The 144,179-nt window shown below is 43.9% G+C and overlaps 4 protein-coding genes and 2 pseudogenes across 4 annotated transcripts; 4 read left to right on the plus strand and 2 right to left on the minus strand.

Annotated features, from left to right (window-relative positions):
• The first annotated feature begins 23,389 nt into the window (after nt 1-23,389).
• LOC110533774 (leukotriene B4 receptor 1-like) lies at nt 23,390-24,529 on the plus strand. The gene has a single exon (XM_021618290.2). The coding sequence runs from the start codon at nt 23,431-23,433 to the stop codon at nt 24,334-24,336; it is 906 nt and encodes a 301-aa protein (XP_021473965.2). The 5' UTR covers nt 23,390-23,430; the 3' UTR covers nt 24,337-24,529.
• Nucleotides 24,530-25,378: 849 nt separating this feature from the next.
• Nucleotides 25,379-57,909, plus strand: LOC110501569 (annotated as a pseudogene).
• An 11,924-nt stretch (nt 57,910-69,833) lies between these two features.
• Nucleotides 69,834-109,439, minus strand: LOC110501576 (annotated as a pseudogene).
• An 8,741-nt stretch (nt 109,440-118,180) lies between these two features.
• Nucleotides 118,181-122,320, plus strand: LOC110490056 (calcium homeostasis modulator protein 6). Its single transcript, XM_021563186.2, has 2 exons — nt 118,181-118,863; nt 119,879-122,320. Exons 1-2 carry the CDS (start codon nt 118,318-118,320, stop codon nt 120,314-120,316), a joined length of 984 nt encoding a protein of 327 aa, XP_021418861.2. The 5' UTR covers nt 118,181-118,317; the 3' UTR covers nt 120,317-122,320.
• A 245-nt stretch (nt 122,321-122,565) lies between these two features.
• Nucleotides 122,566-125,170, plus strand: LOC110490064 (calcium homeostasis modulator protein 5). Its single transcript, XM_021563200.2, has 2 exons — nt 122,566-123,423; nt 123,690-125,170. The coding sequence occupies exons 1-2, from the start codon at nt 122,881-122,883 to the stop codon at nt 124,077-124,079; spliced, it is 933 nt and encodes a 310-aa protein (XP_021418875.2). The 5' UTR covers nt 122,566-122,880; the 3' UTR covers nt 124,080-125,170.
• Nucleotides 125,171-131,574: 6,404 nt separating this feature from the next.
• On the minus strand, nt 131,575-133,717 carry clec3ba (C-type lectin domain family 3, member Ba). Its single transcript, XM_021563214.2, has 3 exons — nt 133,416-133,717; nt 133,112-133,210; nt 131,575-132,168 (listed from the first exon to the last, which is right to left on the minus strand). Exons 1-3 carry the CDS (start codon nt 133,510-133,512, stop codon nt 131,768-131,770), a joined length of 597 nt encoding a protein of 198 aa, XP_021418889.1. The 5' UTR covers nt 133,513-133,717; the 3' UTR covers nt 131,575-131,767.
• Nucleotides 133,718-144,179: the final 10,462 nt, after the last annotated feature.

Consider the following 144,179-nt stretch of genomic DNA (forward strand, 5'->3'; position numbering starts at 1 on the left):
TAATGAGGGTTATAGCAAGGACACTGCCATGGTGGTACAATGTAAATACGCAATATTTGTGTAATATTTCATGATTACAAAACATTATTTGCGCCATCCATTACGTTTGAGACTCATTATCAAATATGCAATATTGTCAGAGTGTGAATTCATTTTCACCTAAAGTTAAGATGCTAGAAAAGTAATTAAACTTACAATTTAATGAAATCATGAAGCATACATGGAGTCACTAGAGATTGTGCATAAATTACTTCAATTAATCACACGGAGTCTGATTCAGATGGTAAAAGTTAGAGGATCTTCTCTCTGCTGTAGGGGGTATTGTGTGTGTGTGTGTGTGTGTGTGTGTGTGTGTGTGTGTGTGTGTGTGTGTTGTGCGTCTAGGTGTATGTCTGTTTGTGCGAGCGTGTGTGTGTGTGCTTGCACGCGTCCGTGTGCATGTGTGTGAGGGGTCAGGACAGTGAATGAAGGGTGTGATCGGGGCGCAGGGTTTGGTAAAGGGCCAGGTCTACAGGGGAGAAAGAGAGAGGGGACCTTAGAGAGAGGACACAGGATGTGCCACAGCCCCTCTCTCCCCTCCAGTCGCCCCATGCTGTCATGGGATGTCGCCGTGGGTGACAGTTGCCCTAGCAACGCCTCGGTGCGAGGAGGCTGCATGCTCGGAGGGTTATGCAGAGCGGGGATGGGGTGATAGAGGTGGTACAAAAGGGTTGGGATGGGGGGGGAGAGGGGTCCGTACCAAGGAGGTAAACATCAACACACACTCTCTCTCTTTTCTCATCAACACTAGGCTTGATTAAAGCGGCAACGCAAAACCAAATGAGTCCACATTTGCATATACATGCTGAGTAAAATTAAAACTCATACGTTGGTGTGAATTTGCCTCGAACAGGGCCGTGGTAAATATATACAATAGCCACATCGGAATAAAATGGAATAGTTTCTCTTTCACATCAGTTTCCTACCATGTTCTACAGACAGCTTACACTCAAGCAACATGTCACCACATAACATATAAGCCCACCATAATGTATGCATATCATATCAAATCAAATCAAATGTATTTATATAGCCCTTCGTACATCAGCTGATATATCTCAAAGTGCTGTACAGAAACCCAGCCTTATACCCCAAACAGCAAGCAGTGCAGGTGTAGAAGCACGGTGGCTAGGAAAAACTCCCTAGAAAGGCTTAGAAATACATGTACAGTACGGATACAACACAGGTGGTGTTATGTGTCTCTCTGTGCTCATAGCAGATGGAATAGGTAATAGCTTCTCCTAACCACTGATATGGGGTCAGCTATTTTATCATCCCCCTGATGGTTAGGATTAGGGATATGGTTATCTGACCCTAGATCAGTGGTTAAATATTCTACCTGAAGTGCAGTAGACACTCACCCCTGCTCTCTCTGCCAGGGCTCCCCCTGCTGTCTCTCAGGGTGAAGTGGCCCTCCAGGTTGCCTATCTGTTTGGGTGGAGCACAGACATGTTACTGACACACACACACACACACACAAACAAAAACAAACACACACCACACGCTACGCTACGCTAGCACACGGCTATAGTATCGCTCCGTTCATGTCCAGTGCAGCCATACACAGTATGACGTTTAGGACCTCTTTCCCCAAGTTGGGGTTACGTACGTAGAGGGTTAGAGAGGTTTATGATTTGATTCCACCTGAGCTAAGTGTAGAAACGAGAGCATATCATGAAGATACCCTTTTACTACCCATGTGACCCCTTCCACAACACGATTTCAACAGTTACCCTGACCATCTGTCTCTGTAAGAGGTGGTGGTGCTAAAATCCAATAGCCCACATTTCATCTGGCCAAATCCCAGGCTTTTCATTTCCAAGCCTTATAAACTTAAACCTTTTGACTCGCCTGGGAGACCTAACTAAGTGAAATCTACTTTGTGGCAATTGTGTGCCTTGTACGAGAGGGGTTTGTGTATGTGGACTGTGTGTGTGTGTGTGTCTCTTGCTGATTCTATCTTCCTTCAGTTTCATTCTCTCCTATTCTCTGTCCCCAAGGTACATCAGGCCCGAGACTGCCGAGTAAATTGTCCCAAATTGAGTTCCTTTTCCTTGGCAGATACAGGCTACATCCCCACCGTTTAGAGAGAGAGGGAGAGGAAGATGGAGAGAGAGAGAAACAATATCACAGCACACGCTTGCACGCTTAACAATTTCCTCTAATTTCCCCTTCTCTCCCCATCCCTTTTTCTTCAACATTTGTCTCCCTCCCTGATTTCCCTATTGCCTCTCTTTTTCTTCCCCCACACTATTCTTATCCTCCTCTCTCTATATATCACTCCCCTACGTGCTCTCTTTATCTCCCACACCATGTATCATCTCAGCCTTCCCTCCCTCTGCTTTCTTTTCCCTCTTCAGTCAGAGTTCTCCACTCCCTGTTCTCTTTCCTCCTCCTCCTTCCCGCCCTCCCAGGCTGGCTGTACTCAGTGACACACTACCCATCAGTGCAGACCCCCCGGGCAGCAAAGTCCCGCTCTGACAATAATCACACGGTAAGTTTATAATGCTGGCCGTCCTGAGCCCAGCTGAGCTGTGCTGAGCGCATGCGACTCCCCTGGCTCCTGCACACTACATTAGACTCAGTGGGAGGCAGGCTGGAAACAGGGACTGCGGATGGAGCTGACTGGGGCTGGCGAGTGAACTGAGACTATAGGATGGGGATGGGGATGACTAGGGCTGGGGATAAGACACAGGGATAGGGATCAATGGGGATGGAGATAGGGACAGATATAGATGGGGCTGGGTATGACTGGGGCTGGTGATAGGGTATAGAGCTGGGGTTCTGACTGGTGGTGGTGCTGTACTCGAACACACAACATGGCCAACCTACATTACACAAAATGACTGCATCCATCTACCAATGACACCCACCAAAACATCCCTACCCAATCCCGCCAAAGCAAACACAGCCACCCTGCCGGGGCAGGTTCAGCGGAGAACAATATGAGGACAATCAGAGTTAGAGTTGGTATGGATCTTCCCCCTGCTAATGAAGGCACTTTGAAAAGGTAATCTAATTCACCACCAGCAATTAAAGCGGGGAGAGACTTGTCACTATCAATTATCTGCTCCTTCACTCATTTCCTCCAGTGTGGAAGTATAAGGCCTGTCTGCCTTAGACACACACACACACACACACACACACACACACACACACACACACACACACACACACACACACACACACACACACACACACACTCACACACACACACACACGCGCCAATGAGAGAGAACACTAATCATATCGCAGACGGGAGCAGACAGAACCTCTGTCCCTACAACCCTCGCTATGTGTTAACACGTCAACTTATCTCATAACCCATCAGCCAATGTATCAGTCCAGCTTCAGGTTGTGTTTAGTATGGAGTCATCAAAATAATGTGTTGTCTCGAAAGCTCGATATTGATAGCTCTAGATCTGGAGTGGAATAAAGCAGTACAGAATAGAAGTGGTCTTGGCCTTGAGTGCATGGGTCCTTGATGTTGGTGTACTGTATATTTATAAAACATGAGCTGAATCCTAACATTCTCACAGCCAAGGACTGACCTCAGCCATCCAACCAACCTCTCAGCCTTCACCCTCTGATCCTCGTTTACAGAGGATGCAGTTAATGCTGTGTGTCGAGCACTTCCCCTCTCTCCCCTAGACCTGACCTATGAAAGAAGCACCTATTTCTGCCAGTCCCTCTTTAAGAGAGAAAGGAAAGAAATATGACGGAAAACATGTTGCTTTTTTTAAAACTGAAAAAAATATAATTGGCTTTTAATTTATGGAGGTGACCTTTTGCAATAAGGACCACCAAGGGGGGGAAAAAATACTCACATTGCATAATGGGCAGAAAAGGGTATCCTTAATTGAGTGTGTGTGCGTCCGTGTGTGTGCGCGTGTGCACAACGGCGTGTCTGCTTGTGTTTATCTATGTAGAGTTTAGGTGTTGAAACCGTCCTTAAGATATGCTTCTTTATGTGTGTGCATGACTCAAAGCTTGAAGTCACTGTTCATCATATGCATCACAACCTACAGGTGTAGGACCATGATTTGTTCACCCTATTGTCGCATCAAAGGCAGTTAACCCACTGTTCCTGTCATTGACAATAAGAATTTGTTCTTAACTGACTTGCCTAGTTAAATAAAAGTAATTTAAAAAATGGGTTTAAATAAAAGAAGACACCATGTTAGATGAGTTGAAATGTATTTGAGTTTGCATCCAATATTATGCTTTATATACTTCCTATATATGCTTCCTATCACAGAAGACTGACATATAACAAAATCGTTTGACATAGAAACACCGGATTTTCAGCGGGTTTTTATTCATTATGAAATTATGAAAAATATGAATAACATTCCACCCATGAGGTCACTAGAGGGTGATTTGATTATTTGAGTGCAGGAAAGGGCTACAAGTCAATGTCTTTGAGTTAACAGGTCACAATACACTGATGCGTAGCAGCCTATCTGTGACTTTATAGCTATGCCCGCCTCCATTCTCAGTCTGCGTCCCAAATGGGACCCTATTCCCTATATATTTTGCATTCATTTTGACCAGAGCCATATGGACCCTGATCAAAAGTAGTGCAGTATAAAGGGAAGAGGGTTCCATTTAGGACGCATCCTAGGTCTGCCATAGTATGGGTTTGAACAGCTCTCTGACACATCTATCAAAGAAGCCGCATGAGCCGCTCCCACTGACAGCCTCCGACAGACAAAGGAAGGGAGGGGACAGCGTGGAAGAAAAACAAAAACAAACAGAGACATCAAGAGTCACTGAGGCGATGTGCAAGAGCCACGTGTGGCGGGCCCACCCTATGGAGAGAGAGACAGCTGGTGTGTATGCTTACTGCTCTACAGGGGTTTAGGCCTGTGGAAGCCAATAGAAGCCATAACTAAGAGATACGACCAGGCGTGTGTGTGCATCTGTGTGTATGTGTCTGTGTGTGTGTGATAGAGAGAGGGAGAACGAGTGGTGGGGGGGGGGGGGGGGGGGGGGTGTAATGGTGCCATGTTGGACGGGGTAAGTGGGGTGAGCAGTGATGTCTTGCTGGCTTCAGGGTTGGTAGAGAAATCCGGGCTATGTTGTTGGACAAAGGTGTTTTAGATGAAAGTCTGCTCTGCTGCTAACACAGAGGGAAGGGTAGTAATGTGGTAGTGGTTCTGAAACCTCTTTACATGCCCGCTAATCTAGAGTCCTCCTCACACTGCTTATCCACAGATGTGAAATATTCATTCATTTCTGCCTGTGGTTGGATGAACAATTGTGATGAGCAGATGAAGACAGCATGCTACCTTAAACTGACCAATCTGAACAGAGTACCATTAACAGCACTAATACACTGACCAATCAAAAACACAGAATGACCTACATGATTACAGTCAATTGCTAAAACACTAAAACCAATTGGCTGAACAAAGTTCTCAGTTGCCTGGACTCATTTAGCTAATTATGCAGTCTGTTGTCAATACCTTAAACCATTTCACATGGTAAAACACAATTTGCAGATCTCACTTAGACTTTTCAGCAAAACTCTAAACACATTCTCATTCTCAAAACACATTCTGCACTCTAATGCACATGTCATCCATACTGGTAAACACAAGTGGCAACAATCAAATACAAATAGAGAACATGATTTAACCTGTTTCAAATGATGTGACACAACCAATATAAGCCAGTTCAGAGTGCAAACAGGTTGTTGAAGGTGGGAAGGAGAAAGTCTGAGAATGGATACTGTAGTACAGTGCATTGTAGGCTGTATACTGTACAATGGATGAATTGTATGGCCCTGAACATTGTGCTTTCCATTTAAGGATATGGCAGACATACGCCCCCTTTGGAGAGATTGGGTACCCCTAGTAAACTGGAAAAATCTGTCAAAAATTGCTAATATATGCAAATAAAAATTATTATTGGATAGAAAACACTCTAAAGATTCTAAAACCGTTGGAATTATGTCTGTAAGTATAGCAGAACTCACAGGGCAGGCATTCTTCCAAACTAGTTTTTGTGGCCATGAAAGTTGGAGCAACTTTGACGTCATGGCCCCCACCCTTCCCAACCAGTTATGATTCTGGGGACACTTTCTATCTCTTCCGCTAGATGTCCTCTTTCAGTAGAGCTTTGAATCGTTCAAATCGCGCGAGAATTGACCCTATGGGAGTGAAATTAGTGCGTGCCACGAGAGAATAGGCTGTGCGTATGGGCGCGAATTGGTCCCAGCCATTCCTTTGTTCCAGCACTCAGGAGAAGGGCAGACGATGGCCGATTGAATTTAAGTTTGTTTTGCGTGTCTAAAACATCATAAAGCTTGCTTCTGCACTTAGTTTGACCTGTTTAGTCGACATATAATATGTAATTTTGAAGTTTTGATGCGCAACTTTTCCGGACCAGAGGACGTTTTGGGTGCATTTCAGCTGATGTTATTAGCAGTAGCTAATACAAAGACGCAAGACTTGAAACCAAACGATGTATTGGGTAAGTATGAAGCCTTCCAGAACATTCTGAACGAAGACCATCGAAGGTAAGGGAATATTTATGCTTAAATCTGTGTTTCTGTTGACTCCAACATTACGTAGAAATGTAGCTTGGAACTGAGCGCTGTCTCAGCATATGGAATAGTGTGCGATTTCTGTAACGTTAAAAATAAATCTAACACAGCGGTTGCATAAAGAAGCAGTGTATCTTTCTAACTATATGTAGAACATGTATATTTAGTCAAAGTTTATGATGTCTATTTACGTTATCTTGCCGCGCTACATAGATTTCCTGCGGGCATTTTTGAGTAATTTCTGAACGTGAACTCACTGTAAATGGACATTTATGGATATAAATGGCATATTATTGAAAAAAAAAAATATGTACTGTGTAACATGTCATATTACTGTCATCTGATGAAGATTTTCAAAAGGTTAGTGAGCGATTTATTTTTTAATCCTGCGTTTGTTGATTGCATGTTTTGGCTATTCAAATGAGCTGTGTCTGGTGGTGGTTTTACATATATATGTGCTATGTTTTCGCCGTAAAACATTTTAGAAATCTGACTTGCTGGCTAGATGAACAAGGTGTTTATCTTTCATTTGAGCTATTGGACTTGTTAATGTGTGGAGGTTAAATATTTTTAAGAATATTTTTGCGTTCCATGCGCCACCGTTTCAGCTGAACGTGGGAGGGTTGATTCCCAATTGGGAACCAGTATCGTAGACAGGTTAACAGTACTGACTGCTCAATAGATTTTGACTGGTTGCAGGTTCATATCAACAAAGAACAAGAATTACAGTATCACAGAGACAAAAGACACGTTTGCAGAGTAGTAATTTCTGATCAATTTTGAGCTACTATGATAGAACATGTTTTTGTTCATCAAAAGACAATGACGGAAAAATATAAATATTTTTTTAGATAAAAAATGTACTTATCCCTGAGAATTGTATGTTTTGAACAATGTGTTTTCTATTTTTCGGTGTGTTGTTTAATGACTGCTTGAGAGTGTATATCATTTTGATCACTTTGTTTATGATTTGAGAGCAGTGTTTGATTTTGAACACAGGTAAAACTGTTTTGAGGCAAATGTTTCATTTTGCAAGAGGAGTCAGAGGTTATGTAAATAGTGCTTGAAGATGAGGTTTTGTGTTTAATGTTTTCAGGAAATGGAACAAGGTTTCAGAAATTGTGTTTTAGCAATTGAGAAAAACTGTAAACAACCTATGAATCCAAATGAGCGTGACATGATTTTTGCACTGCACATTAAAAAAAATAAGGATTTTTATCTAACAAAAATAAAGGATAGTGTAGGTCTTAGTTTTCAGCGCATGTATTTAAGTCTAATTTCTTCCAAATATCACCATTATCTACAGAAGCTATAACAATGCTAAACCCCATACGCTAAAAGGTCTATACAGCAATATCTCTCATTGCAAGTCTATTTCCACATAGCTTAAGTGCATTGTGTGAGTAAATGTGTTTGTGTTTCTCTCTCATCTCCTCCCTCTCTCCCCTTTTACCTTTCCTCCTCTGTACTCTCCTTTCTCCATTTCAATATTGAAGAGAGTTTTATTTAAGGCTGGACTCGGGGGTGCTGAGGCGCTCTCGGTAATTTTCCTACAAAGTGCTTTAATCCATCACACGGCCAACATGTGGCCTTTGCAGCCATACATCATCTCAGCCTAGAGAGAGAGGGGAAGAGAGAGGGAGAGAGAGAGAGAGAGAGAGAGAGAGAGAGAGAGAGAGAGAGAGAGAGAGAAAGAGCACCCAACATAATTTCTGCTCTCTTCCTCCTCGTCCTCCATTTCTTCCTGGCATTCCCACCTGGAAGGGGGAAACATCTACATCTTCCAGAGTCAGAGACTACTCTTTGCCTCTTCTCTTTGCCCTCGCTACATATTTGTCGCCAAACCCACTGGCTCCAGGTCATCTATAAGTCTTTGCAAGGTAAAGCTACGCCTTATCTCAGCTCACTCGTCACCATAGCAACACCCACCCGTGGCACGCATTCCAGCAGGTATATCTCACTGGTCATCCCCAAAGCCAACACCTACTTTGGCCGCCTTTCCTTCCAGTTCTCTGCTGCCAATGACTGGAACGAATTGCAAAAATCACTGAAGTTGGAGACTTATATCTCCCTCACTAACTTTAAGCATCAGCTATCTGAGCAGCTTACCAATCGCTGCAGCTGTACACAGCCCATCTGTAAATAGCCCATCCAACTACCTAACTCATCCCCATATTGTTTTTATTTACTTTTTTTTCTCTTTTGCACACCCGTACTTCTACTTGCATATCATCGTCTGCACATCATCATCTGCACATCTATCACTCCAGTGTTAATTTGCTAAATTGTAATTACTTAACTACTATGGCCTACTCATTGCCTTACCTCCTTACTCCATTTGAACACACTGTATATACATTTTTCTATTGTGTTATTGACTGTAAGTTTGTTTATCCCATGTGTAACTCTGTGTTGTTGTTTTTTTGTCGCACTGCTTTGCTTTATCTTGGCCAGGTCGCAGTTGCAAATGAGAACTTGTTCTCAACTGGCCTTTCTGGTTAAATAAAGGTGAATTAAAACAAAATAAAACAAATAAAATAAATAAATAAATGCGGTGCCTTTTACAGTGTGCAGCTGGTGCAGCGGTGCCCAACCTCCTGCCATGGCCATCACCTGCCTCCATTACACACACACACACACACACACACACACACACACACACACACACACACACACACACACACACACACACACACACACACACACACACACACACAGAGAGAGAGAGAGAGTTGAGTGAACCCTCAGCCCTCTAACTAATGGAATGGGGCCTCACAACTAGCCATTAGAGTATTGGTATTCCTCCACGTGCCCCTAAGTGCCCTGCACAAAGAGCAAAGAGAGGGAGAGGACACAGGAGAGAGGGATGGAGGAGGGATGGAGGAAAGAGAGGTGTGCTTTGGGGTCTGGTCATTGCATTTCAGCCAACATCCATCCACCATGCATATGAACACATCGGGAATGGAGGTTGTTCGGAAGACTTAAATGTCCATTACCTTGAAACCTTTATAGAATATATTTATTTGTGTATTTATCAGCACTTTCTAATAATTTAGCCAGATGCTGTCAATATTGAATCTGTTTTAGCTCATGTAAGCAGCATTTCTGTTTGTCGGCAGTCCGCATTTTACATGTCCTGGTTTGATATTGCACGTTCGCTCAGTTGACTGGTCAGTCTGTAACTCGCAGGTTTGTACAGTTTGTTGAAAGGATATTGAGATTCTAAATGAGGTACAGCATACAGACTAAGCCCTGTTCAAAGGTAGTTTTAAGCGTGATTGACAGCCGAGTTGACTGATCTCTGAGCGCTCTGATTTCATTTAGCCCAGTAAATCCAGCTCTCTACATCAATTACATGTGCTTTACTCAGATAGAAAACACACCTCCAGAGCACATGCATGATTGGTAGAGAGAGACAGGTGGAAGGTAGGGTATGTGTAAAATAGGCATGGGGGGGTTGAATCTCTTGATGAGCTGATACAATGTCCACAGACACTAACACAAGCTGTGCTTTGGTAATGTATGGTAATGGTATGGTAATGATATGATAATCTGGCGGCAGTGTTCCACATCACTAGAGAGAGGGGAATTCTGGGAGGCCTTTCACCACTGGGTGAAGAGGAGGGACTTCCTGGTCTCAGAGTACACAACAACAACAACACACACCCACACACACACCACACACGCACCTACCCATGCGCACCTACCCACACACAGACACACACACACACACGGTCATATATACTACTATCACATATACACACTATCTACAGTCATTAAAACAAATACGCAATAACATGATACGACATATTTGCAAATATACATGCAGAATGCATTTGCGCATGTGAGTGCGAGTGCTCTTAAGCCTGTACAGTACTTTGAGTCAGTCTGATGTTCTGTGTAATAGAATGAGTATGAGGAGATTAAGGGGAGGGTGTGTATGCATGCCAATCCTTCACACATGCCAGGGGCCATGACAAGTGTGTGTGTGTGTGTGTGTGTGTGTGTGTGTGTGTGTGTGTGTGTGTGTGTGTGTGTGTGTGTGTGTGTGTGTGTGTGTGTGTGTGTGTGTGTGTGTGTGTGTGTGTGTGTGTGTGTTTGTGTGAGAAGTGGTTGAGAACGATCCTGTTGTTTTCCATGCCTGAAACCTCACACCAGTAATGTCTGCTATTACCTACCCTGTCTGAGCGTGCTCTTGTCACACACACACACACACACACACACACACACACACACACACACACACACACACACACACACACACACACGGCTACACATCACAACTATAAACAATGGACTGCAACCATATACTACATGGGTTTGGAAGAGTACCTGTACCACACATTCTGACAATAATCCATCCTGAGTACACACAAACACATGCATGGGGGAGTTTATGATACTACAACTCACATCCTTATCCTCTCTTGAGAGAACTGAAACTAACTTAAAACGTGTGTTTTGTTCTGTTGTATATTTTCACTGCGCCTCGTCTGAAGATTTTCTGACGTTCAGACATCTAAAGTACAGGCTTGCTGAAGGTTGTAATATCACCCTTCAAATGAGAGGTATCTTTAGGGCCCTTTTGATATGACTGCTCGGGTAAAAAATCTGGGAGCTGTACGCTATGGTAAGAGAAAAACAACATGAATGATGTTTAATCATGGCCATCATCATCAGAAACCAAAGAAGAAGAGCACGGAGATATCTGGACAGCGAACTGGAAGTGTCCTCTTGGATCTCCCTAGTGACAGTCAATTCATCAAATAAAATCCAAAACAGGAAGGTGAATATTCTGCCACTGAAAAAGCAATGAGGAAAAATAGAATTTGGAAACGTCATTTTACTTCCTGAATGAATTTATATTGAATTGACTACAATAATGTCTGCTGTGCTGTATTATACAGTATTGAAGGGTGCGCCCCGAAAGTAAAGAGACCTATAGTGCATTGTTGTAAAATATATCACGTCAAAAATGCTGTCTCTGTTTTTACCTTTTTGCTTTCTTTCTTTTTTATCCCAGTCGAAATGAATATGTCAAGCCAGCACAATACAATACACAGAAACCTGATGACATTCTCCTAGGTGCGCTACTAAATCAAAGAGACCACCAATATGTTGAGTGCTAGCATCAGTAGACATTTGATTCCCATTCCGTTCATACGATATTACCACTGGAATGCCAGAAGCAGATCTCATAATCCTCCAAAGCCCGCTGTGCTGTCAAACTTTTCATTTCACTTCAACGTTTTCAAAAATATCACAGTCAACTGTGAAGTGCCCGTCTTGATACACAATGTCGTATGCATGCAATGAGCAAATCACCGGTGACACAATTCAATTGGATTTGACTTAACAAAGGGATTTAATGTCATTGACATTTAGCATCAGCCTGTGGCGACAGGTAAAACAGGCCAGTCAGCAGATTGGAGGAGCTACAGGAACCTGACATGGTTGGCTTGGCGTTCCTCTTCTGTTGAGACCAAAGTTGCTGAGGCTATACTATACACAAAAAAAGAGAGAGAGAAAAAAAGAGGTGATTCGAGACCGATCCCACTCTCATTAATACCTGAGAAGAGATGCTGCATTTACACGTGTGTCTGTGTGTGTGCATGTATGCTTGTGTGTGTGTGTGTATGCGCCCGTGTGTGTGTATGAGTTCAAGATGGAGGGGCACTGTCCAATAACTCCTGATGAAAGTCAACTCAGTGTATTATTCATGGCCCAGGCTACGGTTGCAAAAGGTTGGAAACTTTCCGGTAAATTTCCAGAATTTTTCCTTGGGAAGTCAAGCCTGGGAATTTGGGGAATTTAGCATAAATTCATCAAAAAAGTTAGCTTAAAACAGTGACCCTTTTTTTGTGGGACACACATAAGACAATTATATTTTGGTTAAACTATCCCCAATTCAATGGAATTGCAACCCTCTACATGCACAGTGGATTCTTCCTTCACATGTGCAGTGCACTCTTCCATCACATGTACAGCTGATTCTCAAGATCTTGCACAATAATGAGATGCTATTGAGCCCACACTTCTACACTGCCTGAGCCAAGGACTACATGCTTTCTGGTAAGTTTTGATTACAATACTGGTGGGGGAATATATTTTATATGACATACATTACTTTTTGATAACTAGTAAATAGTAGCCTACAGCAAAGTGTGTTAAATAATTTCTAACTTGTTAACACTTTCTGCTAGTTAGTTACCGTGTGGCTTTTAGCTTGCTTGAGCCTGCTAACTGAGGAGTGTTAATTCACCTGTTTCCATACATGCTTCATTTAAAAATATATAACTTACAAAGGAGTTGTTTAATCTAACTGCTTAACTATTTATCTGTACATGGAATTGTATTTGTTTTTTTTTAACTATTTTTTTTCTAATCTTTGTAGGAAAATGCCACGGGCACTATGATGTGTGGAGACATTTCACTGCAGCTAATGTAGATGGAAAAGCTGTGTACATTTGCAAATATTATGCCAAATCGTATGTGATGAATGCAACAAAGATGCAGAATCATCTGGCCAAGTGCATAACGTTCCCTCAGCCCTCACAACAAGCAACCTCTGAAAAAAGTACCTCTACTTCTAATCAATGTGAAAATGATGAATCAGATACCTTATCGATAGCAACAGCTCATGGTCCTCCTGGAATCAGAAGTTTTTGTTGACTCAATAGAGGAACGTAGTCAGAAAAATGCTGATGAATGTTTTGCTCGAGCTGTGTATGCAACTGGTTCACCTCTTCGCCCAGCATACACCCCTCCAACCAGACATACTTTATCTACTAATTTGCTGAATGCAGAGTTCAACAGAGTTCAAGTGAAGGTCAAGAAAATCATAGAGAGAGCAGACTGTATTGCAATCAGCTCTGATGGGTGGTCGAATGGTGGTTTGTGGGCAAGGAATAATTAACTACATCATCTTCACCCCTCAACCAGTATTCTACAAGAGTACAGACACAAGGGACAACAGACACACCGGTCTCTGCACTGCAGATGACTTGAAGGCAGTCATCAATGACCTTGGACCACAGACGGTATTTGCACTGGTGACAGACAATGCTGCGAACATGAAGGCTGCTTGGTCTAAAGTGGAGGAGTTCTACCCTCACATCAAACCCATTGGCTGTGCTACTCATGCACTGAATCTGCTCCTCAAGGACATCATGGCACTGAAAACAATGGATACACTCTAGAAGAGAGCCAAGGAAATGGTTAGGTATGTGAAGGGTAATCAAGTTATAGCAGTAATCTACCTCACCAAGCAAAGTGAGAAGAATAAGAGCACCACATTGAAGCTGCACAGCAACACCCATTGGGGTGGTGTTGTCATCATGTTTGACAGTCTCCTTGAGCGGATCTAGTATCTCCAATAAATGGCCATATCACAATCTGTCGATATGTACAGCCCCATCAAGAAGATCCTCCTGGATGATGTATTTTGGGAGAGACCGGTAAGCAGCCTGAAACTCCTGAAACCTATAACAGTAGCCATTGCACAGATTGAGGGAGACAATGCCATCCTGTCTGATGTTCAGACTCTGCTGCAGATGTAAGAGAAAAAAATCCGTACTGTCCTGCCCACTTCACTGCTGCTCCAAGCAGAGAAAACTGCAGTTCTGAAATACATCAAAAAGCATAAAGACTTCTGCCTGAAGTCCATACACACCGCAGCGTACACGTTGGACCCCAAGTATGCTGGCAAGAGCATCCTGTCTGGTGCAGAGATCAACAAGGCCTATGGTGTCATCACTACGGTGTCTCACCACCTTGCCCTGGATAAGGTACACTTCCAAGCAAGGGCTTTGGGATGGAGATGTAATACGGCAGTCGAGCCAACATATCTCATCAGCCACCTGGTGGAAGGGACTTTGTGGATCTGAGGCTCTTTCCCCTGTTGCCTCCATCATCCTCCGAATCCCAGCAACATCAGCCGCCTCAGAGCGCAACTGGTCCTTGTTTGGGAACACACACGCCAAAGCACGCAACAGGCAGATCAATACAAGGGTTGAAACACCGGTGGACATCAGTGCAAATTTGATGCGTTTTGAATCTGACAAGCAGCCATCCTCAACAAGGTTGGAAAGTGAAAGTGAAGATGAGGCCTCAGAGTCTGATGTTCAAGAGGTGGACATTGAGAAGACATGGAAGCTTGAGAGGAAGTTTATAGACTATCATTTTACAGATATTTGTTGAAAATGTTGGGGATCATTCAATATTCCCCTTCTTTTGTTGTTCAGTGAAATCATCCCATGTGAAGAGTCAACTCATTTAATTCAAGTTAAATTCGTAACTAAATTGTTATTTTTTATTTATATTGGAAGGATTGAATCATTTGCAATTGTCTGCTTATGATAAGGTTAAAGGTTTCTGTTTCTGTCTCCATATGATATTGTAAATATATCCAATGCAAAAAAACTATACATTTAAATGGTATTAATATTCATTTGCATATATTTCTGTTAATTCCCATATATTCCTGTTAATTCCCACGGAAAGTTTCCACCTCTGAATATTCCCCAAAATGTGCAACCCTAGTCCAGGCAGCAGCGGGCAGAGCCAAGGCTGAAATGTGCTTACGTCCTCAGGGTGAACATTAGGGAGTCGACCACCAGGGCAAAGGACACATCCCTGATCACTTATCAATAACCTCACACTCGCTCACCCTCTCCTTCAATAGTTTGACCAGGCAAAACAGGAACTGGGAAACACAATATACCGCATGACACTAACACTGTTCCTCGAACTACAAAAAACGGAATATCTTGGCGCATTGACATACAGAACCTACTATGCCACACAATTATAAACCTTGACTCAAACTCACGTCCCCTAAACATCGATTACATCCGCTACACAAACACCCTGAATAGGCCTAGTCGCTTTACAAAAGACTGTACTGATATGGTACGAATCAGTCATACAGACAGATGGACAGACGAGAAGACAATAGATAAAATGGAAGCCAATAGGCCTAATCATTTCTAAAGACAACTGGATTTCTTATATCAAATTTTAGTATAGGATTCCAAGGTTGGCCAGTGACGATAGGTAAGAGTGAAAGTGAGTGTGTGTGCGTGTGTGTGTGTGTGTGTGTGTGTGTGTGTGTGTGTGTGTGTGTGGGTGAGAGGGGGACTTTGATCAGATATGAAATATTCAGAAAGCCCGCTGTAATTTGATGAAAGCCAGATATCCTCAAATGGAAATGGAAGTCAGCACTTTCACACATCTCCCGACAAAAAGCCCCTCAGTAAAACTGATTTAAAGAATGAAAATTGCGGGTCCATAAGATGAAGTAATAAAGGCAGGTTTTAAATATGCACTGACCTGTGATATGAACTGTAGTCCGTGCTGCTCGGCCAGGGCTCGTGCATCTGTGGCGCCTCTGTCCATCTCCACAGCATAGAAGAAGTGGGGCTTGGTGCCGGGCTGCCCCCCTGTGGTCAATAGAGGCCACTGCAGCAGGCAGCATACAGTCAGCAGCACAACCACCGCCCTTCCAAGGCCCTGATACACAGAAATATGGTTTAACTCATGCCAAGTTAAAGCCTGAGGCTAGTTACTGTGAGGGAGCAACAACAGAATTCTAACTTAAATTTCTAAATCCTCAATTACAAATCAATTGTGTTTACAAGTTACACTTCATTATGGTTTGTTAACCAACACCGGGCATTACCATTTTAACTCGCTATGATACTGCATAGCCAAAGAATAACAAAATGTTGTTACAAAATCAAAAGGTACAACAGTAGGTCAAGTTTGACAGGAAAATGTCCAGGTCAATAACAAATTACATGATCATTTATGTCTCGAAATTCAACAATCACTTTCGAGCATCATGAAATAGATGAATAGGGGAACCACTGCATGATAACGCCCGCTTTCAGAGAGGGCGTGACTGGGGAAATGCAGGCCTGAGGGCCATCCAGCTACAGGCACAGAAATAGACAGACAGTACCGATAGAAGTGAAAGTGAAGTCCTTCATTTGTTGCTTTACAAGCAAAAGAAGGTGCCGGCCTGAGCCTGACCTGCTCATCTAAATTAGTTATTAGGTGAGAGTAACATTATAATGCTTTGAAAGACTTCCCATGAGCAAGACCCCTTTATAATGTCTGATCATCATCTCCGACTAAAGAACAGCCCATTTGAGACCGTTAAAAATGTTATGCATAGAGACACCTAACACATAAGTGTTGTTATAAGACATAATCATGTAGATTTAAATATTCCACTAGCCAAATTATTGCTGTAAATGTACTGAAACAACCCAATCTAATTCAAGCATGAGCATATAGTGTAGATGTTAGTTCCCCTTCAGCAGAGTACCACAGTCCACAAGTTGTCATATCATATGACAATGGCTATGGCTTTGTAACAATGCAGGAGCACGGTTAGTAACAGGATCCAGCCACCTCTCCCTAGGCCTATAACATTATACTGGAACATGTAATGATAGCAAACCTTCAACATAGACCCTAATACTTCCCATGTGAGCCACTGTATCAAATTCACATGCAAAGAGTGGATGTAGCCTATAGCGTACAGTATATATATATACCACCCACCTGCTGCAGCAGAAAGTGTCCGAGTCTGATCCTTCACTGGTCTCTCCCCGTATGCTGCAACTGGGTTAGAACTCTGGCATAAGAGCCCAAGAGCATGAAAACACACACTTTCACAAGCACACTCTCTTCCCACACATTTAATCTCTTGGCCTCAATGCGAATGTATTGAATGCAGAAACACAGCACTCTCCTTCTGTGGACTTTCATCTTCATGCAAAACCATCTCTTTATCTGCCTTTTTTATGCCATCCCTCTATCTATCCTGTTTTATTTGCGCCACCATTTGTGTGGGGCTCATGTTATTACATTGAGTTACTGCTATAACCTACTCATACCTGTTTGCCCCGAGCCTAAAAGTTCCAATGGAGTCATTTGTATTTCAATATCACATCCTTCCTGGGTAACAACTAAGTGCCGTCCTGTGACTTTTTTCAATTAAAATGACCGTTAAAATGAACAAAACTAGCTTTTTAGCAAAGATAAATTTCTCACGCAAGAATTGCACTAGGACTGTCTGGGAGTGGTATGAGTGAGAGGAAAACTGAAAACTAGCTGAGGGAAAACTGAAAACTAGCTTATATTGGCAGAGAGGTCAAGAACTCTCTTTGTTATTGGTCTGTTTACTAATTTGTCACCAGACAGGCCAAAACTCCATCCCACCAAAACAGGTTGACATTTCTGTCTTTTCAAACAGCTCTTACTAGAAGGGCATTATAATAATTTTCACAATTTCACAGCATTATTCCAACCTCATAGAGTGGAAATGTATATAAAACACGGGAAAATCAAGTTTTTTAACTGCACTAGGCCTTTAAAGGATGTATAGGAGACTTTAGATATATCAACTGCAGGGCCATAAGCCATAAGGTTTTCCCAGGGAAGAACGATACACTATATATACAGAAGTATGTGGACACCCCTTCAAATGAGTGGATTTGGCTATTTCAGCCACACCTGTGGCTGACAGGTGTATAAAATCAAGCACACAGCCATGCAATCTCCATAGACAACCATTGGCAGTAGAATGGCCTTACTGAAGATCTCAGTGACTTTCAACGTGGCTCAGTCATAGGATGCCACCTTTCCAACAAGTCAATTCGTCAAATGTCTGCCCTGCTAGAGCTGCCCCGTTCCAGTATAAGTGCCGTTATTGTGATGTGGAAACGTCTAAGAGCAATAACGGCTCAGCCACGAGGTTTTAGGCCACACAAGCTCACAGAATGGGACCGCCGATTGCGGAAGTGCGTAAAAATTGTCTGTCCTTGGTTGCAACACACACTACCAAGTTCCAAACTGCCTCTGGAAGCAACGTCACCACAATAACTGTTCGTCGGGAGATTCATGAAATGGGCTTCATTGGCCGAAGCCTAAGATCACCATGCGCAATGCCAAGCATCAGCTGGAGTGGTGTAAAGCTCGCCGCCATTGGACGCTGGAGTAGTGGAAATGCCTTCTCTGGAGTGATGAATCACGCTTCACCATCTGGCAGTTCGACAGACAAATCCCCAATGCATAGTGTGGTGCCAACTCTAAAGTTTGGTGGAGGACGAATAATGGTCTGGGGCTTTTTCTCATGGTTCGGGCTAGACCCCTTAGTTCCAGAAAAGGGAAATCTTAACGCTACAGCATACAATGACATTCTGTGCTTCCGACGTTGTGACAACAGTTTGGGGAAGGCCCTTTCCTGTTTCAGCATGACAATTCCCCCGTGCACAAAACGAGGTCCATACAGAAATAGTTTGTCGAGAGCCCTGACTGTTGTGACAACAGTTTGGGGAAGGCCCTTTCCTGTTTCAGCATGACAATTCCCCCGTGCACAAAACGAGGTCCATACAGAAATAGTTTGTCGAGAGCCCTGACCTCAACCCCACCGAACACCTTCGGGATGAATTTGAAAGCCGACTGCGAGCCAAGCCTAATCGCCCAAACATCATTGCCCGACCTCACGAATGCTCGTATTGCTAAATGGAAGCAAGTCCCTGCAGCAATGTTCTAACATCTAGTGGAAAGCCTTTAAAAAATGACATGATCAGCTATGTATCGAAATTCAACAATCACTTTCTAGCATCACGAAATTGATAAATAGGGGAACCACTGCATGATAACGCCCACTTTCAGAGTGTGTGAAAAGTGGGCATTACCCCTTTGTTGCCTTCTGATGGGGGACCAACTCCATATTAATATATGATGTTGTAATGAGATGTTTGACGAGCAGGTGACCACATACATTTGGTCATGTAGTGTATCTATGAAGTACTGAATATGATATACGGACAGCAAAACAGCTGTTACATTTTTTGAGGAAACGATACTTCCAAGTTACAAAATTACATATTGGTTTCCTTACACTGTAAGCAGTCTAAGGACACGGTACAGATGTAGGATCTTAATTTGATCAATCTTTTTTGGCTGACAATTGTATTTACCTGCACAGCCGTAACTGCATACTTGTAGTGTATTCAGTGTTTTAAAAGGCTTCTAAAGTAAGTCATTCCCACATTAAAATGTCAGATTTGTCCCCTACAATCCTACAAAAAATGTCCATTAATTATAAATCACATGATAATTCACATTTCCTGTTGCTGCAGGATTATTTTCCTGCTGTTGAAAACTGGCTGAAATTAAGATTCTACATCTGTTTCCAAATGCTAACTTCTTAGCATTTGTGGAAAAAATCCAAGTCAAGCCACATCACACATTTCCCTCTATTTCTCCCCACACAAACGGAATGATTGTTTGATTAATAATAACTCATGTTTAATGATGCCGTTGTTTTCATTAATTAACAGGTTTACTATTGTAGTAATGTGAATTGTGCAATCAAATTGCCATTAAAGTGTATTAGGCCTATCCCTGTTCATTGAGAATTTACTTGGAAAGGCATGAATGGTTTATGCCAGGTAAGATAGGTCCTTTTAGGATACTCATTCTCCTCATTTTGGGAGAGCTGCTTGTCAGGTAACATGCTGTTATAAACTCAGCAAAAAAATAAATGTCCTTTTTTCAGGACCCTGTCTTTCAAAGATAATTCGTAAAAATCCAAATAACTTCACAGATCTTCATTGTAAAGGGTTTAAACACTGTTGCCCATGCTTGTTTAATGAATCATAAACAATTAATGAACATGCACCTGTGGAACGGTCGTTAAGACACTAACAGCTTACAGACGGTAGGCAATTAAGGTCACAGTTATTAAGGTCACAGTTAAACTTAGGACACTAAAGAGGGCTTTCTACTGACTCTGAAAAACACCAAAAGAAAGATGCCCAGGGTCCCTGCCCATCTGCGTGAATGTGCATGAGGCATGAGGACTGCAGATGTGGCCAGGGCAATAAATTGCAATTGCCGTACTGTGAGACGTCTAAGACAGCGCTACAGGGAGACAGGACGGACAGCTGATCATCCTCACAGTGGCAGACCACGTGTAATAACACCTGCACAGCATCGGTACATCCGAACATCACACAGGAGGTACAGGAGGGCAACAACAACTGCCCGAGTTACACCAGGAACGCACAATCCCTCCATCAGTGCTCAGACTGTCCACAATAGGTTGAGAGAGGCTGGGCTGAGGGCTTGTAGGCCTGTTGTAAGGCAGGTCCTCACCAGACATCACCGGCAAAAACGTTGCCTATGGGCACAAACCCACTGTCGCTGGACCAGACAGGACTGGCAAAAAGTGATCTTCCCTGACGAGTCACGGTTTTGTCTCACCTGGGGGAGATGGTCGGATTCACGTTTATCGTCGAAGGAATGAGCGTTACACTGAGGCCTGTATTCTGGAGCGGCATCAATTTGAAGGTGGAGGATCCGTCATGGTCTGGGGCGGTGTGTCACAGCATCATCGGACTAAGCTTGTTGTCATTGCAGGCAATCTCAACACTGTGCGTTACAGCGAAGACATCCTCCTCCCTCATGTGGTACCCTTCCTGCAGGCTCATCCTGACATGACCCTCCAGCATGACAATGCCACCAGCCATACTGCTCATTCTGTGCGTGATTTCCTGCAAGACAGGAATGTCAGTGTTCTGCCATGGCCAGCGAAGAGCCCGGATCTCAATCCCATTGAGTATGTCTGGGACCTGTTGGATCGGAGGGTGAGGGCTAGGGTCATTCACCCCAGAAATGTCCGGGAACTTGCAGGTGCCTTGGTGGAAGAGTGGGGTAACATCTCACAGCAAGAACTGGCAAATCTGGTGCAGTCCATGAGGAGGAAATGCACTGCAGTACTTAATGCAGCTGGTGGCCACACCAGATATCGACTGTTACTTTTGATTTTGTTCAGGGCACATTATTCCATTTCTGTTAGTCACATGTCTGTGGAACTTGTTCAGTTTATGTCTCATTTGTAGAATCTTGTTATGTTCATACAAATATATACGCATGTTAAGTTTGCTGAAAATAAACGCAGTTGACAGTGAGAGGACGTTTATTTTTTTGCTGAGTTTAGCTCTGCCATGTGTTTATGGGCATTTTGCCCTGTGTTTGAGGTAATTTTGCTATTGGCCAAGAAAGGTGATTGTTTTTTATATACTGGATCCAGCCTTCTTCATCATCTGCACGGTAAAATATATATATATTTTTGTACCTGACTGAATCTGAACCTCTGACTGAGTCTGAACTGTTGCTGCCTCACATCAACAAAAAAATCTTAGAAAAAAAATTGTTACCTAAATTAATCATTTAGCTTTACATTTCCTTAAAAAGTAGCTTAACTTAGACTATATATATTTTTTCATGTTTGTTCTTCATCGCTGCCATTTCAATGTATCCCTCTACATTCACTGAGCAATGATGAACACATCGCTCGGGTTATGCTCTTTCTCCTTCACTTCCTCTTTCACATCACCTCCCTTCAAAACACTCAACAGTCAGCCATATGAAAACGGCTACCCACACTGCTCCCCAAACTACCCCATCAATAGGATCATCGTGGTTCAAATCTACACCATCACTCAGGCCCAATCTACAGTAGGAATACCCTTGCGGAAATCAATAACATCGCCAGGGGACTTAGCCCTAGTCAATCCCTGTGTGGAGCTGGAGGAGCCGGGTCTGCAGGGCAGGGCTGTACAGTACGCCCCCTATGTAAGCAGGCCCCAGGCAAAGGCAGGCTGAACAAGGGGCCAGATGGGTCGTGGAGCGAATGGCTTACCGGCAGCAGCAAACTGAATGCAGAGGTGGCCTGGGGGCCTACCGTGACGCTGATAAAGCACCTGTACATTTTTATAGACAAACTACTTCTTTCCGTCTTGCATATCAGCTTGGAAAGACTGATAACTTTCTATTCCTCCCATGCGGAAGGATGAAAGGGCCAGGGGAGAGGCCTTTCAGGAGTTTAATTGATCAAGCAGAGGCCACAGGGCTTTACCGGAGATAAAAGTGACTACCACTATGCTCAGCACAATGAGGAGATCTATTTTGGAGGAGACCCAATGAAGAAGGAGAATGTAGCTCATTATGCAAAGTCATTATGAGGCACTAACTATATGGGACTCATTTTTTAAAAGAGTTTTTAAAGAGAGTTTGTGGTAGAATTGAACATGATTTCCAGAGGTCAGGCTATAGGTCACGCAACACTGCCAGGGTGTTAACTTGTAGACCAGACTTGTTACTGTACTCAGTACAATTAAAATACTTATTTTTTTAAATGCTGCTCATTCCTTGAAAGAAAAACTGACATATCTGTAGATCCCCTGTTCAGCATGTTTACAATTTATTTCCTAAATTATCTCTTCAATGGATTGTGTTGCTCAACGACTTAGTATACAAATATTTTGAGATGATAGGGCATGACGTTTAAAACATGGTAAACGGGGGAGAATTCTTACATTGTCTATTGCTCTGAAAATACTAGCATGGAGCCTATGCATTAACAAAACATTAGCATTTTTTTGTACCGTTTCAGAACCAGTGGGTATGTTTAAAAACACTGAATCCTACATACTTAATGGTAAATAGGTTGGAGAACTTTAAACCTTGGAAATGTGGTTTGATTAATACCGAAAGTGCCACATTCAGTTCTTCAATCCATGGAAGGGTTGCCCACATATTCCTTAAAATAATGATGTATTTCATAGTAAAATGTTGAGTTCCGTAAACCTCTAAGGAGTGCCATTTGTTCCTTATTTTCCTTGTAACATGATCAGCAAGCTTCTGCAATTACGAATAGCGAACGTCAGAAATATTACTAGGTTGTTACCCCATATGACATATCTGGGTTTCACTTTACTGAGAGCCAGTCGACCGGTCAGCTTGCCTTACTGCAAGAAATGGAACAACTTAACCCCTCCACCTCTAATGCCTCCTTCTGGGGTCTGGCTCCTGGCATGGCCTTGTCTCTGTACTGCCTGCTCGGTATTCCTGGTAACATTGCAGTTATAGTCGTCCTCCGTCAGAACCAAGATCTATCCAGTTTGAGCAGGAGACTGATGTTGAACTTGGCTGCATCGGACCTACTCTGCATCCTTACCCTACCTTTGCGTATCTACAACCTAGTCTTCACCTGGAGCCTGGGTTTAGTGCTCTGTCAGCTCAACATGTACTTCTTCTACTGCAGTATCTGTACCGGTCTGCTGACTGTCACACTTCTGAGCATCCAGCACTACCTCCAGGTGGTGCATTCTCACAGCTGGGCCAGACCGGGATTGGCAAAGGAGAGGGTGCTACTGGTTGTCCTGTGGGGGGTAGCTGGGGTCCTGTCCATTCCTTATGGGGTGACGGTGCGGGATGTGAAGGATGATAATGGATGGGTCAGGTGCCAGTATGATTTTGCATCAGATGCTGAGCTGGTGGCTGTGTTGCTCCTGCAGACTCTGCTGTCATTTGTAGTTCCTTTCTCCATCATGGCCACAGCCTATATGCGCCTCCAGCGAAGGGTGAACCAAACAGCTTTCTTCAGGAGCCACAGGACAACCAGATTAGTGAGCCTTATCGTTGGGACCTTCATCGTTCTATGGACTCCTCACCATGTCATGAATGTGCTGGGAGTGACAGCCATCTTGGCAAAGAATAAGGCTCTGAGAGTGTTCTGGGAGGACAATTGGAGGATTGCTGGATCTCTGGTCTTCATCAACAGCAGCTTGGATCCATTCCTCTATGCCTTTGCCTCCAGAAACAACCAGAGAGCACAGAGCAGCGACGTTCAGGTAGTGACCACGAGTAGTCACAATCTGTAAGATTTCAAGTCACTCATTGGTAATTTCAACCATTGAAATGTTCCCCTTGATACAGGCAAATACGACACACATATACCGTATTGAGATTAGCACACCTGTCCTAACTTGTAATAACCACCCCGAAAAACAAAGGACCTGTATGCATTGTTTATGTTTATTGTAAACCTTTAAATTATGTTTAAATAAAGTAATATTGCTTTCATGACCAAAAATATTTTTGAGAGGATTTGGGCATGATATTTCCATTGCAAACACTTCCTTCTCCAATAAAAGTAGGAGAGAGTGTATTTGGCAGGGTGTTGTGTTGTTTGACATAACTGTTTGGTAAGGTGAGGAGTAAAGCCAATATTATGGTGGGTGGATTTTCTCTTTTATGCTTATCACATAAATGACTGTGGATATTGGGATTCACATTCACACCCACACAGTTCTAGCTATAGCGTGTTATTTTGGTAGCCTGTGTAACGTGTGTCACCCAGACAAACAGGGTTATATTAGGACGTACTCATCAGTTGCCCTAACTCATTTCTCCATCAACATGCATTTTCGTCCACGTCTCCCATGCTGATTACAGGAGGACATCTTTTCATTAACAAGTGAAAACCTACTTTATTTCCAAGAAACGGTTACTGTTTCCCTTAAACATGATACATTTCCAGGTTAATTGATCAAGCAGAGTCCGCAGGGCCTTACCAGAGATAAAAGTGACTACCACTATGCTCAGCACAATGAGGAGATATTCTTATGGAGCCCCAATTAAAGAGAATGTAGCTCATTATGCTAAATCAATATGAGGTACTAACTATATGGCTTTTTTTTTGTAAAGAACGTTTAAAAAAAAAAAGAGAGTTTGTGGTAGAATTGGACGTGATTTCCAGAGGTCAGGCTATAGGTCGCACAGCACTGCCAGGGTGTTAACTTGTAGACCAGACTTGTTACTGTAGACATCAGACTTGTTACTGTAAAAAACAATGGCGCTCATTCCTTGAGCATGACAAACAGTATCTGTAGATCCCCCCCCCCCCCCCCCCCCGAGCCCAGTATGGGGCAGTCGGACAACGGCGGTTGCTATGCTTTTAGCAGCACGCTGAACCCCGTTACGGTGGCCGGGATCGACAGTTGGCCTCAGCTCAATGGTCGGGGTTTATCGCCGTCTAGCGAGTTTAGAAGGGGTGAGTGTAACGGAGTTAAGAACGTACCGTAAAGCTCTCTCCACAGCTATCTTGAAATGTCGCCGATGGAGCCATGCAAGGGGTCCCTTTTGTATGTCTCAATCGGTTTGCACAGTGTCAAGGAGGGCGGTCACGTGTGTTGTGAAACAGGATAATTGGTTTGAGCCCAGCATAGGGCAGTCGGACAGTTGAGCAGCATGCTGAGCCCTGTTAAAGCGCTGTAACGGGAGACAGCGTGCTGCTAACAGCTTAGCTTCCTCCACTCAGGACACACTCTTATCAGTTGCCCCAACTCATTTCCCCTTCAACATGCATTTTTGAGAGTTTGGGACTAGTGTATAAGGTTCCATCTGCATTTTTGTCAAAATGTTGTTATTGTTCAATGTTCTCTACCTATATAGTACCTCAAAGTACCCCAATTCATGTTGTTAAGTTCAAAAGAATACTTGATAAAAAAAATTGCTGACACCATTCGAACTAATGAGGGTTCGGTAAAGCCAATTATTTCAGAATGATCTTTTTTTGCAGATAAAACCTTATAGTCCCAAACTCTCTTATAGTCCCAAACACAATTCTGGGTTACACCAATGGGGAAAAACTGTAGCCCAATATAATAAATTGCACTAAATGATGCAATAATAAATAATAATAATAACAAAATATGTGCCGTTTCCAGGCCAATATTATGGGGCAGCTAGGGAGAAGTTATGTCAGTCACTGTTGCTCAATTAGTACATGTCAGCTAACATTTGACCGGTTGCTAGGTAAGTTTTAATAAGATGTTTGGAAATTCTCTCAAAGCTGTCGGATGAGTGTATCCCATTTTTTTTTTTTTAGCTATCCAGCTATCTAAACTTTGTAGTAATCAGAATTACTGGCTGGGCACGCAAGGCATGCAAGGCACGCATGTGCCCAGGGGCCCTGACCTCGAGGAGGCCCCCCCATTGATTTTGTTAGTTACTCTCACTCAGATATCATATGAACATGGCATAAGTCATGGCAAAATATGTCAAAACTGCAGGAAATTAGCTTTAAAACGGCAACATATTTTCTCCATCCATGGCAAAACGTGTAGAACTGCAAGAATTTAGCTTAAAAACCTAAATAAATTATCTCAACCCCATGGAACAATGTGTAGAATTGCAGGAAATTTGATTTAAAACTGCAACATTTTCTCTCTGTCCCATGTCAAAAAAGAGGTCGAATTGCATACATTTACTTTAAAACTGTAAAATGTTCCTTATGCTGCCAAATGTTTTTCCGGGAAAAGTCTCGCTTTTAGGTACCCCAAAAAGCTAGAAACGCCCCCGAATTAAACGACAGAATTGATCTCACAATTGAGCATCTCACAGCACAATGGACCATTTGGAAAGACTTAAGTTACACACTCGCTTGTAGGAAGGAGATGTATTAACATACACAGGTTGAAATTGCCCTCCCCTCTCTCCAAAGAAAGGTTAGCAGAAATGATGGAACCTACCATTTTACATCCAAGACGACTCTGTGTGCTTGCTTTGGGTCTGGATCTCTTGATGTTATGAAAAACATATACGTTGCCTCACAAAACAAACTAATCCAATTCAATGTCTCTCGGTCTTCTTTATTGTCTCTATCTGTGGTGTGTAGGGGGATATTCATAAACATTTGCCCAGTGGTATAAACACGCGTTGTATGTGGACTTATCTAGCCTATATATTCCCTAGTTCTCGAGCATGTATGCAAAGGAAAGCGAATGAAATCCCGTCATAAACTACTCCAGCAAACGACAACATTCTGATGCTGACGAAAATGATTTAGGAAAATATGTGAATATGCATTTGAATGCAAGCATGGTGAGATGGCGAGATACTGTTTTGCAGAGACAGATCTGCATATGGAAATTAGGGTTAGCCTGTGTCCAATTTTACTTCACTGTTGTACTGTTTTTAATGAGACGAGAACACCAATGAGACGAGAACACCAATGAGACGAGAACACCAATGTGACGAGAACACCAATGTGACGAGAACACCAAGAGACCGACTGTCGGGGAAGGGTATAGGACGTTACTTTCATACAAGGCTACAAATGACATACAAATATAATGCATTTCATCAACTATACCAGGGGTGGTCAACTTTGACGGAGGTGGGGGCCAGAAAAAACTGAACTTATAATGAGGGGCCGCAGTTGCTCTCGGGGGTGCGTATCCATGTGTGTATAACCCCGACCCCACCACACCACACCACATTGCGAGCAAAAAAAATAGCATCCCCTGTTGTTTTTTAAAAAGTTTTAGTTCATTTCGTGCAATTCTACACATTTTGCGATGGGTCATATACGTTTTTGAAATTTTACAGTAATCTCTGCAATTCTACACATTTTGCCATAGGGTGGAGAGAAATGTTTGCTGTTTTTAATATGATATCTGAGTGAGATTGACTAACAAAATAAACGGGGGTCCGGATGTCATGTAAACGTACATGTAGTTAGCCAAGTTAGCCTAACTATGAATTTGACACTTCCACCAGCCCCATGCCTCATCTTCCCAACCAAAGTGCCATGGCCAGACTGTTGAAATGACAGATTGTGTCTTTAATGTCGCTTCTCTAAAGTGAACACAGTGGAAGAGGACGCTGGTGTCACCCTTCGCAGGGGAAAGCCAGTGTGAGCTGACCCCATCCCTGCCACCCTGTTTCTCCTGTGCATCTGACTCCGGTCGGGAAGACACCCGGCCACTGTCATCTGACAGCTATATTGGCAGGGGCTCCCTGAAACAGTAACGTCTCTATGAGCACACAGCTGAGGCATTTCTTAGCAGGCTAATATTAAACTGAACAAAAATATAAACACAACATGCAACAATTTCAAAGATTTTACTGAGTACCAGTTCCATATAAGGAAATCAGTCAATTTAAATAAATTATTACTGACAGAAATACTCCTCAGTACTCCTTTGTTCAGTGTATAATCTACTGTTTAAGAGTACAGAGACATTACATTAGGCATTTGCCATGACACATGACAAAACAACACTCCTCATGGTAAATACAGTATGAAAGTCCCGCCAACTTCATGGATCATGTACCACAGTGTTTATGAATGGCCTTCAAGAATATATAATCAAATTAATTAAAAAAACGGTCATTTAAGATATATAAAATTATATTTGTATTTGTGGATTAATTTACTCAGCCAATCATAAATTAATTAATCCACGAATACTAATATATTTTACATATCTTAATTGACTGTGTTTTCACAAATTTGACAATAAAATCTTGAAGGCCATTCAATAACAGCGTGGGACATGATCCAGGAAGTAGGTGGGACTTTCATTTCGTATGTGACTCAAAAAAACTAAAAAGATTGTTCGATTGGACAGCTGACAACAGTGGACAGAAATAATACACATTATGTTGACCTTGTTACAATACAACAGAATCATTACTGACAATATTGTTTGAGGAAAACTCCCTGCCTTCAGTGTCTTTTAGGCTGCAGCAGATCTAAGTTACTATTGTCTTCCAAAGGCTGCTGTTGCGTCTGGCCCCAGCCCCATGCAGACTATGAGGATGACACAGCGGATATCTTTGGCTTCCCATGGGTGACAGAGACTTCTCTGGTGGAATCTACCAAGCTTTTGTTCGGCCTGTTCAGGTGGGAATACAGACAGATCATGTGAAGCCTCAGAGATGGGCTGTGCCACACCTGGCCGGCACACACACAGACGCACAGACACGTTAAGATCAAGGCTAATCAAGATAGTCTGGAAAAAAATGGAGGGCACTATGTATAGCTGCCTCACTGTCTCTAATTGTCAGGGTTTCGAGGTCAGTAAAATGTCACAATTTGTTGTCACCTTTCAGGCAAAACATTTGATAAAGGTTTCTGGTAATAACCAAGTCTGAAGTGATTTGGTATGGTGGTGGTTAGATTCTTTTGTAGGTTGTTGTGATGGGGAAATATTGTACTGTTTTTGATGTACTGAATGTACTTGACAATGTTATGTTTCAGGCCAAGCCAGCAGCCTCCATTATGAGGCAGAAGACCTTAGGCAACAGCGTGTGCTGTTTCTCCAATATGTCAAAGTCTTCCTATACAGGTAATGCCTGCTGGTCAGTTATTACTGATTCTCACTGACTGTGTTCCTGGCCTAGGGCATAGACTATCTTTACTAGGCATATACAGTTGAAGTCGGAAGTTAACATACACCTTAGCAAAATACATGTCTTGAGATGTTGCTTCAAAATATCCACATATTTTCCTGCCTCATGATGCCATCTATTTTGTGAAGTGCACCAGTCCCTCCTGCAGCAAAGCACCCCCACAACATGATGCTACCACCCCCGTGCTTCATGGTTGGGATTGTGTTCTTCAGCTTGCAAGCCTCCCTCTTTTTCCTCTAAACATAATGATAATCATTATGACCAAACAGTTCTATTTTTGTTTCATCAGACCAGAGGACATTTCTCCACAAAGTATGATCTTTGTCCCCATGTGTAGTTGCAAACTGTAGTCTGGCTTTTTATGGTGGTTTTGGAGCAGTGGCTTCTTACTTGCTGAGCGGCCTTTCAGGTTATGTCGATATAGTACTCGTTTGACTGTGGATATAGATCATTTTGTACCTGTTTCCTCCAGCATCTTCACAAGGTCCTTTGCTGTTGTTCTGGGATTGATTTGAACTTTCGCACCAGAGTACGTTCATCTCTAGGAGACAGAACGTGTCTCCTTCCTTAGCGGTATGACGGCTGTGTGGTCCCATGGTGTTTATACTTGCGTACTATTGTTTGTACAGATGAACGTGGTACCTTCAGGCATTTGGAAATTACTGCCAAGGATGATCCAGACTTGTGGAGGTCTACAATTATTTTTCTGAGGTCTTGGCTGATTTATTTTGATTTTCCCATGATGTCAAGCAAAGTGGCACTGAGTTTGAAGGTAGGCCTTGAAATACATCCACAGGTACACCTCCAACTGACTCAAATGATGTCAATTAGCCCATCAGAAGCTTCTAAAGCCATGACATAATTTTCTGGAATTTTCCAAGCTGTTTAAAGGCACAGTCAACTTAGTGTATGTAAACTTCTGACCCACTGGAATTGTGATAAAGTTAATTATAAGTGAAATAATCAGTCTGTAAACATTTGTTGGAAAAATTACTTGTGTCATGCACAAAATAGAATACTAAATGTCCTATCCGACTTTTTAAAACTATAGTTTGTTAACAATCAATTTTTGGAGTGGTTGAAAAATTAGTTTTAATGACTCCAACCTAAGTGTATGTAAACTTCCGACTTCAACTGTTCGTAGCTAGTTCCAGTAAAACACTAAGGATTTGTTTTTGTTTAAAAGGTCAAAGGATCAGCATTCAGGTCTGACACCTGACTTTTTTGTTATTCCCTGTTTGACCTCTGCACCCTACAGGTACCTGGAGCCCACCTCTCCCTTGGAGGAGGGCCCCTGTCAACCATATGAGGAGCTGGAGGCTCAGCTACCCTCTGCTCTGCTGGAGGAGCTCTTTGGGGTCACTCTCCTCATAGTGAGCCTCAAAGACCTGCCGGCCAACATCCAGAGTGCCCTCACCATACAGCGCCAGGGCAAGGTAGCCCCACTCCACACACACACAAAGTATAAATATTGTGAGTGAATACCAGACCTGGGTTCAAATATATGTGTATTTGAGTATCTGGTACTTAATATACTTTTGCCCAAACAAGTATTTTTATTTGAGTATTTGAATGTAAAACCAAATTGTATTTGACAGTATGCTCAAATACTTATTTCAAATGCTATTTTCAAATATCTGGGTTAAATGCATGGAAGTGTATTTGAGTCAGTGGATTTAAATGTATCAAATACTTTGCAAGTGTATTTGCAAATACATAAAAAAATGTAAACTACTTGTCTTTTCAAAGAAAATATATCTTAATACTTACTTCTGTTGTGGAATTTCTACGCAGGGACACTCGAAGTCAATCTTAAATTAATCATTCTTTATTATCAGCGTGCTGGAGAGGTTCCAACCAACTCAATGCACCAAGTACACATGTCGATCAGGAGCTCTACCGGGCCAGGCCCGTTAGTTCTCTTATATACTGCAGACAAGTTACATTTGCAAGATTTAGCTTAATCATCATTCATAATTAATGAATCATTAACGTTAACTTCATTCATGTGACCGACCAATACTGGGTCATGAATGTGACAGACCAATACCTCACAAGGCTTCTTCTCTAAGCTGAGACCTTGGAACTGAGATGTCTTTCGTTCTCAAAACAAGGGTCTGGGCGTACTGGCAAATTGCAGCTACTGATAGTGAGGATTCGTTCAATCAGTCACATTATTAGAAAAGCACAAACATAAAATGTTCCATCACATTTCGTAAGTATGTGAAAGTATTTTATTAGGATCTAAGTTTATCAAATACTAGGATACTGATTACAGTACTCAGATTATTAGGATACTGATTACAGTACTCTGCCTGGGGTACACACAGAACATGAAACATTACATAATACAGAACATTAATGGACAAGAACAGCTCAAGGACAGAACTACATACATTTTTTATAAAGGCACACGTAGTCTACATATCAATGCATACACACAAACTATCTAGGTAAAATAGGGGAGAGGCGTTGTGCCGTGAGGTGTTGCTTTATCTGTTTTTTGAAACCAGGTTTGCTGTTTATTTGAGCAATATGAGATTAAATGGAGTCCCATGCAATAATGGCTCTATATAATACTGTACACTTTTTTTAAAAATTCTGGATTTGGGACTGTGAAAAGACCCCAGGTGGCATGTATGGTGGGGTAAGTGTGTGTGTCAGAGCTGTGTATAAGTTGACCTTGCAAACAATTTGGGATTTTCAACATATTAATGTTACTTATAAATGGAACAAGTGATGTAGTCAGTCTCTACTAAACTCTTAGCTAAGAGAAAGTATTTATGTTAGCCCTCTGATTACAATAAAGAGCAATACGTGCTGCTCTGTTCTGGGCCAGCTGCAGCTTAACTAGATCTTTCCTTGCAGCACTGGACCACATGACTGGACAATAATCAAGATTAGACTAAACTAGAGCCTGCAGAACTTGCTTTTTGGAGTGTGGTGTTAAAAAAAAGCAGACCTCTCTGTCACGCGGGACTAGGTGGGTGAAGGAATCAGGCGCAGAGAGTTCCACTGGGGAAAAGTGCTCTTTAATACGGCACACAAAAATGACAAGCCCAAAAACACAGGGCGAGGACAACAAAGTGACTACCCAAAAACACAGGGTGCCAAGTCCAGAAAATATAACCACATCTACCTAAAACACACACATGTAACATAAAGACAATCCCGCACAAAACAAGGGCGGGTACACATACTTAAAATAGGGAAGCTCATTAAGCCATACAACAGAACACAGGTGAAACTAATAAGACAAAACAAACAGACAAACGAAAAAGGGATCGGTGGTGGCTAGTAGGACGGTGACGACGACCGCCGAGCACCGCCCGAACAGGCAGGGGAGCCAACTTCGGCGTAAGTCGTGACACTCTCCCCATCTTTACAACCATTTAATCTATATGTTTTGACTTCAGTGACTTCATTAGCTGGGGTTGATGATGCGTATGTGGTTGAATCATCAGCATACATGGACACACATGCTTTGTTTAATGCCAGTGGCCGGTCATTGGTAAAAATAGAAAAGAGTAGAGGGCCTAGAGAGCTGCCCTGTGGTACATCACACTTTACATATTTGACATTACAGAATCTTCCATTTGAGTTCTATTAGATAGATAGCTCTGAATCCACAATATAACAGAGGTTGAAAAGCCATAGCACAAGTGTTTTTCAACAACAGGTTATGGTCAATAATATCAAAGGCTGCACTGAAATCTAACAGTACAGCTTCCACAAGCTTCTTATTATCAATTTCTTTCAACCAATCATCAGTCATTTGTGTCAGTGCAGTACATGTTGTGTTCCCTTCTCTATAAGCATGCTGAAAGTCTGTTGTTAATTTGTTTACAGAGAAATAGCATTGTATTTGGTCAAACACAATTTTTTCCAACAGTTTGCTAAGAGCTGGCAGCAAGCGTATAGGTCTGCTGTTAGAACCAGTAAAGGCTGCTTTACTTCTCTTGGGTAGCGGAATTACTTTGGCTTGCTTCCACGCCTGAGGACAAAGACTTTCCTCTAGGCTCAGATTAAAGATATGACAGAAAGGAGTGGCCATAGAGTCAGCTACGATCCTCAGTAGCTTTCCAAGCTGTCAATGCCAGGAGGTTTGTCATTATTAACTTTACAAAATGTAAACTATGCTTGCAATGCTTTTCTTTCATAAAAATGTTTTTGTTGCATGAATACGATGGCTCCCTGTTCGTTGGTGTAATTTCCTGCCTAAGTTTGTCCACTTTGCCAATGAAGTAATCAATTTACAATACTGTACAGCCAGAAATGTAGTGTACAGCCAGACTTATTAGCCACTCCTTTTGACCTATCTCTTTGAACCAGAGTTTTTCAATTCCTCATCAATCCATGGAGCCTTAACAGTTCTAACAGTCAGTTTCTTAACATGTGCATGTTTATCAATAACTGAAAGAAGCAATTTCATACATTCATCAAGTGCAGGGTCTGGATGTTCCTTATTAATCACATTGGACCAACAAATATTTTTAACATCATCCACATAAGAGTCACAGCAAAATATTTTGTATGATCTCTTATACACTGTTTAAGGCCCAGCTGTTGGAACTTTGGCTTTCCTGGATATAGCTACTATACTGTGATCACTGCATCGAACTGGTACGGATACAGCTTTAGAACAAAGTTCTACAGTATTAGTAAAAATGTGATCGATACATGTGGATGATCTTGTTCCTGTAGTGTTTGTAAACACCCTGGTAGGTTGATTAATAACCTGAACCAGATTACAGGCGCTAGTTAGAGTAAGAAGCTTCCTCTTGAGCTGACAACTTGATGAAAACCAGTCAATATTCAGGTCCCCAAGAAAGTAGACTTCTCTGTTTACATCACATACACTATCAAGCATTTCACACATATTATTTAGATATTGACTGTTCGCACTTGGTGGACTCTAGCAACACCCCAAAAGAAAAGGCTTTAGATGTGCCAAGTGAACCTGCAACCACAACACTTCAATAACACTTGACATAAGATATTCTCTAAGCATTACAGGGATATGGCTCTGAATATATATATACAGCCCCCATAAGCATTTCTGTCTCTTCTATAGATTTGATATCCTTGAACTGCTACTGCTGTATCATCAAATGAATTATCCAAGTGACTCTCAGATATGGCTAATATATGAATGTTATCTGATGTGAGCAAGTTATTGATTTCATGAACCTTATTTCTAAGGCTACATATATTAGGGCTAATTTCAGCCTTTTCCTTGGTAGCTTATCAGAGATAGACATAATACTGAAAAGAGCAAACAAGCAAGATAAAAAAATATATATACATTCAGCAGTCCATTAATCAATTGGTGTGTGTGTGTGTGTGTGCGTGCGTGCGTGTGTGCGTGTGTGTGTGTGTGTGTGTGTGTGCTGCGGGGTTGAAGCTACGAACCCGTAGGCTTGGTTCACTCATCCTCATCCCTTCCAGGCTTCTGGGAAGTAGGGTGGACAATGAGCCTGTCATGCGGATGTAAGAAATGTGGTTGTGTCTAAGAGTTGGGGGAGAAGAACAACAAAAAATGAATTCCCAATAACCTTTTTGTATGGTTATAATACTGCCTGGAACGGGTGTAATCGATAGGTAATTTCAAACCTACACGCAACATTTACAACTCCATAAGAGTTAGTAGCCTCTTCCAAGGCTGAGGCTTTTGGGGTAAAGGGTATTCCTAACTCTGTCCTCTGTTCTAGGTAAGGCCTACTGAAGCCCTGACCAGCCATCACTACCACGGCACCTGCACCAAAGAGCTGTGGATACTACTTATACTCTTACTGGAACACAGGAGCAAAGTGTTACACACATAGGTGAACACACACACACATTCACACTTGATGTAACTATGATTTGGTGACCATTGGATTTTATCTGCAATTAATCAAATTTGACATAGTGTTTGTATTTACAACTGTGTGTGTGTGTGCGTGTGTGCACTTGTGTTCTGGAACTACATGGACACACTGCTGTGGTCTCTGATCAGTGGCCAGCCTGTAGCAGAGGAGCATGGTGTGCTCCCTACACACTGTAAAGACCCTCTGGGCTTCACCTGATGGCTTGTCACTCACTTGGCTGAGCTGGGACAATACAGCAGAAACGGGGCCTTCCAAAACGAGGTAATCTACCTGAGATTAGGGGGTATAAGGAGGGATATAAGGGGTGTGATCTTTCCTGATTAATCAGATATGGCTGAATTTGTGAAATGTGTGCTCCATTTATAGTTTAAACAGTCAAAATCCTGTTTTGTCCCGATCGCATCCCCTGTTAAGATGAAAGTCACAGGCTGCAATTTTGACTTCTTGCCAAACTAATTAGACTGTATGTTTTGTTGGTAATATAAGGTATGCTCTGGTCTCACAGAAACCGCTGGAGGACAACTGGAGTTTTGTGGGTGAGCTGCTCAAGTCCACCTGTAACCCTAAGGTAGGCTTTCGCTCAAAGAGGATATGGGTTATGGATGGGAGCATGGCTTCCGTGTACAGTTATAATTAGTTTGTTAATTGATCTGTGTGTGTTGCAGAGAACGCTACAGGAGGACCAGATCAGAATGCACGTGCTCTGCTGCCTGAATCTGTCTCTGCTATGGAAACCTAACAATAGCACTGTCACCACACTCTGGGAGTACTACAGCAATATGTGTGTGCCTGCCAGGTGTGGCACAGCCCCTCTCTGAGGCTTTGCTATTTGCTTAGACTCCCAGGGAGAGCAGGTGTCTCAGGAGGAACCTCCACCTGCCTCTCCACTCCTCCCAGGGGAGACCAGCCGAGTCCCACTGAGCCCCACATCAAACCCACAGCTGCTTCCCAAACTCCCCCAGCCATGGCTCCTCTTTCTGGGGGAGACCAAAGACGATAAGCCCATGGATCCCAACATCAGAACGTGGCCTGGGACGGGCCCGGCTGGGCGCCAGCGAAGAGGATAAATCCGCCTAATGACTTCCCTCTGTCTGGAACGTGCTCAGCCGCTCCACAGACATGAAGGCTAATTAGCTAACGAGCATGGCGGTTAATTCCCCTTAACGAAGCCGTGTTGGTTTCCAGCACGGATGGGGTTGGGCAGCGGTAGGGAGGTTGCTGGCAGGGACGGGACTGGGCTGGGCCTGGTCCAGATTAGAACACCCCCTCTCCCTCTGTCTCTGCTCCAGTTCCCTCGAGAAGAGCCGGGCGTGCTTATGGCGTTCCGGCAACGTTCCGGCAGCGTTCTCGCTGGCTGGACCGGTTCCATGGGAGGCCTGTGGTGGCTGCATTAATGGGATCGACTGGGAGAGCGCTGATCTCTTATGCCGGGAGTCGTGAGCATCTGCTTGCCTCCGGAAAAAGCTGTCCAGGATAAACAAACACACTGTCTGTCTGACAGACAGAAAACACGGGAAAAAGCCTCCCAACCTGTTGCAGACAAACTGTAAATCCATTTCCCACTGCTGTTTCTCTCTAAATGGATCTCCCTATCTACCTTATCTCTTTTTCCTCATCTTTCCCTTCTTCTAACTCTCTCTTCCTGCCTTAGGTTATTTTTCCACATGCATACCATCCATGCACCTTGTCTCTCTTTCTCACCTTTTTACCTTCTCCTCCCCTCACTCTCTCTCTCCCTGTAACATGTAGCAGTCATGGTTAGGGCTGTTACAGTGACAATATTACCGCAACACCGGCAGTCATGAGTCATGACCGCAGTCAAATTCCACGTGACCGCTTAGTCACGGTAACTACGTTTCTCCAAGCTCTGATGGTCATTAGTGGCATATTAAACTTGCTAACTGCCTGGTACTCAGCACTTTATTGTCCCTCTAATCACTCTGGCATAAATGCAAATGTGATTGAAAATCAAATCGAACACTTAATGAGAGCTCGTGTTGCGCAACATTTCTACAGGCAATACAATTGCGCGAGTAAAAGAGGATCCCATCAGCTTTCTATAGGCTAGGCCTCTATTTATTTCTCAATTTATCCTAATTTTTAGCATATTGCTTCGCTTTACAACAGGAATATAGCCTACCTGGCTGGCATGAAAATGAACCACAGGAAAAGCATCCTCCATTCGCTATTTAAGTGCATAGATTACATGTATTTTTTCCCTCTGCACCTGTTCCGAGACAGGTGCATGATAAGGGTCCATTCTAAATCAAAACTAATTTCACACACAAATCATATACAGTACCAGTCAAAAGCTTGGACACACCTACTCATTCAAGGGTTTTCTTTATTTAAAAAAAATATATATTTTCTACATTGTAGAATAATAGTGAAGACATCAAAACTATAAAATAACACATATGGAGTCATGTAGTAACCAAAAAAGTGTTAAACAAATGTAAAAAAAAAAAAATAAATGATATTTTTCAAAGTAGCCACCCTTTGCCTTGATGACAGCTTTGCACACTCTTGGCAAAATAGTTCAAATAAAGAAAAACCCTGGAATGAGTAAGTGTGTCCAAACCTTTGACTGGTACTGTATATGATTTAATATATGTAAAGACAAGATTCAATTAAGAATGGTCTGATGGGTGACAATATCAGCCTTTAACTTGTGAATTATGTATTATCTATCGCTTGTGAATGATGCCTAGTGTGTGCAGTAAGGCAAGAAAACAGCGCATGACTTCTTTTTGCGACTTTTTCAAATCATAGTCACACACACCATGTATCGAGGATTGCTATGGGGTGCAATCGGGCGATGTAGGCTTGTACACAAATCGCCCAACCTTAACACACACTCTCTCACTGTGTGGTTACAGTAGGCTAACGTATGTCAATGGTTTTAGGAACAGCAGTAACATTAGGCAGGATTTAGGCAACCAACTGCCTAGCTAGTTGTAGCTCAATCTTGGGTGCAATGATCACGTTCCCGCACTGACTGACTGTGTGGAGGCTCATTGATTTAACGTTACAGTAGCCTACATGATACGCCAGTAAAGTAATAAAATACATAGCTGTCGGCTATATTAGCCACGACTTACCGTTCTTCGTGCAGCTTCAAATGTCGAACAAAGTTGGAAATTGTTGCGCCTCCGTCTGTAATTTTCTCCCCGCGTGTTTTGCAATTTGTTTTTTGTTGATACAGCGTCATTTTTATATCCGAAAATAATAATTTGGGGTATCATCTTTCCAAGGGCTCCATCTGAATTCACACGCCGACATTCCTCTGCACTGCCACGCACACATTTTTCTCAGCTGGCACAATTTGATTGGCTCCTGTCCGAATCAAACTGTAATCCGTTAAATGAAGAGTTGATGCGCTGCACACTTTTTTTAATAGCATAATTTTTCATATTTGGGCTTGGGCAGGGTATCAAGTCAGGTCGAGTCATAAGGCTCAAGTCCAAGTCAAGTCATGAGTCATTGGTGTTAAAGTCAAAGTTCATCATATTTGTCATGACTCGAGTCCACACCTCTGCTAACTGCCATACATAGGCAGCACGTGAGTTTCAAGTTTGGGGAAGATATTTTTCACCATGAAAATGCACCTTTATAATAATGCATAATCGCATTTGTGGTGTCATGACTCTCGCTCCTGGGTGAGGATCAAAGCTAGCATCAGAGAGGAGGGGGGGGGGGGGGGGTTGGGCTTAAGTATAAAAATACTTTTGTGAAGATGAAAGGATAATTATTATTCATATAAACTTTTGCCAAGTCAGTAACCACGCCCACATGAGCACTTATATTGTGTCAACATGGTGGAACCAGCCTCCAAGGCGAGTGCCTTAAAGAACTTGCTGAAGAATTAACATATTAGACCAAAACATGCTGGGTTGCTGCCATTAAGACCAGTCTACGAGCAGCGCAAGCTGAATACGTGACAAATGGTTTAAAACTACAAGACCAGAAAATGGTGGGACCCTCTGAAACTCTTTAGTGAAGAAGACAGGGACTATACCGGAACATTCAGTCTGCAGCTTTTTAAATACCGGTATCCTAGTAAACTCAACTGAGGACCACCTCGTGTTTACCTCTGAAGGATCAAGTCTAATGAACACTACAACTACTAAGTACATTGTGACCTCTGGTGGACAACCAGAGACTTGCATTGAACTACTTCCCATAGACGGATCGAGTGGTTTCAACAGAGAGCGACGACAAAGATATAGAAACATAAATATAGACATTGCACTTCTTTTCGAATGTGCTGTTGTTCATGTGCAATGTATTCACATCCCATGGGCATAGTTTTTCAACTGAATGTACGATGGGCCTCTCTGTCTTTCCCGCTCTTTATCTGTTCCCACCCCCTCTCCATTGTGCAACAAGCCATCATATCGAGTTAGACCACTAGGTACTTTTCATTGCATTATGTTAGTAATCAATTCAACCTATACTGTGTGTGTTTATGTATTTCTGTGTGATCATTTAGTTAGTTAGTAAATAAATAATTAAGAACATTTGTGTAGGCTGAGTCATCACGTAGACTAGGGTTCGTGCAGATTTATAGAATATTACGATGTTCAGAATGAGACTGATATGAGGAAATGATTGATGGGTAGGATATGGAGATATGCTGATATATTCTTGAGTTAATTAGGGGAACTGTAACTCATTAAATAAACTTTTCCCGTGGTTCCCCAGATTACTAATTCATTAATTGTTGCATGGTTAATTTAATTGCGTAATAATTAAACGTGGTATGTAATTTTTCGATGAATTGTCAACATCACATAAATGATAGTCACGTCACTTTTGAGAATGATGTTATCCCGCTAATTGATATCATTTTGGTACATTTGCGCTTATGGCCTACTGCCGTGTGCGCATTGCTGCGCTTATAAGTAAAGAAATAGCCTAATAGTTTGCTATTTTACATTTTTGTATTTTACCCCCTTTTTCTCCCCAATTTCGTGATATCCAATTGCGATCTTGTCTCATCGCTGCAACTCCCCAACAGGCTCAGAAGAGGCAAAGGTCGAGTCATGCGTCCTCCGAAACATGACCTGCCAAACCACGATTCTTAACACCCGTACGCTTAACCTGGAAACCAGCTGCACCAATGTGTCAGAGGAAACATCATTCAACTGACAACCAGTGTCAGCCTGCAGGCGACAGGCCTACCACAAGGATTCGCTAGAGCGTAATGAGCCAAGTAAAGCTCCCCAACCAAACCTTGCTCTTACCCGGACAACGCTGGGCCAATTGTGTGCCGCCCTATGGGACTCCCAGTCACGGCCGGTTGTGCGATGCAGTGCCTTAGACCGCTGCACCACTTGGGAGGCCCAGCCTCATTGTTTTTAAAAGTTTTTTTGATGCGAATGGTTGTATTAATTTGGTATCTATCACATCCAACAACTGTCCCAGAGTATGTTTGGAATATTTAGTTCTCGCACAAAAGGACTAGTTGCCCAATAGAATTGGTAAACGTTTGTACTATGGGCGATAGTAGATTGACATAGGCTAGTGCTTTTGCTGTTCGTTAGGCATGCTCATCTTGTTGGCTGACGAAAAGTAATTGTGACAGTTCCTTCTAACATCTTCAATATGCGCCTTGGAATTCGATAAGGACACGCGCAGTTGTGTCCCTGATGTGTCGGTCTTCACTTGTAGCCTACTTTGGAGCTGAGATGCCTGTGAGAAGGACCCAATCAAGTGATGGGCATTGGCTAATAAGAATTGATTGGCAGCCAGGAGAAGGGAATTATGATTATTATATTCATTCAGAATTTCTTAGGGGGTATTGCAGCCACACAAGGGGGATACCGCACAGAAATTCGAGGCCTGGTGAGAATATTATCAAGTGCTTGTCAAATCGTGAATGAGAGACTGATGAAGTGTGTACAGCCTGTAGAAATTAACAAAGCAGAGCTCATGCGACCTTTTTCAAATCATCATTAGAGTCGCATCATGCAGCCTTAGAATGTTTTAAAAATCTAAACACAGTGCATTTGGAAAGTATTCACACCTGTCTATATAAGGTCCCACAGTTGTCAGTGCATGTCAGAGCAAAAACAAAGCCATGAGGTCAAATTAATTGTCCATAGAGCTCAGAGGCAGGATTGTGTCGAGGTTCAGTTCTGGGGAAGGGTACCAAAACATTTCTGCAGCATTGAAGGTCCCCAGGAATACTGTGGACTCCATCCTTCTTAAATGGAAGAAGTTTGGAACTACCAAGACTCTTCCTAGAGGTGGCCGGCCGCCCAAACTGAGCAATCGGGAGTAGAAGGGCCTTGGTCAGGGAGGTGACCAAGAACCCGATGGTCACTTGGACAAAGCTCCAGAGTTCCTCTGTGGAGATGGGAGAACCTTCGAGAAGGACAACCATCTCTGCAGCAGTCCACCAATCAGGCCTTTATGGTAGTTTGGCCAGACGGAAGCCACTCCTCAGTAAAAGGCACATGACAGCCCGCTTGGAGTTTGCCAAAAGGCACCTAAAGGACTCTCAGACCACGAGAAAGAAGGTTCTCTGGTCTGATGAAGCCAAGATTGAACTCTTTGGCCTGAATGTATAAAAACCTGTTTTTGCTTTGTCATTGTGGGGTATTGTGTGTAGATTGATGAGGGGGGAAAAAACTATTTAGTCCTTTTTAGAATAAGGCTGTAACATAACAAAAGGTGGAAAAAGTCAAGGGGTCTGAATACTTTCCGAGCGCACTGTATAGCCCAACATTTTATCACAAATAAAGTTGCATAAATAACTCTAAATTAAGCACATAGGAAGAAGATTTTTCTTGTCTGCTAAATAACCTAGTGTAGCCCACAGCCATATCAGGGTCTAGCATGAGGACAACTCAGAGTATGCTATTCTGTTCTGAAATAGACTACATTTTCTTCATAGCATGTTTCTTCGGATCTGTCTAAAATAAATAATGGATTTATTGTGATGGTGTAGGCTATATTAAATGGATTTATTTGACTTTTTTTTAATGTACAGTACCAATCAAAAGTTTGGACACACCTACTCATTCAAGCGTTTTTCTTTATTTTTACTATTTTCTACATTGTAGAATAATAGTGAAGACATCAAAACTATGAAATGACACATGGATTCATGTAGTTACCAAAAATGTGTTAAACAAATCAACATATATTTGAGATTCTTCAAAGTAGCCACCCTTTGTCTTGATGACAGCTTTGCACACTCTTGGCATTCTCTCAACCAGCTTCATGATGAATGCTTTTCCAACAGTCTTGAAGGAGTTCCCACATATGCTAAGCATTTGTTGGCTGCTTTTCCTTCACTCTGCGGCCCAACTCATCCCAAACAATCTCAATTGGGTTGAGGTCGTGTGATTGTGGAGGCCAGGTCATCATGGTCAAATAGCCCTAACACAGCCTGGAGGTGTGTTGGGTCATTGTCCTGTTGAAAAACAAATGATAGTCCCACTGAGCGTAAACCAGATGGGATAGCCATGCTGGTTAAGTGTGCTTTTTGAATTCTAAATAAATCACAACAGTGTCACCAGCAAAGCACCATCACACCACCTCCTCCATGCTTTGCGGTAGGAACTACACATGCAGAGCCAGTTTATTCGTAGCGCTTGAGGGTTTTTGTGACTGCACTTGAAGAAACTTTCAAAGACCTTGACATTTTCCGGATTGACTGACCATCATGTCTTAAAGTAATGCTGGACTGTTGTTTCTCTTTGCTTATTTGAGCAATTCTTGCCAAAATATAGACTTGGTCTTTTACCAAATAGGGCTATTTTCTATATACCATACCTACCTTGTCAGAACCCAACTGATTGGCTCAAACACATTAAGAAGGAAAGAAATTCCACAAATAAACTTTTAACAAGGCACCTGGTAATTGAAATGCATTCCAGGTGACTACCTCATGAAGCTGGTTGAGAGAATGCCAAAAGTGTGCAGAGCCGTCATCAAGGCAAAGGGTGGCTACTTTGAAAAATCTCAAATTTAAAATACATTTTGATTTGTTTAACTCTTTTTTGGTTACTACATGATTCCATGTGTTATTTCATAGTTTTGATGTTTTCATAATTATTCTACTACGTAGAAATGAATGAGTAGGTGTGTCCACACTTTTGACTGGTACTGTAGATGTTCCAAAGGTCTGCATCAGTGGCTTGTAGGCTATGCATGAAAGCATAGCCTACAATGCTAAATGTGTTTATTGTAATTAATGGTCAATTACCGTGAGACCGGCAGTTATTTGCTTGACAATCACCGGCTGCAAAAAATGAATGACCGCCACATCCCTAGTCATGGTAATGCTCATAATTTGTAAGTTTCAGTCCCTGTTCCTCAATATGTGCTGTAGGAACTATGGAGCCCTCTGTGGCGTGTGTGTGTGTGTGTGTGTGTGTGTGTGTGTGTGTGTGTGTGTGTGTGTGTGTGTGTGTGTGTGTGTGTGTGTGTGTGTGTGTGTGTGTGTGTGTGTGTGTGTGTGTGTGTGTGGTAGTTATTGATCTCGAACTGGTGTTGCAGTAGATTGGTTTGACTGCAGAGAGGGCGACTGTGTGCCTACCGCTGCGTGGCTGAGTGTCTGACATTTAACATGATCTCTAAAGGCATTTGTTCACGGTACCCGCAGGATCTAACAACGTTGCGCTGGGTGTTTTTCTCATACACACAGACACATCACGCATGCCTGGCATGCCTCTCATCAGCACCATAGAAGGAGTGATGGAGCGTTGTGATGGAGGAAGGTGCGGGTGGGGAGATCAACCAATACATATGCACTCTGATCTTGACTAGAGCAATGCAAAGTCTCAGTGAAAGATGAGTAATATGAATGTCACACACTCAACTTGAACTGTGACACTACTATCTCTTCATCTTACTATGGCCAATGGAAACTAATGTCCCTTATTTCTCATCCATCTCTCTCGCTCTCTCTCGCTCTCTCCTCTCCAGGGCGTACTCCGAGTTCCACCAGCGGCGGGGCTGATGAACTTCCTGCTGTTGTTCGTTGTGGTGGCCTGGCAGGCCTAGCTGGAGGACATGCCCGGCTGGGCCTGTGAGCTGCTGGGCCTGCTCCCTCTGGACCCCGCCCAACAGAACCTGGTGTAGAGGGGCCTGTTGGCTCTCTTACTGCTCTTCCAGGAGGGCCTTGATGTGGGGGCCCAAGCTAGCTGGCTGGCCTCCTCCTTCTCTCAGACTGCCAGGGAGTTCTACCCGAAGACCACAGAACCGTCTCGCCGCCTGGCCCTCTGGGGCCCTACCTAGAGGGTGTGGCCGAGGTGTTTGAGACGAGCGTGCGTCTCGGTCTGTCGGAGGAGGAGCTACTCAATGAGGGGTTTGGTCTGCTGCTGCCCGCCTGCCGCCAGTCGGAGCTGACCTCTGCCCTGGGCTTTCTGCAGATCGTGCTGAGGGTGCTACGGTGAGGGAGGGGGGACAAACACTCAGCAACTCACTGAGACACAGTTAATACAAATGCCCACACACACACACTCTACACATTGACGAGCAGACAGACAGATCGACAAAGAGACATGCTTTCAGGCATTGGCCTTAGACCCTACAACTAGATCCTTGAGTTTTTGCTGTCATGATCACGTGAAAAAAACTCCTGGCCCTACCGATCAATGCTGGGATCTAGAAGCCGTAAAGAGGTTTAGAGAAAAAGGCCCCAGTACTGACATCTACAAAGGCAGGATTGTGCTGTCCTCTGTCCCCCCTCCATCCCTTCGATAAATCCAGCCCGTCCATTGTGTCCGGAGGCCCCTCTCTGCCTCTTGGGGCCCCGTGGTCCCCAGGTCCCCTTCAGCAGGTGCTGGCAGAGGCCTGAGTATAGATACAGCTTCTAGAGACCCCCGTGTGGTCACCATGGGTATAGCGGCTGGTCGTGAGTATGTGGAGTGACTGTGTGGCAGAGAGTGGAGACGGCGTCAGGGTGAGTTCACCGGCAGGCTACAAGTGTGTGTTACACGGACGACCCGATCAGAGGTCAAGGGTTTAGAGAGAAAGGCACAGGTGAAACAGGTGTCTGTTTTGGTGAGAGAAGAAGTAAAAGGGTAGGACAGAGGTGTCAGGAGGGAGAGGATGTCTGGTTGTATGTAAATGGACCGGACCACTACAATGTTGTGTTATTGTTCAGTCAGTGCTAATGAAGCAGTAAGCTGCCAGCCTGCAGCAATCCTCACTCACGACTTATATGAGTGTGTGCTTGCTTTGGCTCTCCTGTGTATACATGCCAACACTCCCACATACACACATATCTCCAAGGTGAAACACTAAGTGTGCTAGTGCTGGGAATTGCCAGGGACCTCACAATACGATATCACGATACTTAAGTGCCGATACAATATAAAAATATTGCGATATTGTCAATACCGTATTGTTTAAAAAAATCCCGATATGTACAATGCCTTGCGAAAGTATTCGGCCCCCTTGAACTTTGCGACCTTTTGCCACATTTCAGGCTTCAAACATAAAGATATAAAACTGTATTTTTTTGTGAAGAATCAACAACAAGTGGGACACAATCATGAAGTGGAACGACATTTATTGGATATTTCAAACTTTTTTAACAAATCAAAAACTGAAAAATTGGGCATGCAAAATTATTCAGCCCCCTTAAGTTAATACTTTGTAGCGCCACCTTTTGCTGCGATTACAGCTGTAAGTCGCTTGGGGTATGTCTCTATCAGTTTTGCACATCGAGAGACTGACATTTTTTCCCATTCCTCTTTGCAAAACTGCTCGAGCTCAGTGAGGTTGGATGGAGAGCATTTGTGAACAGCACTTTTCAGTTCTTTCCACAGATTCTCGATTGGATTCAGGTCTGGACTTTGACTTGGCCATTCTAACACCTGGATATGTTTATTTTTGAACCATTCCATTGTAGATTTTGCTTTATGTTTTGGATCATTGTCTTGTTGGAAGACAAATCTCCGTCCCAGTCTCAGGTCTTTTGCAGACTCCATCACGTTTTCTTCCAGAATGGTCCTGTATTTGGCTACATCCATCTTCCCATCAATTTTAACCATCTTCCCTGTCCCTGCTGAAGAAAAGCAGGCCCAAACCATGATGCTGACACCACTATGTTTGACAGTGGGGATGGTGTGTTCAGCTGTGTTGCTTTTACGCCAAACATAACATTTTGCATTGTTGCCAAAAAGTTCAATTTTGGTTTCATCTGACCAGAGCACCTTCTTCCACATGTTTGGTGTGTATCCCAGGTGGCTTGTGGCAAACTTTAAACAACACTTTTTTATGGATATCTTTAAGAAATGTCTTTCTTCTTGCCACTCTTCCATAAAGGCCAGATTTGTGCAATATACGACTGATTGTTGTCCTATGGACAGAGTCTCCCACCTCAGCTGTAGATCTCTGCAGTTCATCCAGAGTGATCATGGGCCTCTTGGCTGTATCTCTGATCAGTCTTCTCCTTGTATGAGCTGAAAGTTTAGAGGGACGGCCAGGTCTTGGTAGATTTGCAGTGGTCTGATACTCCTTCCATTTCAATATTATCGCTTGCACAGTGCTCCTTGGGATGTTTAAAGCTTGGGAAATCTTTTTGTATCCAAATCCGGCTTTAAACTTCTTCACAACAGTATCTCGGACCTGCCTGGTGTGTTCCTTGTTCTTCATGATGCTCTCTGCGCTTTTAACGGACCTCTGAGACGATCACAGTGCAGGTGCATTTATACGGAGACTTGATTACACACAGGTGGATTGTATTTATCATCATTAGTCATTTAGGTCAACATTGGATCATTCAGAGATCCTCACTGAACTTCTGGAGAGAGTTTGCTGCACTGAAAGTAAAGGGGCTGAATAATTTTGCACGCCCAATTTTTCAGTTTTTGATTTGTTAAAAAAGTTTGAAATATCCAATAAATGTCGTTCCACTTCATGATTGTGTCCCACTTGTTGTTGATTCTTCACAAAAAAATACAGTTTTATATATTTATGTTTGAAGCCTGAAATGTGGCAAAAGGTCGCAAAGTTCAAGGGGGCCGAATACTTTCGCAAGGCACTGTAACTGTAGATTTTTCACCCATCACTAAAGTGTGCTCTTCTCTTATTTCAGTCCAGGCTCCCGTAACGCAGCATATCTCGTTAGCTTCGCTAATTCTAAAAACGTCCCCATCTCATATCTCGGGGTTGGAGGGCACTCATTTGCACAAACTCCCAAAGGGGACAGTGTTATGGCCGAGATCACGCTGACCTATTTAATGAAATAAAAAAGCGCTCTCTCAAATTCGTCCCGCCAAATTATGCTTAATTCTCCATCCTGGCAGTACTTGGTATCTCTGTGATTAATGCGTTTTCAGTGACACAATTAACAGGTAATTATGTAGTCCTGCAAATTGTGCCTCGCCGTCATTATGTTTATTAAGAGCAGAGAGGAATCTGCACACATCAAGAGAATTATCCCACCAGAGGCTGCGACCAAGAGGTGTGTGTGCGTGTGTGACTCGTATGGCCGTCGCCAAGGCCGGCCGCCCGCCTAACAGCCAACCAGTAGACTAATTCCTCACATTGCATTCCTTCCCATGATCCTGTGCATGAGGGCTTGAGACCCCTGTGTCGCCAGAGGGTGTATGTGAGGTCTCAGTATTATATTGGGGGACGGGTGGTGGACAATTAGCTGAGATCTTAATTAAGTGCTCTCCTCCGTATCTAGACCCTACGCCCCTACACCTTGGCCCTCCATTGGATCCTGAGTCTCTCTCTAAAGAGCAGTGGATGGACATTATACAGGTGGAGGAACGCAATAGTTGTCCCCCCCTGTCATTATTTAAGGCACAGTGCAATTATAAACATCATTTTCCACACTAAGGTTGGATAATACTGTGTAATTGTGAAAATTATGATAATGCCCGTTTTGTGTAAGCGCTGTTTGAAAATACCGCCTGAAATTTCATCCTGTTTTGGTGGGATGGAGTTTTGGCCTGCCTGGTTACATTAGTTAATAGACCATTAAGAAAGAGAGTTCCAAACTTCTCAGGCAATAGCTGCTAGTTTTCAGTTTCTCTCTCTTCACTCAGACCACTCCCAGACAGTCCTAGCAAAAGTGTTGCTTGAGAAATTGTTCTTTGCTGAGACGTTATTTTTGTTTATTTTTATGATTGGGTGTTTTAAATATGTTTCACTATTAGAATAATATCAATGACATTGTCCGGAAAGTTGAAATACATGTGTTAAAAAACTTGGGAACGGGGCCTCCCGACTGGTGCAGTGGTCTAAGGCACTGTGCCACTAGAGATCCTGGTTCGAGTCCAGACTCTGTCGCAGCTGGCCGTGACCGGGAGACCCATGGGGCGGCCCAGCACCGTCCGGGTTAGGGGAGGGTTTGGCCGGCAGGGATGTTCCTGTCCCACCGCGCACTAGCGACTCCTGTGGCGGACTGGTCGCAATGCAATTTTGTTGCCCAGTGTACGGTGTTTCCTCCGACACATTTGTGCGACTGGCTTCCTGGTTAAGCGGGCATTGTGTCACGAAGCATTGCAGCTTGGCTGGGTTGTGTTTCGGGGGAACACACGGCTATCGACCTTCGCCTCTTCCGAGTCCGTACGGGAGTTGACTGGGACAAGACTGTAACTACCAACTGGACACCACAAAATTGGGGAGAAAAAGGGGTAAAAAATAAATAAAAAACAACTTGGGAACTGGCTTGCTGCGCGTCCTGCGCGACTAAAGGAGAGAGGTGCTACTCTGCTTGCTTGAGTTTGACCCGGGAAGGAGAAAAAGAGAGAGAGTAGCCATACAGTGCCTGTCTTGACTGTATCAAATCAATTTAAAGAAGCTAGCTAATATAGCTAGCTACCTAGGCTAATTGAGGCAATTTTGCTGCGCTTCCTGTCCTTGTCTACAACTCATTTTAGATTAAACAACTGCCTACCTGATGGTTGGTCGTTGTAGCCTACTCCTTATCATTTAACTAACTTAATTCCGTAATTTGAATTCAACTTTGCATTGATTTAAAGATCTATATTGTTTGCTTCACATGGTGTAGGTAGGTGTAGGCTACGGTATGTCTTAACTACACTGAACAAAATATAAAAACATAAACATGCAACAATTTAAAAAGATTTGACTGAGTTACAGTTCATATAAGGAAATCGGTCAATTTCAATAAATTCATTAGACCCCAATCTAGCAATTTCACATGACTGGGAATACAGATATGCATCTGTTTCTCACAGATAGCTTTTTAAAAAAAGAAGGAGGTAGGGGCGTGGATCAGAAAACCAGTCACTATCTGGTGTGACCACCATTTGCCTCATGCAGTGCAACACATCCTCTTAAAGTTGATCAGGCTGTAAAATGGTGTCCTACTCTTCTTCAGTGGCTGTGCAAAATTGCTGGATATTGTCCGGAACTGGAATACGCTGTCATACACGTTGATCCAGAGCATCCCAAACATGTTCAATGGGTGATATGTCTGGTGAGTATGCAGGCCATGGAAGAACTGGGAAATTCTGAGAACTGGGCCCTCGGAGTGTGGTGTCAGGAAAATAACCTCACACTCAACGTAAACAAAACTAAGGAGATGATTGTGGACTTCAGGAAACAGCAGAGGGAACACCCACCTATCCACATCGATGGAACAGTAGTGGAGAGGGTAGCAAGTTTTAAGTTCCTCGGCATACACATCACAGACAAACTGAATTGGTCCACTCACGCAGACAGCATCGTGAAGAAGGCGCAGCAGCGCCTCTTCAACCTCAGGAGGCTGAAGAAATTCGGTTTGTCACCAAAAGCACTCACAAACTTCTACAGATGCACAATCGAGAGCATCCTGGCGGGCTGTATCACCGCCTGGTACGGCAACTGCTCCACCCACAACCGTAAGGCTCTCCAGAGGGTAGTGAGGTCTGCACAACGCATCACCGGGGGCAAACTACCTGCCCTCCAGGACACCTACACCACCCGATGTTACAGGAAGGCCATAAAGATCATCAAGGACATCAACCACCCGAGCCACTGCCTGTTCACCCCACTATCATCCAGAAGGCGAGGTCAGTACAGGTGCATCAAAGCTGGGACCGAGAGACTGAAAAACAGCTTCTATCTCAAGGCCATCAGACTGTTAAACAGCCACCACTAACATTGAGTGGCTGCTGCCAACACACTGACACTGACACTGACTCAACTCCAGCCACTTTAATAATGGGAATTGATGGGAAATGATGTAAATATATCACTAGCCACTTTAAACAATGCTACCTTATATAATGTTACTTACCCTACATTATTCATCTCATATGCATACGTATATACTGTACTCTATATCATCGACTGCATCCTTATGTAATACATGTATCACTAGCCACTTTAACTATGCCACTTTGTTTACATAATCACCTCATGTATATACTGTACTCGATACCATCTACTGTATCCTGCCTATGCTGCTCTGTACCATCACTCATTCATATATCCTTATGTACATATTCTTTATCCCCTTACACTGTGTACAAGACAGTAGTTTTGGAATTGTTAGTTAGATTACTTGTTGGTTATTACTGCATTGTCGGAACTAGAAGCACAAGCATTTCACTACACTCGCATTAACATCTGCTAACCATGTGTATGTGACAAATACATTTGATTTGATTTTGATTTGATTTTGAAAATGCAATTGTATTCGTTGTCCATAGCTTATGCCTGTACATACCATAACCCCATCATGGGGCACTCTGTTTACAACGTTGACATCAGCAAACCGCTCGCCCGCACGACGCCATACAAGCTGTCTGCCATTTGCCCGGTACAGTTGAAACCGGGATTCATCCATGAAGATCACACATCTCCAGCGTGCCAGGGGCCATCGGAGGTGAGCAGTTGCCCACTGAAGTCGGTTACGACGCCGAACTGCAGTCAAGTCAAGACCCTGGTGAGGACGACGAGCATGCAGATGAGCTTCCATGAGACTGTTTCTGTCAGTTTGTGCAGAAATTCATTGGTTGTGCAAACCCACAGTTTCATCAGCTGTCTAGGTTGCAAGTCAGTCTGTGTGTGTGTGTGTGTTAGTGGCTGCATTTGGGGGAGGGGTTAAGTGGGGTCTCTAATGGTGTGTGTGTGCACAGCTATAAGAAGCGGCAGTGGGGAGGATTAAGTGGGGTCTCTGACTATGTCTTGTACAATGAGCCTTGATGGGTGTGAAAGGCCCATTCCGTTGTAGTAACGAGGCTAATGAATTCAGACTCTAATCGATTGTCTCAGCTCTCTCTGGATTAGATGCAACCTTGCTGGAAGGCGCAGGCAGAGGTGTAGGTGTGTGTGTGTGTGTGTGTGTGTGTGTGTGTGTGTGTGTGAGACATGAGTGGGGAGTGGGGAGTGCAAGGGGAGCTGAGGGTGCCAGTACTCACCCCTGCCTCCCTCTCCTCCATCCCTTTCTCCCTCGCTCCATCCGGGCGAATGAGGGGACAGGAGGATCATCTCCAGTCTAAATGAGATTACAGCTCCTCCAGCTGCTTATCTGGGCTAATGCCAGCCGCCGTGGGGCCAGGCAGACCCAGCAGCCAGAGCCCAGTCTGTGTACAGGGGATCAGCCCCGCTCTGCCCTCTCCTGCTCCTCTCTACCCTGCACCGCACCGCATGACCTAATCCCCCCAGAGATGGGAAGAGTGTGAGAGCACTGAAGAAGGATGGAGAGAACATGAAAGAGAGGAAGGAAGCAGAATATAAGAAAGGGATGGAGGTGGAGAGGCGGTGTAAAGGAGAGGGAGATACTGTGTTTCTGTTGAATAAGGATGTTATTGGTGTGTGTGTGTGTCTCCTACAGGAGGGTACATCTGTGCAATGTCTAGCTTGGCCACTCAGCATGCCCCCCCCCCCCCGGTGCCTGGCTGCCTCCTCCCAATGTCAGCGTGGGTAAAGACCGCCACCTGGCGGTTGCAGCAGCTCTCTGGGCTAACTTTTTCCCCTTCCTCCGCAGCCTGTGTCTTTCCAACACCCCTCCTGCCCAGCTGGCTGATGCTGCCGCAGGTCAGAGACACACACAGAGGGAGAGAGGGAGAGAGTGGGAGGAATGGGGGAGGAGGATAAATGTTTACTGTATACAACAATTTCACACTGTGGGTTGCACAAACTAACAATTGTCTTTCTCTTAAGATTATATACACTGTCTGCCTTTGTCTCACTGTTTCTCTCTCTCTCGCTCCCTTTTTCTCTCTCGTCAGTTATTTTACTCTCAACATCTTCCATCGGTGCTTTGTGTTGAGCATGCAGTGATACATCTTTCCATTATAGAATGACTCTCTCAAACTTATTTTCCATGGTAGTTACCGTAAGGTAACATGGTATGAATGTTGACTCTCATTTCCAGGATTTACTCTGCTGGTCTTTGACCTTCCTAGCTCTGCCCCCCAAGACCTCCAGCCCAACCCCATCCAGTCCATCATGCAGTGCTTAAGCTGGGATGACATGCTGCACCCCCTGCTAGTGACTCGCTACATACCCCACCTGCTCCAGAACAGGTAACATTACTCAAGTACATTACCCTAGTAAGCAGGGTCTGAACTTGTCCAATAAGAAACGCTTGTTTTTGGTTTTTATTGCAAAACACTGCTACGGAGTGCACTAATGAATACAAACCATGTGTGGTGGCAGACATCCGAAAGGATCATTCTAAGCAAGGTGCGGCACAAAATCACTGATCTACAAATCACCTATGCATTCTAAACTACTATCCATCATGTGAGCCTCCCTTATGCAGATTAGCACATCTGTGTAGCGCCTTGCTCCGGTGGAACAATGAGATTGAGATCCACTGCATTGCGGTCAGACTGCACAGAATCACTGATCTACAAATCACCTCGCATCCCAAACAATAACTAATTGTTTTATCAAGATTATCAATTCTGCACCTCACCTTACTCTAACTTGTGATTCCCTTAAACACATTTGTTGTCTGTTCTATGTCAAACTGACCTCTCATCCCCAGCGAGCTGGTGTATTCAGTGAGCTCCGGCTGTGGAGGTTCCGTGTCGGGCTCAGCCCAGAACCTGTCTGTGAGAGCCTGGTTCCGCTGTGTTCTGCAGCAGCACATCCACAAGAACCCAGATGGCATCGACAGCAGAGTAGGTACAGAACCTCAACCTAGAAACCTGGACATGCGACCATTTAGCAAACGCTTTTATCCAAAGGTACTTACAGTCTTGCGTGTACACACTGGCCAGGCATCACTGGTCTCCGTTCAGCAATGGAACGACATCCTCAGTCAGCTATTAAAAACACTTGCAACCTGCAGTTCTTGTCTATTACAATATTGGATGATTTCCCATTAGTTTCTGTTTTTAAGTATGTGTATTGCTGTACGTTTATTTCAGTGTTTTGTTGTGGAGATGTAAGTGTGTATGTGTGTGACTCAGTTTGGAAAGAGTGTGGCACTAGAAACACTTAAGGTCGTGGGTTCAGGTCCCATAAGGAGCGAATACACATCCTAAACATGGCCAGCATTTACACAGGCAGCCCAATTTTGATATTTTGCCCAATTATTGGTCTTTTGACCAATCAGATCAGATATTTGCCAATAATTGGGCAAAAGATCAGAATTGGGATACATGTGTAAATGCAGTCTTTGGATAAAAGGTTCTGCTAAGTGGCACATATGATTATTTATGATGGGTTACTGACTTTTTCCCAGGCAGGGGCAGTTGTCAGAGCTCACTAGGCTCGTATTAAGGCTCCCTGAGGTGGACTCCCTACTTTATTTATTTTATTTTACTTTATTTTACCTTTATTTAACCAGGTAGGCAAGTTGAGAACAAGTTCTCATTTACAATTGCGACCTGGCCAAGATAAAGCAAAGCAGTTCGACACATACATACACTTACACTTACATACACACATACACTTGGCCAGGTCGCAACACAGAGTTACACATGGAGTAAATCAAACATACAGTCAATAATACAGTATAAAGAAGTCTATATACAATGTGAGCAAATGAGGTGAGAAGGGAGGTAAAGGCAAAAAAGGCCATGGTGGCAAGGTAAATACAATATAGCAAGTAAAACACTGGAATGGTAGTTTTGCAATGGAAGAATGTGCAAAGTAGAAATAAAAATAATGGGGTGCAAAGGAGCAAAATAAATAAATACATTAAATACAGTTGGGAAAGAGGTAGTTGTTTGGGCTAAATTATAGGTGGGCTATGTACAGGTGCAGTAATCTGTGAGCTGCTCTGACAGTTGGTGCTTAAAGCTAGTGAGGGAGATAAGTGTTTCTAGTTTCAGAGATTTTTGTAGCTCGTTCCAGTCATTGGCAGCAGAGAACTGGAAAGAGAGGCGGCCAAAGAAAGAATTGGTTTTGGGGGTGACTAGAGAGATATACCTGCTGGAGCGTGTGCTACAGGTGGGAGATGCTATGGTGACCAGCGAGCTGAGATAAGGGGGGACTTTACCTAGCAGGGTCTTGTAGATGACATGGAGCCAGTGGGTTTGGCGACGAGTATGAAGCGAGGGCCAGCCAACGAGAGCGTACAGGTCGCAATGGTGGGTAGTATATGGGGCTTTGGTGACAAAACGGATTGCACTGTGATAGACTGCATCCAATTTGTTGAGTAGGGTATTGGAGGCTATTTTGTAAAAGTCGAGGCTATTTCGCCAAAGTCGAGGATTGGTAGGATGGTCAGTTTTACAAGGGTATGTTTGGCAGCATGAGTGAAGGATGCTTTGTTGCGAAATAGGAAGCCAATTCTAGATTTAACTTTGGATTGGAGATGTTTGATATGGGTCTGGAAGGAGAGTTTACAGTCTAACCAGACACCTAAGTATTTGTAGTTGTCCACGTATTCTAAGTCAGAGCCGTCCAGAGTAGTGATGTTGGACAGGCGGGTAGGTGCAGGTAGCGATCGGTTGAAGAGCATGCATTTAGTTTTACTTGTATTTAAGAGCAATTGGAGGCCACGGAAGGAGAGTTGTATGGCATTGAAGCTTGCCTGGAGGGTTGTTAACACAGTGTCCAAAGAAGGGCCGGAAGTATACAGAATGGTGTCCCCCTACTGCAGAGGGCCGGGCTGCAGCCTAGAGCCAGCAGCAAGCTAGTGCCCAGGTCTGCTCTGGAGATGTTCATCAAGGTACTACACACACACACTGTAATAGGGATAGCAGCATGCAAGATACATACAGGTAACCGCCAAAAGAAAGGAAACACTTGAGTAAATGAGGGATACAAAGTATATTGAAAGCAGGTGCTTCCACACAGGTTTGATTCCTGAGTTATTTAAGCAATTCATCCCATCATGCTTAGGGGTCATGTATAAAAAATGCCCAGTTGTCTATTATTTTGGCTACCATGTCTAGAAGAAGAGATCTCAGTGACTTTGAAAGAAGGCTCTCAAAGTAGCATAGGGGGTTTTGAGGGTATGTGTGTGTCTCAAACAACAGATCTCAACCCAATTAAAAACCCTTATGGGAGATTTATGGAGCGACGCATGACACAGCGTTATCCAAAATGTAATTTCTCGTGAAAGAATGGTGTCGCATCCTTGCAATAGAGTTCCAGACACTTGTAGAATCTATGCCAAGAAGTATTGAAGCTGTTCTGGCGTCTCGTGGTGACCCAATGCCCCATTAAGACACTTTATGTTGGCGTTTCCTTTATTTTGGCATTAACAAGTATATCAACAGCATACGCTGAAAGGCAAGTCTGCATTTCCATACATATACAGCTTAGATGCATTATGTCGCTTTTGTATTTTTCTCTCTCAGGCTGTGGAGTGTGTGTACAGTGGGCTGCAGGTGTTGTCTGAGCGTTCTGCCATGGTCGCCCGTGCTCTGGACTACACAGGGGGACATCATGAATATATCAAACAATACCTGGTCAATAAGAGTCCTCAGGAGGGGCTGCTGCTGGCCTACTGGGCTGTGGGTGGGTGTATGCATCACGGAGGTCTGCCCCTATCCCCGTAGGCTGTTGTGTGAATCTCTAAGGACTGGACAGGTGTAAGGTGGAGCTATAACCTTATTGCTTATACCTATCCAATCATTACAGATCTCTACAAGTGCATAGACAAGATATTGGCTAGAGGTCAATTTGGTGTTGGGCGAGAAAGAATCGGCGCGTGTGAGAGGATCAGGATATGATCAGGATTAGCAATTCTGCCCAGCGACTTGCTTCGAGCCTATCTCGTCAAACACGTTGAATGTCTGTCATCCTTGGTGTTGACTGTGTGTGTGTGTGTTCAGGGTGCGTGGTGAAGCACTGGAGTCCCCTGCTGGCCACCTCCAAGGCCCAGCAGCTGCTGTTCAACGTTGTCAACGGGCAAGCACCTCCCTAACTCTCTGTCTGGGCTGGACAAGGCCTTGAGGGACTCCTCTACCTGCAGGTGGGACGCATGAACAGACACACGCACACACACACTCCCTATACCTAAACATTATGTTACTTACTACCCCAGTTTGGATACTTTCAGGGGGGAAAAGTATTGTTTGGATACTTCAGAAAGTACTAGCAGGGTTAGAGGGGAGGACAGAAAAATCCAGAAGTATTTCCCATGAGCATTAATAATACTATACTGACCTCTCTCACTGTGCCTCTGTCTCTCCTTTCTTCCCCTCCAGGCTCTGTGTATAGCAGCCAGTATGTCTGTCTCAGGGAGCCTACCTAAAGAAGCAGCTCCGTGATGTCATCTCCAAGTACCTTGACCATTTCCTGCCTGCCACTCCATCGGTTGGGGCCATAGCCAATCACCCGGTGCTGCTGGCGGCCTGCGAGGCCACGCCCGCCCCACGTGGGGCAGCACTGAGGAGGAGCGTCCTGCAGGTGATCAGGTAGGATTCTGACGCTCTGGGTAGAGATTGCTCTTAGGCACAGATCCAGGATGAGTAAACCCTGCCCAAATCCTCACCTTAATAATTAGGTAAGGGAATGCGAAGCCAAACTGACCTTGGAGCAGTGTCTCAGGACAACTTCATCCTAATCCACCTTGACAGCCTCCTAAGAGCATCTATTAAATGGCCAGACATTACTGGCTCTGTGTCATACCTCATCTGTATCTGTCTCCATAGTGAGAACTTCCTGCATTTCAAAGGCAACGCCCCTCCTCCCCGCCTGGTCACGGTCCTGGCCTTCCTATTGGAGCTGCTGAGACAGAACAATGACTGTGACCCCGCCCTGCTCACCATGCCCCTTCCCCTCTCTGCTCCGCTGCCTGAAGCTGGTCAACGAGCTTCACGGTGAGAGTACACACATAAAGACACAGTAATCATATTTGTGAACAATGTGTCGAACAAGCTTGCTTTTATGGGTAGTGTTTCTCTAGGTTTTTTGTGTGGTAACTAGTCTAAAAGCAGCTGTGCGTTCACAGTGAGGAGGACCAGTACAGAGGCCCTGCAGCTGGTGGTGGAGAGACGTTCAGCCGCCGCCGGGGATGCGCCATGTGACCAACTGCTATAACCTTTACTCTTCCTCTCTCTGCATTCAGCACTTGGGTCGTGTCAATTATTGTACACCGTAGCAAAATGTTTTCAAATGTTGGACATAACCTAATCTATGGGTCATAAAACCATAAAGCCAGTGTGTGACATGCCAGATATCAAACCACATCACTAATAAAAACACACAACCCCAAATACAGACAGACAGACCCCTCCCTTTTTCCACATTTTAGAATATGCCTTATTCTAAAATGTATTAAATATATTTTTTTTCCCTCATCAATCTACAATCTTACCCCATAATGACAAAGCAAAAACAGGTTTTTAGAAATGGTTTCAAATGTATTCAAAAAAACAAAAACAGATACCTTATTTACTCCTGAGTGGCGCAGCGGTCTAAGGCACTGCATCTCAGTGTCATTACAGACACCCTGGTTCGATTCCAGGCTGTAGCACAACCAGCCGTGATTGGGAGTCCCATAGGGCGTCCGGGTTTGGCCAGTGTAGGCCGCCATTGTAAATAATAATTTGTTCTTAACTGAATTACCTAGTTAAATAAAAGGTGAAATAAAAAAGTATTCAGACCCTTTGCTATGAGACTCAAAGTTACGGTGTGGGTCATGTTTCCGTTGATCATCCTTGAGATGTTTCTACAACTTGATTGGAGTCCACCTGTGGTAAATTCAATTGATTGGACATGATTTGGAGAAGCACACAAGTTTGAAACCAACAAGACTCTTCCTAGAGCTGGCTGGCCAAACTGAGCAAAAGGGAGAGAAGGGCCTTGGTCAGGGAGGTGGCCAAGAACCCGATGGTCACTTTGACAGAGTTCCTTTGTGGAGATGGGAGAACCTTCCAAAAGGACAACCATCTCTGCAGCACTCCACCAATCAGGTCTTTATGGTAAAGTGGCCAGACGGAGGGCACCCAAAGGACTCTCAGACCATGAGAAACAAGATTCTCTAGTCTGATGAAAACAAAATTGAACTGAATGCCAAGCATCACATCTGGAGGACACCTGGCAGCATCCTTACGGTAATGCGTGGTGGCAGCATCATGCTGTGGCAATGTTTTTCAGCAGCAGGAACTGGGAGACTAGTCAGGATCGAGGGAAAGATGAACGGAGCAAAGTACAGTGAGATCATTGATGAAAACCTGCTCCAGAGCGCTCAGGACCTCAGACGGGGGCGATTGTTCACCTTCCAACAGGACAACGACCCTAAGCACAGAGCCAAGACAACACAGGAGTGGCTTTGGGACAAGTCTCGGAATGTCCTTGAGTGGTCCAGCCAGAGCCGGACTTCCAATCCAATCTCTGGAGAGACCTGAAAATAGTTGTGCAGCGACGCTCCCCGTCCAACCTGACAGAGCTTGAGAGGATCTGATGAGAAGAATGGGAGAAACTCCCCAAGTACAGGTGTGCCAAGCTTGTAGCGTCATACCTGTGACGACCCTCCCACTCTGTCTGCCGTATTCTCTCTTTGTTCTTGTTTCCTTATTAGGATGCCGGTGGGCGGAGTTGGGGAGGGTCGTCAGCTACATGGGAAACACGTGGGCCAGGTGTGTCCCAGGATAAATAGACCTCTTCCACATTCATGGAAGAGACTCTCTCCATGCAGACACCTTTGTAGATTGTGTTGTGGTTCTTGGTGGCCGTTTGTTTGCTTTGGCACCTTTCAACACTCTGCATTATCACATTCATGCTTGCAAAACACTCACTTACACTACTGATTACTGATTACACACACACCATTGTATATTTTCCTTAGTTGCTTTAGTTAATAAATATACCTTTTTGTTACTCCTTATCTCCACGTTGTCTCCCTTTGTTATGGGCTTTGAGCTGGTTCGTGACATACCCAACAAGACTCGAGGCTGTAATAGCTGGGATGGAGGGAGAGTTTTGTCATTATGGGGTATTGTGTGTAGATAGATTTTAAAATAAGAATAACAATTTTTTGGGGGGCAAAATCAAGGGGTCTGAATACTTTGAATGCACTGTGTGTGCGTGTGTGTGTGTATATATATATATATATATATATATATATATAGTGAATACTGATGCAGTGTTCAGTGACACAGTCCACTCTCTGTATGAAATATACTGGATCTTGTGCTGTGACACCTTTGGGAGTCATTTTGTGACCCCTCTCTTACTCACTCACTCACTCTCTGCATGTGTGACAGGAATTTGCTGACCCTGCTGGGGGACTGTGATCAGGCGGAGATCATCAGCCTGGAGGAGGACTGACCCTTGACCCCAGGACCAGGTTACCATGCTGTTGACCTCAACACCACTGGGCTTGAAATTCATGTACATAATGTATAGAAATGGTCCTGTTGGAGTTACAGATCATAATTTATGATCAAGTTTCCATCTTCACATGTACATAATGTATAGAAATGGTCCTGTTGGAGTTACAGATCATAATTTATGATCAAGTTTCCATCTTCACATGTACATAATGTATAGAAATGGTCCTGTTGGAGTTACAGATCATAATTTATGATCAAGTTTCCATCTTCACATGTACATAATGTATAGAAATGGTCCTGTTGGAGTTACAGATCATAATTTATGATCAAGTTTCCATCTTCACATGTACATAATGTATAGAAATGGTCCTGTTGGAGTTACAGATCATAATTTATGATCAAGTTTCCATCTTCACATGTACATAATGTATAGAAATGGTCCTGTTGGAGTTACAGATCATAATTTATGATCAAGTTTCCATCTTCACATTGAAATATTTTTCAAAAAGGTGTTACGAAAAAAAGTGACTAATATGATGAAAAAAAGAGAATGTGGAAGTGCATGTGTTGTATTTCAGTTTCCTAATTGTACAGGCATGGAACGAGGGAAGAGTGTGTGACGCATATAGATAAATGTATAATATTTTGTTTTTCTAACTGTTTCTCTGGTGTGATATTAACTACTGATAGTAGACAAATAGGATCTCTGTGTGCTAATGCACTCTTTTGTTGGCCCAACTTTACAGGCAGAACCGCCTCCTTTCCTGAGACTGTCCCTCATCAGATACAACCAAAGAGTCCGAAAGATTACTTTTGCTCTTTCCATTCCCTTTTTCCTTTGAAATCTTCATGCAAATCAGGCTTCATTTCAATAGTCATAATTTCACGTCTGAGGAACTTGAGGTGTCATTAAAAAAAGGCACACAAAAAATACTTTCACATGACCCTCCCCTTTGTACTGTAGTTTTGTTGTTGCATACAACCCCCCCCCCATAGAATTAACTCAAAATAATGTTTACAACTACAAATAAAATAAAAACATAGCAACCATGTGTTTATAAATGTGGATATTGACTTTTTCCACATCAGCATGCTTTTGTGGCACAGTTGATGCCACGCAGGGCTACGGGACACAAGGTTGAGGGTTCGCTGACCACCACAGACGAGCTCATTCTCCATTTCTGTTTTATTACTCTACGATCAGAGCCGGCTGCAGACAATGATCAGCTGGGGGAAGTCAGATTCGAGAGGCCAGGAAATCTGATTAAAAATCTGATTATATAAAATATATGCAATGAATGATCCACCAGCAGGTCTCTATGCCAATGTACCACACAATCAATAAGTGAAGCATACCGACTTCAGGCGCTTCAATATCATGGTTTGCTTTTTAAACACCACAATCAAAGACTGTCATCTCGACAAACAGAAAATAGGCCTACATCCCTCCTTAATTTGTAGGTCTACCCAGTATCGAAAGCTTGGCTTGACAGTCTCAATGTCATTCAACTTTTGTGATTCGTAACGTGTCTTTCCATTCATCAAATGGACACCGCACAGTTTGGATGCTGGAATTATATTTTGGAGGAAAGTGTGCAGGTAGCCTACAGGAGACTTTTGAAGTAATCAGATTAAAACATTAAAATCAAATGTTATTAGTGCGCCGAATACATCAGGTGTAGGTAGACCTTACAGTGAAATACAACAGGTGTTAATGTAATTTCATAATTCCTATAATTGTACATTAATTAAATCACTGTCTATTTTATAAGAATTTGTAAGATTGTCAATTTTATGAAAATAGGAGATACCAGTCTAATCAAAATGAGAGAATAGTATTTATTCTCGGAGCGCGCTGCCATGAAACCACGAACAGTTTATATACAAAATACAGTTTATATACAAAATATGACGTCATAGGTTATAAAATGTCCTTCCCCCTATCGACCAGGACAGAACAGTTCAAAAAAGTTCAAAAGTTTATTCCCACCCCCTCGCCCAGACACACAGTTAAAACAAGATTAAACTTGTGAAGTCTTCATCTATCACTATTCAGCAGACAGCTCCAGATAATGGAAAACCTAGGAAAACACTCACTGCCTTATCTAAACATCCCAGAGCTAAGTTGAGTCGGTTCAACCATAGGTTAACGATCCTTTCTGCTTACTTAAAACCCACAATCCATTTCCTCCCCAACCTAGCTGGAATGGTATTTATGTTTAATTACCCCCTGTTTCATGCTCCACAATCCCTTAATATTATGAATCAGATATAATAAAACAGAGTATAAGTTTGAATTACTTATAGTTCTATTTAAAATGTAGATATTGTTTAGTCATTATTCATAAAATTCCTAACAACTACGAGCCCCTAACCAACAACGCAGTTTACAAAAATAGGAGTAAGTATAAGAAATAAAAGTAACACGTAATTAAAAAGCAGCAGTAAAATAACAATACAGTGCCTTGCGAAAGTATTCGGCCCCCTTGAACTTTGCGACCTTTTGCCACATTTCAGGCTTCAAACATAAAGATATAAAACTGTATTTTTTTGTGAAGAATCAACAACAAGTGGGACACAATCATGAAGTGGAACGACATTTATTGGATATTTCAAACTTTTTTAACAAATCAAAAACTGAAAAATTGGGCGTGCAAAATTATTCAGCCCCTTTACTTTCAGTGCAGCAAACTCTCTCCAGAAGTTCAGTGAGGATCTCTGAATGATCCAATGTTGACCTAAATGACTAATGATGATAAATACAATCCACCTGTGTGTAATCAAGTCTCTGTATAAATGCACCTGCACTGTGATAGTCTCAGAGGTCCGTTAAAAGCGCAGAGAGCATCATGAAGAACAAGGAACACATCAGGCAGGTCCGAGATACTGTTGTGAAGAAGTTTAAAGCCGGATTTGGATACAAAAAGATTTCCCAAGCTTTAAACATCCCAAGGAGCACTGTGCAAGCGATAATATTGAAATGGAAGGAGTATCAGACCACTGCAAATCTACCAAGACCTGGCCGTCCCTCTAAACTTTCAGCTCATACAAGGAGAAGACTGATCAGAGATGCAGCCAAGAGGCTCATGATCACTCTGGATGAACTGCAGAGATCTACAGCTGAGGTGGGAGACTCTGTCCATAGGACAACAATCAGTCGTATATTGCACAAATCTGGCCTTTATGGAAGAGTGGCAAGAAGAAAGCCATTTCTTAAAGATATCCATAAAAAAAGTGTTGTTTAAAGTTTGCCACAAGCCACCTGGGATACACACCAAACATGTGGAAGAAGGTGCTCTGGTCAGATGAAACCAAAATTGAACTTTTTGGCAACAATGCAAAATGTTATGTTTGGCGTAAAAGCAACACAGCTGAACACACCATCCCCACTGTCAAACATAGTGGTGTCAGCATCATGGTTTGGGCCTGCTTTTCTTCAGCAGGGACAGGGAAGATGGTTAAAATTGATGGGAAGATGGATGTAGCCAAATACAGGACCATTCTGGAAGAAAACGTGATGGAGTCTGCAAAAGACCTGAGACTGGGACGGAGATTTGTCTTCCAACAAGACAATGATCCAAAACACAAAACAAAGCAAAATCTACAATGGAATGGTTCAAAAATAGTAGTCTCTCGATGTGCAAAACTGATAGAGACATACCCCAAGCGACTTACAGCTGTAATCGCAGCAAAAGGTGGCACTACAAAGTATTAACTTAAGGGGGCTGAATAATTTTGCACGCCCAATTTTTCAGTTTTTGAATTGTTAAAAAAGTTTTAAATATCCAATAAATGTTGTTCCACTTCATGATTGTGTCCCACTTGTTGTTGATTCTTCACAAAAAAATACAGTTTTATATCTTTATGTTTGAAGCCTGAAATGTGGCAAAAGGTCGCAAAGTTCAAGGGGGCCGAATACTTTCGCAAGGCACTGTAGCGAGACTATACACAGGGGGGTACCGGTACAGGATCAATCACCGGTTAGTTGAGGTAATATCTGCATGTAGGTAGAGTTATTAAAGTGACTATGCATAGATGATAACAACAGAGAGTAGCAGCGGTGTAAAATAGGGGGGGATGCAAATAGTCTGGGTAGCCATTTTTTATGAGATGTTCAGGAGTCTTATGGCTTGGGGTAGAAGCTGTTTAGAAGCTTCTTGGACCTAGACTTGGCGCTCCGGATACCGCTTGCCGTGCGGTAGCAGAGAGAACAGTCTAGGACTAGGGTGGCTGGAGTCTGACAATTTTTAGGGCCTTCCTCTGACACCGCCTGGTGTAGAGGTCCTGGATGGTAGGAAGATGGGCCCCAGTGATGTACTGGGCCGCACGCACTATCCTCTAGTGTCTTGCGGTCTGAGGCCGAGCAGTTGCCATACCAGGCAGTGAAAAAACATTGTGACCGGTTGTGTGTTTATGCCACATGTAAAAGGTAATTAATACATTTTAAAAGTAAAATGACAAATATTTGGGTTAGATTCTAGATGAGCGAAGAATAGCTGCTCAGATCGGAGGAGGCGGAGCATGTGTTGAGCTTTCCTGTGAATAACTGGGCCTGCTGAGATTATTATTATTATAGGACGTCATGCGAGAATGATGATCCGCAACAAGACCGCGCATCTCAGTATCAGAAGTAGAAATACAGCCAGACAGGCCTGCCATGGTGCCTTTCAAGACCTTGTTAATAACTGTCCAGAGTAGACCCACAACTGGAATGAAACGTTCAATTCACAGGGCTTTTGCACCGTCATTCAAATGACATTTTCACTGAGGCCTAGAGTAGAATTTTGTGCTCCCTGGAAAACAATAATGCAATTATTCATTGCACTGTGGCGTTGTATGCTAGTCTTGGTAGGATCATTGTATTGTCCCTAAAGATCAATAGGGGAGCTTTTTGAGCTGCGTGCCTCGTCTTTCATGCTCAGTGATTTACCTGGCCTATCCACTTCCTATCAGCTCTTCCTCTTTATGTGGATACATATTGAATATCGGTGCAGCTTTGTATGATTATATGTGTGCCATGATTGCTAATTAGCCTATTGAGTACCACAGTGTGAGTCATAAAACCCAGGAAATGGTTCCCAATCGTTTTTTTTTTTAGCCATTCATTTTTCCTTCTGGGATTTTAGAACTACTTCGTATAAGGTCTTTGTTTCGTGTATGCTTACCCTGGCGTGACATTTTTATAACCGCGCAAATCTCTCTCAGACAAGGTCCCTTTTATCGATCATTAGAATTGCACATGTTAAGTAAACTGAGGCGAATATATTGATAAAACTCACCTTGCCCGAGAGAGAATTACACGGCTATCAAAACCTCACAATGAATTACTTTTTTTTGGGTAAACTTCACGATGTGAAAAACGAACGGAGGAAAAAAAACATTTCCGTGTTTTTATGGGGATGATGTGTCCACTGTGACGGACCATTGCAGATCTGGACAAACGGTCCACCTACCACTATTGTCACTATGACTGCTGGCTAGAGGGCAGGATAGACAGACTGGTAGATATATCCCCCTCCCTCTACTTAAGGTGTCAAAAGCATTCCACTGGGATGCTGGCCCAGGTTGACTCCAATGCTTCCCACAGTTGTCAAGTTGGCTACATGGCTTTTGGGTGGGGGACCATTGTTCAGACTCAGCAGCGTTACAGTTTGTGACAAATCCGCTGCGCCTGGCACCTACCCTGTTCAAAGGAACTTAAATCTTTTGTCTTGCCCATTCACCCTATGAATTGCACACATACACAATCCTTCCTTAACCTGTCTCCTCCAGTGTCTGGATACAGCCCTTAGCAGTGGTATATTGGCCATATACCACAAACCCAGAGGTGCTGTATTGCTATTATAAACCGTTTTCCAAGTAATTAGAGCAATGCAAATACATGTTTTGTCATACCCGTGGTATAGGGTCCGATATACCACGGCTGTCAGTCAAACAGCACTCAGGGCTCGAACCACCCAGTTTCTAATAATAGTTAGTGCGTGGAAAAGCGCATTGCATAAGGGAAGTACCAAAACGCCTCGATATAGTGCGTGCAAGCAGATGAGAAAATGTGCTAAGGATAGAATAAATGATAGTAAATCCTGCAAAAGGGAGAATGTAAACCAGCAAAAAAGCGCCCTGTGCCCAATAGAAAAAACAAAAAAAACAACACAACCCACCCAAAAGCAACAAAAAAAAATGAATCCCGTATTTCAGACTAACACAATACAGCGGATGAACAACTTGCTCGGTTCAATTTATCACGGGCTTTATTGATACAGTACTGGACCTCTTTATTCTGAAAACAAGACATGTTTTTAAAGTCCTCTCTCTCACTGCTGGAGGTGAAACGGCGTTATTTCTTTGACGAAGTAAAACGAGACGTTTTGAAAATGGCATAAGACAGTGGCGACACATAGCGTGCTGAGCATATGCACTGTATGCTACGTGGTCAGACATTCACTCAACTGTTAAAACAGTCTTCAATTCTGAGCTTGAATAGAAAAACACACGCTCGAGAAAGAGTAAGATGGGTCCACAGTTTACACAGGACAGGTTTCAATTGAAATGACCGTGGGTGGGTCCATTGGCTTTGTATTGAGTAGATGGGTTATGGCAAGTAGTAAGTACAGCTAGTTAGAGTGCCAATAGCCCTATAGTGCATTAGTAAAAGAGGGAGCCATTTCACTCCGTAGAGAGCTATGCTCCCCTTGAGTGCTCCAGCATTGCGATCTACTGGTCTGCACCAGTTTGACTAGAGCCAGTCATCTGAGCAGGGTTGGGGTCAATTCTGGATATATTACTCCAATCAATATCTATTATTCTCAATGCTTTTCAATGAGCAACATTGTCATCAGAATTCTGGTTACTTCCTGAATTGACTGAATTGAAATGGAATTGACCCAAACCCTGCAGCTGATGGAAGATCAGTCCTTCATCACAGGGTAGCTGGATAGGAATAGGGAACTTTGAGGACCTTCCTCTTTGAGGACCTTCCTTTTTTCATCCTCAGGATGGGCAGTGACGCCTGCACTTGAAGAGAGTGTGTGTGTGTGTGTGTGTGTGTGTGTGTGTGTGTGTGTGTGCCTTTTAGAGGAAGAGTGGGGCTGTTGTAAAGGAGCAGACCTTTGGTTCTATTATTTTGTGTTACATAATTGTATGTATGTCCATATGAGTTGTTTGCATGATGTATTTACTGTAAATCAAATCAAATCAAATTTTATTTGTCACATACACATGGTTAGCAGATGTTAATGCGAGTGTAGCGAAATGCTTGTGCTTCTAGTTCCGACAATGCAGTAATAACAAGTAATCTAACTAACAATTCCAAAACTACTGTCTTGTACACAGTGTAAGGGGATAAAGAATATGTACATAAGGATATATGAATGAGTGATGGTACAGAGCAGCATAGGCAAGATACAGTAGATGGTATCGGGTACAGTATGTACAATGAGATGAGTATGTAAACAAAGTGGCATAGTATAGTATAAAGTGGCTAGTGATACATGTATTACATAAGGATACCGTCGATGATATAGAGTACAGTATATACGTATGCGTATGAGATGAATAATGTAGGGTAAGTAACATTTATATAAGGTAGCATTGTTTAAAGTGGCTAGTGATATATTTACATCATTTCCCATCAATTCCCATTATTAAAGTGGCTGGAGTTGAGTCAGTGTCAGTGTGTTGGCAGCAGCCACTCAGTGTTAGTGGTGGCTGTTTAACAGTCTGATGGCCTTGAGATAGAAGCTGTTTTTCAGTCTCTCGGTCCCAGCTTTGATGCACCTGTACTGACCTCGCCTTCTGGATGATAGCGGGGTGAACAGGCAGTGGCTCGGGTGGTTGATGTCCTTGATGATCTTTATGGCCTTCCTGTGACATCGGGTGGTGTAGGTGTCCTGGAGGGCAGGTAGTTTGCCCCCGGTGATGCGTTGTGCAGACCTCACTACCCTCTGGAGAGCCTTACGGTTGAGGGCGGTGCAGTTGCCATACCAGGCGGTGATACAGCCCGCCAGGATGCTCTCGATTGTGCATCTGTAGAAGTTTGTGAGTGCTTTTGGTGACAAGCCGAATTTCTTCAGCCTCCTGAGGTTGAAGAGGCGCTGCTGCGCCTTCTTCACGATGCTGTCTGTGTGAGTGGACCAATTCAGTTTGTCTGTGATGTGTATGCCGAGGAACTTAAAACTTGCTACCCTCTCCACTACTGTTCCATCGATGTGGATAGGGGGGTGTTCCCTCTGCTGTTTCCTGAAGTCCACAATCATCTCCTTAGTTTTGTTGACGTTGAGTGTGAGGTTGTTTTCCTGACACCACACTCCGAGGGCCCTCACCTCCTCCCTGTAGGCCGTCTCATCGTTGTTGGTAATCAAGCCTACCACTGTTGTGTCGTCCGCAAACTTGATGATTGAGTTGGAGGCGTGCGTGGCCACGCAGTCGTGGGTGAACAGGGAGTACAGGAGAGGGCTCAGAACGCAACCTTGTGGGGCCCCAGTGTTGAGGATCAGCGGGGAGGAGATGTTGTTGCCTACCCTCACCACCTGGGGGCGGCCCGTCAGGAAGTCCAGTACCCAGTTGCACAGGGCGGGGTCGAGACCCAGGGTCTCGAGCTTGATGACGAGCTTGGAGGGTACTATGGTGTTGAATGCCGAGCTGTAGTCGATGAACAGCATTCTCACATAGGTATTCCTCTTGTCCAGATGGGATAGGGCAGTGTGCAGTGTGGTTGAGATTGCATCGTCTGTGGACCTATTTGGGCGGTAAGCAAATTGGAGTGGGTCTAGGGTGTCAGGTAGGGTGGAGGTGATATGGTCCTTGACTAGTCTCTCAAAGCACTTCATGATGACGGATGTGAGTGCTACGGGGCGGTAGTCATTTAGCTCAGTTACCTTAGCTTTCTTGGGAACAGGAACAATGGTGGCCCTCTTGAAGCATGTGGGAACAGCAGACTGGTATAGGGATTGATTGAATATGTCCGTAAACACACCGGCCAGCTGGTCTGCGCATGCTCTGAGGGCGCGGCTGGGGATGCCATCTGGGCCTGCAGCCTTGCGAGGGTTAACACGTTTAAATGTCTTACTCACCTCGGCTGCAGTGAAGGAGAGACCGCATGTTTTCGTTGCAGGCCGTGTCAGTGGCACTGTATTGTCCTCAAAGCGGGCAAAAAAGTTATTTAGTCTGCCTGGGAGCAAGACATCCTGGTCCGTGACTGGGCTGGGTTTCTTCCTGTAGTCCGTGATTGACTGTAGACCCTGCCACATGCCTCTTGTGTCTGAGCCGTTGAATTGAGATTCTACTTTGTCTCTGTACTGGCGCTTAGCTTGTTTGATAGCCTTGCGGAGGGAATAGCTGCACTGTTTGTATTCGGTCATGTTACCAGACACCTTGCCCTGATTAAAAGCAGTGGTTCGCGCTTTCAGTTTCACACGAATGCTGCCATCAATCCACGGTTTCTGGTTAGGGAATGTTTTAATCGTTGCTATGGGAACGACATCTTCAACGCACGTTCTAATGAACTCGCACACCGAATCAGCGTATTCGTCAATGTTGTTATCTGACGCAATACGAAACATCTCCCAGTCCACGTGATGGAAGCAGTCTTGGAGTGTGGAGTCAGCTTGGTCGGACCAGCGTTGGACAGACCTCAGCGTGGGAGCCTCTTGTTTTAGTTTCTGTCTGTAGGCAGGGATCAACAAAATGGAGTCGTGGTCAGCTTTTCCGAAAGGGGGGCGGGGCAGGGCCTTATATGCGTCGCGGAAGTTAGAGTAACAATGGTCTCTATTAGTCTCTATAGTCTCTGTAGTCTCTGTAGTCTCTATTAGTGTGTTAGAAAGCCCCTATCCTGTGATGGGGCACTTGTAGAGTCTGTAGGTTGGGGCAGGTGAAGCATGGAGCAGGGAGGAAACACGTTGCTATTCCATTGGAGGCGAACGGTAGAGTTGGTCCGTAGAACACTTCCTCCTTCCCCTCCATGCTCACATCTAACACCTGGACAACAGGAAGTGAAATAAACATGTCATGCACATGGAACAATAGACGTGTACTTCCGGCGCCGACAGAGATGGCCGCCTCGCTTTGCGTTCCTAGGAAACAATAGAATATTGTAATAAGATAACATTTGCTATGAATACCCTCTTTCCCCATAATGCATTATAACCTTATAAACTACGCACAGCATAGTTTAATAATACATACAATTTTTTAGGTTACATAAACCTGTCAAGGTCACTCGCCTGAATACACGCTAGGGGCTCATTGGTCCAAATAGAATATCCACCGACAACATAGATTCGGTCATCATGGACTGCCACGCCAGATTCGTTCTGACCTGCAGAGGATAGAGCGAAAACAATGATTCGCTGTGCCAAAGAGAGGCCAGATGACTCAATGTCATCTGAGACACAGGGTGCGTTGGGAAAGTTCCCGAAAATAAGTCCCTCCGTCTCCTCTCATGACTTCACCTTGAACATACTTGACAACTTCACAGGGAAGCTCCCCTCTAGTATGTGCGTATGTGCGTGTACACGTGTGTGCAGGTGCGTGTGTCTGCGCATCCCACCCACCCGTGAGTAGGCTGAAGGTGCAGCGGGTCCACTGGTCCATGTCTATGTCATAGGAGTCGATGTGGCGGACCAGGATGCGATCGTTGTTGTAGTCCAGGTCATTTCCTCCCAGCCTTCTCGCCACGGCCATGACATGGTACACTCGCCTCTGTAGCATGGGCCAGCCACTTGTTCTGTCAGAGAGAGAAAGGGGGGAAAAAGAGAGGGGGGGGGGTGAAAGAGACAGAGAGGGGGGGGGGAGAGAGGGTGAGAGAAAGAGAAGGTGAGGAGGAAAAAGGATGGCGAGAAGATGAGATGTTGAATAGATGGATTAATATTTTAGCGTATCCCTGCTTGGGTAATTGATGTATGTTCAGTGCTGGATAAATAATGTGACACCAGGGCTATGATTTTTCCTAATGATTTCACCCCCCTTCCTAATAATATACTTCACTCTCTCCCTTTTACAAAGATGTATCCGACTGTGCACATTTGACTAAGTGTGTCTTTGGTTGTTTTGTAAGTGTAAGTGTGTGTGTGTGTGTGTGTGTGCGTGTGTGTGTGTGTGTGTGTGTGTGTGTGTGTGTGTGCGTGTGTGTGGGTGTGTGCGTATGTCTGGTAGAAGCTGGCGGGTGGCCATCTGTTGAGGGTAGTGTGGGGGGGGGTTGGTGTTCCTGGCAGGTGAATGTAGCTCCACGGTGAATACAAATGAGACTTTCTCTGTCTCCTGCTTTCTCTCGGTCTCCTGCTCTCTCAATTCAATTCTATTCTATTCATAGGGCTTTATTGGCATGGGAAACGTATGTTAACATTGCCAAAGCAAGTGAAGTAGTTCATATACAGAAGTGAAATAAACAATAAAAATGAGCATTAAACATTACTCACAGAAGTTCCAAAAGAAAAAAAGACATTTCAAATGTCATATGTATATATACAGTGTTGCAACGATGTGCAAATGGTTAAAGCACAAAAGGGAAAATAAATAAACATAAATATGGGTTGTATTTACAATGGTTTTTGTTCTTCACTGGTTGCTCTTTTCTTGTGGCAACAGGTCACACATCTTGCTAATGTGATTGCACACTGTGGTATTTCACCCCAGTAGATATGGGAGTTTATCGAAATTGGGTTTGTTTTCAAATTCTTTGTGGATCTGTGTAATCTCAAGGAAATATGTCTCTCTAATATGGTCATACATTTGGCAGGAGGTTAGGAAGTGCAGCTCAGTTTCCACCTCATTTTGTGGGAAGTGTGCACACAGCCTGTCTTCTCTTGAGAGCCAGGTCTGCCTACGACAGCCTTTCTGAATAGCAAGGCTATGTCAGTACATAGTCAAAGCTTTCCTTAAGTTTGGGTCAGCCACAGTGGTCAGGTATTCTGCCACTGTGTACTCTCTGTTTAGGGCCAAACAGCATTCTAGTTTGCAATGTATTTTTTCTTAATTCTTGTCAATGATTCAAGTAATTATCTTTTTATATTCTGATGATTTGGTTGGGTCTAATTGTGTTGCTGTCCTGGGGCTCTGTGGGGTCTGTTTGTGTTTGTAAACAGGGCCCCAGGACCAGCTTGCTTAGAGGACTCTTCTCCAGGTTCATCTTTCTGTGGGTTATGGCTTTGTTATGGAAGGTTTGGGAATCACTTCCTTTTAGGTGGTTGTAGAATTTAGCAGTTTTTTTCTGGATTTTGATAATAAGCGGGTATCTGCCTAATTTGGTGAATTCTTGGTTGGTGAACAGACCCCATACCTCACAAACATAAAGGGCAATGGGTTCTATAACTGATTCAAGTATTTTTTTGTCAGATCCTAATTGGTATGTCGAATTTTATGTTCCTTTTGATGGCCTAGAAGGCCCTTCTTGCTTTGTCTCTCAGATTGTTCACAGCTTTGTGGAAGTTACCTGTGGCGCTGATGTTTAGGCCAAGTTATGTATAGTTTTTTGTGTGCTCTAGGGCAACGGTGTCTAGATGGAATTTGTGTTTGTGGTCCTGGCGACAGGACCTTTTTTGTAACACCATTATTTTGGTCTTACTGAAATATACTGTCAGGGCCCAGGTCTAACAGAATCTGTGCAGAAGATCTAGGTGCTGCTGTAGGCCCTCTTTGGTTGGTGACAGAAGCACCAGATCATCAGCAAACAGTAGACATTTGACTTCAGATTCTAGTAGGGTGAGGCCGGGTGCTGCAGACTGTTCTAGTGCCCTTGCCAATTCGTTGATATATATGTTGAAGACGGTGGGGCTTAAGCTGCATCCCTGTCTCACGCCACGGCCCTGTGGGGAGAAATGTGCCAATGTTAACCTCACACTTGTTGTTTGTGTACATGGATTTTATAATGTTGTATGTTTTCCCCCAACACCACTTTCCATCAATTTGAATACCAGACCCTCATGCCAAATTTAAATCAACAAAGCATAAGAAGACTTTGCCTTTGTTTTGGTTTGCTTGTTTGTCAATTAGGGTGTGCAGGGTGAATACATGGTCTGTCATATGATAATTTGGTACAAAGCCAATTTGACATTAGCTCAGTACATTGTTTTTACTGAGAAAATGCACGAGTCTGCTGTTAATAATAATGCAGAGGATTTTCCCAAGGTTGCTGTTGATGCATATCCTACAGTAATTATTGGGGTCAAATCCACTTTTGTGGATTGGGGTGATCAGTCCTTGGTTCCAAATATTGGGGAATATGCCAGAGCTGAGGATGATGATGATAAAGAGTTTCAGTATAGCCAGTTGGAATTTGTTGTCTGTATATTTTATCACTTTATTGAGGATACCATCAACACCACAGGCCATTTTGGGTTGGAGGGTTTTTATTTTGTCTTGTAGTTCATTCAAGATAAGTGGATAATCCAGTGTGTTAGTCTTCAATAGTTGATTCCAAGATTTGTATTTGATCATGTATATGTTTTTGCTGTTTGTTCTTTGTTATAAAGCCAAAAATATGTTTTGCTCTATACATCTACATTTTGGACAGATAGCAACACAAATAATTATCTGTTTAGTGTTTTCTAATTTCTAAGAAGTGGTTAGAGTCTATGGATTCTTCAATTACATTGAGCTGATTTCTGATGTGCTGTTCCTTTTTCCATAGTGTATTTCTGCATTGTTTTAGTGATTCACCAAAGTGAAGGAGTAGACTCAGGTTTTCTGGGTCTCTGTGTTTTTGGTTGAACAGGTTTCTCAATTTCTTAGGTTTCTGCATTCTTCATCAAACCATTTGTCATTAATTTTCTTTGGTTTTCTGTTTTTTTTTTATTTGATAGGGATGCTGAGAGGTCAAATATACTATTTAGATTATCTACTGCCAACTTTACACCTTCACTATTACAGTGGAATGTTTCATCCAGGAAGTTGTCTAAAATGTATTGCATTTGTTGTTGCATAATTGTTTTTTGGTAGGTTTCCACACTACATTCCTTCCATCTATAGCATTTCTTAATGTTACTCAGTTCCTTTGGCTTTGATGCCTCATGATTGAGTATCACTCTGTTCAAGTAGACTGATTTTGCTGTGATCTGATAGGGGTATCAGTGGGCTAACTGAACGCTCTGAAAGACTCTGGTCTACAATACTACTGCCAAGAGATAGAGAGTGCGCCAGAGACAGAGACTCCTATGGTAAGTACACCTATAGCTAATCTCTTCACATAGCTCACCTCAACCCAGAGTCTCTCAGAGCATTCAGTCAACTCTCTGTCTCTCTCTCTCTGGCGCTCGCTCTCTCTCTCTCTCTGGCACTCGCTCACTCTCTCTGGCACTCGCACTCTCTCTCTCTCTATCTGGCACTTGCTCTCTCTGGCACTCTCTCTCTCTCTGGCACTCGCACTCTCTCTCTCTCTCTGGCGCTCTCTCTCTCCCTGGCGCGTGCTCTCTCTCTCTCTCTGTGTCACTCTCAGTCTCTCTCGCGTGCGCTCTCTCTCTGTGTCTGTCTGTCTCTCTCTCTCTCTCTCGCGCGCGAGCTGTCTGTCAGGCTCGCTCTCGCACTGGCGCGCTCAATCTCTCTCTCACTCACTCACTCACTCTCTCTCTCTCTCTCTCTCTCTGGCACTCACTCTCTCTGGCACTCACTCTCTCGCCTCTCTGCCGCTCGCTCTGGCGCTCGCTCTCTCTCTCTCTGCCGCTCGCTCGCGCTCTCTCTGGCGATCGCTCTCTCTCTCTGCCGCTCGCGCTCTCTCTGGCGATCTCTCTCTCTGGCGCTCACTCTCTCTCTCTCTCTGGCGCTCGCACTCGCTCTCTCTGGCACTCGCTCTCTCTGTCTCGCACACGCTCTCTCTCTCTCGCACGCGCAATATCGCTCTGTCTCTCTCCTGCGCTCTCTCGGTCTTGCAAGTGCTCTCTCGGTCTCTGTCTCGCACGCGATCTCTGTCTCTGTCTGGCATGCTCTCTCTCTCTCTCTCTGGTGCTCTCTCTCTCTCTGGCGCTCGCTCTCTCTTTCTCTGATGCTCGCTCTCTCTGACGCTCTCTCTCTCTCTCTGACGCTCTCTCTCTCTCGCTCTCACTCACTCACTCTCTCAGAAGCTCGCACTCACTCTCTGGCGCTTGCTATCTCTCTCTCTCTCTCTTTGGCGCTCGCCATCTCTCTCCCACTCTGGTGCTCGCTCTCTCTGGCGCTCGCTCTCTCTCTGGCGCTCGCTCTCTCTCTGGCGCTCGCTCTCTCTCACTCACTCTCTCTGAAGCTCGCACTCTCTCTCTGACGTTCGCTTTCTCTCTCTCTCTCTCTCTGGCGCTCGCTCTCCCTCTGTCTCGCACACGCTCTCTCTGTTTCGTACACGCTCTCTCTCTCTCTCTGTCTCTCGCATGCGCAATATCGCTCTGTCTCTCTCCTGCGCTCTCTCTCGCATGTGCTCTCTCTCTACCTCTCTGTCTCACACACCCTCTCTCTGTCTCACATGCGCTCTATCTCTCTCGCATGCACTCTCTTTCTCTCTCTCTGGCTCGCACGCACTCTCTCTCTCTCTGGCTCGCACACGCTCTCTCTCGCACACACGCTCTCTCTCTTGCACACGCTCTCTCTGTCTCGCACGCGCACTCACTCTCTTGCACGCACTCTCTCTCTGTGTCTCGCACACGCTCTCTCTCTCTTGCTGTCTCAGACTCGCTATCTCTCTTGCTGTCTCGCACGCGCTCTCTCTCGCACGCTCTCTCTCTGTCTCCCATGCGCTCTCTCTCTCTGTTTTGCATGTGCTCTCTCTCTCACGCGCTCTCTCTCACGCTCCCTCTCTCTCGCAGGTGCTGTCTCTCTCGCACGCGCCGTCTCTCTCTCTCTCATGCGCTCTCACGTGCTCTCACTCTGTCTCTCTCACGCTGTCTCCCCCTCTCTCTCACGCGCTCTCCATCCCTCTCACGCGCTCTCCCTCCCTCGCGCTCTCCCTCGCTCGCGCTCTCCCTCCCTCTCACGCGCTCTCCCTCCCTCTCACGCGCTCTCTCTCTTTCACGCACTCTCTCTCTCTTTCTCTCACGCGATCTCACTCTCTTTCTCTCACGCGATCTCACTCTCTCTCATGCGCTCTCACTCTCTGTCTCTCTCGGTCTCTCTGCTCTCTCGCACGCACGCGCGCTCTCTCGCACGCACGCTCTCTCGCACGCACGCACGCTCTCTCGCACGCACGCACTCACTCTCTCTGTCTCGCACGCGCTCTCTGTCTCGCACGCGCTCTCTGTCTCGCAAGCACTCCCTCTCTCGCTCTCTCTCTCGCACGCACTCTCTCTCTCTCGCTGTCTCACAGGCGCTCTCTCTCTCTTTCTCTGTCTCGCACGCGCTTGCTCTCTCTCGCTGTCTCGCACGCGCTCTCTCTCGCACGATGTCTCTCTCTCACGCGCTCTCTCGCTCTCTGTCTCGCACACGCACGCTCTCACTCGCTCTCCCTCTCTCACTTGCACGTACCCACTCTCTCTCGCATGCACGCACTCTCTCTCTCTGTCTCGCACGCGCTCTCTCTCTCACCCTCTGTCTCGCACGCGCTCTCTCTCTCTCTCTCACACGCACGCACTCTCACACGGACGCACTCTCTCACATGCACGCACTCTCTCACACGCATGCACTCTCTCACACGCACAAACTCTCTCACACGCACAAACTCTCTCACACGCACAAACTCTCTCACACGCACGCACTCTTTCTCTTTCTCTCTGGCTCGCACACACTCTCTCTCGCACACACGCTCTCTCTCTTGCACACGCTCTCTCTGTCTCGCACGCGCAATCACTCTCTTGCACACACTCTCTCTCTCTCTGTGTCTCGCACACACTCTCTCTCTTGCTGTCTCGCACGCGCTCTCTCTCGCACGCTCTCTCTCTCTGTCTCCCATGCGCTCTCTCTCTCTGTTTTGCATGTGCTCTATCTCTCACGCGCTCTCTCTCACTCGCGCTCCCTCTCTCTCGCAGGTGCCGTCTCTCTCGCACGCGCCGTCTCTCTCTCTCTCTCTCGCATGCACTCTCTTTCTCTCTCTCTGGCTCGCACGCACTCTCTCTCTCTCTGGCTCGCACATGCTCTCTCTCGCACACACGCTCTCTCTCTTGCACACGCGCACTCACTCTCTTGCACGCACTCTCTCTCTGTGTCTCGCACACGCTCTCTCGCTCTTGCTGTCTCAGACTCGCTATCTCTTGCTGTCTCGCACGCGCTCTCTCTCGCACGCTCTCTCTCTGTCTCCCATGCGCTCTCTCTCTCTGTTTTGCATGTGCTCTCTCTCTCACGCGCTCTCTCTCACGCTCCCTCTCTCTCTCGCAGGTGCTGTCTCTCTCGCACGCGCCGTCTCTCTCTCGCACGTGTTCTCACTCTCATGCGCTCTCACGTGCTCTCACTCTGTCTCTCGCGCTCTCCCTCCCTCGCGCTCTCCCTCGCTCGCGCTCTCCCTCCCTCTCACGCGCTCTCTCTCTCTCTCTCTCTCACGCACTCTCTCTCTTTCTCTCACGCGATCTCTCTCTCTTTCTCTCACGCGATCTCACTCTCTTTCTCTCACGCGATCTCACTCTCTCTCATGCGCTCTCACTCTCTGTCTCTCTCGGTCTCTCTGCTCTCTCGCACGCACGCGCGCTCTCTCGCACGCACGCTCTCTTGCACGCACGCACGCTCTCTCGCACACACGCACTCACTCTCTCTGTCTCGCACGCGCTCTCTGTCTCGCACGCGCTCTCTGTCTCGCAAGCACTCCCTCTCTCGCTCTCTCTCTCGCACGCACTCTCTCTCTCTCTCTCTCGCTGTCTCACAGGCGCTCTCTCTCTCTTTCTCTGTCTCGCACGCGCCTGCTCTCTCTCGCTGTCTCGCACGCGCTCTCTCTCGCACGATGTCTCTCTCTCACGCGCTCTCTCTCGCTCTCTGTCTCGCACACGCACGCTCTCACTCGCTCTCCCTCTCTCACTTGCACGTACCCACTCTCTCTCGCATGCACGCACTCTCTCTCTCTGTCTCGCACGCGCTCTCTCTCTCACCCTCTGTCTCGCACGCGCTCTCTCTCTCTCTCACACGCACGCACTCTCACACGGACGCACTCTCTCACATGCACGCACTCTCTCACACGCATGCACTCTCTCACACGCACAAACTCTCTCACACGCACAAACTCTCTCACACGCACGCACTCTTTCTCTTTCTCTCTGGCTCGCACACACACTCTCTCTCTCTGGCTCGCACACACTCTCTCTCGCACACACGCTCTCTCTCTTGCACACGCTCTCTCTGTCTCGCACGCGCAATCACTCTCTTGCACACACTCTCTCTCTCTCTGTGTCTCGCACACACTCTCTCTCTTGCTGTCTCGCACGCGCTCTCTCTCGCACGCTCTCTCTCTCTCTGTCTCCCATGCGCTCTCTCTCTCTGTTTTGCATGTGCTCTATCTCTCACGCGCTCTCTCTCACTCGCGCTCCCTCTCTCTCGCAGGTGCCGTCTCTCTCGCACGCGCCGTCTCTCTCTCTCTCGCACGTGTTCTCTCACTCTCGCGCTCTCCCTCTCCCTCTCACGCGCTCTCCCTCTCCCTCTCACGCGCTCTCTCTCTCCCTCTCACGCGCTCTCTCCCTCCCTCTCACGCGCTCTCTCCCTCCCTCTCACGCGCTCTCTCCCTCCCTCTCACGCGCTCTCTCCCTCCCTCTCACGCGCTCTCTCCCTCCCTCTCACGCGCTCTCCCTCCCTCTCACGCGCTCTCCCTCCCTCTCACGCGCTCTCTCTCTCTCTCACGCGCTCTCTCTCTCTCACGCACTCTCTCTCTTTCTCTCACGTGATCTCACTCTCTTTCTCTCACGCGCTCTCACTCTCTCTCATGCGCTCTCACTCTCTTTCTCTCATGTGCTCTCTCTGTCTCGCACGTGCTCTCTCTCGCTGTCTCGCACGCGCTCTCTCTCTCTCTCTGTCTCTCTCTCTCTCTCTCTCTGTCTCGCACGCGTTCTCTCGCACGCTATCTCTCTCTGTCTCGCACGCGCTCTCTCTCTGTCTCGCACGCGCTCTCTCTCTGTCTCGCACGCGCTCTCTCTATGTCTCGCATGCGCTCTCTCGCAAGCTATCTCTCTCTCTCGCACGCGCTCTCTGTCTCGCACGCGCTTTCTCTCTCGCACGCTATCTCTCTCTGTCTCGCACGCTATCTCTCTGTCTCGCACGCTGTCTCTCTCTCTGTCTCGCACGCGCTCTCTGTCTCGCACGCGCTCTCGGTCTCGCACGCGCTCTCTGTCTCGCACGTGCTCTCTCTCTCTCTCTCTCTGTCTCTCATGCGCTCTCTCTCTCTCTCTCTCTGTCTCTCATGCGCTCTCTCTCTCTCTGTCTCCCATGCTCTCTCTCTGTCTCGCGCATGCTCTCTCTCTGTCTCATGCGCTCTCTCTCTGTCTCTCTCGCTCTCTCTCTGTCTCTCTCTGTCTCTCCCTCTCTCTCACGCGGTCTCCCTCTCTCTCACGCGGTCTCCCTCTCCCTCCCTCACGCCTCTCTCTCTCACGCGCGCTCTCTCTCTCTCTCTCTCTTTCTCTCACGCACTCTCTTTCTCTCACACGCTCTCTCTCTTTCTCTCATGCGCTCTCTCTCTTTCTCTCACGCGCTCTCTCTCTCTCACGCGCTCTCACTCTCTGTCTCTCTCGCTCTCTCGCACGCATGCACGCTCTCTCGCACGCATTCACTCTCTCTCGCGCTCTCTCTCGCACGCGCTCTCTGTCTCGCACGCGCTCTCTCTATGTCTCGCATGCGCTCTCTCGCATGCTCTCTCTCTCTCTCTCTCGCACGCGCTCTCTGTCTCGCACGCGCTCTCTCTCTCGCACGCGCTTTCTCTCTCACACGCTCTCTCTCTCACACGCGCTCTCTCTGTCTCGCACGCTATCTCTCTCTGTCTCGCACGCTATCTCTCTCTGTCTCGCACACGCTCTCTCTCTCTCTGTGTCTAGCATGCGCTCTCTCGCACGCTATCTATCTCTGTCTAACACGCTGTCTCTCTCTCTGTCTCGCACCCGCTCTCTGTCTCGCACGCACTCTCTGTCTCGCACGCGCTCTCTCTCGCACGCGCTCTCTCTCTCTGTCTCTCATGCGCTCTCTCTCTCTGTTTTGCATGTGCTCTCTCTCTCACGCGCTCTCTCTCACTCGCGCTCCCTCTCTCTCTCGCAGGTGCCGTCTCTCTCGCACGCGCCGTCTCTCTCTCTCTCGCACGTGTTCTCTCACTCTCTCTCACTCTCATGCGCTCTCACGTGCTCTCACTCTGTCTCTCTCACGCTGTCTCCCCCTCTCTCTCACGCGCTCTCCCTCCCTCTCACGCGCTCTCCCTCCCTCCCTCTCACGCGCTCTCCCTCCCTCGCGCTCTCCCTCCCTCTCACGCGCTCTCTCTCTCTCTCACGCACTCTCTCTCTCTTTCTCTCACGCGATCTCACTCTTTCTCTCACGCAATCTCACTCTCTTTCTCTCATGCGCTCTCACTCTCTGTCTCTCTCGGTCTCTCGCACGCACGCGCGCTCTCTCGCACACACGCACTCACTCTCTCTGTCTCGCACGCGCTCTCTGTCTCGCACGCGCTCTCTGTCTCGCAAGCACTCCCTCTCTCGCTCTCTCTCTCTCGCTGTCTCACAGGCGCTCTCTCTCTCTTTCTCTGTCTCGCACGCGCTTGCTCTCTCTTGCTGTCTCGCACGCGCTCTCTCTCGCACGATGTCTCTCTCTCACACGCGCTCTGTCTCGCTCTCTGTCTCGCACACGCACGCTCTCACTCGCTCTCCCTCTCTCACTTGCACGTACCCACTCTCTCTCGCATGCACGCACTCTCTCTCTCTGTCTCGCACGCGCTCTCTCACCCTCTGTCTCGCACACACACTCTCTCTCTCTGGCTCGCACACACTCTCTCCCACACACTCGCTCTCTCTCTTGCACACGCTCTCTCTGTCTCGCACGCGCACAAACTCTCTCACACGCACGCACTCTTTCTCTCTCTCTCTGGCTCGCACACACACTCTCTCTCTCTGGCTCGCACACACTCTCTCCCACACACTCGCTCTCTCTCTTGCACACGCTCTCTCTGTCTCGCACGCGCACTCACTCTCTTGCACACACTCTCTCTCTCTGTGTCTCGCACACGCTCTCTCTCTCTTGCTGTCTCGCACGCGCTCTCTTGCTGTCTCGCACGCGCTCTCTCTCGCACGCTCTCTCTCTCTCTGTCTCCCATGCGCTCTCTCTCTCTGTTTTGCATGTGCTCTCTCTCACGCGCTCTCTCACTCGCGCTCCCTCTCTCTCCCGCAGGTGCCGTCTCTCTCGCACGCGCCGTCTCTCTCTCTCTCTCGCATGTGTTCTCTCACTCTCTCTCACTCTCTCACGCGCTCTCACGCGCTCTCACTCTCTCTCTCTGTCTCTCTCTCTCACGCGCTCTCCCTCTCTCTCACGCGCTCTCCCTCTCTCTCTCACATGCTCTTACTCTCTCTCCCTCTCCCCCCTCTCTCTTGCACACGCGCTCTCTCTCGCACGCGCTCTCTCTATCTGTGTCTAGCAAATGCTCTCTCTCTCACACACGTGCTCTCTCTCTCGGACGCTCTCTCTCTCGCTGTCTCGCACGCTCTCTCTCGCACGCTCTCTCTCGCACGCTCTCTCTCGCACGCACTCTCTCAAACGCGCCGTCTCACTCTCTCACGCGCTCTCACTCTGTGTCTCTCCCCCTCTCTCTCTCCCCCCCCTCCCACGCGCACTCCCTCTCTCGCGCTCACTCTTGCTCTCACTCGCTTTCTCTCACTCTCTTTCTCTCACACGCTCTCTCTCTGTCTCTCATGCACTCTCGCTCTCTCTCTCGCCCTCTCCCTCCCCCCTCTCATCTCTCACCCCATCTTTCTCGCTCTCTCTCCCCCTCTCTCCCTCTCTCTCTCCCCCCTCCCACGCGCACTCCCTCTCTCACGCTCACTCTTGCTCTCACTCGCTTTCTCTCACGCGCTCTCACTCTCTCTCACACGCTCTCTCTGTCTCTCACGCACTCTCTCTTTCTCTCACACGCTCTCACTTGCTTTCTCTCACGCGCTCTCACTCTCCCCCCCTCTCTCCCCCTCTCTCTCTCCCACTCTCACACGCTCTCTCTCTGTCTCACGCACTCTCTCTCTTTCTCTCACTCTCCCCCCTCTCCCCCCCTCTCCCTCTCCATCTCTCCCTCTCCCCTCTCTCTCTCTCCCCCCTCTCCCTCTCCCCGACTCTCCACCCCTCCCTCTCCCCGACTCTCGCCACCCCTCCCTATCCGACTCTCGCCACCCCTCCCTATCCCCCTCTCGCCACCCCTCCCTATCCCCCTCTCGCCACCCCTCCCTATCCCCCTCTCGCCACCCCTCCCTATCCCCCTCTCGCCACCCCTCCCTATCCCCCTCTCGCCACCCCTCCCTATCCCCCTCTCGCCACCCCTCCCTATCCCCCTATCTCCACCCCTCTCTCTCCAAATCAAATCAAATGTATTTATATAGCCCTTCATACATCAGCTGATATCTCAAAGTGCTGTACAGAAACCCAGCCTAAAACCCCAAACAGCAAGCAATGCAGGTGTAGAAGCACGGTGGCTAGGAAAAACTCCCTAGAAAGGCCAAAACCTAGGAAGAAACCTAGAGAGGAACCAGGCTATGTGGGGTGGCCAGTCCTCTTCTCCACCCCTCTCTCCCTCCCCCTCTCTCTCCCTTCCTCTCCCCCTCTCTGTCCCTCTCCCCCTCTCTCTCCTTCTCTCCCTCCCTCTCTCTCTCTCCCCCCCCCTCTCTCTCTCTCTGTCTCCCTCCCTCTCTCTCTCTCTCCCTCCCTCTCTCTCTCTCTCTCTCTCTCTCCTCTCTCCTCTCTCTCTCCCCACTCTCTCTCTCTTGCGCACACATCCTCCTATTGCAGTAAACAAGCGTATTACTCAGCTAGCACATAAACAGAAACTGTTCTGGTTTTCATTGTTTTGATGTATTTTCTGTTATGTCTCTGTACTACCTGTTCTTCAGTTACCTGTTCTGGGTTGTACACCATCAGTCTATTCTGGTACTGAGCTGTGTTTGTGACTCCACCTGTAACAGACAAGAGTATTACACACAGGTGGCGTGCATATGTGTGTGTGTTCAGTGTGTTATACTCTATTCTCCATCTGGGTGTGTGTGTGTGTTCAGTGTGTTATGCTCTATTCTCCATCTGGGTGTGTGTGTGTTCAGTGTGTTATGCTCTATTCTCCATCTGGGTGTGTGTGTGTGTTCAGTGTGTTATGCTCTATTCTCCATCTGGGTGTGTGTGTGTTCAGTGTGTTATGCTCTATTCTCCATCTGTGTGTGTGTGTGTGTTCAGTGTGTTATGCTCTATTCTCCATCTAGGTGTGTGTGTGTTCAGTGTGTTATGCTCTATTCTCCATCCAGGTGTGTGTGTGTTCAGTGTGTTATGCTCTATTCTCCATCTAGGTGTGTGTGTGTTCAGTGTGTTATGCTCTATTCTCCATCTGGGTGTGTGTGTGTTCAGTGAGTTATGCTCTATTCTCCATCTGGGTGTGTGTGTGTGTGTGTTCAGTGTGTTATGCTCTATTCTCCATCTAGGTGTGTGTGTGTTCAGTGTGTTATGCTCTATTCTCCATCTAGGTGTGTGTGTGTTCAGTGTGTTATGCTCTATTCTCCATCTGTGTGTGTGTGTGTGTGTGTGTGTGTGTGTGTGTGTGTGTGTGTGTGTGTGTGTGTGTGTGTGTGTGTGTGTGTTATGCTCTATTCTCCATCTCTGTGTGTGTGGTCAGTGTGTAATGCTCTATTCTCCATCTGGATGTGTGTGTGTGTACCTGAGACCCAGAGCAGGTCGTCAGCCACACTGCCTGCATGGCAGGACAGCGAGCGGTCAAAGGACTGGACGAAGGTCCACTTGTTCCTCTTCGGACAGTAGCGTTCCACGGTGGGCAGCACCTGTCTCAGTTCGTTCCTCCCCCCCACCGCGTACAGGTACTGGCCCAGAGCCCCCAGGACAAAGTGTTCCCTGCACGCCTTCATGGAGGCTATCTCCGTCCAGCGGTTCCCCCGGGGGTCGTACCGACAGGCTGTCCTCACCGCACACGTTCTCCCCGTGGAATGCTCCACCTCACCGCCTGCCACAAACAGGAAGTGGCCCATGACGGCCACGCAGTGGTGGCTGCGCCCAGCGGGCATTGGCGCCAGCTCGCTCCAGTTGGAGCACCCGGCCACGCGCACGTTCTCCTGGGCGGCTGGGTTGAAGTAGCGCAGCTCCCGCACGCGGCTCACCTCGCGCTTGCGCCCGCCGGCAATGTAGAGGGTGGGAGACTGGAAGCGGGGCTTGGTGTGGGCGGTCTGGCGGAGGGGTTGGGCGAAGGTGGCACGGTGGTACTCTAGAGCCTCGTCCACTAGGGCGGAGGCGGTGGCACTGGACTGGACCAGCGGGTGGCACTGTGCCACGTGGTGCAGGGCGGCCACATCCATAAGGCCGTAACGAACGTGCTGTATCAGGTCCTCTGTGTACTGGTACCGACAGTCATGCTCTAACCAGCACACCACCAGCTAAAGAGGAGAGGGGGAAGAGGAAGACAAGAGGGAAGTGATTCATACTTATTAGCATTCCAAATGCCTACAGAGCAGTGTTGCAAGATCAAGACGAGTGTGTTACCGTATACACAAACACACTTACACAAACGAATACACACACACACACACACACACCACACTAGTGGGTTGTGTGCAAGCATCATAAATATCCACTGGTACATTCTTTTGTTGAGGACCGGGAGAGGAGAGAAGCAGAGAGGGGATTTAATTGAACAGTGAGAGCAATCGGAGGCTGTTTAGCTGCGGCGGTGGCCCGTGAATGTGGGCGAGATGGCTGAAGATCACTGATACCATTATCAGGGAAACAAAGTGGCTTTTAACACAATCAGTACAGAGACAGGGAACTTATTACAGCACAGCAAGATTACTGAGCTGGAGCGGTTCACTGTCAGCACCTCCTCCTGACTCACAGGCACACTGGATACACACTGAAATCCTATTCAAACATTACACTGGCTCGTAGACGCGTTCAAACCACATTCTGTGCAAACAGCACACCAAAACACACATTTACATAGACACAGACATAGTCACACATCCATTGTATATATTGTCCTGCTACTGTCAATGCCACTCCTTTTGCTCTGTCTTCCTTAAATACATCCTAAAATTACACCAACACAACAGTATTTACACCCCCCACCACTCTCTGCTTTGTCCTCTTCTCGGTTTCGCTATCTACACTCCTCTCTCTTTCCCGCTCTCTCCCTCCTCCCATCTCTGAAGTGGCGGAGGGGTGTGTGCGCTCCGGGAAGGCTGACTGAAGGTCACACTGGATCAGAGAACTTCCTCGGGCAGAGAATAAATCAACTTCCCGTGTCTCTCCCCTCCTCCCCAAAGAGAGAGACAGAGAGACAGAGAGACAGAGGGAGAGAGGGAGAGAGCGAGAGAGAGAGCAGCCAGAGAAAGGCAAACGCGTGAAGAAGGGGGGGGGGGGAGAAACAAAGACCCAAGAAAATGTGATTTCCAGAGCGTGAGACTCGGCGAGAAGTCGGTGTGACTATGATTGACGGGCAAACTATATCGGCTGTGTATTGGCGCCCGCACGTTTTTTCGGGCGGATGCCCAAATTAACCTTCTCGCAGAGTGAAGGAGGCCCAAAGCAGCCTAATCAGGGTCTGATTATGGTAGAATCGCCTGGCTAAAGGGTCAGGGTAATTGTGCCATCAGAGGCCTGATTGTTTTCAATCAGACGGGCGGCCGGAGTGACAGCTGGGGGATTGGGGCGCTGATGAAGCCGCAGTGGGCCTAATCAGAGAGGGGGGAGAAGGGAGAGGGGGGCCTGATTGGTGCAAATGAACAGTCAAAATGCATAGCCCCCCCCCCCCCCCCCCCCGCCACACTTCACTCATCCCTCATACACATATATACACACACACACACACACACACACACCTTCCTTTCCTATTCACTCCTATACATAAATATAACGATTGCATTTTGGTGCAGGCAAGGAAAATTGACCAGTTGATGTTTAATGACACACTGTGTGTTGTAGTATATCAAAGTCTGTGTGGGTCTGGCTGTATGGAAGATCTGCATTTTATTGTGTGCATATATAGTGTGTGTGTGTGTGTGTGTGTGTGTGTGTGCGTATGTACATATGCCTGTATATGTGCATGCATTTGCAAATATGTGTGCGTTCCTTCCATTGTATGTGTGTGTGTGTGTGTGTGTGTGTGTGTGACTGTGAGGAGCCAGTGCGGTGTACCTGCCAGATCTCCTCCTCGTTGAGGGAGGTGAGGCGGTCGCTCATCAACACATCCCTGAGGAGGCGGTAGGGGAGCAGCAGCACCTCCTCCAGGCGGCTCTGCTGCAGCTCAGACAGGTGTTCTACCAGGAAGCTGACCACAGCCTCCTCCAGAGCAGGGAGGTGGAACAGATCGGCCACACGGTACAGGTCCAGGTAATTAACACTGTTCAGCTCCTGTTGTGGACACATGGGCATAGGGCAAAGACTCATGGGGTAAATACATTTACATTGGAGTTATTTAGTACAACATCACCACGTGTACCATCCCGATGGAGTTGAGCAGCGGCGGCTGCGGGCTGGCAGGACTTCCCGACTACATCGAGTCACTGTCAGTCGATACTAAAAATATACAGTTGAAGTTGGAAGTTTACATTTAGGTCGGAGTCATTAAGACTCATTTTTCAAACACTCCACACATTTCTTGTTAACAAACTATAGTTTTGGCAAGTTGGTTAGGACATCTACTTTGTGCATGACACATGTAGTTTTTCCAACAATTGTTTACAGACATATTATTTCACTTATAATTCACTGTATCACAATTCCAGTGGGTCAGAGGTTTACATACACTAATTTGACTGTGACTTTAAACAGCCTGGAAAATTCCAGAAAATTATGTCATGGCTTTAGAAGCTTCTGATAGGCTAATTGACATAATTTGAGTCAATTGGCGGTACACCTGTGGATGTATTTCAAGGCCTACTTTCAAACTCGGTGCATCTTTGCTTGACATCATTGGAAAATCAAAAGAAATCAGCCAAGACCTAAAAAAAAAAAAATTGTAGATCTCCACAAGTCTGGTTCATCCTTGGGAGAAATGTCCAAATGCCTGAAGGTACCATGTTCATCTGTACAAACAATGGTATGCAAGTATAAACACCATGGGACCACGCAGCCGTTATACCGCTCAGGAAGGAGACGCGTTCTGTCTCCTAGAGATGAATGTACTTTGGTTCGACTGGTGCAAATCAATCCCAGAACAACAGCAAAGAAACAGGTACAAAAGTATCTATGGCCACAGTCAAATACAGTCAAAGTCCTATATCGACATAACCTGAAAGGCCGCTCAGCAAGGAAGAAGCCACTGCTCCAAAACCGCCATAAAAAGCCAGACTACGGTTTGCAACTGCACATGGGGACAAAGATCATACTTTTTGGAGAAATGTCCTCTGGTCTGATGAAACAAAAATAGAACTGTTTGGCCATAATGACCATTGTTATGTTTGGAGGAAAAAGGGGGATGCTTGCAAGCCGAAGAACACCATCCCAAACGTGAAGCATGGGGGTGGCAGCATCATGTTGTGGGGGTGCTTTGCTGCAGGAGGGACTGGTGCACTTCACAAAATAGATGGCATCATGAGGGAGAAAAATTATTTGGATATATTGTAGCAACATCTCAAGTCATCAGTCAGGAAGTTAAAGCTTGGTCGCAAATGGGTCTTCCAAATGGACAATGACTTCCAAAGTTGTGGCAAAATAGCTTAAGGACAACAAAGTCAAGGTATTGGAGTGGCCATCAAAAAGCCCTGACCTCATAGAAAATTTGTGGGCATAACTGAAAAAGCGTGTGCGCATAACTGAAAAAGCGTGTGCGAGCAAGGAGGCCTACAAACCTGACTCAGTTACACCAGCTCTGTCAGGAGGAATAGACCAAAGTTCACCCAACTATTGTGGAACCTTGTGGAAGGCTACCCAAAACATTTGACCCAAGTTAAACAATTTAAAGGCAATGCTACCAAATACTAATCGAGTGTATGTAAACTTCTGACCCACTGGGAATGTGATGATAGAAACAAAAGCTGAAATAAATCAGTCTCGACTATTATTCTGACATTGCACATTCTTAAAATAAAGTGGTGATCCTAGCTGACCTAAGACAGGGCATTTTTACTAGGATGAAATGTCAGGAATTGTGAAAAACTGAGTTGAAATGTATTTGGTGTATGTAAACTTCCGACTTCAACTGTACATGTCGTGGAGATGAGAAACCCAGCTAGTCATTTAGCAGACGCTCTTATCCAGAGCGACTTGCAATTAGTGCATTCATCTTAGAATAGCTAGGCGAGACAACAACATATCACAGCCGTGGGACTGTGATCTTCCCACAATAAAGTAGCAGGAAAAGACAAGTTTAGGTTTTTATTTCATTCAAGTTTTTTGGGGGGGTGCCGTGGGATTTATTTAAGATACTCTTGGAGGAGAAAGGGTTTCAAAACATTTCAGAAGATGGGCAGGGACTCCGCTGTCCTGACGTTAGGTGGAAGTTTGGACCACCGTTGGGGTGCCAGGACAGAGCAGAGCTTTGAGCAGGAGCTGACCTCCTGCAGGGGTGGGAGGGCCGAGACACCAGAAGTGGCAGAACAGAGTGCTCGGTTGGGGTGTAGTAGGGTTTGAGTTAATACATCCAGTAACACACACACACAGACATACAGTTAGATATCCCTCACATGCGCACGCACACACACACAGACATACAGTTAAATATCCCTCACACACACACACACACACAGTTAAATATCCCTCACATGCACACACACACCACACACACACACACACACACACACACACTCTGGGTTCCACATTTTCTTTGGGGTGTTTTTGAACTGCAGTTTTTATATCACTGAATCTATTGAGATGAGACAACATTGTTATTCAAGTAGATCACAGAGTATGAGAGAGAGAGAGAGCAGGAGAGGAGGCAAGATAATAGAAAATGGAGATTGCGAATGGAATAAGACTGCCATCTGCTGGCAGTAAGCAGAGCCATGTACAATATACTGCATGGCTCTGTGAGTATTCAGCTCAAAAAAAAACTAACACAGGAATAACCTGTTCAACGTCGCCTTTCATACAGACAAAACACTTATACAGAAAGCTAGTGAATCTATATTTTATGTTAAACCCGGGCCTTTTCTCTGCATCTTCAGCTGTGATCTAACTGCTGTCTAATTGTATAATACGGTGTTTACAGTGAGCATGTCTACAGGGACAGTGCAGTGAAATCAATGGTGTGCAACAGTGTCCATTTCTCTCTCTACCAGCAGATGGTGTATGAGAGCACTGTTTACCATAACGTGATGTAACGGTTTGCCCATTAACATGCTAATGTATCTTTCTGGTGGTGACAGGGGTGTTTAATGTGTGGTTTTGTGTGGTTAGGAAGTACCTTGAACATATGGAGAGTAGACCCTCCATATACACAAGAAATTGCAGTGTTTATGTGTGTGTGTTTGTGTGTCATAAACACGTGTTTATTTGACTGTACTACTGTATATGACTGTATGTGTGAGTATGTAATATATGTGAGTGTGAGTGAGTGTGAGTGAGTGTGCGTGTGTATATATATATATAGAGCAGAGACTGAGCAGCTCCAGCAGCTGAAGGTGACTTCCTGCCGACAAAACATCCTGAATCACCCCTGGCTCCAGTATTATCTGAGGAGAGGACCTGAGTGAGACCACTTCCTGTCCACCTCACACACTGCTCACCTCCCCAGGCAGACAGGTTCCGTCCCAAATTACCCCATATTCCCTGTATAGTGCCCATAGGGTTCTGGTCCAAAGTAGTGCACTATGTATGGAATAGGGTGCCATTCTGGACGCACTCAAATGACAGAAGCGCTCAGGACCAGTGGTCACTTTATATAATGCTGCTGATTCATGTGTGTGGGTGTGTGACTGTGGTCTCAGGCCAGGCGTGTTTTTTTTTGTGCAATAGCATTTAAACTAATGTGATTTCACTCATGTGTCACTGAAAGCCTTTACAAGGCATTATTTACGCTATCTGTTCTTCAACAGACTACATGTGTTGGTCCCACTTTATATTCAGTGTCTATAAAACATGAATTAAAAAAAAGGGTCATTGCGTTGCAGTTAGCGTGTTATTATACATTGTTATTCACACACAGTTATTCTTCTCTCAACTGTGATACCTATCACATTTACATGTGATTGCCATGTCGTTCTGCCCCTGAACAGGCAGTTAACCCACTGTTCCTAGGCCGTCATTGAAAATAAGAATTTGTTCTTAACTGACTTGCCTAGTTAAATAAAGGTAAAATAAAAAATAAAAATGTAAATACATGATTTTAGCAACATCAAATAAAAAGTCAGACTAATATGTCGAATGCGCATGCGCGCGTCCTCTCAGTGTAGGCTATATACAGTGCCTTGCGAAAGTATTCGGCCCCCTTGAACTTTGCGACCTTTTGCCTAATTTCAGGCTTCAAACATAAAGATATAAAACTGTATTTTTTTGTGAAGAATCAACAACAAGTGGGACACAATCATGAAGTGGAACGACATTTATTGGATATTTCAAACTTTTTTAACAAATCAAAAACTGAAAAATTGGGCGTGCAAAATTATTCAGCCCCTTTACTTTCAGTGCAGAAAACTCTCTCCAGAAGTTCAGTGAGGATCTCTGAATGATCCAATGTTGACCTAAATGACTAATGATGATAAATACAATCCACTTGTGTGTAATCAAGTCTCCGTATAAATGCACCTGCACTGTGATAGTCTCAGAGGTCCGTTAAAAGCGCAGAGAGCATCATGAAGAACAAGGAACACACCAGGCAGGTCCGAGATACTGTTGTGAAGAAGTTTAAAGCCAGATTTGGATACAAAAAGATTTCCCAAGCTTTAAACATCCCAAGGAGCACTGTGCAAACGATAATATTGAAATGGAAGGAGTGTCAGACCACTGCAAATCTACCAAGACCTGGCCGTCCCTCTAAACTTTCAGCTCATACAAGGAGAAGACTGATCAGAGATGCAGCCAAGAGGCCCATGATCACTCTGGATGAACTGCAGAGATCTACAGCTGAGGTGGGAGACTCTGTCCATAGGACAACAATCAGTCGTATATTGCACAAATCTGGCCTTTATGGAAGAGTGGCAAGAAGAAAGCCATTTCTTAAAGATATCCATAAAAAGTGTTGTTTAAAGTTTGCCACAAGCCACCTGGGAGACACACCAAACATGTGGAAGAAGGTGCTCTGGTCAGATGAAACCAAAATTGAACTTTTTGGCAACAATGCAAAACGTTATGTTTGGCGTAAAAGCAACACAGCTCATCACCCTGAACACACCATCCCCACTGTCAAACATGGTGGTGGCAGCATCATGGTTTGGGCCTGCTTTTCTTCAGCAGGGACATGGAAGATGGTTAAAATTGATGGGAAGATGGATGGAGCCAAATACAGGACCATTCTGGAAGAAAACCTGATGGAGTCTGCAAAAGACCTGAGACTGGGACGGAGATTTGTCTTCCAACAAGACAATGATCCAAAACATAAAGCAAAATCTACAATGGAATGGTTCAAAAATAAACATATCCAGGTGTTAGAATGGCCAAGTCAAAGTCCAGACCTGATTCCAATCGAGAATCTGTGGAAAGAACTGAAAACTGCTGTTCACAAATGCTCTCCATCCAACCTCACTGAGCTCGAGCTGTTTTGCAAGGAGGAATGGGAAAAAATGTCAGTCTCTCGATGTGCAAAACTGATAGAGACATACCCCAAGCGACTTACAGCTGTAATCACAGCAAAAGGTGGCGCTACAAAGTATTATTAACTTAAGGGGGCTGAATAATTTTGCACGCCCAATTTTTCAGTTTTTGATTTGTTAAAAAAGTTTGAAATATCCAATAAATGTCGTTCCACTTCATGATTGTGTCCCACTTGTTGTTGATTCTTCACAAAAAAATAAAGTTTTATATCTTTATGTTTGAAGCCTGAAATGTGGCAAAAGGTCGCAAAGTTCAAGGGGGCCGAATACTTTCGCAAGGCACTGTAGCAACAGCATGTCTGCTAACCTTTATGGCCCCTGACATGTGGCTGGTGGAACTAGCTGTACGGTTGTTTACTGAAATAAGCATATTGCTCACGTCTCATCATCTCAGCAGAAAGAAACGGAACGGCAGCCGGCTGCTGACCTACATCGACACAACTCCCCCTGCTCATTTCCACTGTGGAAATGCAATTAGGAATAATTACGAGCTAGCCAGCCTCTCACTGCTGGGCCACAGGGCATAGGTCTCCTGACTCCTCGCCGCAGTGAGAGAGAGAGGGAGAGAAAGATGGGGGGGTAAGAGAGATAGGCAAGAGAGAGAAAGCGAGAAAGAGCGGGAGGAGAGAGAAAGGGGGGGAGGGAGGGAGGAGAGGGGGGAAAATCACTGGCGTACTGTAGGGTCAGGCTAGGTTAGATATCACATCCATGCATAGGTTGTAGCAGGTGTACTCAATCACTACTTTAGAAGGTCCAGTCACACAAATGTACTAGATGGCAAAAGTCCGGATGGATATTGTCATTTATCAGCATAGTAACAAGCCGCCACATCGCGACTCATATGACTGCAAACTGCTCACACCCCTCTTCTTGGCGGAGAGAAAACTTCTGCATTTTAAAGCAAATTTCCTGCAATTCTACACAGTTTGTCATGTTTTATGATGAATGGGGGCCCCCTAGGGGTCAAGTATCCGGGCCGCGATCCGCCAGTTGAGTATGGCTGGGCTATAGCTTTAATCAGCTAACGAAAAGCTGAAAATTGTCACTCTTAGTTCGTGTTAGCCTGGATATTTGTGAGATATGTTTGTGTGTATAATTCAGTACCTGTGTGTGACTTGAGGACATGTGGTGGCTAGCTGTAGGTGAAGGTGCTACTGTAGACTCACCTGTCCTGTGTAGGCAAAGTCTAGTGCATGTTTCAGTCCCACACTTGTCACTCCCTGAAGAGTCACCTCATCTGCCTCACTCTCCACCATGCACAGACTGAACATGACCTGAGAACACACACACACACAGACAGAGAGAGAGAGAGAGAGAGAGAGAGACAAGAGACAGAGAGAGGAGACCTCAGACATAGGCACAGCAAACCTGATCTATAAATAGGCTACAGCATAGTTGAATTACAAAAACAACTGTATATGGCCTCAGATGCGAGAAGTAGGGGTGCTGAAGCACCCCCTGAAATATCATAATAATAAATACGAAAAATAGTGCACTGGGTCTTTACTAGTCCTGTATTAGTGGACCGATATAGCCGCCTGTTCCACCGGCAAAAAATAATAATAAAAAACTATATTGCCCATTGTCTTAGAGAGAACGGAAGTTCATATTTTTGCTTGATCAGCACACACAAAACAAACAAACAACCGATAGATAACCGGCCAACTCTTCCCTCCATTTTATTGGCCAGACACTTGATAATAAGATGGATGATGGATGACCTCCAATCATGAATTTGATATCAGCAGGACTCTCATAACTGCAATATTACAATACAATGCTTTTCTGAAACATTGCTTTTGGAAAAGATACCCCCATGGCTATCCAACTCGATGGATTCTCCATTCACCAAGCGAACAGGACATTGGATTCAGAGAAATCCTAGAAGGGGAGGGGTATGACTCTTCATCAACAGCAAATGGTGTGCTGACTCTAGCCCAGTGGAAGTCTTCACCCGTCTTGGAATACCTGATGGTCAAATGTCGAGAGAGACTTTTCAGCTGTTATCATGACTGCTCCAGCAACCTTTCGGTATATATTCCACCTCAGGGCAAGAAAAACAACAAGCTGGCACTTAAAACTATAAAAAAAATATATATATTTTTTAAATGTAACCTTTATTTAACTAGGCAAGTCAGTTAAGAACTAATTCTTATTTACAATGACGGCCTATTGGGGAACAGTGGGTTTACTGCCTTGTTCAGGGGCAGAACGACAGATTTTTACCTTGTCAGCTCGGGGATTCGAGCTGGCCCAATGCTCTAACCACTAGGCTACCTGCCGCCCCATAAACAAGCAGGAAACCATGAACCTGGAGGCAGCTTTTTTTGGTTGCCGGTGATTTTAATTCTGCGTCATTAAGACATCTAATACCCAACTTCCATCAACACGTCTCCTTCACCACTAGGGGCGATAAAGTCCTAGATCACTGTTACTCTACTCACAGGCAAGCATATAAGGCCCTCCCTCATCCCCCGTTCGGCAATCAGATCATGACTCTATACTCCTGTGTACAAGCAGAAGCTCAAACAGGAAGTAACAGTGACGTGCTCCGTAGATAAATGGTCCTCTGATTCAGAGGCTATGCTACTGGACTGCACCTGGACTCGGCTGATAGCATCGACAAGCTAACCACCTCTGCGACCGGCTTCATTAGGAAATGCATCACCGATATTGTCCCCACAGTGAAGGTGAGCTGCTTCCCCAATCAAAAGCCCTGGATTACAACCAAGGTTGCAGCTAAACTAAAAGGACAGTGCTACCACACACAGGTCTATCGCAGCCACCCAGAGACTACGGCTGATGACAAGAAATCTTGCTACGACCTCCACAGAACGTGGCCAGGTCGCAGTTGTAAGTGAGAACTTATTCTCAACTGGCCTACCTGGTTAAATAAAGGTGAAATAAAAATAAATAAATAAAATCATTTATTCTGATGTCTAGTCACCTTACACCTTATACATATCTACTCCTAACCACTTCAGTATCCCTTCACATTGTATGATATTGGCACTGACCCTGGAACTGACCCTGTATATAGCTTACTTACTTTCTCCTGTTCTTATTATTTCTATTTCTCGTGTGTTTTTGTTCTACTTTACTAGTAATAGTGATATTGATTATTGCATTGTTGGGAAAGAGCTGCAAAAAGGCATTTCACTGTACTTGTGCACGTGACAATACAACTTCAAACTACACTCTTAGAAAAAAGGGTTCCAAAAGGGTTCTTTGGCTGTACCATCAGGCCATCCTTCCTCTGCTGGTTGAGGGCGGAGAGGACGGAGTCCTGGTGAGACTTGGACTGGCATAGCCTCTGGTCTGTTACCAGCTCCTGCCCACTGGGAGGGGGAGGGGGGGGGGGGTAGAGTGAGGTAAAGGGAGAGACATCAGTGAAGGCTGGGGGAAAATCTCAGTCTCTCTTGTCTCTCTGCTCATCTCATTTGAGTCATTTAGCAGAAGCTCTTATCCAGAGCGACTTACAGGAGCAATTAGGGTTAAGTGCCTTGCTCAAGGGAACATGGACAGATTTGTCACCTATTCAAGTCAGGGATTCAAACCAGCGACTTTTCATTACTGGCCCAAGACTCTTAACCACTAGGCTACCTGCCGCATCTCCTGCTCTGTCTATTGTTCTCCTAGCTGTCTATCTGTCCATTTCATATTTGTCTGCTTATTAGTCCAGCTGTTTATTATTTATTAGTCTAGTCTGTTTATTATTAACTAGCTGTCAGTCCTTTTTTCTGCCTGTCTGCAGTTTGGTCTGTCGCCTTCAATAGTATGTGAACGTGTGTGTGTGTGTGTATGTATTCTCAGGTTTCGTGGTAAAGCACTGGAGCCCCCTGCTGGCAACCTCTAAGGCCAAGCAGCTGTAGTTCAAGATTGTCAACGGGCTGCTCCTCCCTAACTCTCTGTCTGGGCTGGACAAGGCCCTGAGGAACAGCCTGTCCCTCTACCTGCAGTGTGTGTGGCCCTGAGAGTAATACCCCAGGAATGAGGGACAGGTCACCACAGGCTGAGAGGCAGAGTCGGTATTATAATATGACAGGCAGAAGTGTGTGTGTGGAGGGGAGGGGTTGACTGCCAACACACCTGCCAACATGCTGCCCCACCAAAGCTCAGATCAGCAATGCCAAACCAAGGTTGGTCAGAGGTTAGTTAGCTCACCACATATACTACAGTTAACACTGCAGATGGCATTGCAAACTCTAAGAGCAAAATGAGTCACACCCGATTACAAAATGCTGGAAACTTTAGTAGGGCTGTGTGTATGATTCACTTGTGTTTGTGTGTGTGTGTGTGTATGATTCACTTGTGTTCGTGTGTGTATGATTCACTTGTGTTCGTGTGTGTATGATTCACTTGTGTTCATGTGTGTGTGTGTGTGTGTGTATGATTCACTTGTGTTCGTGTGTGTGTGTGTGTATGATTCAATTGTGTTTGTGTGTGTGTGTGTGTATGATTCAATTGTGTTTGTGTGTGTGTGTGTATGATTCAATTGTGTTTGTGTGTGTGTGTGTGTGTGTGTGTGTGTGTGTGTGTGTGTGTGTGTGTGTATGATTCACTTGTGTTCGTGTGTGTGTGTGTATGATTCGCGTGTTTGTGTGAGTATGATTCACGTGTGTGTATGATTCGCGTGAGTGTGTATGATTCGCGTGTGAGTGTGTATGATTTGCGTGTGAGTGTGTATGATTCACTTGTGTTCGTGTGTGTGTGTGTATGATTCACTTGTGTTTGTGTGTGTGTGTATGATTCACTTGTGTTCGTGTGTGTGTGTATGATTCACTTGTGTTCGTGTGTGTGTGTATGATTCACTTGTGTTCGTGTTCGTGTGTGTGTGTATGATTCACTTGTGTTCGTGTGTGTGTGTATGATTCACTTGTGTTCGTGTGTGTGTGTATGATTCACTTGTGTTCGTGTGTGTGTGTGTGTCTGTATGATTCGCGTGTGTGTGTGTATGATTCGCGCGTGTGTGTGTATGATTCGCGTGTGTGTGATTCGCATGTGTGTGCATGTGTGATTCACGTGCGTGTGTGCGTATTCACCAGTTTACAGATTTACCTGACACAAGGTTCAGATGGCATGCTCCCGGAGAAGGAGAGAAGAGGTGGAACAGTATTCTGTGATTCCTTAGGGCTGCAGTTACTTCCTGCATTAGCCTGGAATGAGAAACAGATAAGGCAAATTTAAATCAATCCATTTGGATCAATTAACTGCTAACCCCTAATACAAAGCAGACCGAAAGTCCACTTGAAACTGCGAGGCACTTCAGGTTAAATTAATTGAATGAAGCAAAGACACATTGTGAATTAACAATCAGCCAAAAAAGACCACGACCTGAGCATCCTACTGACTCTCTGTGGTTAAGAATATTTTTTTACATTTATTTCTCCTTTATTTAACCAGGTAAGCTAGTTGAGAACAAGTTCTCATTGACAACTGCGACCTGGCCAAGATAAAGCAAAGCAGTGCGACACAAAGAACAACACAGAGTTGCACATGGAATAAACAAGCGTACAATCAACAACACAATAGAAAAAAAGAAAGTCTATATACAGTGTGTGCAAATGGCGTGAGGAGGTAAGGCAATAAATAGGCCATTGCAGCGAAGTAATTACAATTTAGCAGATTAACACTGGAGTGATAAAAGAGCAGATGATGATGTGCAAGTAGAGATACTGGTGTGCAAAAGAGAAGAAAAGTAAATAAAAACAATATGGGGATGAGGTAGGTAGATTGGGTGGCCTATTTACAGATGGACTATGTACAGCTGCAGCGATCGGTAAGCTGCCCAGATAGGTGATGTTTAAAGTTAGTGAGGGAGATATAAGTCTCCAGCTTCAGCGATTTTTGCAATTCGTTCCAGTCACTGGCAGCAAAGAACTGTAAGGAAAGGTGGCCAAAGGAGGTGTTGGCTTTGGGGATAACCAGTGAAATATACCTGCTGGAGTGCGTGCTACAGGTGGGTGGTTGTTATGGTGACCAGTGAGCTGAAATTAGGCGGAGCTTTACTTAGCATAGACTTATAGATGACCAGGAGCCAGTGGGTCTGGCGATGAATATGTAGCAAGGGCCAGCCGACTAGAGCATACAGGTCACAGTGGTGGGTGGTATAAGGGGCTTTGGTAACAAAACGGATGGCACTGTGATAGACTGCATCCAGTTTGCTGAGTAGAGTATTGGAAGCTATTTTGTAGATGACATCGCTGAAGTTGAGGATCGGTAGGATAGTCAGTTTTACTAGGGTAAGTTTGGCGGCGTGAGTGAAGGAGGCTTTGTTGCGAAATAGAAAGCAGTTTCGAGATTTGTTTTTGGATTGGAGATGTTTATTATGAGTCTGGAAGGAGAGTTTACAGTCTAGTCAGACACCTAGGTATTTGTAGTTCTCCACGTATTCTAGGTCAGAACCGTCCAGGGTAGTGATGCTAGTCAGGGAGGCGGGTGTGGGCAGCGAACAGTTGAAGAGCATGCATTTGGTTTTACTAGCGTTTAAGAGCAGTTGGAGGACACGGAAGGAGTGTTGTATGGCATCGAAGCTCGTTTGGAGGTTAGTTAACACAGTGTCCAAAGAAGGGCCAGGTGTATACAGAATGGTGTCATCTGCATAGAGGTGGATCAGGGAATTACCCGCAGCAAGAGCAACATCATTGATATATACAGAGAAAAGAATCGGCCAGAGAATTGAACCCTGTGGTACCCCCATAGAGACTGCCAGAGGTCCAGAAGCCCTCTGATTTGACACACTGGACTGTCTGCGAAGTAGTTGGTGAACTAGGCGAGGCAGTCATTTGAGAAACCAAGGCTATTGAGTCTGCCGATAAGAATACAGTGATTGATAGAGTCGAAAGCCTTGGCCAGGTCGATGAAGACGGCTGCACAGTACTGTCTTTTATCGATGGCGGTTATGATATCGTTTAGTACCTTGAGCGTGGCTGAGGTGTACCCGTGACCAGCTCGGAAACCGGATTGCACAGCGGAGAGGGTACGGGGGGATTCGAAATGGTCAGTGATCTGTTTATTAACTTGGCTTTTGAAGACGTTAGAGAGGCAGGGCAGGATGGATATAGGTCTATAACAGTTTGGGTCTAGAGTGTCACCCCCTTTGAAGAGGGGGATGACCGCGGCAGCTTTCCAATCTTTGGGGATCTCGGACGGTACGAAAGAGAGGTTGAACAGACTGGTAATAGGGGTTGCAACAATGGCGGCAGATCATTTTAGAAAGAGAGCGTCCAGATTGTCAAGCCCAGTTGATTTGTTCAGGTCCAGGTTTTTTTTTTTGCCAAGAGGAAAGTATGGCCATCTGTACAGAAATGCTCATTGACATTTTTTATTATCATACAGTGGAGCAAAAAGTATTTAGTCAGCCACCAATTGTGGCAAGTTCTCCCACTTAAAAAGATGAGAGGCCTGTTTTCACCATAGGTACACTTCAACTATGACAGACAAAATGAGAAGAAAAAAAATCCAGAAAATCACATTGTAGGATTTTTAATGAATTTATTTGCAAATTATGGTGGAAAATAAGTATTTGGTCAATAAACTTTTATCTCAATACTTTGTTATATACCCTTTGTTGGCAATGACAGAGGTCAAACGTTTTCTGTAAGTCTTCACAAGGTTTTCACACACTGTTGCTGGTATTTTGGCCCATTCCTCCCTCCATGCAGATCTCCTCTAGAGCAGTGATGTTTTGGGCAACACGGACTTTCAACTCCCTCCAAAGATTTTCTATGGGGTTGAGATCTGGAGACTGGCTAGGCCACTCCAGGACCTTGAAATGCTTCTTACGAAGCCACTCCTTCGTTGCCCGGGCGGTGTGTTTGGGATCATTGTCATGTTGAAAGACCCAGCCACATTTCATCTTCAATGCCCTTGCTGATGGTAGGCTTTGTTACTTTGGTCCCAGCTCTCTGCAGGTCATTCACTAGGTTTCTAAACGGTTCACCCGAAATGGATGAAAATACCTTCAAATTAAAGCTGACAGTCTGCACTTTAACCTCATAGTCATTGTTTGATTTCAAGTATAGAGCCAAAAGAAGAACAAATGCTTCACTGTCCCAATAATTATGGAGGCCACTGTCGGGGCGAAGCCATATATGTCTTTTCTGCAATTCCGAATTCAACCCCACCTTGAGAATTTCTCAACAGACCATGTTGCTCTCAATTATGAGAGGACAAAGGTTGCAGACCAGACTGTTGAATCTTTTAACCATCCCACGTGGTTAAACTCTTAGACTATCGATACCGACAGAATAAGAACAAGTCTTTGATATGAATTACTAGTCTGCAGCTAGGAATTCGGTATCATTGAACGCAAAGACCGACAACCTCCGAAACATCTATCCATAACGACATGAATGAATGTCACTCTGAACTATCCATTCTAACCACGTCAGAGGGCGGACAAACTCTCCAACAGAAACAAACTTTTCAAGAGACTCCGACGACACACTGAGCGTAAATATATATATTGATTGCAATTGTTCCCGAATGAGTGAGCATTCATGTGCAAAGGATTAGCATTTCAATTGTTATAATTATCAACTGTATGTTGTCATCTCAGTCGACCCCCACTTCCCTTTTGTACACCAAGCCGCGATGCCGGTTTATCCCACTAGGGAAACTTCGTTATCATTTCCTTGTAACTATCTACTGTTTGTTTATGCATTTCTGTGAATTACTTGGTTAGTAAATAAATCATTTTAAGACAATTGATATATGGATGACTCATCGTGAAGACTGGGTTCGTGCAGATAACCAACACTTTACGACGTTTGGAATGAGACTAACGTGAGGTAAAATAAAGAATAATTCATTAAATCAGAAGACTATTGATCAGATATGAAAATATCTGAAAAGTTATATTAGGGAAATTATAACTTTGTAATCTGAATATTTTCAAAAGAGGCTTCAGATGAGGTAGGTGAACCTGCAACCACAGCATTTGTACTTCATTTGTCATGAGATCCTCTTTAAGCTTTACAGTAATATGGCTCTGAATATATACAGTTGAAGTTGGAAGTTTACATACACTTAGGTTGGAGTCATTAAAACTTGTTTTTCAACCACTCCACAAATTTCTTGTTAACAAATTATAGTTTTGCCAAGTCGGTTAGGACAACTACTTTGTGCATTACACAAGTAATTTTTCCAACAATTGTTTACAGACAGATTATTTCAGTGTATCACAATTACAGTGGGTCAGAAGTTTACATACACTAAATTGACTGTGCCTTTAAACAGCTTGGAAAAATCCAGAAAATGATGTCATGGCTTTAGAAGCTTATGATAGTCTAATTTACATAATTTGAGTCAATTGGAGGTGTACCTGTGTATTTCAAGGCCTACCTTCAAACTCAGTGTCTCTTGCTTGACATCATGGGAAAATCAAAAGAAAATCAGCCAAGACCTCAGAAAAAAAATGGTAGACCTCCACAAGTCTGGTCCACAAGGTACCACGTTCATCTGTACAAACAATAGTACGCAAGTAGATGTTGACCGATTATGATTTTTCAACACCGATACCGATCATAGGAGGAGCAAAAAAAGGCGACACCGATTATTGCCAGCCTAATCTCAGGAGTTGATGGGCTTGAAGTCAAACAGCGCAATGATTGAAGCACAGCAAAGAGCTGATGGCAAATGCAGGAAAGTGCTGTTTGAATGAATGCTTACGAGCCTGCTGCTGCCTACCACCGCACAGTCAGACTTCTCTATCAAATATCAAATCATAGACTCAAAATGAATTAATATGGTCAAATCTGGAAACTATCATTTCGAAAACAAACCGTTTATTCTTTCAGTGAAATACAGAATCGTTAAGTATTTCATCTAACGGGTGGCATCCCTAAGTCTAAATACTGCTGTTACATTACACAACCTTCAATGTTATGTCATAATTATGTACAATTCTGCCAAATTAATTACTTTGGCAGAAAGAAATGGTCTTCACACAGTTCACAACGAGCCAGGCAGCCCAAACTGCTGCATATACCCTGACTCAGCCTGCACAGAACACAAGAGAAGTGACACAATTTCCTTAGTTACAATAAATTAATGTTAGCAGGCAATATTAACTAAATATGCAGGTTTAAAAATATATACTTGTGCATTGATTTTAAGAAAGGCATTGATGTTTATGGTTAGGTACACATTGGTGCAACGACAGTACTTTTTTAGCAAATGCGTGTGTTAAATCATCACCTGTTTGGCGAAGTAGGCTATGATTCGATGATAAATTAACAGGCACCGCATCGATTATATGCAACGCAGGACAAGCTAGATAAACTAGTAATATCATCAACTATGTGTAGTTAACTAGTGATTATGTTAAAATTGATAGTTTTTTTATAAGATAAGTTTAATGCTTGCTACCAACTTACCTTGGCTCCTTGCTGCACTCGCGTAACAGGTAGTCAGCCTGCCACGCAGTCTCCTCATGGAGTGCAATGTAATCGGCCATGATCGGTGTCCAAAAATGCAAAATTAATCTGCCATTCCGATTAATCGGTCGACCTCTATACGCAAGTATAAACACCATGGGACCACGCAGCCGTCATACCACTCAGAAAGGAGACGCGTTCTGTCTCCTAGAGATGAACGTACTTTGATGCGAAAAGTGCAAATCAATCCCAGAACAACAGCAAAAGACCTTGTGAAGATGCTGGAGGAAACAGGTACAAAAGTATCTATATCCACAGTAAAACGAGTCCTATATCGACATAACCTGAAAAGCCGATCAGCAAGGAAGAAGCCACTGCTCCAAAACTGCCATAAAAAAAGCCAGACTACGGTTTGCAACTGCACATGGGGACAAAGATCATACTTCTTGGAGAAATGTCCTCTGGTCTGATGAAACAAAAATAGAACTGTTTGGCCATAATGACCATCGTTATATAAGGAGGAAAAAGGGGGACGCTTCCAAAACGAAGAACACCATCCCAACCGTGAAGCACGGGGGTGTCAGCACTTCAAAAAATAGATGGCATCATGAGGTAGAAAAATTATGTGGATATATTGAAGCAACATCTTAAGACATCAGTCAGGAAGTTAAAGCTTGGTCGCAAATGGGTCTTCCAAATGGACAATGACCCCAAGCATACTTCCAAAGTTGTGGAAAAATGGCTAAGGTGTATGTAAACTTCCGACTTCAACTGTACATCAACACCTCCCCCGTAGACATTCCTGTCTTTTTTATAGATGTTATATCCTTGTATTCCTACTGCTGTATCATCGAAGGTGCTATAAAAGTGAGTCTCAGAAATGACTAATACTGAATATTAATAATATCTAAGATTAGCTGTGCCACAAATTTCATGAGCTTTGTTTGAGGCTACATACATCATCAGTGCACGCAACAGAACAGTGTACTGTCTACACTCAGTTTGTTGTTTTAATGAAATTGTTTTCTTTTAAATCATAGCTAAAGTTTTTATTGCAAATGATTCCGGAACGCGGTTAGCCTTTAAGGCTGGGACTGCAAGTTTGTGTTCCGGATTCCTGTTAAGTAGCAGTTAGCCTGCTTCGTTTTCCTGATGGCTATCAGCTAACGCTAGCAGTGCTAGCCCACTGGTGTTTTTATCCACAGCTGGGTGTGAAATGATTTCCACACAATCACAAGATGAAGGTAAGAAGTAACTGAAAACTGGGACAGGGATTTGTCTGCACTAAATGCACCACCATCAAGCAGCTTAGGGAAGAGATCCTCCGACTGCTCGCTAGGCTGCGAGAAAAGGATTGCCTGCTTTCTAAGTACACAAACTTGCTGCAGCCCAGACAAACCGAATCTCAGTTATAAATGTCTCATATAGCAAAGCTGTCAATGAGTCGGGCGGAGTTGATCTGCCCCAATGCAAAGGACAAATGTTAAGCTCAACTCCGCATCCCATGGGAGACTAGACACTCACAAGGCATAGGAGATAGGGAAGGCAGTCTGGCCACCCTTCATCTATCCAAGATCCAGCTATCAAACATCTTTGGCCGGCTTGAGATGGACCTACCAGCCCCGGGAGTCAGCATGGATCCTGGGAGTATACCACCAGCCGGTGGCCACCACAGTTCAGGAGGTTGCTGACTCAAGACAGAAGCGCCATCTTCCACCTTCCTAGGGTTTCCCACGCCATCGGAATTTTGTGATTACGATCTTGTCTCATCGCTGCAACTCCCCAACGGGCAGGCAAAGGCGAAGCTCGAGTGATGCATCTGCAGAAACATGACCCGCCAAACCGCGCTTCTTAACACCTGCTCGCTTATCCCGGAAGCCAGCTGCGTGTGTCGGAGGAAACACCGTTCAACTTACGACCGAAGTCAGCCTGCAGCCTGCAGGTGCCCAGCCTGCCACAAGGAGTCGGTAGAGCCCGATGTGCCAAGTAAAGCCCCCCCCCGGCCAAAACCTCACTTAACACGGGCAACCCTGGGCAAATTGTGCGCCGCCCTATGGGACTCACGGTCACAGCCGGTAAGGACACAGCCTAGGATCGAACCCCAGGCTATACGGACGCCGATGCAGTGTCTTAGACTGCTGCGCCACTCGGGAGGCCCACTCACGTAGGTTTTAACGACCTGCTTTAGGCGATCTGAGGAACTGAGGGAGGACTACAAATATATATATTTATAACACCATGCTAGCACAGGGCCACCTCCCGTGCTATCGGAGGGGTTCAGAACATTTCAGCTGACTCGTTGCCTGAAGAAACTTTGCAATGACAGGAATGTCTCCTTTTGTGGCAACTTCGATTTGCTGTGGGAGCAATCAGCAGTTTTTAAAAAATAGATGGGATTCATCCTAACCACAGGGGTTCCAGGATTATTTCCAGTAACATCACAAACTGTTTTAGAGACTGACTGACAGGGTCTGGTAGTGATCCAGTCCTCCCTGTCAAAATAAGCAACAGAGGACTTGGAAAGCATATCAACTCCTGTAGAAATGGCACTGTAGTTATTGTGAGTAACCTAATTTATGTTCCTCTACCGCCACCTTCTGGTGAGTTTATACAAATTGTCATATCCTACCATTCTGATCGATTGGAGAATGACAGAAAACGTGGCTGTAATTTTCATAATTTGGCTGTTATTCCATTGGTTACCTGTCCCAGGGACAGAGTGGCCTACACTCACTGAATATGGAGCTTTTAAAATGTTAGAGCAATCACTAGTAAAACCTTTCTCGTGAATGACCGCATTACTGAGCGCAATGTTGATAGCCATGTTTTTGTGAGAAACATGCGGTCTTCAGACTGTAGTGCCGCTCTTATTGAAGCCTCCCCGCCCAGACTACAGCTTTTTATACTACCAGAAAAGGGAAAAGGGTGGGGGGACAGCCTCTATTTTTACTAATATCCTCAGCTGTAAGGAGATTTCATTTGGTGACAGTCTTTTGAGCATCATTCTATACTGTTTAAATGTCAGCCACTAGTGCTGGCTATAACCCTGTATAGGCCAGCAGAGTACTGCCCACTTTCTTTACCTATTTCTCTGAACTATTGTACTTGGGAATTATGATAAAATCATTGTTTGGCGATTTTAATATTCACGTTGACAAAGAGACTGAAGGCCAATTAATTTATTCATCTTTTGAGCTCTATGGACTTCATCCAACAAGTTATTGGGCCCACCAATAACCTGTGGACATACTCTGGACCTGGTTACTACCAAAGGGCTTTCTATTGACGTATCCTCTATTGTTGAAGTTGCTTCATCTGATCACCACTGTGCATTTTTTACTCCCTTGTTGCCCATAGCACAGGGTAATAATGAACGCATTATTAAGAAACACTATCTTACCTCTGATGTTGCTACAGATTTTACTGAGTGTATGAACAATACATCATCACCTATTCTGCCTTCCTCTTGTGATAATTTAGTTGATAACATCAATAGCAAATTAAGGGCAACCATTGATGCCATAGCTCCAGTAATGTTGAAAAAGGCCACATCGAAATGGAGAACCCCTTGGCTGAGAGGCAACAAATCATTTAAAGAGAAATTGCAGAAAAGCAGAGCGGAAGTGGCGAATGTCAAAGTTGCAGGTCCACTATGATATTCTGAGAGAGCAACTTGGCATATCTAACAAGGCAATTGGAAATGCCAGACGGGCTCAGGTTTCTAGCTTGATCACTAATAATCAGAATAATTTGTGCACTTCTCGACCATTGACGGCCTGATATATCCTACAAGCCTGTGAACTTTCCTCCACATCTAAATGTGATAAGTTTGCAGCATAGTTCAGAGATACGATAACAAACGTTAGGCTGGAAATCCAGACCTGATGAGAAGTTTGATGATATGTGCCCTAGCCTACCATGCAAAGGCACTGTGGAGTTATTTTCCCTGGTTGACACGACATGCTCAGGAAAGTGATATCACAGCTTAAGCCTTCTAACTGCCTTCTTGATCCTATCTCCACCACCCTCTTCAAAAGTTTTTAATTGCATATCTGAAGTTCAAGCTACTGTTAATCCGTTCCTGTTCACAGGCACTTTCCCCAATGCACTAAAAACTGCTATTGTAAAACCCCTTCTGAGGAAAGAGTAATCTAGATTCTTCAGCTCCAACCTCCATCTCCAACCTTCCATTTTTCATAATTCTGAAGAAATTGGTTTTCAAACAGCTAAGTTATTTAAGTACCAACTGTATTTATAAAAAAAAATCCTATCTGGTTTTCATGCCCACCATAGCACAGACATCCTTAGTTAAAGTGGTAAATGATCCTAGAGCCAACACAGATGCCAAAGTCATTTTTCCAACAATTGTATACAGACAGATTGGATTTAGGTGCTGCGTTCAACACTGTTAACCATGATTTCTTTCTGGACAGAATGGAGAGGTGGGTTGGCCTCTCTGGTCCAGTTTTAAATTGGTTTAGGACCTATTTAACAGGTTGAGAGTTTGTCACCCTTGGTGAACATAACTCAGAGAAAATAGATATCACGTGGCGTTCCACAAGGTTCAATTTTGGATGCGGTACTGTTCAGTTTATATATGTTACACTTGGCAGCATTATAAGAAAGCATGGCATTGATTTTCACTGCTACCCAGATGATACACAACTTTACATTTCTGTGTCACCAGAGCCATTTCTATCTCAGGCTGATACATCCATGATTTTATTACAAGCAGGCTTAACTACTTTAAAGCTCTCCTGTCTGTTCTACCCAAGAAAGCCATTGGTTAACTGCAAAACATACAGAATGCCACACACATTACACCAGTTTAAAAGTCTCTGCACTGGCTGCCTGTGAGTCTTAGAATACATTTTAAGATGATTCTATTGGTTTTTAAAATCAACCCGCAATTGTGCACCCCATTACATGTCAGACATGCTTTTGAGTTATGTACCCAGTAGGTTGCTCAGGTCTTCAGGCACTGGCCTTTTAACTATTACCAAAGCCTAGGACCAAGAGGCATGGAAAGGCAGCCTTTAGTTACTATGCCCCCAGCCTCTGGAATAACCTGCCAGAGAATCTGAGGGTGGCTGAAACTGTGGACACATTTAAAAGAGACACGCCTTTTTGGCTTTGATTTTCCTTAGGGTACCTTTTTTCCAGTTTGCCTGTTTTTCTTGTTATTCTTGTTTTTTTTTACCCTCTTATGTTTGTTGTGTAGCAAATATGTATATGAGCCAACTTTAACCCTTTCCTGGGTAGCTTATGTAAAACTGAACTCATCATTATAATAGGCTGTATTTCTAATCATTTTATTTCTCATAATAACAAATTCTATTTCTGATTTTTGTTGCAGATAATGTTCAGCAGATGCCTTTTCTGGTTGAGTTCAGCTGCAGCAGGGTGCTCTATTCTTCGTGACACTTCTGCATAGATGTCTTGCTGGACAGTTGGTCTCTTCTGACTAGGGTGCTTTCCTGTTAGTATGGATGGGTAGTGAGGTAAGGGGGTGCTGTCCACTCTGGAAGGGGCCCAATGTTGTAGGGTGGAGCTGACCTCTCTGGAAGGAGCCTGGTGGTTTAGGGTCGAGCTAGCCTCTATGGAAGAGGCCCGATGGTGCAGAGTGGTGTTGGCTGCTCTAGATGGGGCTGATGGTGGAGCTGGCCTCTGTGGATGTGGCCCGGTGGTGTAGAGTGGTGCTGATCTCTCTGGGTGGCTGATGGTCATGATCTTGGAGGATGTATGGCAGAGTTCCTCTTATTTTGGTTTTTGCTTTGTCCCAGAGCAGTTTCTTTCAGTTTCCTAGCAAAGACCTTGACACCTGTTTTTTTCAAGTGTACTTGGCCATACATCAGCTGGGGGTGAATATCAGTGGTGGTTCTTTAGATAAACATTGTCCAAGAGAGCACTACCTCTAAAGAGCTCAGCTTTGTTGCTCTGAATAATGTGGGAGGGCACATCTCCATGTGGCATTAGGGTGGACATACTGATTTTGGCTGCTACATGCTGCATTGCAGGAGCTACATGTCCTCTCACTGCCATCAAATCATTGTTAAATCATGTTAAATGCAAGAGTCATGGATTTACATAGGCCTACAATACTATTTGGTCTGTAATGTGAAATCACATGTTAGATGGTTTGTTGTGTGTTATCGATTACATTAAGGTAGGATACGCTATGCATTTGTGATAATTTAATGATTCTTTGAGAGCCTCAATTTTGGCCCTGCCATCAAGATTTCGGTCTACACCATGACCTTCAGATGCATGGTCACAGGCACCAAGAGAAAGAGAGAGAGGGGATACTACATTACACATCTGTCCAGTCCAATTCCTGCCTTTTATGCTGCTCCAGTGAAAATGACACTTCTAGTTTTTCAAGCTTTGGACAAGTAGCCTAGGCTAGATACATGTTAACCTACTTTGCTGTACCACACGTTATTGCCAAACATAGTGTCCATACATAACTCGCGAATTGAACGATGTTTGATGGTTAACATGACATGGCTGTGTTTACACATGGACAACGTAGTCTACAATTTACATCGCATGAGAAGCACGCGCGGTAGATTAGACAGAAGCAGTCTGGTGGTGGTGAGAATATAATCCTGTTTCAGCCGAGGAGTCCGCAGACCTTGGTCATTCACTATCACTTTTAAATCTCAGAGCTGTCAAAGGTTTCCTAGCAACAAGGCAGCGGATCGTTCAGCCGAGAAGAAGAAAAAAAAACATGGGGTATTTGGGATAAACTCCAGTCACACCAAAGTGTCCTGACTGCATAAACCTAGTCTCCGACTTGACCCCCCAAAAATATTGCCCGGTATAAATATGCCCTTCTCGCATTTAATAACCATCCAAACCATGTATGCAGTAATATTCTCCTGATGTTGCAAACCAAACGAGCTACCCACCTCATATGACTGTTCTCTGGCCCTGTCCTCTCAGCGGTTCCGTTTTGTTGACAATCTGTTTTCTACCATTTGATATCCGTTTCTGTTGCATTTGTGGTGAGCAGTTGAAACGAGTGCTGAATACCAAGTTAGTCTGCGGTTTTTCAGTCCGTTATATTGGACACTTGAGATGGTTACATTGTGTTAGCTAAATTGTAACATTCAAACCCCGCCTCTTGATATGGTCACATGCATTGAGTCGTGTGGTATACAGCGCCATCAAGTGATGGAATTGTTGTGTGAGTACGTCTAGTAGGTTATATTTTATTATACACGTATATAGGCTAGTGCTAGTCTATGGGCCCAATCGAGAAATGGGTGGCATGATCCCAGTTTGTGCTCTTGATTTGATTCTATTTTTTATTTGATTTTTACCATTTAAAATACATGAAAATGTTCAACCAGGCAGATACATTTACCAACATTGCCGATGATTATATAGACAAAAAAAGTAAATACTTCAAATCAAATCAAATGTTTTTTGTCACATGCGCCGAATTCAACAGGTAGACCTTACCGTGAAATGCCTACTTACAAGCCCTTAACTCTATTTCTTGAACTGCATTGTTGGTTAAGAAAATATTTACCAAGTAAACTAAAGTAAAACAATTTTTTACATTTCTTAGCAACCAGATTAAGAAATGGGGCCTATCGAAATTGGTAAGTCTTTGAGTCCAATACAACATTCACTGCAGTGAGTATTTGTATAGTAAGGCCTATGCTAATTACCAGTTTATTTTGTCTCCAAAATAATGTCAACCCATAAAATACTTATTTAGCCTAGAACTATGTGTCGGGAGAATGAGCTGACCGCCCGGCCTAGAGCTGGCCAAACTGAGCAATCGGGGGGAATGGCCTTGGTCAGGGAAGTGACCCAGAACCTGATGGTCACTCTGACAGAGCTCCAAAGTTCCTCTGTGGAGATGGGAGAAACTTCCAGAAGGACAACCATCTCTTCAGCACTCCCCCAATCAGGCCTTTATGGTAGAGCCACTCCTCAGAAAAAAGGCACATGACAGCCCGCTTGGAGTTGTCAAAAGGCACCTAAAGGACTCTCAGACCATGAGAAACAAGATTCTCTGGTCTGATGAAACCAATATTGAACTCTTTGGCCTGACTGCCAAGCGTCACGTCCGGAGAAAGCCAGGCACCGCTCATCACTTGGCCAATACCATTCCTACGGTGAAGCATGGTGGTGGCAGCATCATGCTGTGGGGATGTTTTTCAACAGCAGGGCCAGAGAGACTAGTCAGGATCGAGGGAAAGATGAACGGAGCAAAGTACAGAAAGCTCAATGATGAAAACCTGCTCCAGAGCGCTCAGGACCTCAAACTGGGGCGAAGGTTCACCTTCCAACAAGACAATGAACCTAAGCACACAGCCAAGACAATGCAGGATTGGCTTCAGGACAAGTCTCTGAATGTCCTTGAGTGACCCAGCCTGAGCCTGGACTTGAACCAGATCGAACATCTCTAGAGAGACCTGAAAATAGCTGTGCAGCGACACTCCCCATCGAACCTGACAGAGCTTGAGAGGATCTGCTAAGCTTGTAGCGTCATACCCAAGATGACTCAAGGCTGAAATCGCTGCCAAAGGTGCTTCAACAAAGTACTAAGTAAACTGAAAACAGTACATTTGCAAAAATGTCTAAAACCTGTTTTTGCTTCGTCATTATGGGGTATTGTATGTAGATTGACGAGGGGAAAAAATTACAATTTAATCAATTTTAAAATAAGGCTGTAGCGTAACAAAATGTGGAAAAAGTCAAAGGGTCTGAGTACTTTTAGAATGCACTGTAGCTAGGTTAGCTAGCTAGATTATTCATAGCTAAAAAATATTAATATTTTTCCCAGCCAATTTAAGTTAGTATTTTTTATCATTTAGCTAGCTAGTTCCTGAGCATTAACCCCTTATTCTTCATCTTATGTGGAATTGTTTTTACTGTCTGTTTCTGCATTATCCACAGGGTAACTGTCAACTTGTGAGTCTGAAAATGGACACAGTATAAGGGCACAAGGCGAGACCCAAATGCAGACGCAGCAGGAAGATGGTAGAGCTCCGATATTTATTATAATAAAGGGAGTAGGCAAAGGCAGGTCGGGGACAGGCGAGACTTCATCAACCAGGTCAGAGTCCAAACAGTACGGGACGAAAGGCAGTCTCGAGGTCAGGCCAGGCAGGGGTCAAAAACCAGATCCGAGTCCAACAACCGTACAAGGGGAAAGGCAGGCTGGTAGTCAGAACAGGCAGAGTGGTCAGGCAGGCGGGTTTGGAATCAGGACAGGCAAGGGTCGAAATCAGAAAGACTAGAAACAAACAGAGCCTGGGAAAAATAGGAGCAAGGAAAACTGCTGGATGACTTAGAAAACAAGACAAACTGGCACAGAGAGACAGGAAACACAAGGATATATACACAGAGGATAATAAGCAACACCTGGAGGGGGTGGAGACACACAGGAGGTTAAGGAATTGAAAAATGTTATGTTTGGAGGGATGTGACAAAAGGAAGTCTGACTGCACAACCGATTGGCAAGCATACTGCAAATTGAGAAATCATGTGACTAAACTGAATAAAAAAGAAGAAGAAACTACACTACTGTATGAAACAAAGATAAATGACATAAAGGATGATAGTAAAAAATCTTTGGAGCATCTTCAATGAAATGTTGGGAAAAAAGGCAAACTCAGCTCCATCATTCATTGAATCAGATGGCTCATTCATCACAAAACCGACTGATATTAACTACTTTAATTACTTTTTCATTGGGAAGATAAGCAAACTTAGGCATGACATGCCAACAACAAACGCTGATAGTAAACATCCAAGTATATCTGACCAAATTATGAAAGACAAGAATTGTAATATTTTGAATTCTGTAAAGTGGGTGTGGAAGAGGTAAAAAAAAAAGATTGTTTTCTATCAGCAATGACAAGCCACCGGAGTCTGACAACTTGGATGGAAAATGACTGAGGATAATAGAGGACGATATTGCCACATCTTCAATTTAAGCCTATTAGAACGTGTGTTCCCTCAGGCATGGAGGGAAGCAAATGTACTTCTGCTACCTAAGAATAGTAAAGCCCTCTTTACTGGCTCAAATAGCCGACCAATCACTGTGTTACCAACCCTTAGTAAACTTTTGGAAAAAATGGTGTTTGACCAGTGCTATTTTATAGTAAAGTCATTGAAACTGGCTTTCAGCATGCTTATAGGGAAGGACATTCAACAAGCACAGCACTTACACAAATTCCTGATGATTGGCTGAGAGAAATTGATAGTAAAAAGATTGTGGGGGCTGTTTTGTGGGACTTCAGTGTGGCTTTTGACATTATCGATCATAGCCTGCTGCTGGAAAAACGTATGTGTAATGGCTTTACACCCCGTGCTATACACCCCAACTCACTGGTCACCATAGCAACACCCACCCGTAGCTTGCTCCAGCAGGTATATTTCACTGGTCATCCCAAAATCCAACACCTACTTTGGCCTCCTTCCCTTCCAGTTCTCTGCTGCCAATGACTGGAACAAATTTTTAAAAAATCACTGAAGTTGGAAACTTATATCTCCCTCTCTAACTTTAAGCATCAGCTGTCAGAGCAGCTTACCGATGCTGCAGCTGTACAAAGCCCATCTACCAACTACCTACCTCATCCCATGTTTGTTTTAGTTTTTCTTTTGCACACCAGTATTTCTACGTGCAAATCCTCATCTGCATAATCTATCACTCCAGTATTAATTGCTGAATTGTAATTACTTCGCCACTATGACCTATTTATTGCCTTACCTCCTTCCTTCATTTGCACACACTGTATACAGATTTTTCTATTGTGTTTTTGACTGTACGTTTGTTTGTCCCATGTGTAACTCTGTGTTGTTGTTTTTGTCGCACTGCCTTGCTTTATCTTGACCAGGTCGCAGTTGTAAATGAGAACTTGTTCTCAAATGGCCTACCTGGTTAAATAAAGATTAAATAAATAAAAAATATATATAAAAAATATTGTGGATAAAAAATTACCTGTCTAACAGAACACAGAGGGTGTTCTTTAATAGTAGCCTCTCCAACATAATCCAGGAAGAATTCTGAATTCCCCAGGGCGGCTGTCTAGGCCATTTACTTTGTTCAGTCTTTTACTAACGACATGCCACTGGGTTTGAGTAAAGCCAGAGTGTCTATGTATGGGGAAGACTTGACACTATACACGTCAGCTACTACAGTGACTGAAATGACTGCAACACTTAACAAAGAGCTGCAGTTAGTTTAAGAATGGGTGGCAAGGAATAAGTTAGTATTTCAAAAACTAAAAGCTGTCTAGGCCCCTTACTTACTGAAATCATTCACTAAACCCTAAACCTTGACTAAATCTTGCAATAAATTATGTGGAAATTGAGGAAGTTGAGGTGACTAAACTGCATGGAGTAACACTGGATTGTAAACTGTCATGGTCATAACATACTGACACAACAGTAGCTAAGATGGGGAGAAGTGTGTCCATAATAGTGCACTGCTCTACCTTCTTAACAGCACTATCAGCAAGGTAGGTCCTACAGGCTCTAGTTTTGTTGCACCTGGACTACTGTTCAGTCGTGTGGTCAGGTGCCACAAATAGGGATTTAGGAAAATTGCAATTGGCTCAGAACAGGGCAGCACGGCTGGCCCTTGGATGTACACAGAGAGCAAACATTAATAATATGCATGTCAATCTCTTCTGGCTCAGTGGAGGAGAGATTGACTTCATCACACTTGTATTTGTGAAAGGTATTGGTGAAGGTACATGTTGAAAGCACCGAGCTGTCTGTTTAAACGATTAGCACAGAGCTCAGACACCCATGCATACCCCACAAGATATGCCACCAGAGGTCTCTTCACAGTCCAGAACAGACTATGGGAGGCGCACAGTACTACATAGAGCCATGACTACTTGGAACTCTATGCATCATCGGGTAACTGATACAAGCAGTAGAATCAGATAAATAAAACAGATAACAATACACCTTATGGAACAGCGGGGACTGTGAAGCAACACAAACATAGGCACAGACATGCATACACACACAGGATAACATACGCACTATACATACGTACACATGGATTTTGTGTTATAGATATGTGGTGGTGGAGTAGGGGCCTTAGTGTGTTGTGAAATCTGTTATGAATGTGTTGTAATGTTTTAAAATTGTAGAACTGCCTTCATTTTGCCAGAACCCAGGAAGTGTAACTGCTGCTTTGGCAGCAGCTAATGGGGATCCATAATAAAAACAAAATACAAACACCAAATCGGATTTGTGTGTGTTCAGACAGCAGTAATTTGCTGACATGACTATGCTAGTTGTCACAGTAATGACGGGTGTGAGCAGTGGTGTAGGCTGATTGGTGGTGGTGCTTGTGCTTCCTATCGCTCAGAAGTTATGTAGCAATCTAAGGTGACAACAATACCTGCCATGGACGTTTCCCAGCTGCTTTAAATGTTCAAAATCATAGAGTAAGAACACTTTTAAAGCTTCAAAGGATAAGATGATCCAACTTTCAAAACAAGTCAGTTTTGGCTAGCCACAGCAGTCAACTAGCTAGCTAGGTAGATGTTTAGCTTTCTACCACATTCACTAATTTGTTTGTAAACAATTAACAAGCTTGTTAGCTACCATGTGTTCTTGTCAAAATGGTCAACAGAGTAGCTAGCAAGCAGCAAGATTTGCCAAATAACATTCTAAAAACCACTTGAGAGCCAATAAATTAGATTTGAATATTTAGACAAGTCGCACGGCTATGAATCAGTCTGACTTGAATATCCGATTCCATGTGCTTTCTGGCTGTTCACACTGCAGGAAAAAGAACAGATTTAAATCAGATATGGACTAAGAGTAGTACATGGCCATTAAGGCCAGATTGTTCTTCAAGATGTCTAAATGTTCATAGATGATCCGCCGGGTAAAATAATAATCACAATGGTTATAGAGGGCGCAACAGGAGTAAATGTCAGTTGGCTTTTCATAGCCGAGCATTCAAAGGCTGAGAGAGAGAGAGAGAGAGAGAGAGAAGAGCATCATGCCTATAGGGCACATGTCCACCTGTCCCCTCAGATTTGTCCTATTTAAATATATAAAGACATATTATCAGGAATCAAAGTAAGACCCAGATGCGGACTGTCGAAGTAACAATGTTTATTGTAGCAACAGGGGCAGACAAAGACAGGTCAAGGCAGGCAGGGGTTGAAGATCCAGGTTAAGGCAAAGGTACAGGACGGCAGCCGGACTCAGGGTCAGGGACAGGCGGAGTTCAGTAATACAGAGGTGGAGCAACGGTACAGGACGGGAGGCAGACTCGGGGTCAGGGACAGGCAGAGAGGTCAGGGGGGGTACAGGGTCAGGACAGACAACGGTCAAAAATCAGGAGGACGAGGAAAGGGAGGCTGGGATAATGATAGGAGCTGACAGGGAAAACCGCTGGTTAGCTTGAACAAACAAGACGAACTGGCAAGAAACAGTCAGAGAACACAGGTATAAATACACGGGATAGTTGGGAAGAAGGGCGACACCTGGAGGGGGTGGAGACGAGCACAAGGACAGGTGAAGCAGATCAGGGCGTGAGACATTCAAACAGTACCAGTCAAAAGATTGGACACACCTACTCATTCAAGGGTTTTTCTTTATTTTTACTATTTTCTACATTGTAGAATAATAGTGAAGACATCAAAATTATGAAAAAGTACATATGGAATCATGTGGTAACCAAAAAAGTGTGAAACAAATATTTGTCTTGACGATAGCTTTACACACTCTTGGCATTCTCTCAACCAGCTTTATGAGGTAGTCACCTGGAATGGATTTCAATTAACAGATATGCATTGTTGAAAGTTAATTTGTGGAATTTCTTTCCTTCTTAATATGTTTGAGCCAATCAGTTGTGTTGTGACAAGGTATGGGTGGTATGCAGAAGGTAGCCCTATTTGGTAAAAGACCAAGTCCATATTATGGCAAAAACAGCTCAAATAAGCAAAAAGAATGACAGTTCATCATTACTTTAAGACAAGAAGGGCAGTCAATCCGGAAAATTTCAAGAACTTAAAAGTTTCTTCAGTTGCAGTCGCAAAAACCACCAAGCGCAACGATGAAAATGGCCACAGGAAAGGAAGACCCAGAGTTACCTCTGCTGCAGAGAATACGTTCGCTAGAGTTACCAGCCTCAGAAATTGCAGCCTAAATAAATGCTTTACAAAGTTCAAGAAACAGACACATCTGAACATTAACTGTTCTGAGGAGACGGGGGAATAAGGCCTTTGTGGTCGAATTGCTGCAAAGAAACCACTACTAAAGGACACCAATAATAAGAAGAGACTTGCTTGGGCCAAAAGCACGAAGAATGTCCATTAGACCGGTGGAAATCTGTCCTTTGGGATGCTAAGTCCAAATTTTAGATTTTTGGTTCCAACCGCCGTGTCTTTGTGAGACACAGAGTAGGTGAATGGATGATCACTGCATGTGTGGTTCTCACAGTGAAGCATGGAGGAGGAGGTGTGATGGTGTGGGGGTGCTTTGCTGGTGACACTGTCAGTGATTTATTTAGAATTCAAGGCACACTTAACCAGCATGGCTACCACAGCAATCTGCAGTGATACGCCATCCGATTTGGTTTGAACTTAGTGGCATTATCATTTGTTTTTCAACAGGACAATGACCCAAAACACACCTTCAGGCTGTGTAAGGGCTATTTGACCAAGAAAGAGAGTGATGGAGTGCTGCATCAGATGACCTGGCCTTCACAATCACCCGACGTCAAAAAGATGAATGGAGCAAAGTACAGTACTAAGAGATCATTGATGAAAACCTGCTCCAGAGCACTCAGACCTCAGATTTGGGTGAATGTTCACATTCCAACAGGACAACGTCCCTAAGCACACAGCTAAGACAACACAGGATTGACTTCAGGAAAAGTTTATGAATGTCCTTGAGTGACTAAGCCAGAGCCCGGACTTGAACCGGATCGAGACCGAAAATAGTTGTGCAGCAATGCTCCCCATACAAACTTACAAAGCTTGAGAGGATCTGCAGAGAAGAATGGGAGAAACTCCCCAAATGCACGTGTGCCAAGCTTGTAGCATCATACTCAAGAAGACTCTCGGATGTAATCGCTGCCAATTTGGGCTTCAACAAAGTACTGAGTAAAGAGTTTGAATACTTATGTAAATATTATATTTATGTATTTAAAAAAAAAAACATTTCTAGAAACCTGTTTTTACTTTGTCATTATAGGGTATTGTGTGTAGATTGATGAGGGGAAAAAAACTATTGAATCAATCTTAGAATAAGGCTGTAACTTAACCAAATGTGGAAAAAGTCAAGGAGTCTGAATACTCTCCGAAGGCATTGTAAATATTGTTTTATTTCTCTGTAATTCTACTAGCCACCTAGAAATGTTATGAAATTGGCTTTCGCTAACCCAGATAGGTTCTCAATCTACCAACCTCTTAACTAGCTACCAGGACATCAATCAAGTTAGCTAGCTTGTCTAACTATCTTAGCTGGCATGCCTGCTGGCAAGGTTGGTAGACTTTCTAAAAGCAACCAATTACTAAATGCACTGAATAAGACTCACCTTCCTTTCCATCTTTTACCCAGATTTGAACAGCGATGCAGAGAAGCATATTTTGTTTCTTTAAAAAAAAATAGACAGCTCAAGAGCTGTGCCTAAGATATGCAGAAAAAATAACATATATTTTTTAATTAAGCATAAAGATTATGCCTCTAGATTGCAAGAAAAAAAAAGCTGTTTCAGGTGTTTGAAAAATGCTAAATTCTCCAATTTATAGATGTGGGGCAAGCACCCATCCAGACCACCCCCCTTCAGATTTTTGGGGCGCATGACAACCTGGGGGGCTGGTCTGGGAAATAATAGAATACCCTCATTGTATCATCCATAAATAAACTGTAGCCTAGTGAAGTGACTTCATGTTTACAACATCCTGAGTTGGAGGCGCGCCGGTGAGGACTGGAGAACTGAAAGTATAGCTGTCAACGTCAATTTATGTGCTCCCATGACTTGCTATCAGCAGAAGTGCCTGTGAGTCCTGTGCGCCTGGAATGATGGATAAGTTCAAAACTGTTCTTAACATTTTTCAGAAACAGCAGACTAGTCTCGGGTTTGGTTTAGTTGCGTTGTTAACTGCAGGCGGGGAACAGATATTTTCGTCAGTGGTGTTCAAATGTCCTTGCAGCGGCTGGAACTTTTCCTACGGCATGGTGTTTCTCTTAGTGCCTGCTCTGGCACTGTTGGTGTTAGGTTACATCATGAGCAATAAAACATGGAAATTGTTTACAGGTTTGTGTTTACGCAAATCCAAATTTTGTAATTTTAAATATGTTTGCGCCAGTGGAGTGGTCTTCTTTCAGATCACCACGACAGCAGCAGTTGCACCTGTCAGTTGGATTGCAGTCGCTTTGCTCAATGGCAATTACTTTGAATGCGCCATGACTGGCGTCAATGTAACGGTTTTCACAAACCACCTTTGCGATGGAAAGAGTCCGCAGTGCCAGGATGAACTTTATAAATTCCCCTGCGGGAGAGCAACCCACGTGCCCCAATCCGACAGCAATGATGTGCTGGCAACCATCCGCGCTGAGTCGCAGGTGAGATAATATTCACACTAATAGAACCAAGTTATGGTTTGAATTATCTATTTTTATCATATCTTCTTTGCCCCATTTTACTCGCTTCAATATGTTTTAGTGGGCTATCCTTGTTTTTGTCGACGGCCTGTTGGAGTGTAGGTGATTAGACTGACAGATTTCTGCTAACGTTAAATGACACCACTGGATGTGTTCTGACAGCTAAGGGAGGTTTAATATATTTAAAACGGACATTATGAAGTACACATTTTTGCTTTGAAGGCATTTGTTGCATCGCATTTCATTTGGAAATGCCAACATTAAAATGCCCCAAAGCAGAAGTGCCTCAAAGCATAGTCTACTTCCATTGTTATAAAATAGCAGTTATTCTTCCGCCTGACTTAGTTCCTGTATGACTTGTTGTCATTAATGTACAAAACTTCCCAGTGTTTCCCCTATATGAATTTATCAGTGACAGGCAGCAGCTGCTAAAACGTGTTCAGTGTAAATGTAAAAGTTTAAAACCAGATATAAAGTATGTAGAAAAGATAAGGCAGCCCCCATTGATTTTGATAGAATGTTGGAGTCACTCAGATAGCATAAGAAAATGGCTCCATTACAAAATGTGTAGAATTGCAGAAAATAAGCTTTGAAACAGCTACATTCTTTCTCTGTGGCCAAGAGGAGGGCCTCTAAAATGTATGGTCGGAGATCGCACCATTGGACACACCCACTCCACCCTATGCTAACTTTGCCACCACTGCTGAAAAAAATCCTACGGGAAACACTGCTTCCTATGTGAAGAGGTGATGGAGGAATTGCTGACCAACACACACCTCTGAAATGAATCTACCGTTCCATATACAGTATGCTTCCCTAATACATTCTCCTGCTACCTGCTATTTTTATAGATATGGTTTGAGTTTGAGCAGTACAGTGTACTGTATTATAACTGTGACATTAACTCAGGCATTCCAGGTAAGGAGTTAAGCAGAATAGTTCAATATTGTGTTGAATGTATTGGTTTTGATTTCAGGTCCTGGGTTGGCTACTGATTGCCTCCATCATGGTCTTTAACCTCCTGCTGACCTGTGTTGCCCGGTGTAACTCCCCAGTCAGCTACCTGCAGCTGAAGTTCTGGAGGGTCTATGCCCAGCGGGAGAGCGACCTGCTGGAAAGCTACACGGCAGATCACGCCGAAAAGCTTGCCGAGAGGAACCTGAAGAGCTTCTTCCAGCAGACGCCTCCAGAGCCTGTCACGACCCCACCTAACCGGGCATGGGAGAAGATCTCGTCCCTCTACAGGTTCAGCACCAGAGACCACTACTACAGCATCCTGCACAAGTACGTGGAGATGTGCCACAACCCAGCAGAGGCCAGGGCCCACAGGATGTCATCTGTCAGGTCAGACGGTCCAGACACTGCTAATCCAGCCGTGCTCGCCTTTGTGGATGAGGGCAAGATGATGCTGTGAATGGGCATGCATATGATCATAGGAACAGCATCACTATCATGACCCTATCTGTAAGCATCCTTATTTTTATCATCAAAGTCATGACTCATTATAGAGGATTATTGTCAGCGTTCTAATCTTCGTCATCATCGTCATCATTATTGCTGTGCATCAGGGGATTTTTGAGTAGAAAGACGAATTACATCTGATTAACCACTCTCAGGTCTTCACTTGAATAACAATATTTCCCAATTTTATATTGTTACTTGAAAGTTCACTCACTGTATCACGAGTGCTGCTTGCAGCTTTTTATTTGAAATTCTATGCTCAGAAGGGATTTTAAAAATATATTTTTTTTATAGTTGATCATACTTTCTTTCTCTTCTCTTCTACTTTTCTTTTCTCTTTAGTATTTTTATGCTCCTCAGACTTGACCTACATCCAGGTGGTCTGTGGTATTAAACAGGAAAAGCATGGTCTGGTTCTATGAAATGGGGCGGCAGGTAGCCTAGTGGTTAGAGTGTTGGGCCAGTAACTGAAAGACACTGAATCCCCGAGCTGACAAGGTCAAAATCTGTCGTTCTGCCCCTGAACAAGGCAGTTAACCCACTGTTCCCATGCTGTCATTGTAAATACAAATTTGTTCTTAACTGACTTGCCTAGTTAAATAAAAAATAAGGAGCATTTTTACTTCCTGTTAGCTAGTGCACTGCAAAATACTTTCAAGTAAAACCCTGTTGCCAGTGTATATGTAGCATCTTTAGGACGGTAACCCACAATAATATTTAGTTAGACCTTACAAGCTTGGTCTCCAACGTATTTCTGCGTTATTGTTATTTATATTATTGCACTGTAGACCGAACATTGCCACGAGTGAACTGCGATGAACATCAGCTCTGAATTGAATAATAACTTAGCGAAATGGTTAGATCCGTATCTCTGTGTAAAGCTTAAATGTGCTGCATTGGTATCAGAAGTCTTATGGTACTATCGTGTGAGGGCAATGGGAGTTGTTGTTGGATGAGTGGAGGAGCATGAAAGTATTCACTTTAAGTATGAGGATAATGCAGCAATTTGGTCCAAAAGGGGAAAGTAGAGACTTTTTGAAAGGGAACACGCTATGTTATTGCCACAATGTCACTCCACTCACTGTCATTCAGGAAGCGAGTCCTGTGCCTCGACTTTCTTTCAAACACCTTTTCACCTCCACCTGCACCTCTGATTACGTCACGCTCACAGTATCTCATTTCTGACACCAATGCAAATGAATTTGAGGTAACGGGTCCACAAAGCTCTGAAGACTAACATATACCTTGATAAATTGGTCATTAGGGTAATTTTTACATTTTGTGACAAGATACATTTTGATTTAGTACATTAGGTACCTGATGTGGCTAGTCCAGCCCTGTTAAAAGCTTCTCTGTGGGAGAAATCAATGCACTCAGAGCCTTTTAGGGTGAGGATATTATAGCTTCACCCTGTGGGAATTGTAGAGCATAGAAACTCATCACAGCCTTCTATAGGAAATGGGAGAGGAAACTCTTCTGTTTCCCAACCACTGACTCAGAACACGTGTTTGATCTGCCTATTTCTCCTTTTTCTGAAAAAATGGTAGGTCTTATGCAAGTCTAATGTAATGTCTAGCTAGCTATATGATTGTCTATAAAACTGTGCTCTGTGTTATATTTTGGGGTATGCATGATATGCATCTGCGTGAGGTTCCATAGCTCAGTATTAACATTACTGTTGATTTCCATTTAATTTTGCAACTGCTAATGAATGCAGTGCAGCCTTCGTGCCGAAATACCACATTGCTTTGTGTGTGTGTGTGTGTTTAAGCTTGTGCCTGTAAGAGAAAGGGAAAACGAAAGAGAGGGCGAGAGAGAGAGCAAAGGGTGATTTCATATACTGTATAATGTTGTATCTGGCTCAAGCTGTATGTGAATTTAATACAGATACTAAATTGTGTTGCTGAAATCACTGTGCTGCTCAAATAACTATCAAAATAAATCTGGTTAAAGTGAAGTTAATGTTTGTTGTTTTGACAGACTGCATGACCCAGTGGCTACTTGTCATATGGCGTCACTCTGAGAGGACAACGGCAGCTGCATGGTCTGAAGTACTAAAACAGATCTACAGGATCTCAGCCAGTTCAGTCACTGCTATTTTATTACCTACGCATAGGAAAGGAGGGGGAGTGACAGAGAAGGACATTTAGAAGGAAGAAATACATATCAGGGTGGGGTTTGAGAGTTGGAGAATGCAGACAACCTCACTGGATTAAGTGGGTGGACAAGGGTGGGGAACAGAGATACAGTGAGGAGAAGAAGGAGGAGTTGGTGAGGAGGAAGAGTGAAAGAGAAAGAACAGGAAGGAGGGAAAGGGAGGGGCAGAAATAGGCTCAAAAGAACTTCAGTGTGTTTGTCTTCGGCTCAAACAGCACAGGGAGTGGAGTGAGTGTTGGGAGACGCAACCGTTTGCGTCTAAACTATTTCACCGCTGTATTTTTCCTCTTCAAATTCTCCATTCTCTTTGCATTATTTTGGTTTTTGCGGAGCGTGCGTGACAAACCCCTCGTCGACACCATGGATAACTTCCAGACCGTCCTGCGCTTTTTCATGAACCAGAAGGCCACCATTGGCTACAGCTTCATGGCCATCCTGACCATCGGGGGAGAGCGAATCTTCTCCATGGTCTCATTCCAGTGCCCCTGCAACCACGACCAGAACTTTGCATACGGCCTGACCTTCCTGTTGGGCCCGGGCCTGGTGCTTCTGGTGCTGGGTCTTTTCTTCAGCAGCAGGCTGTGGCGCCTCTATACTGGCTGTTGCCTAAACCCCATTAAGCTATGCCCCAGGGGCAACTGTTTCGGCTGCCTCAAAGTGTTTGTCAAAATCTTCTCCGGTGCCTGTGTGGCCCCTATCATGTGGCTGTGTGTGGCACTGTTGAACGGGACCTTCTACGAGTGTGCCGTCAGCGGGCTGGATGATAACCTGGTGGTGGATCTGTTCTGTAAAAACAAGACCTTGATGTGCCGGGAGGAGTTGGCCCGCGTGCCCTGCAGCAAGTCCAAGCTGCCCAGCGACGAGAACATGGAACTGTTGCTCATGTTCCGGGCTCAGTCACAGGTGAGTGCAAGCAGCAGTCAGACCCTGTTTGTGACTTTTGTATGGTGGAATGTCATATTTTTCACTGTCAATGGGTCATTGATAGAGCTGCAAATGCTGGTACGAGTCAGACCAAAATGAAGGTGTAATTCGTTGATTTATTTTACTGTTTGTAATTCAATTGACAGTATTGAATATGATTGTTGTTTGTTAACAATTGTCATTGTTGACATTGTTTATTAATTTTATGTGAGCGTAAGTTTTGGTTCATGTCTGTACATCCCCAGATACTGGGCTGGTGTATTATCATCATTTCAGCCGTTCTAGGGCTCCTCGGGACCTGCTACACCAACTGCCGCTCAAAGGTCAGCTACCTGCAGCTCACCTTCTGGAAGCGCTACGTAGAAAAGGAGAAGGAGCAGTTTGACACATTCGCTATGGAGTATGCATCCAAGCTGGCCGAGAGGAACCTAAAGAGCTTCTTTGAGAACCGTGACCCGGAGATATTCCCATTCCCCAACCACAAGGCATGGGAGGAGATCTCAGCCCTCTACACCTTCTCCAAGAGTGAGCAGTGCTACAGCACCCTGCAGAGGTATGTGGAGCGTGATGACCGAGACTACAGCCCTGAGAAAAGACCAGTCATGGAGCTGGAGCACGGCATAGAGATGGGCTGAGAGAGGGGCAGACAATGGCAGAGTATGAATTATAGTATATCCTATTTGTTTTACCTTTCTAAATGACATGCAGTAAATGCAATAGATTTAACTCACAGACTGAGAAGAAGCGTTGTTGCCTGCATTTCCCCCAAAGCACTGACATATACACAGGGCACCATTCAGAAAGTTATTACCAGTGACACAGCAGTGATTTACCAAAGAATGCAGCCATTGCAGAAGTGGTGAAACAGTAGGGCTTCTTGTCTGCTGCAACCCACAGTTTGTGAATGGTCATGAACACTAGCTGATGCAATGTCCCTGTCATAACAAACACTTTGATTTGACAAAGTCTCCTCTACCTCTCTTTGACATGCCTTTGAAGCATTTCATTCACTTTACTGGTACATAATGGTAGGAGAGCTATTGTAATTGTATAGCTTTAATTGGGTATTTTGTGTGTAATATTGCACCACACTATGAATGCTACATGAATGACAGAGTTGTACCATGCAATTTGCTTGAAATGTTTACACAACTCAATGTTTACATTATTATGACAACCTGAGCATTATAAAGTGTCTTTCTATGGCACTACAAGCGAAGCAGCTCACTTTATATTTTATGTTAATTTGGGAATAACTCTGCCATTACTACCGTCCTGTTCAATTATTGACATCAATAGTAGAGGTAATAAATCATGTATGACATACGGGATATTCTCACTGGATTCTACAAAAAACATTTGTTGAACCTGTTTCTTTTTTTTCGTTCTCCTTTCTAACATCTGTAAAATCCCTACCATGTAATGTGTAAGCACTAAATTAACATGTACATAGAACATTATTTGGACATGTTGCATCATGCCTGATAAAAAAACAAACATTTTAGGGTGGTGAGTTTGTGTGTAAAAACGGTCCATATTCCACCATGTTTAACTAAGAGGGGGAGAATGCAGCCATATCGGTGTAGTTATAGTACCTTCAGAAAGTATTCATACACCATGACTTGTGCCACATGTTGTTATGTTACAGTCTGAAAAACAAATGGATTCAATTGATTTTGTTTCTCACCCGTCTACACACAATACCCCATAATGACAAAATGTTTTTAGAAATGTTTGCAAATGTACTGAAAATGTAATACAGAAATATCTCATTTGCATATGGTACCAGTCTCAAGTTTGGACACCTACTCATTCAAGGGTTTTTCTTTATTTGTACTATTTTCTACATTGTATAATAATAGTGAAGACATCAAACTATGAAATGTAATAAAAACAAGGGCTTTGGGGGAACACATAGTCCAGGTAGCCATTTGATTACCTGTTCAGGGGTCTTATGGCTTGGGGGTAAAAACTGTTGAGAAGCCTTTTTGTCCTAGACTTGGCACTCCGGTACCGCTTGCCATGCTGTAGTAGAGAGAACAGTCTATGACTGGGGTCCTTGACAATTTTTAGGGCCTTCCTCTGACACTGCCTGGTGTAGAGGTCCTGGATGGCAGGCAGCTTAGCCGCAGATGTACTGGGCCATACGCACTACCCTCTGTAGTACCTTGCGGTCAGAGGCCGAGCAATTGCCGTACCCGGCAGTGATGCAACCAGGCAGGATGCTCTCGATGTTGCAGCTGTAGAACCTTTTGAGGATCTCAGACCCCATGCCAAATCTTTTTAGTTTCCTGAGGGGGAATAGGCTTTGTCGTGCCCTATTGACAACTGTCTTGGTGTGTTTGGACCATTCTAGTTTGTTGTTGATGTGGACATCAAGGACCTTGAAGTTCTCATTGGGTGCCCATAAAACTGCTGCCATTTCTTCCGGCGCCATTTTAAATTCAGGTTGTAACCCAACAAAATGTGGAAAAAGCAAAGGTGTGAATACTTTCTGAGACACTGTAGGTGTACATGTTTAGACCTGCCTTCTCAGACAACCGAGGGCCTCAGGCACCAAGTGCCTCTCACCTCAGCTCTCTATTACGTCATGTATAACTTCCATAACCTTTGACTGCTTTGTTTCCTCAGTCTTGGAAGATCAGAAAGCTATTTTATTAAAAAAAATCTGAAATGTAGCTATATACTGAGTGTACAAAACATTAAGGACACCTTCCTAATATTGAGTTGTACCTGCCCCTTTTGCCCTCAGAACAGCCTCAATTCGTTGGGGCATGGACTCTACAAGGTTTCGCAAGCGTTCCACAAGGACAACGGCCCGTGTTGACTCTAATGCTTTCCCACAGTTGTATCAAGTTGGCTGGATGTCCTTTGGGTGGTGAACCATTCTTGATATACACAGGAAACTGTTGAGCATGAAAATCCCAGCAGCATTGCATTTCTTGACACAAAACCGGTGTGCCTGGCACCTATTACCATACCCCGCTCAAAGGCACTTAAATCTTGTGACTTGCCCATTAACCCTCTGAATGACACACTTACACAATCCACGTCTCAATTGTCTCAAGGCTTAAAAATCATTCTTTAACCTGTCTCCTCCCCTTCATCTACACTGATTGAAGTGGTTTTAACAAGTGACACCAATAAGAGATCATAGCTTTCAGCTGGATTCACCTGGTCGTTCTAGGTCATGGAAAGAGCAGGTGTCCTTAATGTTTTGTACACTCAGTGTAGCTCTATGGTTCGGTTTTCTTTAATTAAACAGCCACTACAAACTTAGGCTAACTTTAGCCACCACAAGCTAGCAGTCAATGGAAGTGATAAAGGGATTGTATCATGTATGTCTTTAATGGCCAAATCATCTCCATATTTGGTTTCATGTCACTTATAGGCAGGGCTCCAAATAAAAATAAATCCTTAAGTGCTAATGCTTCCAACTAAAATTCAGATTCTCCAGATTCTCCGTAATGGGACAGTTTCTACATGCATCCAATCCGGACCTACAAAATCATCCTGCTACCAGGGAGATATTTGGGGTGAGATACATTCAAGACACGCACCTGATACCCCGCTTAGGTGCAAAGCTGTCATCAAGGCAAAGAGTGGCTACTTTGAAGAACCTCAGATATAAAATATATTATTATATTATTATTTTATAACACTTTTTTGGTTACTACATGACTCCATGTGTGTTATTTCATAGTTTTGATGTCTTCACTATTATTGTACAATGTAGAAAATTGTAAAAATAAAGAAAAACCCTTGAATGAGCAGGTGTATCCAAACTTTTAACTGGTACTGTATATTTTAAAGTTCAATCTTGTAGGTCTGTGTCATGACTTCCGCCGAAGTCGGCTCCTCTCCTTGTTCGGGTGGCGTTCGGCGATCCACGTCACCAGCTTTCTAGCCATCGTCGCTCCATTTTTCATATGTCCATTTGTTTTGTCTTGTTCCATACACAGCTGGTTTTCATTCCCCAATCAATCTACATGTATTTAGTCCTCTGTTCCCCATCATGTCTTTGTGTGTAATTGTTAATTGTTAACGGTGTATGTTTACGCGCGATACTTTTATAGTTTATGTTCCGTGTTTTGGGGCACTTGTGTCATTTTTGTGCCTATTGTTGAACGGAATAAAAGTTGCGCCTATTTACTCTACTCTGTTCTCCTGCACCTGACTTCGCCTCCCTTACACAGCCTTAACAGTCTCATTGAAAATGTGCTAAATCTGACTTCGAAATGTCCAGCCACCAAATGATTTTATGTATGATATCGGAGGGAATACAAAATTCTTTGTGAATGAAAGATAAAATTGATTTCATAATTGTCAAATTATTGAGCACGTGCTGAAAACTCAGAAATGCATCAGAAATCGTACTTATTTTCTGTTACGTGGGGTGGAACAGGGGAACCCAAGAGCAGCTGTGTAAACACAGGTATTAAATTTAATTACTTAATTTTTACAGAAGGAACTTCAATTGTGGCAAGTCAGATAAGATAAAGATATACACTGTAGTAAACATATAAACAGCAACATTCACACCTGACAGATACAAACGCTTACAAGGTACTGTATACAGTGTAGATGTCGACCGATTAATCGGAATGGCCGATTAATTAGGGCCGATTTCAAGTTTTCATAACAATCGGAAATTGATATTTTTGGGCGCTGATTTGCCGATTTATTTATTTACATTAATTTTTTTAGACCTTTATTTAACTAGACAAGTCAGTTAAGAACACATTCTTATTTTCAATCACGGCCTAGGAACGGTGGGTTAACTGCCTTGTTCAGAGGCAGAACGACAGATTTTCACCTTGTCAGCTCGGGGGATCCATTCTTGCAACCGTACAGTTAAGTAGTCCAACGCAATAACGACCTGCCTCTCTCTCATTGCACTCCACAAGGAGACTGCCTGTTACGCGAATGTAGTAAGCCAAGGTGAGTTGCTAGCTAGCATTAAACTTATCTTATAAAAAACAATCAATCATAATCACTAGTTAACTACACATGGTTGATGATATTACTAGATATTATCTAACGTGTCCTACGTTGCATATAATCTGACTGAGCATACAAGCATACAAGTATCTAAGTATCTGACTGAGCGGTGGTAGGCAGAAGCAGGCGTGTGAACATTCATTTAAACAGCACTTTTGTGCGTTTTGCCAGCAGCTCTTCGTTGTGCGTCAAGCATTGCGCTGTTTATGACTTCAAGCCTAACAACTCCCGAGATGAGGCTGGTGTAACCGAAGTGAAATGGCTAGCAAGTTAGCGCGCGCTAATAGCGTTTCAAACGTCACTCGCTCTGAGCCTTCTAGTAGTTGTTCCCCTTGCTCTGCATGGGTAACGCTGCTTCGATGATGGCTGTTGTCGTTGTGTTGCTCCGGCCGCAAACCTGAACCTATAGGGGAGGGTCCGGGTGGGCATCTACTCTCGGTGGCGGCTCCGGTTCGGGACGTAGCCTCCGCTCCCTACGCTGATCTCTCCGCTTCTGTGGAACCGGACCGTGGATCGTCGCCGGAGACTCCGGACCGTGAATCGTTGCCGGAGGAACTGGACCATGGATCATCTCCGGAGGAACCGGACCGTGGATCATCGCCGGAGGCTCTGAACTGGGAGCCACCGCCAGAGGCTCTGGACTGGGAGCCCCCGCCGGAGGCTCCGGACTGCAGCTCGTCGCCGAAGACTCCGGACTGCGGACCGTTGCCGGAGGCTCCGGACTGGGGACCCTCGCTACAGGCTCCGGACTGGGGACCCTCGCTACAGGCTCCGGACTGGGGACCCTCACTGCAGGCTCCTTTCCATGGATCATCACTGGAGGCTTCGGACCATGGATCATCACTGGAGGCTTCGTACGTGGAGCCGGAACAGGTCTCACCGGACTGAGGGGACGTACTGGAAGCCTGGTGCTAGGAGCTGCCACAACACGTCCTGGCTGGATACCCACTTTAGCTTATGGCGACCCCCCCATTCAGCTGAAAAGGTGGCGCGGGGAATTCAAAAATATTCTTTAGAAATATTTAACTTTCACACATTAACCCACTGTTCCTAGGCCATCATTGAAAATAAGAATTTGTTCTTAACTGACCTCCCTAGTTAAATAAAGATTAAATAAACATACACATGGATCTGTGGTAGTGGTGGAGTAGGGGTCTGAGGGCACACAGTGTGTTGTGAATGTATTGTAATGTTTGTAAAATGATATAAACTGCCTTAATTTTGCTGGAGCGGGAGCAGGTGTGACAGATTACTTCATTGGCAAAATGGACTAACTTAGGCAGAAAATGCCAACAACAAACAGTGAGCCATCATATTCATGCATAAAAAACGAATAATGAAAGAAAAGCATTGTAAGATTGAATTTTGTAAAGTTAGTGAGGGAGAGGTTGAAAAATTATTGTTATCTATCACAAATAGCAAAATAACTGCAACCCTAAACAAAGAGTTGTAGACCGTTTTAGAATGGGTGGCCAGTAATAAACTGGTCCTGAACATCTCTTAAACTAAGAGCATTGTATTCGGTACAAATCATTCCCTAAGTTCTAGACCTCAGCTGAATCTGGTAATGAATGGTGTGGTGTGGCTGTTGAGCAAGTTGAGCAGACTAAATTAATGAAGTGTTACCATAGACCATTACCAAAACATATTGATTCAATGGTTGTAAAGATGGGGAGAGGTCTGTCCGTGATAAAGAGATGCTCTGCTTTTTTGACGCCAGACTCCACAAAGCAAGTCCTACAGGCTCTAGTTTTATCTTATCTTGATTATTGCCCAGTCATATGGTCAAGTGCTGCAAAGGACCTAGTTAAGTTGCAGCTGGCACAGAACAGAGCGGCACGTTTTGCTCTTCATTGTAATCAGAGTGCTAACATCAATCATATGTGTAACAGAGTTATATTGGTTGCCACTGTATTGTTGAGCCAATGGGTTTTTGGTTTTAGTTTTGTCTTGCCTTCACCTACTCAACATGGCATCTTATTGGCTGGTTTGCGTAGCTTGCTGACGAAGGAGGATGTTTCATTAGAATCGTCCCAGTGAACAAGCACCAAACCAGTGGTAAATTGTTGGTTGCAAAAGCACTGCGCGTCAAAAGTGATTTTTCTACTCCCAAGTGATGATTTAAATGTACAATTTATATCAATTTGTTTGTAAATGTTATTCGAACATCACACATAAGATGCAGCATTTGTTGGTGCATATTTGTTATGCATTTTGTTGTAGAGAATTCCAGCTAATACTAGCTAGCAACTTACTGTGTCTGGTGGGGAGGTTCGTATATTTTGTACAGTGCGTCACGTGCAGAGTTTGATGGTGAGCTGAGCATTGCATGACGTGCAATTTTGTGCTGTTTCTATCAGGGACATTGTTCAAAATATTATATTGTAAATTGTAATTGTTATATTATTTTGTTAACTACATTGCCCAGTGAACAAGCACCAAACCAGCGTGCGTCACGTGCAGAGTTGGATGGTGAGCTGTGCATTGCATGACGTGCAATTTTGTGCTGTTTCTATCAGAATAAAGCTCCATGACTGGTGCTACAAGTTGGAGCTCGTGTCGATGATTGATTGTACACAACGCAAGAAGAGTACTGTTACATATGCATGCCAGTCTCTATAGGCTAAGAGTTGAGTAAGGACTGCATCACTTCTTGTTTTCATAAGTGACATTCATGTGCTGGAAATTCCAATTAGTTTGCATAGCCAACTTACACACAGCACTGACACACACACACACCATACATGCCACCAGGGTTATTTTCACAGTCCCCAGGTCAAGAACAGATTCAAGGAAACATACAGTATTATACAGAGCCATGATTGCATGGAACTCACTTTCATCTCATATAGCACAAGTGAACAGCAAACCTGGTTTAAAAAAAACCTAATAAATCAACACCTCCCCACACAACGCCTATTCCCCATGTGACCTACTTGTTGTGTATGTACTGACATGTATGTGCAAATGATAGACGCAATCACACACGCACACTACATGTTAATATTTTTAAATGCATGTAAATTGTAAAGTATTTTTTCTGTAATGTCTTTTTCGTTTTTTTGTTGGACCCCAGTAAGACTAGCTGTCGCCATTGGGGATCCTAATAAAATACACAAAACATTCATGTATAAACAGTGCAGCATACCTTGCAGCAGTGGATTTCTTTGTGTAGTATAGGTTACTTTTAATCATGTTGGTTCCACATTTCAGTGCTGAGACAGGTTATAATACAGATATTACAAAGATTATTGTGCATGCATTATATTTCCATATAGTGTAGATGTTAAGACTGAAACAACAGAACAAAAGTAGTTGGCTCTCAGACGATATTGAACTCGCAGACAGACGCCTTCTCAGCACGACAGCTCTCATCAAACCACTTTCCATTGGCAGTGGTGGAAAGGATGGCACAGTTGTGGGAACGTCCACCGTCTGGTTGGTTGGTAATGTCAGTCTCCCAGTTCTTAAAGCGCAGGCTGGTGCCCGCCTGGTCGAGCCATTCCCCCTCGGTCACCATGTCATTGATGCCCAGCCATATGTGTTCCTCAGGGCCGATGCTCCGGCGGACATAGTCAGCAAGCTGATCGTTGTCTTCCCCTGTCAAAGGGGTGCTGATTGTGCCCCCTTTAGCAATGCAGTCATCGTAGGCTGTGTGGTAGATCTTCTTAGCGGCGTCGGCCAGGAAGCACTTGCCAATAATCTTGATGCCTTTCAGGCAAACTGGAAGAACATTTATATCAAAGTTGGATTATTTTTACAACCCAATATCCACAACATCGTCACAGAAAACAGAAAACGTTCATATGTAGTCTACTGCCATACAGTGCCTTCAGAAAGTATTCACACCCCTTGACTTGTTCTACATTTTGTTGTGTTACAGCCTGAATTTACATAATAGGGGGTTTAATTTTCTCGCCCCAAACAAAAGAGCGAGGTGTAAACCTCTAAATAATACACTCGGAAAACAAGTGCACAATAACACGTAGCATGGAAGCCGATACAACAGAGGGGGGGGGGGGGGGGGGGGGGGGGGGGGGGGATCCGTGACACAAATATTGTACAATCCAGATGTGCAAAGCTCTTAGAGACTTACCCAGAAAGACTCACAGCTGTAATTTCTGCCAAAGGTGATTGTAACATGTTTTACTCAGGGGTATGAATACTGATGTAAATTAGATATGCCTGTATTTCATTTTCAATAAATGTGATAAGATCTCTAAAAACAACATGTTTTCATTTTGTCATTATGGGGTATTGTAGAGAGATGGATGAGAACAAACCAACCAACCCAGGCTGTAACACAACAAAACGTGGAACAAGTCAAGGGGTATGAATACTTTCTGAAGGCACTGTACATGTATACTTTATGGGCATACTTTATAATCTAGACCAACTGTTTTAACATATCCTTCTGTTAGTACTTTAAATATTCATGTTAAGGCAACACCCCAAATTGAATGCAGACTCAACAACTTCCCTTGACCAATGCAATACATCCCCTGTGGCAGGGCACAGGTGCTCCCTGTCATGTGAAATGGTCTCTAAGATCGCTTCAGGGCACCACAATAGACTAGGACAACCAGATCACTTGTGACTTGCATTTTCACTATGCTTCACTGAGATTAGAGTACAATTTTAACATCAACAGTAACATATCCCTTACCTGATTGCAAGGCTTGCTGCTCTTTCAATAGATTCAACTCCAGCACTATGTTATCAATCTGTTTCTTCAGCTCCTCAATGGCAGCATTATTTTCAGCATCTATGTTGAAGAAATTGGAGAAGAATCAACTAAGTTTTACAACTAGAACTGTACCAAGGAGGATGGTTTATGGTTGAGCAGTATTGTGCTCAACCTCTTATCTACTCAAAGTAAATGATCGACTAACATTGACTCAAACATATTGAGCATTTATTTTAAAAAAAAATATTATTCTTTTCACATAGAGATAAAATATGTGTCCTACCTTTCTTTCCGCCCTTTTTCTTAGATGAGGTCTGTTGGAATGTGGATTGGCCGAGGAGGAGAAGGAAAAACAACAAATGCACACCACTGACATGCATGGTGTATATCTTAGTAGCCTATATTGCCACTGATATGATGTGTAAACGACTGTTTATATTTCCACTACTAGCAAGGAAAAATATGTTTCGAGAATTGGCACTCTGGGAGTTGACAGAGGAAATCTCAACTTTGAGAGAACAAATGTTTTACAGATGTCAAACTGGCGTTTGTTCTTTTATTCCCTTTTTCTTTTGACAAGGGGTGGAGCAGGATGTTCATTGATGCCTTTTAACCCTGTTGAGCCAGGGGGGACATTAGCTCTATGTGTTAACATAGGTTACCCATATGTTTCCTTTTTGGTTCCCATAATAAAACATTTAAGGGCCATTTTCTATTTTACCATTGACCTACGTATTTCCCCCTGCACCTTGTATTCTAAATTGAACAACAAGTTGTCGTGCTATTAGAATTAAATGATCAAAGCAGCCTTAGTATAATCTTGTATAAACATTAGGCCTGTAACTGTTAGCCTATGCATTTATTACCATAACAAAATGTGACAAAGTTGTATTAGTAAACTCGGGCACTCTTTATAGACATCTGTTATAATTGTAGTAGAATACTGGCTGAGGTCCAGGGAGTATGTTTCCTTTGTTCTAGGGGCTCCAATGGTCTATGTGTTGGGTGGATTGGGAGCTCCATAAACCCTGCATCTGGTTGTTCTCAGCTAGCTGGACAAGGTTTGGCTGACACCATGACAAAAGAGTGTGCGTTTGTTTTTGTATTTCACATGCACAGACCACAGATTCCCATTGTCTCAAACTTGTGGCCATGCAAAAATGCAAATATATCTCACAAACTTCATTGCTGTGGGGAGTATAAGAAGAGTGTATTTCCAACATATTTTTCACATTTGTGGTTTTTCATCAGAAATGATTACTTATGGTACCTTCCTGTTTGTGTAAAATATTACTGTTCTCAGATTTTTTTATTAATACATTTTAGATGTGTTAAAACATTTTTTTTTTGCAAAACGCTATACCTTAGTAAAAATAATGAAGCAGAATAAAAATACAGAATAAAAATATTCCAAAACATGCATCCTGTTTGCAACAAGGCACTAAAGTCATACTGCAAAAATTTTGCAAAGCAATTCACGTTTTGTCAAGAATACAAAGTGTTTGTTTGGGGCAAATCCAATACAACATATTAAGGGGTACCACTCTCCATATTTGCAAGCATACTGGTGGCTGCATCATGTTATGTGTATGCAAACTGGAGTTGCTTACCAAGAAGACAGTGAATGTTCCTGAGTGTCCGAGTTACAGTTTTGACTTAATCTTGCGACTATCAATCCCGGATCCGGGAGCGTAATCATAGCCTCAAACGAATTAGCATAACGCAGCGGACATAAATCTTCCTACAAAATCTTCCTATTCATGAAATTCACAAATGAAATATATTGAGACACAGCTTAGCCTTTTGTTAATCACACTGTCATCTCAGATTTTCAAAATATGCTTTACAGCCAACGCTAGACAAGCATTTGTGTAAGTTTATCATGGCATAATGCTATGCTAGGCTCTGCTGGCAGCAGGCAACATTTTCACGAAATTAAGAAAAGCAATCAAATTAAATCATTTACCTTTGAAGAACTTCGGATGTTTTCACTCAGGAGACTCCCAGTTAGATAGCAAATGTTCCTTTTTTCCAAAAATATTATTTTTGTAGGCGAAATAGCTCCCGTTTGTTCGTCACGTTTGGCTGAGAAATCGACCGGAAAATGCGGTCACTACAACGCCAAACTTTTTTCCAAATTAGCTCCATAATATCGACAGAAACATGGCAAACGTTGTTTAGAATCAATCCTCAAGGTGTTTTTCACATAACAATTTGATAATATATCGGGGCAATTGGTTTCTCATAAGAAGCGATTGGAAAAATGGCTACTTGTGTACTTTACGCAAGATTGTCTGCGGGAGCCACCATGTGACCACTTGCTAAATGTGGTCCCTTACGGCTATTCTTCAACATAAATGCGTAAAAAGATGTCACAATGCTGTGGACACCTTGGGGAATAAGTAGAAAACGTAAGCTCATTCGTAGCTCATTCACAGCCATATAAGGAGTCATTGGCATGAGGCGGTTTCAAAAAATGCGGCACTTCCTGATTGGATTTTTATCTGGGTTTCGCCTGTAACATCAGTTCTGTTGCACTCACAGACAATACCTTTGCAGTTTTGGAAACGCCAGAGTGTTTTCTATCCAAAGATTTATTTCTATCCAAAGAATTATATGCATAGTCGAGCATCTTTACGTGACAAAATATCTTGTTTAAAACGGGAACGGTTTTTATCCAAAAATGAAAATACTGCCCCCTAGTTACAAAAGGTTTTAAATCTACTTGAAAATCTATGGCAAGACTTGAAAATGGTTGTCTAGCAATGACCAACAACCAATTTGACAGAGCTTGAAGAATTTTGAAAATAATAATGGGCAAATATTTTACAATCCAGGTGTGGAAAACTCTTAGAGACTTACCGAGAAAGAATCAGCTGTAATCACTACCAAAGGTGCTTCTACAAAGTATTGACTCAGGGGTTTGAATACTTATGTAAATGAGACATTTCTGTATTTTATTTTCAATACATTTGAAAACATTTCTAAAAACCTGTTTTTACTTTGTCACTATGGGGTATTGTATGTAGATTGGTGAGATTTGAAAAAAAAAAAGATACATTTTTTATTCAAGCTGTAACACAACAAAATGTGGAATAAGTAAAGGGGTATGAACACTTTCTGAAGGTTCTGTATATCCATTGTTTCAGTGGAATGGAATATTTGTATACTGTACATTTGACTGTGATATGTGGTTGTCTCACCAAGCTGTCTTAATATGAATGCATTTGGTCACTTAGGATCTACGCATCTGCTAAATGTTTCATATACAGATCTCATTTCACTGTATTTAATTATTTATTTTATATATATATATATATATATACAGTATATCACAAAAGTGAGTACACCCCTCACATTTTTGTAAATATTTTAGTATATCTTTTCATGTGACAACACTGAAGAAATGACAAGAAATTACTACAATGTAAAGTAGTCAGTGTACAGCTTGTATAACAGTGTACATTTGCTGTCCCCTCTAAATAACTCAACACACAGCCATTAATGTCTAAACCGCTGGCCACAAAAGGGAGTACACCCCTAAGTGAAAATGTCCAATTTGGGCCCAAAGTGTAAATATTTTGTGTGGCCACCATCATTTTCCAGCACTGCCTTAACCCTCTTGGGCATGGAGTTCACCAGAGCTTTACAGGTTGCCGCTGGAGTCCTTTTCCACTCCTCCATGACGACATCACGGAGCTGGTGGATGTTAGAGACCTTGTACTCCTCCACCTTCCGTTTGAGGATGCCCCACAGATGCTCAATAGGGTTTAGGTCTGGAGACATGCTTGGCCAGTTCGTCACCTTTACCCTCAGCTTCTTTAGCAAGGCAGTGGTCGTCTTGGAGTTGTGTTTGGGGTCGTTATCATGTTGGAATACTGCCCTGCGGCCCAGTCTCCGAAGGGAGGGGATCATGCTCTGCTTCAGTATGTCACAGTACATGTTGGCATTCATGGTTCCCTCAATGAACTGTAGCTCCCCAATGCCGGCAGCACTCATGCAGCCCCAGACCATGACACTCCCACCACCATGCTTGACTGTAGGCAAGACACACTTGTCTTTGTACTCCTCATCTGGTTGCCGCCACACACGCTTGACACCATCTGAACCAAATAAGTTTATCTTGGTCTCATCAGACCACAGGACATGGTTCCAGTAATCCATGTCCTTAGTCTGCTTGTCTTCAGCAAACTGCTTGCGGGCTTTCTTGTGCATCATCTTTAGAAGAGGCTTCCTTCTGGGATGACAGCCATGCAGACCAATTTGATGCAGTGTACGGCGTATGGTCTGAGCACTGACAGGCTGACACCCCACCCCTTCAACCTCTGCAGCAATGCTCATACGTCTATTTCCCAAAGACAACCTCTGGATATGACACTGAGCACGTGCACTCAACTTCTTTGGTCGACCATGGCGAGGCCTGTTTTTTCAGATCCTCAGAGAGTTCTTTGCCATGAGGTGCCATGTTGAACTTCCAGTGACCAGTCAGTATGAGTGTGAGCGCGATGACACCAAACTTAACTCACCTGCTCCCCATTCACAAATGAGACCTTGTAACACTAACGAGTCACATGACACCTGGGAGGGAAAATGGCTAATTGGGCCCAATTTGGACATTTTCACTTAGGGGTGTACTCACTTTTGTGGCCAGCGGTTTAGACATTAATGGCTGTGTGTTGAGTTATTTTGATGGGACAGCAAATGTACACTGTTATACAAACTGTACACTCACTACTTTATATTGTAGCGAAGTGTAATTTCTTCAGTGTTATCACATGAACAGAACTCAAATATTTACAAAACTGTGAGGGGTGTACTCACTTTTGTGCTATACTGTATATACACTACCATTCAAAAGTTTGAGGTCACTTAAAAATGTCCTTGTTTTTTAAAGAAAAGCACATTTTTTGCACATTAAAATAACATCAAATGGATCAGAAATACAGTGTAGACATTGTTAATGCTGTAAATGACTATTGTAGCTGGAAACAGCAGATGTTTTATGGAATATCTACATTGGCGTACAGAGGCCCAAATTCAGCAACCATCACTCCTGTGTTCCAATGGCACGTTGTGTTAGTGATAAAATAATTTATAAGGTTAAAGATAAATGATTAAATAATTCTACCCGGAAACTTAACCATTAGGGATTAGAGGTTGTGTTGCATGGATAAGGAGTAAATAAAAATATTAAACATACGTCCAACTAGGTGGGACTGGGGAAGAGAGGAATGTATGTGTGTGCCTAAAGAAAACAGAGGACAATTAATCTGTGTTTGAAACGACCCGGCTAGAACTTTGAGAAATTACGATAGGACAGGGAGTACCAATCCAGGTTTCCCTAATCTGGGGGGAATGGAACTGTCAGCTGGGTAGTGATAAACCGTGGTGAGAATTCTGGAGAAGATAGCTATCCTAATGTTAGTGTGCATGTGTGTGCGTAAGTAAGAAGAATGGTGTAAAAAGAATGTCTTTGTATATGAACTGTAGAGCTCTCGTGAGTAAACATTGATTTGACTATTGTGAGCTGGGAATTCTGTCTGTTTCATTTAAACCAGAACTTTACAAACCGATTAGAATGATTGAAATTTATGAACATTGATAACAAAATTCTATATCAGTTAGCTAACCCAAGTTTCTTATTTTAAAAGGCACATTTTTGAACGGTGGTGTATATTCTTAATTTTCTACATTGTAGAATAATAGTGAAGACATTCATCAAAACTATGAAATAACACATGGAATCATGTAGTAACCAAAAAAGTGTTAAACAAATTCTTCAAAGTAGCCACCCTTTGTCTTGATGACAGCTTTGCACATTCTTGGCATTCTCTCAACCAGCTTCATGACCTGGAATGTCTTTCAATTAACAGGTGTGCCTTGTTAAAAATTAATTTGTGTAATTTATTTCCTTATTTTTTTCATTTTATTAATCTTTTTTCTTAATAACAAATGTAAATATCACACCCTGGCCTTAGAGTTTTTTATGTCTCTATTTTGGTTTGGTCAGGGTGTGATTTGGGTGGGCATTCTATGTTCCTTTTTCTACGTTTTTGTATTTCTTCGTTGTCTCTGATTGGGAACCATACTTAGGTAGCTTTTTCCCACAGGGTTTTTGTGAGTAGTTAATTTCTGTTTAGTGTTTTCACCTTACAGGACTGTTTCGGTTATTCTCTTGTTTATTTTTGTTATAGTGTTCAGTTTTAATAAAACAATCATGAACACTTACCACGCTTCGGTCCGATGATTCCTCCTCTTCAGACGACGAATACCGTTTACAGTAACCTCTTTTTCTCCCCAATTTTGTGGTATCCAATTGGTAGTTACAGTCTTGGCTCGGGGGGAACCTATTTCAAAACGAAAACGTGACTCTTCTACAGACACAGATGATTTCATATTTTCACCACCGGGAATGGTAAAGGTCGAAACCGATCTGTTAAAATCAATAAATGACAAACTGGGTATATTTGAACTAGTCAGATGAAGGCAAGCCTCGAGATGAGTGATGAAAAAGCTGCGAAATTGGAGAAAGACACAAACAAGCTAAAAGGGACAGTCAATAAGATTGAAACTGAAGTGAATGAACTTAAAAAGGAGAACACCATTCTGAGAGAAGCCTTACTTGACATACAGACTAGATCCATGAGAGAGAATCTGGTACTTACAGGTATTCAAGAGAAAGAAGGAGAAGTTCCTGAATCTGTAGTTAGAGAGTTCCTTCTTACAGCACTTCAGATTCCACGCGAAGCTATCGACTAAATCAAACTCGAACATGTGCACCGCTTCGGACAGAGACGGCAGAGGTATGAACGCCCAATCGTTGCCAAATTTGCTTTCTTTAAAGATAAAATAATGGTTAAAAGCCTGGGTAAAAGACTTTCTGGCACGGAAATTTGCATGAATGACCAGTTCCTGAAGGAAATTGCAGGACGGCGTAAAGTTCTGTATCCAATTTTCAAGGAAAATAGATTAAAATGGAAATGAGTAACTCTCGTCGTCGATAAACTATGTATTGATAACCAGTTGTTCAGAGACACAGACTAATCCATGGCTATTTAAACAATTACAAAGTTCTTATAGATGAGGAAAATAATGAAACACACATTTCTAGCCTGGTTATGGATTGTAATAATACAACAAAAAATATGGCTTTTCTATATACCTTCAAATATAACTAATTGGAACACAAAAGCAATTATTCAACATAGTGAAGATAAAAACTCAGTAAACAGAAGGCACAGTATGTGTGGATGGTGTGGTGTGTGTTTTTTGGTGTTTGGGAAAGTGTAGCATTGAGTGAGAAAGGAAATGGTTGCATATCTCAGAACCAATGTATTGCTGTGAGCAGGGGGTGTGAGAGAGCTTTCAATGTTGTTCAGATGCTGGATATACTTTTTATAAGGAATTGTTCATTTTATTTATTTATTTATTGTCCTATCATGGTGGAACAGCGTTTTAAAATAAAATATACATTTAATTTATTTATTGTCCTATCATGGGGAACTACATTTTTAAAATGAATTATACATCTAATTTATTTATGTATGATCCTATATTGATGGAACGGTCCACATTTTTTCTCTTCAGGGCTATGGAATCGGGGGTCGGGGGTGGTCTGCCGGGCATTGGAATGACAGCACCACTCGGGATGAGGAGGGCTTTTAGTTGGTGGAATAGTGGGGAACAATTGGAGGTTTACTTAGTAGCAATGCAAATATCATGGTACAGCTATATAGACACTCAATCATCATGTTACTTTTTAATGGTACGTTTACAAACATATATTTTGATAAATATAATTGAAAGTTGTGTCTCATTATGGTAAGTGATGAAATAAGTATAGCCAGTCATAATTGTAATGGCTAAGCAGGTAATAAGAAACAACTATCAGTATTTACCTGGCTAAAAGAGAAGGAATATAATATCTATTGTTTACAGGGAACTCATTCAACAATATTAGATGAAGTTTTGTGGAAAATGGACTGGGGGGGGGGCAAAATATATTTCTTCCATGGGCAAAGAAATTCAAAAGGGGTGATGGTATTAATTAACAGTAATTTTGATCCAAACATGTCATCAAGGTAGATGGATTATTTAAAATAGGTTATTGTACAATAAACAGATATGGCTTATTAACCTATACGGTCCGAATAATGATGATCCAAGCTTCTTTGAAAATATATATAAGAATTTATCAACTCTACAAGCAACACTAGACTTTATTATTATGGTGGGAGATTTTAATAAGGTCTTAAATACCTCTATGGACCGTAAAGGAAATCACACTACAAACTATCACCCTCAGGCACTTAAGGAAATCATGAATGTCATGGATATATTGGAATTAGTGGATATACTGTATGGAGACTTAAATACCCTGCCCTAGTGAGATATACATGGAGGAGGATTAATCAAGCTAGTCATCTTGATTACTTTCTTATGTCATTCTCTCTAGCACCAAAAGTTTAAAAAGTGTTGATAAGGGACAGAATGCGGTCAGATCATCACATAATTGGCATATATATTACTCTTACAGAATTTCCACATGGGCGAGGATATTGGAAATGTAATCAAAGCCTACTAGATGATAAATTGTTTAGAACTAGGACAGAATAATTTATAACAGACTTTTTCAGACATAACATAGGTACAGCAGATCCCCTTATTGTATGGGACACTTTTAAATGTGCATTTAGAGGCCATGCAATTCAGTACTCATCCATAAGAGTCCATATCAACAAAGGAAATTGAAGGACTAACAGTACAGTTAGATAGCAATAAAAACTGTACAATAGAGGCACAGAATAAGTTAGAGGAAAAACAAAAAGAAACAAAGGAACTTATTCCAGAAAGATCCAGTGTAATATATTATAAAAATAAAGCGAACTGGATGGAATATGGGGAAAAATGCACCAATTTCTTTTTAAATCTTCAACATAGAAATGCTACCCATTTTTTATTGAAACTTGTTACAAATGATGGAGTCACGCATTATTCACTGAATGATATTTAGAAAGAGGCAGTAAAGTACTTTAAGAATATGTTTTCGTTTCAGTCTCCTCCATCTCCACTAACCGAAGCTAATTGTATGGATTTTTTTCCTAATAATGTAAAATTAACATCTGTACAGAAATACTAATGTGAAGGCCAAATTACAGAGGAGGAACTTATTGATGCAATTAAAGCCTTTAAGGCTGGGAAAACCCCAGGGCTGGATGGCATACCAGTGGAAGTATATCAAACTTTTTTTGATATACTCAGAGGACCATTATTAGCATGTTTTAACCACTCCTATATAAATGGTAGATTATCAGACACGCAACAAGAAGTTCTGATATCATTATTACTGAATCAGGACCCAAGTGGTATATATAAAGATACAGTCCATTTAAAAAATGGGAGGCCTCTTACACTTCAGTGTTGTGATGCAAAAAATCCTAGCTAAATGCTTGGCACATAGAATTTAAAAAGTATTGTCAGATATTATTCATCCTAATCAGACAGGTTTTTACATGGACGATACATTGGAGATGTATAATATAAGACAAGTACTGGAAACAATACAATACTATGAAATATCGGGGACACCAGGCCTGGTTTTCATCGCTGATTTTGAAAAGGCTTTTGATAAAGTACGACTGGAGTTTATATATAAATGCCTAGAATATTTCAATTTTGGGGAGTCTCTTATAAAATGGGTTAAAGTTACGTATAGTAACCCTAGGTGTCAAATAGTAAATAATGGCTACATCTCAGAAAGTTCTAAACTGTCTAGAGGAGTAAAACAAGGTTGTCCACAAGGTTGTCCAGGTTCAGAAATGTTGTGAAATAGCACAGTTACACATAGAAATCAACCTGGATGGACATCAGAAATAGAGGAAGGACTAAAAACAAACCAGATATAACTATTGTAAAATAGATTGTGTCTGTAAAATGTGTATAAGATGTATAAACTGAAGGTAGAAGCCTAAGTGTTATTGTTTATTAGTTTACTCCAATTGGGGGAAGGGTGGTAGGGTTTGCGGGGAATAATAAAGGTATATTCTAAAATAAGTATGCATATCTATGTAGGTATGTGTATGTATGTACGTATGTATATATGTGTATATGTATGAATGTTTATGTATGTACAGTATGTGTGTATGTGTATGTGTATATATATATATATAAATACACCCCAAAAATAGATGGGGGATTGGAAATGACGCAGACAATTACATTGACGTCAGCTGCAATCTATCCGCAATATTAAAGTTGATCTACCCCCCCATAATAAAAAATGTAACTGGAACTAAGGGGTCTAGCCCAAACCATGAAAAACAGCCCCACACCACTATTCCTCCTCCACCAAACTTTACACTTGGCACTATGCATTCGGGCAGGTAGCATTCTCCTGGTATCCGCTAAACCTAGGTTCGTCCGTTGGACTGCCAGATGGTGAAGCGGGATTCATCACTGCTGAGAAAGCGTTTCCAATGCTCCAGAGTCCAATGACGGCGAGTTACAGTCTTGTACAGTCTTGGACTCGGACTCGGGAGAGGCGAAGGTCGAGAGCCATGCATCCTCCGAAATACAACCCAACCAAGCCATACTGCACATCCAACCCAGAAGCCAGCTGCACCAATGTGTCAGAGGAAACACCTGGCGACCTGGTCAGCATGCACCACAGGAGTCGCTAGTGAGACAAGGATATCCCTGCCGGCCAAACCCGGATGACGCTGGGCACTCCACTCCAGCCATCGCTTGGCATTGCGCATGGTGATCTTAGGCTTGTGTGCGGCTGCCCATTTTATGAAGCTCCTGACAAACAGTTGCTTCCAGAGGCCGTTTGGAACTCGGGAGTGAGTGTTGCAACCGAGGACAGGCGATTTTTACGCGATACGTGCTTCAGCACTTGTGTGGCCTACCACTTCGCGGCTGAGCCATTGTTGCTCCTAGATGTTTCCACTTCACAATTAAAGCACTTACAGTTGACCGTGGCAGCTCTAGCAGGGCAGAAATTTGACGAAATGACTTGTTGGAAAGGTAGCATCCTATGACGGTGCCA

The sequence above is a fragment of the Oncorhynchus mykiss genome, chromosome 2, assembly GCF_013265735.2.
Source record: "Oncorhynchus mykiss isolate Arlee chromosome 2, USDA_OmykA_1.1, whole genome shotgun sequence".
NCBI lineage: Eukaryota > Metazoa > Chordata > Actinopteri > Salmoniformes > Salmonidae > Oncorhynchus > Oncorhynchus mykiss.

Bases quoted from the DNA above. Each gene is read 5' to 3' on its own strand.
- LOC110533774 (XM_021618290.2), top strand. From the start codon at position 23,431: ATGGAACAACTTAACCCCTCCACCTCTAATGCCTCCTTCTGGGGTCTG.
- LOC110490056 (XM_021563186.2), top strand. From the start codon at position 118,318: ATGATGGATAAGTTCAAAACTGTTCTTAACATTTTTCAGAAACAGCAG. The intron at 118,864-119,878 runs GTGAGATAATAT...TTTTGATTTCAG, and splicing joins CCATCCGCGCTGAGTCGCAG to GTCCTGGGTTGGCTACTGAT.
- LOC110490064 (XM_021563200.2), top strand. From the start codon at position 122,881: ATGGATAACTTCCAGACCGTCCTGCGCTTTTTCATGAACCAGAAGGCC. The intron at 123,424-123,689 runs GTGAGTGCAAGC...GTACATCCCCAG, and splicing joins TGTTCCGGGCTCAGTCACAG to ATACTGGGCTGGTGTATTAT.
- clec3ba (XM_021563214.2), bottom strand. From the start codon at position 133,512: ATGCATGTCAGTGGTGTGCATTTGTTGTTTTTCCTTCTCCTCCTCGGC. The intron at 133,211-133,415 runs GTAGGACACATA...TCTTCAACATAG, and splicing joins GAAAAAGGGCGGAAAGAAAG to ATGCTGAAAATAATGCTGCC. The intron at 132,169-133,111 runs GTAAGGGATATG...ATGTTCTTCCAG, and splicing joins GCAGCAAGCCTTGCAATCAG to TTTGCCTGAAAGGCATCAAG.